Source organism: Glycine soja, chromosome 13, assembly GCF_004193775.1.
Source record: "Glycine soja cultivar W05 chromosome 13, ASM419377v2, whole genome shotgun sequence".
Taxonomy (NCBI): domain Eukaryota; kingdom Viridiplantae; phylum Streptophyta; class Magnoliopsida; order Fabales; family Fabaceae; genus Glycine; species Glycine soja.
Window position 1 is genome coordinate 13,606,194 of NC_041014.1, and position 135,649 is coordinate 13,741,842.

The 135,649-nt window shown below is 32.8% G+C and overlaps 9 protein-coding genes and 2 pseudogenes across 14 annotated transcripts; 4 read left to right on the forward strand and 7 right to left on the reverse strand.

Annotated features, from left to right (window-relative positions):
* Positions 1–443: 443 nt before the first annotated feature.
* LOC114381362 (ABC transporter G family member 11-like) lies at positions 444–5,430 on the forward strand. Of its 2 annotated transcripts, none has more exons than XM_028340601.1 (8): positions 444–1,639; positions 2,371–2,450; positions 2,550–3,020; positions 3,110–3,196; positions 3,330–3,497; positions 3,728–3,919; positions 4,044–4,130; positions 4,348–5,430. In XM_028340601.1, the coding sequence occupies exons 1-8, from the start codon at positions 1,321–1,323 to the stop codon at positions 5,014–5,016; spliced, it is 2,073 nt and encodes a 690-aa protein (XP_028196402.1). In that variant the 5' UTR covers positions 444–1,320; the 3' UTR covers positions 5,017–5,430. The 2 variants fall into 2 exon arrangements, with proteins under 2 accessions (XP_028196402.1, XP_028196403.1); XM_028340602.1 differs by having other exon boundaries at positions 445–1,639; positions 3,372–3,497.
* A 2,083-nt stretch (positions 5,431–7,513) lies between these two features.
* LOC114381601 lies at positions 7,514–17,593 on the reverse strand (annotated as a pseudogene).
* Positions 17,594–21,182: 3,589 nt separating this feature from the next.
* LOC114382249 lies at positions 21,183–21,655 on the reverse strand. Its single transcript, XM_028341533.1, has 2 exons — positions 21,532–21,655; positions 21,183–21,451 (listed from the first exon to the last, which is right to left on the reverse strand). The coding sequence occupies exons 1-2, from the start codon at positions 21,634–21,636 to the stop codon at positions 21,188–21,190; spliced, it is 369 nt and encodes a 122-aa protein (XP_028197334.1). The 5' UTR covers positions 21,637–21,655; the 3' UTR covers positions 21,183–21,187.
* Positions 21,656–28,375: 6,720 nt separating this feature from the next.
* On the forward strand, positions 28,376–29,680 carry LOC114382248 (sulfate transporter 4.1, chloroplastic-like). The gene is made up of 4 exons (XM_028341531.1): positions 28,376–28,403; positions 28,480–28,568; positions 28,991–29,067; positions 29,172–29,680. The coding sequence occupies exons 2-4, from the start codon at positions 28,562–28,564 to the stop codon at positions 29,496–29,498; spliced, it is 411 nt and encodes a 136-aa protein (XP_028197332.1). The 5' UTR covers positions 28,376–28,403; positions 28,480–28,561; the 3' UTR covers positions 29,499–29,680.
* LOC114381602 (transaldolase-like) lies at positions 29,663–30,396 on the forward strand. Its single transcript, XM_028340865.1, has 3 exons — positions 29,663–29,695; positions 29,789–30,094; positions 30,184–30,396. Exons 1-3 carry the CDS (start codon positions 29,663–29,665, stop codon positions 30,379–30,381), a joined length of 537 nt encoding a protein of 178 aa, XP_028196666.1. The 3' UTR covers positions 30,382–30,396.
* A 13,735-nt stretch (positions 30,397–44,131) lies between these two features.
* LOC114381603 lies at positions 44,132–67,823 on the reverse strand (annotated as a pseudogene).
* Positions 67,824–78,637: 10,814 nt separating this feature from the next.
* Positions 78,638–80,233, reverse strand: LOC114380982. Its single transcript, XM_028340140.1, has 3 exons — positions 80,195–80,233; positions 79,768–80,115; positions 78,638–79,687 (listed from the first exon to the last, which is right to left on the reverse strand). The coding sequence occupies exons 2-3, from the start codon at positions 80,017–80,019 to the stop codon at positions 78,659–78,661; spliced, it is 1,281 nt and encodes a 426-aa protein (XP_028195941.1). The 5' UTR covers positions 80,020–80,115; positions 80,195–80,233; the 3' UTR covers positions 78,638–78,658.
* Positions 80,234–84,111: 3,878 nt separating this feature from the next.
* Positions 84,112–94,891, forward strand: LOC114382224 (uncharacterized protein sll0005-like). 5 transcript variants are annotated; one of them, XM_028341498.1, is made up of 8 exons: positions 84,112–85,030; positions 86,053–86,149; positions 86,644–86,806; positions 86,952–87,017; positions 87,354–87,447; positions 87,847–87,959; positions 88,342–88,411; positions 94,554–94,891. In XM_028341498.1, the coding sequence occupies exons 2-7, from the start codon at positions 86,064–86,066 to the stop codon at positions 88,393–88,395; spliced, it is 576 nt and encodes a 191-aa protein (XP_028197299.1). In that variant the 5' UTR covers positions 84,112–85,030; positions 86,053–86,063; the 3' UTR covers positions 88,396–88,411; positions 94,554–94,891. The 5 variants fall into 5 exon arrangements, with proteins under 5 accessions (XP_028197299.1, XP_028197296.1, XP_028197298.1 ...); XM_028341495.1 differs by lacking the exon at positions 94,554–94,891 and adding an exon at positions 88,557–88,904; XM_028341497.1 differs by lacking the exon at positions 94,554–94,891 and adding an exon at positions 88,736–88,904.
* Positions 90,096–96,636, reverse strand: LOC114382220 (ABC transporter G family member 11-like). The gene is made up of 8 exons (XM_028341492.1): positions 96,240–96,636; positions 93,014–93,093; positions 92,426–92,896; positions 92,241–92,327; positions 91,978–92,109; positions 91,677–91,871; positions 91,475–91,561; positions 90,096–91,054 (listed from the first exon to the last, which is right to left on the reverse strand). The coding sequence occupies exons 1-8, from the start codon at positions 96,571–96,573 to the stop codon at positions 90,359–90,361; spliced, it is 2,082 nt and encodes a 693-aa protein (XP_028197293.1). The 5' UTR covers positions 96,574–96,636; the 3' UTR covers positions 90,096–90,358.
* A 10,030-nt stretch (positions 96,637–106,666) lies between these two features.
* Positions 106,667–108,095, reverse strand: LOC114382223 (protein EXORDIUM-like 2). Its single transcript, XM_028341494.1, has one exon. The coding sequence runs from the start codon at positions 107,999–108,001 to the stop codon at positions 107,090–107,092; it is 912 nt and encodes a 303-aa protein (XP_028197295.1). The 5' UTR covers positions 108,002–108,095; the 3' UTR covers positions 106,667–107,089.
* A 9,337-nt stretch (positions 108,096–117,432) lies between these two features.
* On the reverse strand, positions 117,433–122,619 carry LOC114382222 (ABC transporter G family member 11-like). The gene is made up of 8 exons (XM_028341493.1): positions 122,215–122,619; positions 120,216–120,295; positions 119,597–120,067; positions 119,300–119,386; positions 119,086–119,211; positions 118,785–118,979; positions 118,604–118,693; positions 117,433–118,245 (listed from the first exon to the last, which is right to left on the reverse strand). The coding sequence occupies exons 1-8, from the start codon at positions 122,549–122,551 to the stop codon at positions 117,652–117,654; spliced, it is 1,980 nt and encodes a 659-aa protein (XP_028197294.1). The 5' UTR covers positions 122,552–122,619; the 3' UTR covers positions 117,433–117,651.
* Positions 122,620–135,649: the final 13,030 nt, after the last annotated feature.

Sequence of the window (135,649 nt, forward strand, 5' to 3'; positions counted from 1 at the left end):
CTCTTTAGAGAAAAATACCTATAATTTATAAAAAATTATACTATTCAACCCACCTTTATGGTGACGTTGATTCCAATTCAAAATCTTTAAAATGGCGCGGCTTCTCAAATTGTCATCCATGAATATGAAACATAAAAATTAAACTCAATGATCTTAAAATAATATGTGCCCTTAAATCAATATGGTTGCCTTAAAAACAAAACACTTAAAAGACTTGTGAGAGCTGACACATCACACATCACTTCCACTAACTGGCCTGCAACGAAAAACTATTAAATCATATCATTTGCAGTATTATAGTGTTGATTTTTATTTTTTATATATTAAGTTTTGATTACACTTTTATTTATAGAAGCTAGTAATAACTTTATATTGTCTTTTACAAGGGCTATAATCCATGCATAAATATAATGACTTTATCCATATCATGGCCACTCGCCAATCTTAGAGTTTTCTTCCTGCTCTACTAGTGGCTTTTTCTTTTTGTGAACTTTATTAAAACATTGGGCAGTGTTTTTTTTTTTTTTTTGAGTTAACACGCCCTGCATTAGTTATGAATATGACTAGAATACTCCTTATATGACTTTGACAATTCTACTTCTTTGAGTTAGCCTTTTTTTTTTTTATAGATAATTTGAGTTAGCTTTTAAGAATTAGGTTCAACTCAATTTTTATACGGTATCATAATATATTCAATCTTAATGATAGGCTACTTGTAAATGTGAAGTTCTCCAAACTTTATATGTCTAGTACTGTGTGTGAAGGTGTATTAAGATGTCCTAAATTATTTAAGAATATAATCAGAATACTCCCTATAGTAGGTGTAACTGTAAAGTTGCGTCATGCATGGTTATATCAGTCTCCCATACCCATCACATAGCGAGGAGTCTAGAATACTCTCTGTAAGATGTTTGTTATACTTTTCAGTGTTATTACTACTATAAATAATTGAAAATAATTTGGAAGTAGGTACAAGTAGGGGTTCCGGTAGAATTCCTCACTTCTCAATAGTCCTATTTTTCTGACAACCATATTGATTTCTTTGACTTTGTGAACCTTTGTTAATCTACATTTTCATATTGTTCCTCCTAAAGTGTGGCTCAAGTGTTTGGTATTGTTGCACTGTCTTCATTAATAGTTACTGTGTTACTAACCAAACTTTTTATATAATGAGTTGGCTTTGTAGGAAGGCTTCAACAGACCATATTCTTCTACCAACCTAATGCATACTCTCTCACACTCCCACTAGCATATTCTCTCACACTCCCACTAGCATAAACACACACACACACACACACACACACTCACACAAAATTCACAATGAGCTGTCTTCTTCAACCTAATGCTAGTGATTGTGAACCAAACAATAGCTCTAAAATTCTGCCACCCCTTTCAGAATTTGAGACCTCATTTGAGGTAGAAAAGATCAAATCAGTAGAAACTGGTAAAGATGGCGAGGAAGATCAAGAGGAGGGTGTTTTCTTGACGTGGGAGGATTTGTGGGTGACAGTTTCAAATGGAAAAAATGGAAGGAAGCCAATACTTCAGGGTCTAAAAGGCTATGCCAAACCAGGGAAACTATTGGCAATAATGGGTCCTTCTGGTTGTGGCAAGTCAACACTTCTTGATGCTTTAGCAGGTAATCTTATTTGGATGATCGTTTTGACCCTGTAGCTTTCATGGTTTTAGGATCAAACTATGTAAAGACTTTGACATTATGACATAAATTGTACTTCACGGGTCTGATAATGATATAAGAATCGTATTATAATTGACGTATGTACTTATATATCACAAATTATATTTGTCAACTATTAATGTCACTAAAGTATATTTTGCACGAGTAGTCGAGTACACATTTTGTACCACGTGTATAAGTACTTTTGAATTATAAAATGTAATTAGTTACACGGGTCTCCCCCCTAGTTTCATATATTGCTTTGATAGTTTAATTATATTTATAATGTTGCATTACAGGAAAGATGATCACTAGCAATACAAGTGACACTTTTCTTTTAACACTTTTTATATAATTGATTTAAATTTATTAAAAATTATAAAATAAGAAGTGAGATTCAAAAAAAAAATTATGATTTTTAATAGATTTCAACTAATAATAAATAATAAATAGTGTTTAAAAAAATATGTCAGATAGTATGCTCAAGAGAATCCATGCTTACCATGATTGCACTAGCTAGTACATAATCTTTTGAATAACTCCATGTAAAATAAGATAAAATCAAAGGAAAAGAAAGAAAAATTGCAATACTTTTCCAAGGTTACTATCTCTGCACACCCTTTTGCGTAAAAAAAAAAAAGCTATAAACTTCATGAACATCACAATATCCTACACTTCATATGAAATTGCAGGAAGATTAGGTTCAAAGACAAAGCAAACAGGGAAGATCTTAATCAATGGAAGGAAACAAGCACTAGCTTATGGAGCATCTGTAAGAATATTTTGCTAGTCAAAGAGAATTGATGAGTCATTTTCTTACACATACATGGAGTCTATTAAACTTTCGTCTTCCTCTTACCATTGAAATCAGGCATATGTAACAGAAGATGATACTATTTTGACAACTCTAACAGTCAAAGAAGCTGTATACTACTCAGCTTACCTTCAATTGCCAGATTCCATGTCCAAGTCAGAAAAACAGGAGAGAGCTGATTTCACAATAAGAGAAATGGGTCTGCATGATGCCATTAACACCAGAATTGGAGGGTGGGGTTCTAAAGGCGCTAGTGGCGGGCAAAAGAGGAGAGTTAGCATTTGCATTGAGATCTTAACACATCCAAGGCTTCTCTTCCTTGATGAACCAACTAGTGGACTTGATAGCGCAGCTTCTTATCATGTTATGAGTAGAATATCCAACTTGAACAAAAAGGATGGCATTCAAAGGACTATTATTGCATCAATCCATCAGCCAAGTAATGAAATTTTTCAACTTTTCCACAACCTTTGCCTTCTGTCTTCTGGGAAAACAGTTTACTTTGGACCTACTTCTGCTGCAAATAAGGTAGGAAACTACAACCACTTTTTGGTTTTCCACATATCAATTTGTTTCTGAAAACCAATGAGTGATTGACTTTTATTTTTTGGCCGCAGTTTTTCTCATCAAATGGTTTTCCCTGCCCAAGTCTTCATAGTCCTTCAGATCACTTCGTAAAAACCATTAACAAGGATTTTGAACAGGTAAGTAGAGACTATATAATACTAGCTTTAGAACTTTTCTAAACTGATGTGGTCATGTGGATAGGGGGGCCATAGTTAGGCTTTTAGCTTCCAATTGTTTTCACTCTCTAATCTTTAGTACAAATTGCTTCAGTTTTCAGCTGGCTCTATCAACCGATTCACCCTTCATTTGCAGGACCCTGAGAAAGGATTAGCCGGAGGGCTAAGTACAGAAGAAGCAATTCATGTTCTTGCTAAATCATATGATTCATCTAAGATTTGTCACCAAGTTCAAAAGGAAATAGCCCAAACAAAGAAAAGGGTGAGTCTAGCTACACCCTTAGAAGGATGGAAAGGGATAAAAATAGAGGAAAAGTCTTGCTAAAACTAAAAAGAACATTGATTTCTCCTAACAAGGCCCTATCATAACATGGACTTCATAAATATAAAGCAAGTAATTTTGGTGCAAGAGAAATCTATATTGTTTTTAGAAAAAATGAAAAGTATGTGTGCTTGGACCACTAAAAATCTTCGACGAACAAATGGATGCAGGACTCGGACACAATGGATGAGAAATGCCATGCTGACTTTTTCACCCAATGTCTCATTCTTACAAGAAGATCTTTCGTGAACATGTATCGCGAAGTAGGTTATTACTGGTTACGCCTACTTATCTATGGTGCCTTGGCTTTAAGTCTTGGTACCATGTTCTTTGACATTGGTTCAAGCAGTGAATCAATTCAGGTAAAACATGGAGTGAGGCAGAGTATGAGTTATAATGCACAAACTTGAACATAAGCTAGTTTATCATTTTTATGTCATAATCCCAAGAAAAGCTAATTTTGAAGACTAATGTTGATGGTTTCAGGCCAGAGGTTCATTGCTTGTGTTTGTTGTTACATTCCTGACCTTCATAACTGTTGGAGGGTTCCCTTCTTTTGTGGAGGAAATGAAGGTAAAGTAGTTTCTCTATAAGGATTATGATGCTTGGACATTCTCATTTTATTATCCTCATGGATGGGGAGAAACTGAGTTTCTTTGTGTGATTATAATCTTAGCCTTTTGGACACTTAAAAGCACTCTCTTGTGATTTAGATGCTTGATCAATAATACGTGACACTATTCACATTACTGAATTTTTTTAGTGACATATCTCTTGGATCTTTGAGTAGGTGTTTGAAAGAGAAAGACTCAATGGGCATTATGGTGTCACTGCATTTACCATCGGCAACACATTATCCTCTGTTCCATTTTTGCTGTTGATGTCATTGATCCCAGGAGCACTGGTTTATTACCTAGTTGGACTTCACCAAGGACACGAACATTTTGTGTACTTTATATTTATGCTTTTCACTTCAGTCTTCTTGGTCGAGGGTCTCATGATGATTGTTGCGAGCATGGTTCCCAATTTCTTGATGGGTATAATCGTTGGTTCTGGAATTCTGGGCATAATGATGTTAGATGGTGGATTCTATAGGCTTCCAAGTGACATTCCTAAGCCCTTTTGGAGATACCCTTTGCACTACATTTCCTTCCACAAGTATGCCTACCAAGGATTGTTCAAGAATGAGTTTCAAGGTCTAACATTCCCTAGCAATCAAGTTGGAGCACACATGACAATTCATGGTGAACATATTCTGAGACACATATGGCAAATGGAAGTGAATTATTCAAAGTGGGTGGATGTTGGTATCTTGGTAGGAATGGCAGTACTATATCGAATTCTATTTTTGGTTATCATCAAGAGCTTTGAGAAGGTGAAGCCTATTTCCTCAGCATTAAATTGTCCCCAAACAAACTTTGGGTTAACCAAAGTGACAAGGAGCAGTGAGATTGATTAGCTTGTAATCCAAGGCAGAGTAATCATATATGGTTGAGATATCCCATTAAGAGCTGCAGAATTGTGGTGTGGCAATATGTTATGTACTAGGCATATCAATTTTACCAAGGAATCTGAAGTTTACAAGATGGTGGAATTTTATGAATTAAGCTTGATTATATACATGAGATTTGTAAATATTTATTTGTGATCCCTGTGCATGTTGAAGAATATTATAAAGTTTGTTGTGAGATAAACGTTGAGCAATAATTGCCATTGTATGATTCACAAAACTATCTAACATTAGGAAAGGCAGAAGCATTCTTTTTCTGTGTACCAGTCCAGTTTTTGGGACTTTTTGTGTATGTTTGTGATGTGTATTTCTTGAAATTGTAAGTTTTTTTTTTAATAATAATATGCATGTTCCTTTTATCAAGTGATTATCACTCTTTCGATTGGTCTATTTAAAAAGAATCACTTTCGCGTTTCTTTTTATTGTTTTGACAAAGATGATGATGATGATTATTATTAGACTTAAATATATTTTTAATATTTTAAATTTGAGTCATTTTTTTAGTTCTTTAAATTTAAAATTATGTTTTTGTTCTTGAAATCCACAAAATGTTTTTATTTAGTCATTTTGCATATTGTGAGTCAAACATAAAATAAGAGATTCATAATTTGTAACAATTATCGATAGTCATAATTTGATTTTTTATTTTTCATTTCAAAGTATGCTTCTAGTGGTTAAAAATTGTCATGATCAAGTCTGTAACAAAATTAAAAACACATTAATCGCTTTAAAAATTGCTTTAATTTATTATTGTTGACTTGATTTGGAGACTTTTAAACTTATAAAAAATCATACTTTAAAATATAAAATCAAACTTTGACAGTAAAAAATATAAAAAAAGATGTGAATATCTTATTTCCTGTTTGACTCTCTTTGCAAAATGACTAAAAAAATATTTTATGGATTTCAAGCACAAAAAAAAACAAATTCAAATTTAAAAGACTAAAAAGAAAGTTACTTACACTTAAAAAATTAAAAATATATTTAAGTCTTATTAATAATAGAGTTAAACAAGCTTTTGGTTGAGTGTTTTTTACTTTAGTATTTTGAATTTTTTTGTTTTAATCCTTGTGATTATTTTTCTTTAGTTCCTATTATTAAGTCATAATTCATGACATAACAATGATGTTGATAATTGATTCACTTGTCATGTGATCAAGTAATCTTACTTGTAATATATTTTTTGATAAATTATGTTTTTAAATATGTAATTAACTAGTCTTGGTGTCAACTGTTTTGAAAAAAAATGTAAATTTATAAACAAATTTACATAAAAGGAGATTACATGGACTTTGTCAAACTCTTTCATAATGTAACAAATCTCTTATTTTTTATGAAACAAAAGATTATTTAAACCTTATTATTATTGTTATCATTATTAGCTATGGTTAATATTTGTCTAATTAAAAAGATAAATTGTTCCTGCTTTAAATGATAAAATGTATTTATAATAATTATATTCTTTTCCAAAGTATAATTAGTGGTTTTACTATAAGTAACTAATTAGGCAGTTGAAGTTGTTATAAAAAATTATTCCATAAGTCGAGACTTGACGATTTATTATACCAAGAGAAGACCTAGACCACTATGTTCCTTAACATTGACTAGGGGTGTGTGGAAAACACCCCATCACAAAAATAAAACGTACCTTTACAAGAACTGTGAATAAGACGCATCCACCATAAGCAGGGGAGGATTTAAGATTCAGAAAAAAAAAAATAAGAGAACAGGGGAGGTTCACTCAATGAGGATATTTAGCTTTATTTTTCTTAACTATTAATTAAGACATTTAATTCTCCAATAAAATTTTGCGTTATTCTATAAGTTTTGTTCTTTTGAAATAATCATAGAATTAATCATGTGTATTGCCAACTAAATTACATGTATTTAATTTTATTTTAAAATTAAAAGAGAGTATGGGAGAAAATTTGTATATGGTGCATAAAGTAACACCTTGTCTTCTTCCATTACAATTTACAAAGCTAGTTAGCTCTTAGCACTTGGTGGGCCTCCAAGCCAATTAACCCTTCTTTCTCGTTAGTTCTTCTTTTTTCCTTTTACAGGTTTTCCTTGAACTCTATCATTTTAATAATCCTAATTATATATTTTTATAAACTAAAAAGTAAAATATAACTTTTCAGCAGCAATGTTTTAGTATGTATTTTTTGTTACCTAACACAACTTATAGTATGTACTTTCCTGAAAACACCACCTTATTTCTCCATCTTTAAAGGAATATACCAATAGTTAATTTTCATTTTGGATAAAAAAGTAGCATTGAAGAGAAAGAGAAAAATGAAAGAAATGGGACAGAGGTGAGTTTTGTACTGTTGAGGCATATACTTTTATTGAATACAACTTATATTTAAATACAATTAAAATAACACAATATAAGATGGCGTGTTCCATAATTTTAGAAACCAATAACGAAAAAAAAAACTAGAAACTAACTTTTCCAATTAGAGTAAAATGACATTCTTTTATCTTTACTTGTGCATGCAACATAAAAACAGATGCGAAAAAAGTATATAACAATGACTTCCCAATTACAATGACTTCTCAAATCTCAATGTAAAGGAGTGGCGTTGGGGTTTTCCATGACCTGTATTGTTCGCTTGGAAGACGCTGACATACACGATAGTGATACAACAACGGGCTTCATCTTCTCTTTAATCTTGATGATAACCAAAAACAAAACTCGATACACAACAATCATCCCTATCAAGATTGCAAGATCAACCCACTTTGAGTAACTCGTGTCAACTTGCCATGTATTTCTTAAAATATCTTCACCACTTATGTAACCTCCTCCAACTTCATTGGAAGCAAATCTTAGTCCTTCAAACTCGTTCTTGAACATTCCTTGGTTGGCAAACGTGTGAAAAGCAACAAAGTGTTATGGGTATCTCCAAACTGGGTTAGGAATATCACGTGGCAATTTAAAGAACCCATCTAGTAAAAGCATGATTCCTTGAATTCCAGCACCGGTCATGATGCCCATTAGAAAGTTGGGAACAACGCTCGCAACTATCATCATAAGACTATCCACTAACATGAAACTTGAAAATAAAACATAAATGAAATACAGAAGTGTTCGCATCCCTTATGAAATACAGAAGACAAGGTGTTCCCAATGACAAATGCAGTCACACCATAATGCCCATTTTGCCTTTCTCGTTGAAATACCTGGGAATCAATTAAGACCCGAAAATTATTTAGTGAATACTTGTACAATGTAAGGTTTAATTATTTAGTTACTTGTACCATTTTGATGTTTTGGTCCTTACATTTAAAATTAGAAAAATGATTCTTGTACTTGGAAGGTATATACATCAAGAAGAGAGATAAATCATTGATAACATTAATGATATAATATAACCTAAGAAAAAAATAGAAAGAAATGAAAAGTTTTAATAACGTGTTTCTAAGTTATGATTGTTCAAATATCATCACCTCTAAAACTATTCATTTAGTCCCTAAACATGCATTTTACATATAATTTTTATCTCTGCCATCAAGTGTCCTAATTAACACCATTTGCTTATAAAATTGTCACAAATGTACCGATCATGAAAAATCACAACAAAATTTTTGTTTATATTTTATTTTATTTTGAGACCAATATGTGGCAATTTTATAACCTCAGAAAATGATGTCAAAAGTGTACATGTATAGACTAAAATGAATGAGTTTTAAATACAGACTAAAATGTAAAATTTGTATAATTATAGTGACCAAATAAATAAACCCTTATATAATTATTAACAAAATTGGAAAGAAATTCCAATGAGCAATAATCTGAACTACCTTCATGACTTCCACAAAGGAAGGGAATCCACCAATGGTCATGAAAGTTAAGAATCCATTTATAAATGCAATAAGAGAACCTGGATCCTGAAATAATCGGCAGCAACAGCAGCACATTAGAGGGATCAGCAAAATGCAAAGCAAATGCGATTTTAGTTAATTATTGTATGAGTCATATCATATAATGTTCCATATTTTACCACTCTTACCTGAACTGAGCCGTAACTTGTACCCAAATCACAGAAAATAGTGGCCAAAGCTATGGCCAATGCAACAAATATGGCAAATTGTAACCAATAATAGCCTAGATCACGGTACATGTTCGCGAAGGATCTTTCAGTAAGAACTAAGCATTGATTAAAGAAGCCAGCATGCCCTCTCTTCCATTCGATTGAACTAATGCCGTAAAACCAATTTAAATACAATTAATGATAATGTTAAGGTATTTGTGAAGTGAGCACCCAGTAAGCCACGAACAAAGGAGGTCTAATTTAGTTAGTTGATCAGTATGCATGAGTATTGTTATACTTATCTTTGATTACTACAAAGAAAAAAAAATCTAGTAAACCACGAAGGATACCTTAGTAGATAGTACAGCTACTTCGTTTTGAACTTCTTGATTCATTTCAGATGATATGTATGAATTTACAAGGATGCGGATTGCTTCTTCTGTGGGTACTTTTCTATTCCCAGTAAACCCACCTCAATGTCCTGATGAAAAGGAATATTTTTTATCAGATTATTGTTTACTGCAATTATATTCGATTATTACACATAGGAATAATTGAATCGTTACAAAAGCACCAATGCCATGAAAACTTGGTCGCCTTAGTTACCTGATCGAAAAACTTGTTCATAGTTTTCATTAAATTATCAGATGGATTCATGAGAACAGGACAAGGAAAACCATTAATTTGAAGCGAAAAACTACACAAACATTGAAGCAAAACCTCAATTAGTAATTGTATACTAATTAGAAAAGAATTTAAATTGTAATATAAAAGGACTATAAAATTGGCTATGTTCCTGATTACCTCATTTGCAGCAGAAGCAGGTCCAAAGTAAACTGTTTTACCCGAAGACAAAAGACAAAGGTTATTTAAGAGTTGAAAAACTTCACTACTAAGCTGGTGGATAGAAGCAATAACAGTCCTCTGAATGTGATCATTCTGAGCCAAAGTAGCAATTCTTCTGGTAGGAAGCTGCACTGTCTAGTCCACTAGTTGGTTCATCAAGAAACAGAAGTTTAGGGCGTGTTAGGATCTCTATGCAGATGCTCACTCTCCCTCTTCTGACCCCCACTAGCGCCTTTAGAACCCCGCCCTCCAATTCTGGTGTTAATGGCATCTTGCAGACCCATTTCTCTGATTGTGAAGTCTGCTCTCTCTTTCTTCTCTGATTGTGAATAGTGCACTGCTTCTCTAACCGTTAAGGTTGTCAATAAGGTATCATCTTGTGTGACATATGCCTGTGTTCACAACATGGATTGAAACAATGGTTAAGTGATCATGTGTCTCTTGAAACTAATTAGCAGTCCAATTTGCTTTTGTTAATGAATTTAAGATATTTTACATACAGATGTTCCATAAGCCAGTGATTGTTTATGACCATTGATCAGAATCTCCCCGGTTTGCCTTGTGTTTGAACTTAGTCGCCCTGAAATATGAATGCATACTCTAAGAATATATAATGTGAGAGACCTAACTTAACCCCAAAAGCTAACTTTAGGGATGAGGGAAAGAATATTTTTCTCTCCCCCTTTCGTTAAGCATCATTAGCTTATATAAAGAATTACAAGCTTAAAGATAAACTAAAAATAATGATAGAATATCTTATCTTATATTCTGATAATATATTCTATCAAATACAAACTGATTAGTTAGGCTAAGAATACCGATAGAATATCTTATCATATATTTTGATAATATATTCTATCAAATACAAACTGATTAGTTAGGCTAACAATACTAATAGAATACTGAGACTGTCTCGAACTGGACCTAGGACCACCACCACTAATTTTTTTTTCCAGAATTCTTGTGATATCCAGACGGCTTCCCTGTTAGATATTAATTAGAAAAATAATAATAACAAGTTTTATGAGCCTTAAATTGTGGAAGATGAAAGTTGTAAGGTTGTGAGTTACAAAGTCTTGAATAAACAATTATGTGAGTATTTAGTATTTTTGAATAAGCAAATTATGTGAGTGGTAACTCTATTTTAGTATAAATAGGGGATCATACTCTTGTATTTGGTGTGGCAAATGAAATAAAATCTTCTTCTTCTTCCAACAAAGTGGTATCAGAGCTTGAGTTCTAGAGTGTTGAGAGAGAAACACTTTGTGAGTTGAGAGAGAAACACTTTGTGAGTTGAGAGATGGCAAACAATGGCTTGAGTATGTTTCAATTCCCTCGTCTTACCAAAGAGAATTATGATAATTGGTGTCGTCGCATGAAAGCCTTATTAGGTTCTCAAGATGCATGGGAGATTGTAGAGAAAGGTTATACCCAACCTCAAAATGAGGCTATTTTGTCACCAAATGAGAAGGAGACTTTGTTGAAGTCGAAGAAGAAGGATCAACAAGCACTTACTTTCATTCATCAAGGTTTGGATGAAGCTATGTTCGAGTTGGTGTCAAATGCAACCACATCCAAAGAAGCATGGGAGATTTTGAAAACCTCCCTTGAAGGTGTTGATAAGGTAAAAAAGGTGCGCCTACAAACTCTACGTAGAGAGTTTGAATCATTGCATATGAAGGAATCTGAATCTATCTCAGATTTTGGCAACAAGGTGTTGGCTATTGTGAACCAAATAAAGCGTTATGGAGAAAATATGGAAGATGTTCGTGTGGTGGAAAAGATCCTTCGCTCCTTAATCGCTAAATTTGATTATGTGGTTTGTGCTATTGAAGAGTCTAAGGATTTAGACTCAACGACCGTAGATCAATTGATGGGTTCTCTTCAAGCCTATGAAGAAAGGTTCAATAGAAGACATGATGAGCCATTGGAGCAAGTCCTCAAAGCCAAAGCTTCTTTGAAAGAAAATGGAGGAGAAAGTAGTCAAAAAGCACGTGGACGTGGAAGAGGACGTGGTCGTGGACGTGGTCATGGCCAAGGAAGAGGAGATCGTGATAATTTTGACAATAATGAATGGAGGAGCCATCAATCCACTAGAAGTCGTGGAAGAGGAAGAGGAAGAGGTAGAAACAATTATGAAAAAGCATATGAAAGGAGGTATGATAAATCTAATGTTGAATGTTTTAATTGTCATAAATATGGCCATTACTCTTGGGAGTGTAGAACAAATGTTGAAGAGAAGGTCAATCTTGTTGATGATAAAGAAGTTGAAGAGTCAACACTACTACTATCACTTAATAATGGTGAGAAGGAAGACAAATGCTTATGGTATCTTGACAATGGAGCAAGCAATCACATGTGTGGATGCAAAGAGAAATTTGTGGAACTTGATGAGAAGGTGAAAGGAAATGTTTCTTTTGGAGATTCTTCCAAGGTGCAAATCCAAGGAAAAGGTACCATTTTAATTTCTTTAAAAGATGGCGCTCACAAATTAATCATGGATGTTTACTATGTTCCTAAACTAAAAAGCAATATTTTGAGTTTGGGACAACTTGTTGAAAAGGGGTATGAAATTCATATGAAAGATTGTTGTTTATGGCTTCGAGATCAAAATTCTAATTTGATTGCCAAGGTGTTTATGTCAAGAAATAGAATGTTCACTTTGAACATTAAAACCAATGAAGCAAAATGTTTGAAGGCTAGCATAAAAGATGAATCATAGTGTTGGCATATGAGATTTGGGCACTTGAATTTTGGAGCACTAAGATCCTTAGGAGAGGAGAAGATGGTGAAAGGGATGCCTCACATCAACCATCCTAATCAATTGTGTGAAGCATGTCTCCTTGGTAAGCATGCAAGAAGGAGTTTTCCAAAAGAAGCTAATTCAAGAGCAAAGGAGCCTCTCCAACTTGTTTACACCGATGTGTGTGGCCCAATCAATCCTCCTTCATGTGGTAACAATAAATATTTCTTGCTTTTTATTGATGATTATAGTAGAAAGACTTGGGTTTATTTTCTAAAGCAAAAATCTGAGGCATTTGTAGCTTTTAAAAATTTTAAAGCTCTTGTGGAAAAGGAGAGTGGTTATGTAATCAAAGCTCTAAGATCCGATAGAGGTGGCGAATTCACATCAAAAGAATTTAATGAATTTTGTGAAAAATATGGGATTCGTCGTCCTCTAACGGTTCCTAGATCTCCACAACAAAATGGGGTAGCGGAGAGAAAAAATAGAACTATTCTTAATATGACTAGATGTATGTTGAAGGCTAAAAATATGCCAAAGGAATTTTGGGCTGAAGCTGTTGCATGTGCCGTTTATTTGTCCAATCGCTCCCTAACAAAGAATGTCAAAGATCAAACACCACAAGAAGCATGGAGTGGAGTGAAGCCAAGAGTTGATCACTTGAGAGTATTTGGGAGCATTGCATATGCTCATGTACCCGACCAAGGAAGATTCAAACTTGATGATCGGAGTGAGAAACATGTGTTCATTGGCTATGATGCAAGCTCAAAAGGCTACAAATTATACAATCCAAACAATGGAAAGACAATTGTGAGCCGAGATGTCGAGTTCTATGAAAAAGGCACATGGAATTGGGAGGAGAAAGAAGACACTTATGATTTTTTCCCGTACTTTGAAGAAATAGATGAAGAAGCCTTGACTCCAAATGATTCAACTCCAGCACTTTCACCAACTCCTTCAACCAATGAAGCCTCATCATCTTCCGAAAGGAGTTCAAGTGAAAGGCCAAGAAGAATGAGAAATATTCAAGAATTATATGATGAAACTGAAGTTATAAATGATTTGTTTTGTCTTTTTGTTGACAGTGAACCCTTAAACTTTGATGAAGCAATGAAAGACAAAAGGTGGAGACAAGCCATGGAAGAAGAAATCAAAGCCATTGAGAAGAACAACACTTGGGAGTTATCAAGCCTTCCCAAAGGACATGAAGCAATTGGATTCAAATGGGTGTTCAAAATCAAGAAGAATGCAAAAGGAGAGGTTGAGAGACACAAAGCAAGACTTGTAGCTAAAGGTTATAAGCAACAATATGGAGTTGATTATGATGAAGTGTTTGCACCGGTTGCCCGCATGGAAACCATTTGTCTTCTTATTTCCTTGGCAGCTCAAATGAAGTGGAGAATTTTTCAGCTTGATGTAAAATCGGCATTTCTAAATGGCTATCTTGAAGAAGATATCTATGTTGAACAACCAATGGGTTTTGTCATCGAAGGTCAAGAAGGAAAAGTCTTGAAATTGAACAAGGCATTGTATGGTCTAAAGCAAGCACTGAGGGCATGGAATACTTGCATTGACAAGTACTTCCAAGACAATGGGTTTGTTCGTTGTCAAAATGAGTATGCTCTTTATGTTAAAACTTTTAATAATGGTGATGTCTTATTTATTTGTCTTTATGTGGATGACCTTATCTTTATCGGCAATAACCCAAATTTGTTTGAAGACTTCAAGGAGTCCATGTCTCGTGAATTTGATATGACAGATATGGGACTCATGTCATATTACTTGGGAATGGAAGTGAAGCAAACAGAGAATGGTATCTTTGTCTCACAAGAAAGCTACACAAAAGAAGTGTTGAAGAAATTTAATATGCTTGATTGCAATCCCGTGAACACACCTATGGAAGGTGGCTTGAAGTTATCAAAGTTTGATGAAGGAGAGAAGGTAGACTCCACGGTCTTCAAGAGTCTTGTGGGGATTTTAAGGTTTCTAACCAATACAAGGCCCGATATTCTATATGCGGTGGGAGTTGTGTGTCGCTTTATGGAGGCTCCTACCTCTCCTCATCTAAAAGCCGCAAAAAGAATTCTTCGTTACTTGAAAGGTACAATTGATTTTGGATTGTTTTATTCTCCCTCCAATAACTATAAGCTTGTGGGATTTTGTGATAGTGATTTTGCCAGAGATGTTGATGATAGAAAAAGTACTACCGGATTTGTATTTTTTATGGGTGATTGTGTTTTTACATGGAGTTCTAAGAAGCAAGGCATTGTGACACTTTCTACTTGTGAAGCCGAGTATGTAGCTGCAACTTCTTGCACATGTCATGCCATTTGGCTAAGAAGATTGTTGGAGGAACTTCAGTTGTTGCAAAAGGAAAGCACAAAGATCTATGTTGATAATAGATCTGCACAAGAGCTTGCTAAGAATCCGGTGTTCCATGAACGAAGTAAGCATATAGATACAAGGTATCATTTCATTAGAGAGTGCATTGCCAAGAAAGAAGTAGAATTGACTCATGTGAAAACTCAAGATCAAGTTGCGGATATTTTCACCAAGCCTCTCAAATTTGAAGATTTTCGAAGATTGCGAGCAAGACTTGGTGTGCAGAAGAATTTTCCAATTAAGGGAGGATGTTAGATATTAATTAGAAAAATAATAATAACAAGTTTTATGAGCCTTAAATTGTGGAAGATGAAAGTTGTAAGGTTGTGAGTTACAAAGTCTTGAATAAGCAATTATGTGAGCATTTAGTATTCTTGAATAAGCAAATTATGTGAGTGGTCACTCTATTTTAGTATAAATAGGGGATCATACTCTTGTATTTGGTGTGGCAAATGAAATAAAATCTTCTTCTTCTTCCAACATTCCCACGTTGTTGTTGGTCTGAATGAGACAAATTTGAGTCATAAATGGATTGTGAGGCAACCACCATTGTCGATCCAGCTTCCTCAAGTGTGAGCATCGACCGAGCCTGATAAAACTGAGGTTGATGATCACTCTACTGAATTAATGTCCATACACCTCGATAAGCACTTGTGAGACCTAAAACAAGTTGAATGATGAGGCAGCTCTTCGACAGACATTCTCCATTTCAAGAGTGATGGAGATATGGTTCCTTATACTGGAAATCACAAAAGACGAATGAAAAGAACTCTTATTGTCCATCATGACGGTGAGAAGAAGAAGAAATAAGAGATGGAGGGAAGGTAAGGTAAGGGAAGTGATTTGAGAGAGATAAGGTAAGAGAAGAGATTTGAGAGAGACAGCGAGCAAAAAGGCTCACCGAGGTTTAAAAAGTTCAGCCCATGTCGGGGCTGAATGGCATACCATCTTAGAATGGATAATGTGAGAGACCTAACTCAACTCCAAAAGCTAGCTCTAAGAATAAGAGAAAGAATATTTTTCTCTCCCCTTTCGTTAAGCATCATTAACTTATATAAAGGATTACAAGCTTAAAGATAAACTAAGAATAATGATAGAATATCTTATCTTATATTCTGATAATATATTCTATCAAATACAAACTGATTAGCTAGGCTAAGAATACTAATAGAATATCTTATCATATATTTTGATAATAGATTCTATCAAATACAAACTGATTAGTTAGGCTAAATAGAATATCTTATCATATATTCTATCACATACCATCATTTAATTTGTTCAAATCTCTAATTGACCAGATTTGGACCAATGGGTGGATCCTATAAAATACTTGTAACTATTAAAAGAAAGATATGTGATAAAAGTGTTTCTTCCTTCATATTTTGTTTTCCTCCTTCTGATTTTCAAATCAAGACCTCTTTTTGTCTTTTGAAATTAAACTTAGGTCAATTGGGTTTCGGAGGCTCACTAGGATTAAGATATACCTCAAAGTTTAAAAAAATCTTACAAAAGTATTTGCAAGTTGCTCACCAACAAGACTCTCTTATATCAGTAGTGGAATTTGAATTCACGTCCTTACAATATATAATTCTAATCCTTACCAAATGAACTAACTTTTGTTGACATCAAGACCTTTTCTCTTCCCTTAATATATATTACTTGAATATTTTATGCATTTTGTTATGGAAGAGAAATCAAAATATCTATTCTCATATATCTTTTTATAACATGGATTGACAACTGATAAGTAATTTTTCTTTTGTTTGAGTCAATTGTTTCACAAAGATGGATTCTCTAAGGATAAAGTAAAAAAAATAATTAACTAATATTCTAATATATTAATAATTTATAACATGGGTTGACAAATATTGATAAATAATTTTCTTTTTGTTTGTGAGTCAATTCTTTCAGGAAAATGGATTCTCTAAGGATAAAATAAAAAAAATAATTAACAACTAATATTCTAATATATTTAGGATTTATTATGTATCTACTTATAACTATAAAATCAATCATTAATTTTTTTCCATTGATAATTAAGATTAGTTTAACTTTTAAAATAAGTTGTTCAACTTAAAAAAGTCATCTTGTTTTTAGATACCTCAATTCCAAGCACTACAAAATATATTAACATTAGTAACAAAACAATTTACATGTAATTATTAAAAATTCAGAAGCAGTGAAATATAAAGTTAGGTTATTCTTTATGAAAAGGGCCAAATTTAATAATAAAGCTGAATTAAAAATGAGCAATATCATGCATGAAATTATTTAGAAACTTCACTTGTGATGTATATATATACCTGCTAAAGTATCAAGTACGTAGTGTGGATTTGCCACAGCCAGAGGGACCCATGATGGCCAAGAGCTGCCCTGACTTGGCATAACCAGTTAGACCCTTAAGAATTGATATGCTTCCACTCTTTCTATTAGAAGCAGCCACCCACACATCCTTCCATGTCAAGCAGATACCTTCTTCTCTATTGATCTTTCTTGGACATCTAAAAGCTTCCATTTCTAGTGTGGTTGCTTCAATGTCTATGACACTTTGCTGGAGTACTGATTTTGAACTGGGTTTAGTTTCATAAGCACATCTAGGGGCAGATGAAAGAGACTGATCATGAAGGCAAGCGATATTTCTATGTAACAATTAATGATAGGAGTGCCTACAGTGAGAGAATGGATAGTGGATAATTTGTAACAATTCCAATTGTATAGATTCATTGTGCGGAAATTTAACACATGTTTTGTATTTTTCTTCTACACATGTATTTGATTTAAAAGATTATTAGGTATAATATAGCGAATGAGGGGAATTTTAGACCACCAAATCTCTTATTGCTTTGATTAGTTATGTACAGGTGGAACCTTGGAGGTGGGGTCACACTTCCACCAAATGTAGTCTGGTTTATTTCCCAAGATTAGTCAACACGTAGTTCTCTACGGGTAAGAAAATGTGCCACAAAATGAATCCATCATCCAATGCTAATTAAAATCAAACTTAATTGACAAAATTATCTAACTTTTCTATTTATTTAATTTTTTCTTCTCTTAGATTAGGTACATAAATCAGAGGAATAATACTGGCCACTAAGTGCTCGGGACTCCTCTAGGCAATCAAATATAAACCAAAATTATTGATGGAAGCTAGCTTAGACGCCATTGACACTTACAAGAGAAAGAGTGAAAGAGAAAAAGAAATAAAGATACCATAAGTGAGATAAGTGAAATGATAAGAAATATAAGGTTGGTTTGATAGTTGGAAAGAGACTTAACCTTGAAGAAAGAAAAGAGAGGACACAAAGAGATTGTGGAGTTGAATATCTCTCATTGACATTTTTTTTATCAAACTAACAAACAATATTTACTTATAAAAAAATTCAAATGATATAATGAGAAAATAAAAAGACTTAAATAACCTTTTGGTCCCAATAAAATAAAAAGATTTTGATTTCAGTTTTTCAAATATTTTTCTTTTCATTTTAAACATTTAAAGATTTTTGTAGTTCATGCTGTTAAGTAATAATGTCTAATAATGTCTAAGAATGATAATTTGGGAATCTTAATTGCAGGTCGTAGAATTTCAAACATTCACCCCAGACACTTGTGCGCAGAGAGAAATACTAACCTTGTGAGGAAAGTGAGGCAAACCAACTTGATTAATTTCTCATACTAACTATTTTCATCTCAATGTTGTTTGTGCTTCCATTGTGAGATTAGGGCAAATGCAGAAAGGACCAGTTGAAAGAATTTGAAAAAATTGTAGCTATTGAAAGTGTTGGAGCATTCAGAGCCTGCATTCATAAAATGCATGAAGTATGAATTCTAGATGTTTGCAAGAATGCATGGGCATAAAATTATCATTCTATCCCTAGCAATGATTTTCTTATGAAATCATTTCTTTTTGTTATATTAGAAGTTATCCTCTTTTGAGCGTCTAACCACTACTAGAAAAATGGCTTTTTACGACGGTTATTAAGTGCTTTTAACGACGGTTGTAAACCGTCGTTGTATATAATGTCGTTGAAACGCAACTGCTTTTTATGACGGTTATTATAATAACCATCTTTAAAAGTTAGAACAATTCAAAGACGATTATTATGTAATAATCGCCTTTGATAGTTACATCTCCTCGAGATTCAAAGACGGTTATTACATAATAACCGTCTTTGAATGTTACATCTGGTTGACATTCAAAGACGGTTATTATGTAATAATCGCCTTTGAATGCAGTGTCTGATTTGACATTTGAATTCAAGGTATTTATTCCCTGGCAGAGGCTATGACTGAGAGTTTGAGACAACAAATTATAGAATTCCAGGGAACAGTTACTAGTAAGTAATAGCATGGAGTCTATCTTAATTTTAGCATTTGTAAAAACACACCATCACCAGACAAAATTAGGAAGCTCTGAAATGGCTTCAGTACTTTACTCATGGCTTTTAGTAGGAGGAATCATCACATTTCAAAGGAAATAAAATTAGGATTGCAGTAACTCAGTATCTGATTGTAAATACCTCTAATCAAATGCATAGGGATCCTCTGCATATGGATTAAGAGACCCTTCTAAAAACAAATCACCAATGTTTGAAGGATGAGGATGGCCTCCTCCTTTGATGCTCTGCATCAGTGATGTGCAAAAAAGAAAAATCATATAGAGTATTACTACAGCACAGCATATGCAAAAACACTTATATGTCACCATTAACAAAAGTATGGACAAAGATTAATATAGCATCAACTTATCCTATGTTCCTTTAAAAACAAAAGGGGAAAGAGAAACTTTCAGCATAAACCCTTCGTCCTTTTGCTTTTAATTATACCATATCAGTAGAGCATTAGATGATATAACTCAATAAATATTGTGGCAAAACAAGTGGACCTAGAGAAGCATAGATTCTTATAGAACTAATTAAAAATCTTTCAATTTACTGAGAAAAGATAAATAGCTTCAACATTAGATAATCAACATGGAAAAGGATGAAAACTAAAAAATCATAACCAATTAAATATAAAAAACCTTAAACTAATAACATCATATTATTTACTAGCACTATCATTTCTGGTATCATCAGAATGGTGTAACAATGAAAATTATGTGTGTGTATGGATTTGTGTTCGAAAAAATTGATTTTGGATCAACCTACTTTTGTAAAATTGATAATGGTTAAAATTGAGTTCAATGTAACTTGATTTTTAATTTGGATAACGAAAACATATATCAGGAAAATGATTTTTACAAAGAAATTGTTTGGATACTTTGAATCAAAATTGTTTTTGAATAATATGTAATTACCAAAATGAATTTTAATATACATGAATACTTCTTTTCTATTATAATTAACTATTTTCATATATAAATTAATAAATTAGAAATGGAGTAATCCTATCATATGAAAATCATTATGCTAATTTTCAAATTCAATTGAAATTCATTACAAAGGTTGATTAAATTTGCACTCACTGAACCCTGTCTAATGTATTCTAACACTTAGATACCAGATCATCATCAAATTCATATGCTCATCACATTTGCCACGAATAAAAATTGGTTAGATATCTTAATCACTCATAACCCATCTTTTCAGCAGAACTTTTAAGCATACATGATATCAGAATAAAAAAACAAATTGCAATTGGAATATCCTTACACTCATGAAACCACTAAATAGTAAGTGTAGTTACTTTCTATAGTGTTCATCTTTAAGATAGTAAGGAGCTTGAAAAGAAGCATGATTAAAGTAACAGATACCAAATCACAACCAAACCAATGTCTATCAGTTAAAGACACACACACACTATTTCTGCTGCTATGACATGAAGCCTTCAGAGCACTGTCTTCACCCTTCCCTTTGTGATGTGCAAAAATCATCAATAAAAATCTTTTCAACTTGAATTTTGAAACAGCTATGATATGAGAAGTGGTACCAATCAAATCTATCTAATATCATGCTAGTAAATAGTTATGCCTTCAGTAACAGGATTATGCCTATTTCATAAGTGACAATTTTAGCATGAAGACAATGCATATGTGAACCAGTGGGTCTTTATTTGCATCACCCTTCTATGTATTTTAGTTCACAATTCTCAAGCTTGTGTCGAAAGAATATTAAAGAAGCACATTTAGGTATACAAGAAATGTCTTCTCATTTCCCCAACTGTGCCTACCAAATGATAAATGTAATATGTCAAACCAAACTACCAAAGGTATCCCAACATGAAAATTAGCAAATATGGCATCCATTTGAAGACAGTCACAGACAAATAGATTGAAACACAAGTCAACATGTTTTGAATTCACTTCTTGGTCCTCTTTGGGCTTGTCACTCATCACTTTCCACTGCAATTGCAACAAAGCCCTTTGCCTGTCTTCCTGCAATATATTCCAAAGAATAAATATAATAATAAAAATTATGACAAGAAATTAATTTATCATATCAAGGTATTCCATACTTTGGATTTTTGAAGATGCAACTCCTCTTCCAGCTTCCGACACTCATCTTCAAGTTCACACCTCAATGCTTTGATCTGAGCTTCATGATCATTCCTCATAAACATTGTTTTCTACATACAATTAAGATATCAACAGGTGAATAAATTTCTAGACAAATTTTGGCTTTGACAAACATACGTGTGTGGCACCTCTCTGTATTCATTTTCAGCTTGCAGTTGGGTACGCTTTAGCTGTTCGTTGTGTTCAGCTATGAGGCTTGCTTGCCTCTTGTGATGCTCCTGCTTCATTTGAGTAACCTATAAATTGAGCAGGAAAAATCAAGTGACCTAGTGCCTGGAAGTTTTTAAACTTAATGTTAATCAAATTTCATAAAAAAGGAAAGTGATGATGCGATAACTTCCCCACAACTCAGTACATACCCATTTAAAGAAAGGTATAGAGGACTATAATAGTCAAAGACAAACTATAATGAACTTAGACTGTAACATCCCAATTTTTCGTATATAAATTTAAAAAGCTTTTTAGTAATAAATAAATAAATAAATAAATAAATAAATAAATAAATAAATATAGAGCAAATAATAGGCTGAGTACGCTAGGTATAAATAGTTATGTTAAGTTAGCTGCCTCCTTTTGGCCTCATTTTCGTTTTTCCCCTTCTCCTCTCAAAACCCTTTCTTTTTCCTGCAACCCACCAAACCAGTCTCAGAAAAACGACGATCTCGAACCCGTTCACCGTTGGATCGTCGTGAAATTTGAGTATCATATTCGCAACACAATTCCGAGCATTCTAACCGTTGGGAATTGTGATATCATGTCTGAAATGAGAGAAAAACCCTTCGCATTGTAACCTTTTTCTTTCCCACAGAAACCCAGAGCTGTCTTGGTAAAACTACGATCACGGTTTCGTTAACCGTTGGATTATTGTGAAATTTGTATATGTTGTTCGAAATTCAATTCCTCACGCTTCCACCGTTGGGATTTACGAGATAATATTCTTGGAGGGAGAAAAAGGAATCGTATGAAGACAGTACAAGTGGAGGTTTCAATCTCTTCTCCGTCTCTCTGACGTTTGGGAATTCTATCGGAGCAGTCGGATGAATAATTGAAAGAATTTCCGGGAACCGCTAGAGATGTTGCTATCGCTGGCTGAAGACACGTCAGCCCGCTTAGAGGTAAGGGATGAGTTATTCACAGTTGGAGATTAGTGAGAACATGTGTAAGGATCCTTAGAGGATTAAATTGGGATTTTATTTTGGGATGTTTGTTAAATTGCAATTTTTCCTTTATGATTATAAATAAAATATTGATGTCCTGATGAAAATTGCTTGATAAATTGTGCTCTTGATATTTGTATATTTGGACCTATGATTTGGATATAATTGTGTAATATTATTTGAGGGGTTTTAGTCCTCATGTTGTGATAGTCTTTTATATAAATTGTTATATTGAGGATATGAAATGATAATTCAAATTGTGAGTATGTGATGAATTGTAGAATAACATGTTGCTTTGAGATTATAATATTGTTATTGAGATTGAGTATAAGTGTAAAGTTGAACATGTGTTAATTTGTGAGATACGTGTAAACATGTGATGGTGGATTGTGACACTATGAGATGTGAAATTGTGAATGAGTTCTAGTTGTGGATAAGTGTGTAGTTAACACTTGATGTGAAATTACTTGTGTTGTAAGCTATGAATTGTACAATACCCGACCAGCGTTATCTTGAGAAAATCGTTGATGCGCAGTGTTAAAGAGAAAATGTAGGTTTCCTATTTAGGAACCAGTGTTAAATCGTAGCGCAATTGTGTTGAACGTGTTTAAAACACGAGTGTAAGGTCGTGGGTATTGTATAATTCATGAGCAGTGTCTGCATGTAAAAAAAAATATTTTAGGGGTTGGATCTGAATCAGGAGGGAGAGGCCCTGACGGACTCTTCGGAGTGTAGGCCTTGGGGGTCACCGGGTTTGAGTGCTCCTTTAAGCCTATGCTGATCTCATATGGTTGGAGCATTCTCGCAAAACATCGTGACCCTGACTGGTCTCCCTATGATCTTACTTAGTGAGAGTGACCTGACAAACCCATTGTGTGGTGTGTCTTGTTATGTACTCCTAAGCGCCCCAGGGTGGTTTTTCACTGACATGGTACCACATTGCATATAGAATTGAGTCTTAGCATAACTATTGCATATGCTTGCTAATTGATGTATTATTATATCTTGATCGAAGTGTGGGATTCTTGTGTAATGTGATTGATAATTGAAAAGTGAATTTTGAATGACGAAGTGGTGAAGTTACGTGAGCTATGTTTAAGCAAGTGGTATCTCATTTATATAATATGTATATTTAATTGTCTTGTTTCTCTATTAGCTAGGAATGTGATAACTCACTCCCTGTGTGTTGTTGTGTTTGGATCCTGTGATGATCTTGAACTTGTGTTCGGGGGAGCAGATGAATAGGTGGATGACTATGAAGAACCTCATGCTAGAGGACACGGGAACACCACGCTCTGATAGGATGTGACATTAGGATATAGGTTCTATATTAATTGTATGAGACTTATATGACTTTCTTTGAGTCGAGATGACTTTATTATTTATTTGGACAAGTTTGAATATGATGTAGAAGAAAGTGAATGTGAGCCTTTTACCCATTTGAAAAGCTTGTATTTAAAAATGTTTTAAAAATACGTTTAATTAGTATTTGAATTTTTTATTCCTTTATTAATATATATGTGAGGGGTAGAGAGTGTCACATAGACCAATTTAAATTTTCACATGTAAATTTTGATACATTTAAATAACAGATTTAATGTTACTAATTATTACTATCATGAACAAATTATCCAAAAAGCTTAAGTTCATAGGTGAAGATACATGAATGATTTTATTTTACATCTTTAACATGCCTCTCATGCAAGAGCCTTTTGGACATTAAGTGTGGATAATGCACAAGTCCACATATGATCTACCTTGGCTGAAATTTAACGTTTTATTAGAAGAATAAGAGTAGAAAGGATTGAACTCTAGACCACATAGTCATAGAGAATTTCGTACCATGTCATTAACAAACTATCCAAAAAGCTCTAGCTGCTAGGTAACGATACATGAATGACTTTATATTGCATCTCTAACAAATACTAATCAGAAAGTAACTTTATTTAAAAAATGGTTTTTTCAATTAATTAGAACATTAAGTAATTAAAAATATAACCAAAGACAAATCAGAACACTTATGATCCCATGTAATAGAATGCAATGATAGAATATTTCTAAGCAGCCAATAATTTCAAATTCAAGACTTTTTCTATGCTTACGAGCAACGTGTGTTCATCTTCAATGCGCATCAACTGCTACCTTTGTTCTTCTTTGCATTCTTCAATTTTTTGGCCACACTTTGCCTCAATTTCTGCAATGGCTTTGTCAGCCTATAAAGGTTCAAATTGATTAGAAACATGTTGATGGAAATTACATTCTACAAATACCAGGAAATCATATCGAACCTTTTCTTTTTCCTTGTTCACAATTTGCATATTCTCCAACTCATACTTCCTCTTAATATGATTAATAGCCTATTTAGAATCAATTGCCAACGGCCCATTCTCTATCAAATAAAAAATACCAATAAAGAAATTTCTTACTGATATACAATTTTTTTTATAGAAATGATCAATTTCCTTACCTGTAAATTCTGGTCTTGTATATCGATCAACAGGCTTAGTTGATATCATATGAGCAAATGAATTTACAATCATATCCAGCAAGCACAAGACCTCAGCAAGCAGTGTCAACACAGAGACATTCTCACGAATGTCATCCATAAGTTCTGTAATTTTTTTCTATTACAATAGATATAAATGCAATAGCTGAAAATAACCTCCCCTATCCTGTAACAAAAATAACTCCTCAAGCCATGACTTGATTGGTCCTTGTGTCTTGGTTGGAATTAAATGCAATTACAAGTATACAACCTATAACTTTTTTTTAATCAATTAGAATATTACTAAGCAAATATTTTTGCCACTGGGATGTGACCATAGAGTATAAAGCTTTTCTATCAAAATATTCTTGATTCAAAAGTAATGTGTACGTATAATGAATCTTGATTCAAAAATATTCTTCACAAACTGCAAAACTACAAACAAAATTTATACACAGAACACATTAGCACATCACGTACATTGTCTTTTGTTTTTTCTTTTATCTAGGAAGGGAGGGACAGAGGAGGCAAGTGATTAGAAGGATACAACCAACAACACTACCTGTGCAGAGCTGCTTGCCTTATCTTTAATGCTCCAGAGCTGTTCCAGTGCGTGGATATTATTTGAATGAGAAGATATGAAATTCATATACATTGAATTCCTTGATGTTGCATGGAAGTGGTCACAGAACTGCTCAAACAACAGATAAAGCTCGTCTGGTGAATTCTGATAAGATGTAAAAATGAGTCAGAAAACACCAAGACACTACTAACACAGAAAACCCAAGAAAATAAAACATGATGAAAAACATTTACCTGATAAAATGATACAATTTCAGTTGTATCCATGTTATATACAACAACAAAAGCTGGGTGGTGATCAGCATTTCGGAAAATTTTCAGAATAAGATAGAAATTGTAAGTCCATAAGCTTTATGCTAAAAGAATATAACCCAATTCTTTCTCAACATAATATATTCCCCATGAAAAACTATGAATCAACATTTTGCAGTTTTTAAACTTATCCAGTCTATCAAAGCACCAATCTTTCCATTTCTCAGAAGACAAACACAGGACTTACAAGTTTATCTAAATAAAAAAAGGATTAATCTCTCAATAGAAAACAAAAAACTATAGCTTCAATTCACTAGTGTACATGAGGCATGTGAGAGAGCAGCTCCCCAACATTACTATTAGCAGCAATATGTAGAGGTTTGTGAGACAATTGTGAAGCGAGGTGGGAGCTTAGCTGGTGCAGGAATAGTAGGGATTGTACAAAAAATGGAAGAGGATCAGATACGTCCAACATTATTTTTTTTCCTCATAAACATAGTATTGAAATTTGTATTTTATATAAAATACTCAAGTCTCTTGTTGCTAGATCTTTAAATAATTTTAGTGGATTGGTACAGTAATCAGTGTAATTTATATAACTATTTTTTATAGTAACGTAATTTATATAAAAAATTACAATTTTTATACAAAAGAAAGAAATAAGAAGAGAAGAGAAAAATGTGTAATAAAATAAATGTTGTGATAGAGAAAAATAAAAATATGTGAAAAAAATTGTAAAAATGTAGTATTAGTAACATTACTTATAATGCAACTAAGGTTCACTCATAATGCAACTAACTAGTAACGTGAAACAATACCGATATTTGAACAACGACATGTTACAATCATACCACTTTTTAAAAATAGAGACATACCTCGAAAGATGCTCAGTGGGAACGACAACGAGTGCGGGGATGTAGTTACAGGGAAAACACTAACACAAATGTCGTGATGACGACATATAATCTGTACCATGAATGGGGGAAACTATCAGCTGGATCAATCATACTCAAATAACAATTCATCATGTTTAAGGTTTATAAAATAGTACAACCAGTAAAGAGGTTTATTTTAACTGAAATAAGGATAATTTAAATATTTTGTCAAATGGAAACAAATTAAGTTTTGGCTAGTGTTGTGTGCTAGTGTTGTGTGGTAAAAATTAACTTTTTTTTATCAGCAAAAATAAGTATTTATATTAATAAAGTACCAGAGGTACTCAAAAGTACAGATAGAGGGGTCAGATTTTTGGTTCCATGGCAGACTTAATGTAGTGTAACATAGAACCAATTTCTGGGTACATAACATATAATAAACTCTAGTAACAGTCTAACATTACACCCTGAGCTACCTACTAAAACCACTTGTGATGTTACTAGACCAGTGGTTGTAATGGGTAACAAAATCCTTCTCTAAGTTTCGAAGCCACGTCCATAACAAAAAAACTGCATCGTCCAACAGTTTGGTAGCGTCAAATGTATCATTAGCAAAGATGATTTTGTTCCTATGCCGCCAACTTGATTTTGTGCCCAACTTGATTTTTTCTTAGTGTGGGTGCCAAGTTCCCATTTATTATTAGAATGGAATTTGTGGTTCTTTCATTTCAAAGTTCAAGTGGGATGTTATATTCTTAATTATTTTCAAAGTTTAAGCTACCCTTATATGCAACAAATTCTTAATTACTTGATCATAAATGCTCTAATAAAGACAAATCATACTAGATGTTGAAGTGTCAAAATATAACCTCCTAAATCAAGAGAATTCTTGTTATATGATTACCATTGATTATCTTTGGACTTTGGAGATTTTATTTTCATTGTTAAGCTGTTAGGCAGTGCAATCAAAATAACAACATTCTGATAAATACCTGTGTTTTCGTCCACTTAAAAACAAAAATAACTAAGATACTTGCTAGGAAAATGAAAGTGTGGTAGCATCATAATTTATCAAAACTATCTTCAAATCTAGCAAAGAAAATATTGATGAATAGGAGCTTATGCTTACCAATGACCTGGAGCAGTCTTTGTGCTAGTGTGTTGTCTACATATCATACCCAGTATTTTAATGAAGCTTCACAACCTACATTTAAAAGAAAAATATATTAGGTTCAAAATAATCGTGTCAAAACTACAAACCAGATCAGGACATGGCAAATACATTTATATATACATATAGTTGAACATTTTGACAACATTAAGTGATATGACAAACAATCATGAGTTTCAGCAGGTTCTTAGTTGAACCATGAGTTTTTTGACAATATTTTCCTTGTACTAAGGATTATTTTGATTAGGCAATATTTTTATTTTGCAAACACAAGTTACATCAAGGACAGGTAATGAGAAGTGAGTTGTAATTGGCATTTTCCCAATCAAGAGCGTGCCTTAATTCATTTAGAGTTCTCTTATCAGGTTGCGTGAATATGAAGTTGATGTTGATCGTTCTAAAAGACGTGGACCTGAGGTTGAAAGAATTTATTTTGTGATTCTAGAGATGGCACGTAAGTCTTGGTTGCCCTGTGCACAAAGAGGCATATGCTGTATTGTTCATGTGTTTAACTATTTAAGCTAACATATTTCTTAACATGTTGAAATTTTATTTAAAGAGTAAATGAATGTGAATGTATAATTATCGATGTGTACTAGTGGCACTAATGGTCAATATGAATCAATTGATTCATGAGACTATCAAAATGCCTAATTTCTAATGGTGGTTAACTGTGTCATAACTGGATCGTGTGGATGCTGTGTGAGACATTTTCAGCAGGTGTTTATCATTTTCATTACTTTTAAGTTACCTCAGATGTTGAATTACATGAACCACATTGTACTGAAGTTTGTGAATGTTGTTTTCCACTACAATTGTTCATAACTAAACTATGAAAGGGATAATGATAATAATTCTGACTTCTGATGACTGCAGCTGTGACATACATAGATTCTAGTGTTGTTCAGGCTTTGAAAGACTTGTATCAGGAGTACAAATTACGGGACATTCAGGTAGAATAAGATTGTGAAGTTTCAACTACCGTTAGAATTCTTGAAATAATCGCTACAGGTTTACAATGTCCCCACCAACCAACTTGAGCTTATTCTTCTTGCAGATTGCAATATCCAATCCAAGTCCAGAAGTTCTGCTTACCTTGTCTAGATCGGGTCTGGTGGAGTTGATAGGCAAAGAATGGTACTTTGTGAGAGTACATGATGTTGTTCAAGTTTGCTTGCAACATGTTCAAAGCTTGAAAGGAGCATCTAACAGTCCACAAGCACCATTCTCTTCAGTAGAGAACAAACCAAGTTTGTTTGCACGATTATCAAAAGAGAGAGTGGAGAAGCTTTCAATTACCGACTTGGAGTCTGGTAATGGCAGGCCTCCACTCCCCGAGGAGAGAGATTCCAAATTGGAGCCATTGTTGTCTAAAGATCATTGAAGTCTACTTTGTATCATAAGGTAAAAAGTGTATTTAGCCATTCTTTCAGAAAAAATAAAATGAATAGGTTAAAGTTAAACCGGGTGTAATCAAGCCAACGTTAAAAAATAGCTTGTGTAATATTTGATTGGCCGGTTGTTGTAAAATTAAATGAATTTTTAAGAATGGTTTTATTATGTAAATCTCCTGTCAGCTATGTATCCCTAATACGAACATCTTGTTAAGTTTTAAGTTCATTTCAGAGCTAGTTACGGGATTGATTTGCAGTTCTTAGAATAAATTATTGAAAGGTTTCTGAATTGGTAGGGGCAGGGAAGGACATAGAAAGTGCTTATTGGGAATTGGTTGTGAAGGACATACAGGATACTTGCAAACTTCTGGAGCCAATTTACAATGAAACAGATGGGGAAGATGGACATGTATCTCTTGCAGTTTCCCCAAAGCTAGCAAATGACACCAATGGGACAATTGAGGCAGCAAAATGGCTTCATAATATGGTTGGAAGTCCGTGTGTTTACATGAAAATTCCTGCCACTGATGAATCCATCTCTTCCATGAAGGAGGTCATTTCTCTGGGGATAAGTGTAAATGCCACTGTAAGTTTGTTATGTGCATTCTGATGTCACAAATTTTGATCCTTATTGGCTGTAACAACAATAGGCTCATAGTTTGCATATTTGAACAACTCATATTCTGCCTCCCTAAATATGAAGCAGTGATTGATGCTTACTTGGATGGCCTTGAGTCTTGTGGCATGACTGATCTCTCTAAGGTTTCAAGTGTAACAACATTCTACATCAGTAGAGTGGATGTTACACTTGACAAGAAACTTGAGCAAATTGGTACTACTGAGGCTCTTGATCTCAAAGGAAAGGTAATGTGAAGCATTTTGCCTTTAAAACCTTTCTCCTTTTAGTTTTCTTAACCAATGCCCTAAGGGCACTAGTTAACATTTGCCTAAAATATTATATCAATTCTTATAGGGTGTGGTTGCTCAAGCAGTCTTAGCATACCAACTTTACCAGAAAAAATTTTCTGGTCCAAGATGGGAACGCTTGGAGAATAGAGGTGCCAAGAAGCAGAGGTTGATGTGGGCTTCAACAAATGTGAAAAATCCATCTTACCCTGACACGTTTTATGTTAATTCTGTTATTGGACGAGATACAGTAAGTTATATCGGTTTCCTTATTTTTTTACCTTGACTGGATGGCCATGTGGGCTAATATGGATTAATGTTGGTGTGAAAAAGCTTAAAGTTCAGATCATTCATTAATAGGTTGCTGAAATAACCTTGCGTTTATTTGGTGCCTCTATAGATTTCAACCTTTTCAGTACAAGCTCTTCAAGCATTCATGGACCATGGTATTCTTTCAAGAACGCTTGATGCAAAAGTATCAGAGGCTCAAGACATTTACAATGCAATTGAGAAGTTGGGGATTGATTGGAGTTCTGTTGGATTAGAATTGGAACATGAGGTGCTGGATTCTTTCACAAAAAGCTTTGACAATGTGCTTGAATGCATGCAAAAGAAGGCTATGAACATATATTCATTTCAAAAGCACGTTTAAAAGACTATGAACATATATTTATTTTATTTTAACGGTAAATATTAATTAATAATTTATTAATTTTTATTAGGAGGAAATCAAACTTCAAACCTTTCTCAAACACGTTTAAAAGACTATGAACATATATTCATTTCAAAAGCACAAATGGTATCTGTTAATGCACTGAAATTTCTAATGTAGTTGCTGAATTTTCTTATGTGTATTTATTTTTTATGCTTTATGCAGTGTAAAAGTGTGTGTTCAGTAAGTGTGTTGACTAGTACTTGTTGGACTATGTTTTAAGCTTTCTATTTATGATGGGTTGATGGGCTATTAAGCTTGTTAGATAGAAGTAACTACTATTCTATTTTGTGAGAATATATGTATTAGACACAAAGCATTTTAGTTGCTGTATGAATGAATTAGACTTGCACTTGTTCTCTTTTGAGTGCATTTTTCTGATTTCTGGGTTTGTGAATCTCTTGTGCCAACAATTGGTATCTAGAGTTGATTTGATCATGAGGGACTGTGAGAGAACCTTGAGTGTAGAGAGAAATTGGAAATCAAAAACAGAGTTTGAGAGAACCCAATCCTTTTTCAGAATACCCAACTTTTTAAATGGCTTCCAACAATGTTCCATTACTAGCACCTCCTGTATTCATAGGAAAGAACGACGAAATGTGGGTTGTGAAGATGAGAAGGCAGTTGAAAGCTTTTGATCTTTGGAAAGCAATGGAAACAACTGAACCACCAGCTTTGGAAGAGAATCCAACTGTTGCTCAGATCAAATTTCACAGTAAGCAAGTTGCCAAAAGAGCAAAGGCTCTTACCATCTTGCACTCAGTTGTGGATGATGATGTTTTTATGAGAATTTCCAACTTGGATACAGCAAGGGAGATTTGGGAGAAACTTCAAGAGGAGTTCTTTGGAAATGAGAGGACCAAGAAAATGTAGGTTCTCAACCTTAAGAGGGAGTTTGAAGCCTTAAAGATGAATGAGGCTAAAAACATAAAAGATTTCATGACCAGACTGATGAAGGTTGTGAATAAAATCAAGTTGTTAGCGGAGAAATTTCTATACAGTAGGATAGTTGAGAAAGTCTTCGTTCTCTTAGCCGAAAGATTTGAACCTAATGTCTAATGAAAAAGCTAGTGAGTTTGAACAATGGAACCATTCTATGAAGGAGATGACCACCATTGAAGACAACAATACATGGCAGCTGGTTGACAAACTGGAAGACAAAAATTCTATTGGAGTTAAATGGGTCTATACGGTAAAGCTAAATCTTAATGGGTCCATTAACAAATACAAGACCAAACTAGTTGTTAAAGGTTATGCTCAGAATTCTTGTAGTTAAATGGGTCTATACGGTAAAGCTGAATCTTAATGGGTCCATTGATTATGTAGAGACGTTTTCTCCGGTTACAAAAATGAACACTATTCGCATTCTTGTAGCTTTGGCAGCTGAAATGAAGTGGAAAATTTGGCATTTAGATGTCAAATCTGCATTCTTGAATAGGAACTTGACTGAAGAAATTTATGTAGCTCAATCTGAAGGCTTTGTTGTGAAAGGAAGATAAGACAAGGTGTATAAGCTTCATAAAGCTTCGTATGGGCAGAAACAAGCTCCTAGAGCTTGGTACAACAACATTGATGCTTACTTTAGCAGTCAAGGTTTTAGGAGTGAAAATGATGCAACTCTTTATGTGAAAAGGTTGTTGGATGGTGGCTCTTTAATTGTCTCTGTGTATGTTGATGATTTTCTAATGAGTAGCAATAATCAACAAGAAGTGCAACAACTGATAGTGAAGATGCAAAATCAGTTTCAGATATCCAACTTATGAGAAATGAATTATTTTCTAGGCTTGGAAGTGCATCAAAGTGAAGTTGGTATTTTTCTGAATCAAGAAAAGTATGCTTATGAAATTTTGAAGAAGTTTAGAATGAAAAGTTGCAAATTTGTCCCTACTCCTTCAGTGCAGAATCTGAAACTATCCAAAGATGATGGAGCTGAAAAGATGGGCGATTCTCTTTATAGAAATGTGATTGGAAGTTTGCTTTATCTCACTTCATCTAGACCAGATCTTACGTATGCAGCCAGCTTACTCTCAACATTTATGAAAAGTCTAAGTGTGTTACATTTTGTAGTAGCAAAGAGAGCACTTAAGTACTTGAAACTCAATTTAGAATCTGGTTTAAACCCGATGAAAATGGAAGTTTGTTTGGTTATGTTGACAATGATTAGGCTGGAAACCTTGATGACATGAAGAGCACTACTGAATATGTTTTTTCCTTAGGCTCACACATGTTCTCTTGGAACTCAAATAAGCAGGACATTGTAACTCAATCTACTGCTGAAGCTGAATATGCAGCAGCAGCTGCAGCAACAAACCAAGCCATTTGGTTGAAGAAAATTATGTTTGATTTGGGAGTGGAGAAGATGGACGCTACTGAGATTTATTGTGACAGTAAATAAGCAATTGTCATTGCTGAAAATCCTGTTTAGCATGGAAAGACAAAGCATATTCAAGTGATTTCCATGTTGTTCGTGAGGCTGTTAAGAATTGTGAGATCAAGCTTATTCAAGTGTATTTATTTTTTATACTTTATGCATTGTAGTAAGTGTATGTTCAGTAAGTGTGTTGACTAGTACTTGCTCGAGTGTGTTTTAAGCTTTGTGTTTATGATCAATATACGAGCTATTAAGCTTGTTGGGTAGAAGTAACTACTGTTATGTTTTGTGAGAATATATGTATTAGATACAAAGCATTTCAGCTGCTCTAAGAATGAACATCAGACTTTCACTTCTTCTCTTTTGAGTGTATTTTTTATTATTTCTAATTTTGTGAATCTCTTATGCCAACAGTATCCTTCTACAAACTTAAGTTGAATCTTTAGCCAATGAATTTTCAAAAGCTGAGTCTTATTTGTAAGTTTCATGTATTCTGCAAATGGAATGGAATTGTATATGAAGTTTCAAATTGTATGTTTTAATTATATTAATAACCCCTTAAAAAAAAGATGATATTGGTTATGCTGAAACATTTTTAACTATTTGTTATGCTGACTTCGATGGAAGACTCCACATTCTAAATTGATCTCATTTTATAGAGGTGTGGTATCTATAATTAGCAGGAGAATTATTGATTTTACATGCCTATGAGAAATTAAGTAGTTACTTCGTCGGTACATTGGCAAAATTAAATTAAATCGAGAATAAGGTACATTGAATTTCCTGCAAAAGTTGGGTGATATGTTCTCAAATTAATTCCTTTGTCATGATTAACAAAATCAGATAAAAGACTTTGAATCGATCTATGCAAAGTCGTATCAAAGGAGAGTTTAATTACCTATCACAAATTCTTGGTCAATGGTCATAGACGTAAGAGTTTACAAAAGAACAAGGAGGAAAAGTTTGGTGAGTTTACAAGAGAACAAGGAGGACTTTTAAAAGTTTGGTGATTTAAAAGCAGAGTCAACCCTCAGAACTCCAACTTACTTACAGATAAAATCTTCAAAAGTTGTACTACTTTGTTAGTATGCCTCAACTAATTGAAGCATTATCCGATGACCGGATCTCAACATATAACTTGATGGCTTACTGAATCAGCATTCAACATAGTTCTCTTCTAACACTTCACCATAAATGATTATGGATATCACAAGTCTCATACTTGCTCTGCTCATAGTTTACTGTTTTTGTTAGTGTTTAAGTTCTGCCAACAATACCATTACATCAGGCCAATACATCACAGACCCTCACACTCTCATCTCCCCTAACAGTGTCTTCAAGTTAGGATTCTTCAGCCCTCAAAACTCATCAAATTGCTACCCTTCAAGTAAGGATTTTAATTATAATTCTAATTAAGAAAGTATGAAGGTTATTTTGTTATTGCTCAATAACTACTTAAGTTGAAATTGTTGCCTAGAACTTGTTGTCTAGTTACCCTTTTGTCCAAATTTTCTCTACACTCAATATGATAGCTGTGTTGAATAGCCTAAGGTAGTGGCAATGTCATACACAAAAAGAAAGAGACTCCTAGAATGACAGGGGCAAAAAGGGTTTTGCTACAGCACCTGACAGGGGCAAAAAATATCCTTAGTTCTTAATTTTATAAAAACTTTCACTTTATTTTCTAATATGTTCCTCTTCCTAAAGGATATAAAAGCCCAATTGAGTGCCCTAAAATCAGAGATAAGGTAGAAACCAACTTAAATGTTGTCAATTATCATTCTCTGTGAATTGATTTGAACCTCAACATAGAAATTAAACCACTGAGAGGTTAGCTGAACTGATAGGAACACCTTTTTGATGAAGCTAAACTAAGTTGATGCATTAAGCTACTATCAAGTCATGTTTGGACACATACATATCATATTTTTTGCTTTACTTCACAGTGATGATGGATTAGTTAATTTTCAGGTTTCTTAAGTGTGATGCTTCCAATAATTCCAAGTCAATTATGATTCAAAATAAAAGAGGTAGTATCATACTATGATTTCAAGGATTGGCCTGTAACAGGAGAATACACAAACAATCATGGCAGCTAATTTGGTTTGGCACCATTAGGGCTATATGTCTATATCTGCATATAGTACTCAATTATGTATTGATTTTACATTGGGGGAATTCTCATAATTGGAAACCATTATTAGCATCAACAAATCCTGAGATTACTTGGATTATTGATAGCTAACAGTTGACTGGCCACCAAGAGTGACCAAGATTAGGTTGACATATAAAAACAGACAGACCAGCAACTTTATTATCATCATAACAATTACCATGTCAAGCTAACATTCAGTTGTATATGAACAAACTTTAACATATGAAAAAAATATAAAATTAATAAAACATCATACGAACATTAACCAGAGCTTCAATAAAAAAAAAAAGTCATTGACCCGTTTGCAGCCCAATGGTAGTAGTGAGTAAAGCTAAGACAAGCCTAATAGTTTCTCTTCTTTTGCAAGTAAATAATCCAAGACAAGATTCAACAAGCCTAGGCCTAGAATGACAAGTAGAAATGATGTAAGTTTGAAAGCTAAATTAAATCATCAATAATTCAATATAGAGCTCACCCTCAACTTGAAAAGAAAGACATAAAATACATATCAAATTAAAAGAGATTAAATAAACATGGTGAAAATGAATTCTCCAAAGACCTTTACTAAAAGATAAAAACTTACTAATAAGCAACTTCAGAACTAACTAAAGAACTTTAGTTCTTCACAAGTTGCTTATTAAGCAGCCTATGTGAGAACTAAACTATTACTATAGCCATGTGACAGTAAATTTAGGCTGATTGAAATTCAAGCAGAAAATATAAACTCGTGAAATTATATTAGCTGTGATGTAAGCATGCATGTGTGATGCGTAAAAAAACCATGTAGGTATTTTTTTTGTTTATTTAATATTACTACTCTGTAGCCACTTAAAAATCAAAAGTAAATCAGTTTTAATTGTAAGCCAGGATTCCAGTAATAGGCAACTGCCTTTGTAAAATCGAACAACTACCTAACCTTAATCATAATAGAGCAACTGTAATTTGTTTCAATCATAACAGAGCAAAGATATTAACAATTTGCAGCAACGAATAAAAGCCAAGATATGATCCTCCTCATCCATTGGAAGAGCATTTACTTTCTCCTTTGGTATTATGCAGTTTATGGCAACTATAGCATGCTATATAAGGATTCCAAAACCTAACAGTTCAATTCTAGTATCTATGTACAATATTTTTCTGTTTATAAATCAAACAGATCGTTTAATCTGCAGGGTTTTATAGCTTATTGGTTCATAGCAGCCATTGTTGGTGTGGATGATCCACTAGTTCTATTTTCTCCTAGTAAGTAAAAATATATCAGCCTTGCAACCAAAAGAACGCATACATCCAGGTGTTGAACAATTGTAGGTTTATAGTTTCAGCAAATACGGTCCAAAACATGAACACTATACCAGCTCAGAGCTTTCTTTTCTTTACAATTTCCAAATTGAATAAACACTATCCTCAAGGCTCAATTTACACTCAACTAGCACGTACAATGAGATCAACAATCAGCACGTAAAAAAAAATACATCAATTAGGAAAAAGAAAGCAGGTAAAATTTTAACTTAAACACCAAAATAAATTTTAAAAGAAAATTACAAAATTTAAATATACGAACTTCAAATTAATTCAGTGTACCCTAAAAATTCTTTTGGTTGCATGTTCAATAGAAAGCAAAAACAAAGGAATAACAATTCACAATAACAGCTATTCATTTACATAGTTCTTGTTCCTTTCAAAATTTGAAAACCAGCATAAAAAATAATAAATTATACGAATAGGAAGAATAGTTTTCCTCACTACACATTTACAGTATAATTAGCATCTAGAAATATGAAGTATTAGCCATGCCCCCAAATTTGAGGTACGTGGTCTTTAAGGCAATGCCTGAGAATATTAATTGAAAATATATTTATTGCAAATTTGCAAAATTGAATTAGTTCAACTGGTCTATAGTCATGTACACCATGAAACAATCCTAAATCCTCACACTTCCCTATGCCATTTCAGCAAAGCATGTGCATAAAATGTAAGCTAAAAGATTCAACTCCTGAACACCCTATTCTTCAAAATCTTTTCTGCTTCACTTACACTCAAACGCCTGAACCCATTCTCCTTCGACCATCTCTTCCCCCCTCCCATACATTACATGGTCATGGACAATGAAAAAACAAAGGCAACACATTGATGTTGAGGAGCAGACATTGAGCACATGGGTACTTACCTTTGTCGAAAAACTTCTCTGCCGCTGCTTCGCATAGATTGAAGACACAGAGGCACAGTACACTTCGAGGGCTGTAATATAAACACAAAGGCACCCAATGAGGAAGTCAAAGTCCAGGACAAAGACGAATTTAAGGGGCTTTTCAGGGAGTAGAGGACTACCTTCAACAACGATGAACAGTAGCTAGGGTTACGCGCGTGGGACTCCTGAGTGTATCGAAGAACAGTAGCTAGTTTCGGGTGCGGGACTCCTGAGTATATATATCACGAATAAATTATTCAAAAAATTAAATTTTAAAACATTATTCAAAGACGGTCATTATGGAAAGATCGTCGTTGTTCTAGTTTGGTTGCTTATTAAAGACGGTTATTACAATAACCGGCGTTGTAAACATTGCTAATATTACAACAATGCCACCGCGACTATTTCTACGACGTTTTTCTAATGACCGACGTAGTAGCAGTGTCGTAAAAAGCCATTATTGTAGTAGTGAACCCCTAAAATCAATGCATGCATACCTTCTTTAAATCTTATTTAGAAGTTACTCTATCTTCTTTAAATCTTATTTAGAAGTTACTCTCTCCCGAGCGTCTAACTCCTAACAAAATATAAAGATGAATAATGCAAGATAAAAGCAGAAAAGATAATAGAATAGAAAACACCTTTGCATTGATAAATAGTGAGTATAAGAACTGATGGGATAAAAGGAATGAAAGAGAGTAAATGAAACCCCTACTAGAGGGGTCTTGTGGTCGTGTTTCTCCTCCTTGGTTTGACTCTCTTTTTATAGTTGTTGGAGTGGACTTGAGCCTAATGTTAAAAATCTTCCTCAGTGATAGTTTTTGGATTTGTTTTGCTTTTAATAAGATCTTACGGAGACTTCTTGATATTTTGGATATTTTCTCAATCTTTTTCTCTTTTAATATCTCATTTTCATATCTGCAAGTCATAAATAAGAAAAATATCAAATCTTAAGTCAAAGATAACTGCTAAATAAATATTTTTAAAGATATTTTCAATATATTTTTATTATCAAAATAACTCATATTTAGCAGTTATCAATTTCTTTAAAATATTTAATAAGGCACATTCTATGTAGAAACGGCAATTAAATAATGCAAAGTAAAAAAAAATATTAGAATAAAATTTAGGCTCAATTGCATTTTTTATTTTCAACTTTTTTAATTTTGGTGAATTTTTCTCCAAACAAATTAATTTGGTGTAGTACATTTTATCCTCAACTTTTAAGAATCCTGCAAATTTACCCTTTGTCATTTTACTCCTAACATAATTATATTTTTTTGGAAAATTTTTGCATCTAATTTTTTTTGATAAATTTTACCCCTAACTTTTTTGTAGCAAATTTTACTTCTCACTTTTGTTCTCATTAATTAATAGATAAATGATTGATGGTAAAATTGGCATCTTTTTAAAGTTGAGATAAAGTGCACTAAATAAATTTGTTGATGATAAAATTCGTCAAAAATAAAAAAAATTAGGAATAAAAATGTAATTAAGCCTAAAACTTATAGACCATGATGAATCTACCCAAAGTGTCAAATTAGGTATTTTTGTGCACTTAAAGCCTTGTGGAGGGCTATACATAGTGTTGCGGTATTATTGGTTGTTGGAAATAAATATATATGTTCAAGATCTAATTCATCATATTATCAATTTTAGTAAATAATTGTTCTTTATTTTATTATCATATTTATTATTTTATTAAATTGTTAATTTGACAAGTCCTTGATTAAAACTAGAGGCTTGTTATCATGATAGAGATTATGATAATGAGAAACAAGTTCTTTATGATTTTAATTTATATTATTCTTGATTGTATGATTATTGTGAATAGGACATCAATCATTTGGATAAATCAATATATATGTAATGATCTTTATTGGATAAAGATTAATATATCTCATTTATTAAATTGCATATATCGATGATGTATATGTAGATGTCATTATATATTGAGCTGACTTAATTGAGAATTCTTAATAGTTAATAATATCTTGATATGTCAATAGGAAATTCTCAAGAAGAAATATGAGAGTTTTCTTTGACCTGAGATCATCATAGTAATTAATAAGTTATTTGTTATATTTAATTTTGGACACCTAATGTCTTAGGGCACTAGTTGAATGAATATTGTATATGATTAAATACTTGTAGAATTAATGATTAATCAAGAAAGAATCCATCAACCTAGGGACCTTGGTCAGGGCAATTGAATGAAAGAAGAAAAGAGTTTCTTAAGTCATTCATTAATTAAATGTGTTAACTTATTAGAGTTTGACAATAATACTATACTCTAGAGTTAACCTTAAGCTATAAATGATAAAAGAAAATATTACATTATTTTTCTATTGGTTCTTGAAGGTAAAATATGTTACTTCATGTTATCTAGACATTAACAAGTGTTTCTAAACGACTACCTTGATTAGTAAAAGTTTAATATTAAATCTACGGGGTCACACACAAATGAGTGTTCCAATTTTTACAAAAGAAAATAATTTATTTGATAATTAAATTAGAGAATTTAATTTGATCAAATGAATATTTTAGTGAAATATTATTATATTTTTTGCTAGCACCAAGAATATAATTTATATAAAAAGGGGAGCATTATTTTATAAATGTGAAAGTTGTCCATAAATTAAGAGTAATATTTTATAGCTACATATTAGGAATGTGATTAATTATCTTAATTAGTTATGTGATTAATTATGAACTATCTTTATCTTCTAGTAGAAAGTTTATTAAAATAAAATATATGAGATAATGTTTATTTTTATAAAAATAAAGAAATATGAAATTATTTTAAATCTTTCCCTTTTTTTCTTTGAATAAGACCCAAATTTATATCTATTTAACATTATAAATAGGAGAACATCTACCTGAGTCAAAGTGCATCAGACACAAACTAAAAAAGTTTAAGTCTAATTTTAAAACTAAAAGATAGAAAAAAAATTGTTTTTTAGAATTCTATTCATTAAAGAGTTGATAGTAGAGTTTGATCTCCCTGTTGATACACATATAGTTTTTACACAATATTGAAGAAAAATTCCATTGATTCAAAAACACACATTTGGGTACACAAATTTATTTTTCTTTATTTATTATTATCATATATTTTAAATGCAAAATATATCCTAATTTTTTTTACCACAAGTGTTAGAAACACTTCTATCTACTATCATTGGTATGCTTGGTGGTCAATTTCGGGTTGTAACTTGAAGTTTTAAGTACGATGTTGGTGTTGATATTTCTCCATGTTAAGGCTAAGCAATGATGTTGGAATGACTACGTGATTGTATGATCATGCATTCGCAGACATGGGCTTGCATTATGTAATTAATGAGCATCATTACGGCAGAGAAAACACATTCACCAGAATCACCACCACTTAAAAGAGGGATTCTATATCGATTCCGCTAATGTAATGTTGAACGCTTTTGCATTGATTATAATTTAACCGATGTACGATTAGTCATTTCCAGCTTCAGATCTTCATTAAACGTGATTTCCAATCCCCCAAAAAGAAAACACAAAATGAGCATCATTATGACAGAAAACACATTCAACATCACTTAAAAGAGGGATTCTACATCGATTCAACCGTGGATGTTGATCCTGCTAATGTAGAATGTCGAATGCTTCTATATCAATTATAATTTGACCAATGTAGAATTGGTCATTCCCAGCTTCAAATCTTCATTAAACGTGGTTTCCAATTAATAAATAAAAAATGCTCGAAGAAACAATCTCTCAAACATTGTCATTAATGCCTTTGCCATTAGCGACTAATTCAAAAATATTAATGACGTCGTTGTTGGCAAAGGGGTTTTTGGTGGAGTCGAGGCGTTCAAATCTAAACCCTTGAGGAAAAGTTCGGATTCTTCGATCACACGTGCAGCCACGGGTCTAAACCATGCACATATCTGAACCAAGGCGGTCATGCATGCGGCCTTGGAGGGTTCATCGCAGTCAATGATGCTCAAGGACACGTGGGTCTAGTGCGTGGTTTATTTTGATGCGCAAGTCAATGATGTGATACTCTTTGGTGAGAAATTTTTTGTGGTGGATACAGTGCATGCATTTGGCTGGGGATCGGCCATTTGAAGAGATGGACTAAAGGGTTGGAATTTTTGGAGACTTTGAATGGGGATTGAGTCATGGTATGAAGAAGAGTCATTTGTTTCTTTGGGGAGATATAGGGGCCATGTTGCCTGTGAGATGGAAGATCATGATTACATGTTTTAATGAGAGCGGGTGTTAGTGCATTTTGGACCGAGAGATGAGCATTGTTGTGTGTGTAATTCTATAGTTGGGGAAAATTGTTTACATCGGTTTTCAACATCTACTTATTTAGAAAATTGTCATTGTTTTTTGTTTTACATTCGTACTCCTATAAACGATGTAAAAAAAGGGTGACGTAAAATTTATTTTTTGTAACAGTGCATGCACTTAGTCTGAGAATAATGCAAAAGGTTGCTCTAGATAATTAGGACCTTGAGAATATACGAACACTCAAATTCCCAAGAGGTCAAGACACTTGCAAACCTCGTGTTGCTGGCAACCATCTTAGTACGTATATTCTAGTGAAGTGGTATTTGTTCGATGATTAATTAGATCTGACAATCCATTGAATGGTTTTTGTGCACATGCCATTTTGACCTATATGGGTTTTTGTTATTTAAACCATGTCAGGGATATAATTCAGTGATTAGAAATTTACGTGGAGTCGAGTCTATCACACGGATATTGTTGTTGACAAGTTGCATTGTTTTATGTACATATCATGTTCTAACTTTTCTATGGTGTGGCATGTTATCTTGCTTGTGATTAATACTTGAACTTGGTGCAGTTATATGTTGCTATTTATTAAATTGTTGTCAAGTTATTTGTTAAGGACACCATTACGTACGCACATACTTCTATATATGTAGTGGTATTCGTGGTGGTTTTATTGTCGTGGGACTACACGTCTTCCTAACTCAAAGGAGGAAGAAGAGGATTATTCGTAAGCTATTAGGTTTGAATTTTATTTTATTTTTTTACTCATAAAAAAGAAACATAAACTTAAGAAATTATTATTTAATTTATTCCCTTAGAAACAAAAGAAGTTACTATTTATATATTTTGTGATGCCATGAACATCACGAAATAGAGTTAAGATTTTGATTGACGTAAGAATATTTTAATGTGATAGTCTAGCTACTCCCTCCCCTTTTAATTGTGTTTTTTTTTTTCTACTGTCACCCTTTTTATCATGACATGTATATCATTATTTTGAATTAATACTCTATTTTTGGGTACTGTATTTATTTTGTGTGAACTAAGGATATTTCCAATCGATTGAAGACTAATTTTTTTTGAGACAAGAAGATCATCAAAATAAATTTTATATCTTTTAATAAGATCTTTTTAATATGCACAGGAAATTGAATCCTTATCAACATGCTTAAAGAATTTATCTGTGTATACTCTATCAATTGTGTTAGACCACTTTTGATGTAGTCCACTATTTACATTATGGAATGTAATATTATATAACACCTTACATTGTTTTTGTTTATGATATTATATATCTAAATTTTTAAATTACAATTATTCTATTCAATATTTCCTCTAGTTCTTATTATAAGACACTTTGGACATCAATGAGATAAATCACTAAAGGTAATTATTTATTTAATTTTATTGAATATTTTAAAAACTGAAACTAATATGTACCAATTGTATCCTTATTAATAATTATGAACTTATTTTGTGTGATGAGAAAATATTAAAATTCAAGAATATTATGCACTAATACGGTCAATAAAAAAATACAAATACTTAGATATTTAATAAGAAAAACTAATGAAAAAAAATAAATATTTCATAGGAATTTTAAAGTACCTCCTAATACTTCCTTCCTCCCAAAATGCATGATGTTTAAGGTTTTTTCATACTAAAAAAGTAAGTATTCCAAGAGAATTAACATTTGTTAGGGAATAATTTTACTAAAATATCATTATTTTCTCTCGTAATTTTAACAAATGTATTATTAAGTCTTCTAAGATAACATTATTTGTTATATGATAAAATTGGAATAAATGTTTTAATATCTCATTTAAAAAATGAAAAAAATTAGTCAATTTGACTTTTTTTTTCAAAGACTACGGTCATTTTAAGATGAAAAGAGCAAACAAAGGATCTTCTAAATTATGTTTTATAATCAGGATTAGAGAGTATTCTAAATTATTTAGTACGATGTTTTATTTTTTCAGATAACAAAAACTTATCAATATATTGATCATAATCTAAATATATAACAATTTATACAATTAATGTCACTGCACCGGTGAAATAAAAAATGTTTACCTAATAGTTTATTACAATTAAAACTTCATGATCAGAAGCTGAGAAAGCAAGGACACTGCAACGGCTATTGATGTTTTCACCTTGACAAATGTGAAGCTGATAGTTTCCCCGCTTCTTAAATCCACTCTTCAATTAATGCACACCTATCCAACTACACTCACTACATTTTAAAAGGAAAATTATATAACTTCTCAAATCTCAATGTAAAGGAGTGGCATTGGGGTTTTCCAGGACCTGTATTGTTCTCTTGGGAGAGGCTGACATGCACGATAGTGATACAACAACGGGTTTCATCTTCTCTTTAATCTTGATGATAACCAAAAACAAAACTCGATACACAACAATCATCCCTACACTACTAGAAAAATTGGATTTTAAGTCGGTTCTTATGGCCATGTCACGACGGTTTTCAACCGTCGTTAATGCCAACGTCGTAAAATGTATAAGCTATTTTACGACGGTTATGGGAACCGTCTTAGTATGTGCTAAATATTACAACGTTTCTTCCATAACCGTCTTAAAGTCTACAGATAAATTTGCGATATGAAGACGGTTACCATGACCGTCTTAATAGGTGCCAATTTAAGACGGTTTTTATGACCGTCTTAGATAGCATGTCAAGATTGCATACTAAGACGTTTTATGGGAAACGTCTTTGTATGTTATGCAAATTTACGACAGTTATGGAAAGCGTCTTTGTAGGTCTATATTATGTTGTCATTTTATGACGTTTTCGGAAACCGTCTTTGTATGTCTAAGTTTTTTTTTTTATTTTCTTCGTTTTATTGATGCATTTTTTTTACATTGATCTCTGGTACCTATAAATTAAATCAGACCATGCAAATTAAATAATAACATCAAATGAAATCTGAACAATAGCATCAAATGACATGCATCCTACATATATAAGTCCATGCAAATTGAATATCCTTTTTTGAATTAATGATCCTCTAATGTATGCAACATACAAAGTTGTAGCCATAATTGTTCTAATTCTTTGATGAAACCAGGAAAAATGCACTTGTACATAATACAAATCAAATTTAGCAGTACAATAGAAAAGAAAACTTATAGTTAAATAACAATTTGTCATTTCACTCACACAAGGTATATATACAAATATGTAGTTATGATCTAATAGCTACATTCAATGATTTTATTACCTTTGTCCACATCTATATATACTTGATTCCCATTTTCTCAAGTCATGCTTTTGTTGAGGATGCAGTAAGCTCTTTATTGACCCCAGATCTAGGACAATCTATTTATCCCCAACAGATTCATGCAGTGGCGCATCCACACTTAAATGAGGGGCTGCACATGCACCCCTCACTTTCAATCCAATATTTTGTCCCTCCTAATTTTTCATATTTGAACCCCTGCCCTTAATTTTCCCCTCTTTTCATGATAATACTTGTTAATTTTTATTCTTTAAATAGATTGTCCTAGATCTGCCACTGGATCCATGTCCAAGGTTTGAAACTTGAATTAAGAAAACAACAACAGGATAATGCAATTTGATATATGCATATTGAATGGAGGAAAGAAAACAAACAGTCTTGGATGAAGCACACTTACTCAATCAACCCGGTAGACCCATTGGCATATGAATAGAATAGACTATCAATTCGTTTTGATTCCTTCGAGCTTGCCTTACTTGAAGCTGAAAAATTATGCTTGTACGATTGCTGGGTTCAAATGTTCACCAAGTAAAGAAATTAACCTTGTATGTGCCATAACGTTGAAGGGCAAACAAGCCTATCAATATGATGTAGGCACCTGAAACTTCTATATCTGTCAAGTTTTACAAGTGCGATTAGTGAGTCATGTTCCATATAGAAGAGTGATATCAAAATTCTATATGCAAAGAAAAAGCATAACTAGATAAACAGTAAGCAAACATAAATCAAGTCAATTCACATATTGTTCTCCAATTAAAATTGGAGTTTAATTTAATCTACATATGCCTTACTAAAAATCCAACAGCATCAACCAACTTAAATTTGTATATTTAACCAAAAAAGCATTGACTTTGCAAGGCCTGAATATGACAATTATATGCCTTACTTATACTACTTAACTTTTATTTGTATTAGTAATTAATAATAATAATATATAATGAATCTAAACTTCTTCAAGTCACTCTATTTTTTTAATATCTATTTAATTTATTTTTATGTATAAATGAAGAAATAACAAAATGTTTAAAAAAATTAAAAAAAATGAACAACTAACATTTTAACTACCCTAATCTAGATTTTAAATATAATTAGTATCTTAATCCTAGAAGATATTTTTTTATATAGTTAAAATTGCTATAAGATAAATATTTTGAATGTATATATAAGTGTGGATTATAAAAGATTGATAGTTTCTTCTATTTAATAGGATTAATATAAATAAAATTAAATGGTTTACGAATTAAATAAAAATTAAATAATTTTCAAATCATTTTTACAGTGACTTGAAAGAGTTTGGATTCATTTTATATCAATATTATTAACATATATAAGTTAAGGAGCATTGATAAAGTACATAGAAAATAAATTAAATTATTTAAATATTATGAGCTTAACGTAAAATATTAATATGAGCCAAATTAGATTGGCACGTAATTGTTGTATCATGAATGCATGAATAGAAAGTGGATGCTTAGATTAATTTATTTCGGAGAAATAAACAATTTTTTAAGAGCTTCCCAAGAGAGCTATAAAAATTTATTATTGCTGAAAAATAAGCAGGAAGAAGAAAAATGTTGGTAATCATAAAAATATACCATTTCAAGAAGCTGTCGTTCTTGTTCTTCTTTAGACTGAGTCTACCAGCATCATTTTGAAAAGATTGCATTTAACTTGACAATAGTCATGGTAATCCAGAGTTCACCAAACCTCCAATTGAAGGCAAAATGAAATTCAACAAAAAAACATATATGACAAATCAAAACAAGAGTTTTAACATCAAGTCAAATAAATTAAATCATGATTATGCAGTAAATTGAATATTATATCTTGGTGCTTTCATGGCTTGCAACACAGAAGGATGTTTCTCTTTGTTTTTTCAATTCATTCTTTTAATCCCTCTAGTCACTTTCTCTTCCTTATTTCTACCAACTACCATGGCCAATGGATTCTCAATTGAAGAGGCAACTGTCTATGATCTCCAACTTCCTTATTTCTGCTATATACATATCATATATATGTGCTATTATAAAGTAAATTTCAAACACAAATTAATTTTTCTCTTCTCGGATATTGTGGTATGCAATAAGAATTAGAAGGTAAACAAGATAACTCAAAGAAATCTAGAAATGAATCTCAAACATGCAAAAAATTGTCAGTCAACAAAGCATCAAGTGAAGGAGTCAACGACAATTCTAAGGTTGGATCAAAAGAAATCAAAATGAAAAAAATGATCGAAATCATCAACATTACTGGCCTCCTTCGATCAAACGACAGCCTGGAGAATGAACAAGTTAATTTTCAATACCCAAAACATATATATCTTATTACAGAGAAACTGAATTTGTATTGAAGTTTAAGAAATAAATAAAAGCTAGTAATATATATACCTCTGGGGCTCTATAATCAAGCACACCACATGCAGAGTGAAGCAGCCCATCTTGCAAATATTGATTTGTTAACAATAACAGATAATTAATTACCAGCTAAATAATTTATTTATTTATTTGGCTATTTCTGTTTATACCTCCTCAGAGAACACATTTGGCCTCTGCCCTTGAAGAAAAAACGAGACTGAATTATCCAAAAGATAGTCACTAGTAGTGTGGAAAATCCAAAGAGACCAAGTTAATTTCATGATTAGACATTTTAATTTGATAATTCAACTACTTATAATATATGTGCCACTAGAACATGGAAATTGTTTTCTTCTTCAATTCTCACCTCTGGTCTAACCAAGAGGGTGTCTAGATCTGATGCCAAGTCATAAAAAATGGGATTCACGGAAGCAAGCTTCATTGACAAGAACTGCATAAAATTAGAGGCATAGCTAGCTCGTTAGTATACATATTATACATAGCTAATGATGAATAATTAAGGTGAAGTAACTAGGAAAATATAAAGACTATATTGAAGGTACACCTTCGTCCTTTCACTTATCTTCTCTCTTCTCACCTAAAAAGTTAAATGGTCACTGATTTGTATTCCTTCAGCCTTGGCTTGAACTTGAAGCTAATTTCCTAAACTAAAATTTTAAAAAGGAAGCTAATGTCATATCCTCACAGTGGTAATTTGTTATAAGGAAGCTAATGTCATATCCCTGCCAACAGAAGCAACAAGCTGACATCAATGATCACTAACAAGTTACCAAAAAAAAAATGGAAGTATATAAATTAATGCTAAACCTGAACAAGCTTTCTCCTCAGTACTTGGAAAGCCTCGACTCTCATTGACAAAAATCTTAGAAATTTTTTGGTCAATATGTTTTCAAGCTCATTGACTCACTCATGGTCAATATGTTTTCAAGTTTATCCCAAAAATACATGGTAATTAAATTGTTTTTAAATTGGATAAAGAACTAATAACTGACTTGCTTTAGATAGATATTTTTTCCAGAAAAATTAGGACCAGTGATGATATTAATTCTCCCTAATGTTGTAAAGAATAACGGAACAGGGATTAATAACAATATAATGTTATCAAAATGGATTTCAATGATATAAGTTAGCTAATGTCAGTTATGTATGTCTACATCTATTTACCATCATGAAGAATCTTAGTGTCATTAGGAATAAATGTGTCTATAGTCATTTCCTGCAAAACATGCCTACAAACAAAACCAGTTTTTATCATTAACCATGTCAATGATTCTCCATTTCCAAGAGGTTCTTATAAAGTAAATGGTTTGAACCTTCCATTTTTTATATCAAGCAAATTTTCTTCAGTCAACAAAGGCCTGACATAATTGTTCTGCCGTGCCAATGCCATTAACAAAAAGCTGAAATAAAATTATCAATGATAAAAAAATGTTTGAGCAAGCACCAGTTATTATAATGACAAAATTTATCTTACTTGTCCAGTTCAACTGCAAAAGTTGCCACCTTTATCAAATGGGTTTGGAACAACAATATATGTGAAAACAAGTCTCTGGTGAGTGGTGATCGCCCTCTCCATATCTTGAATAAAAGAATTCATAAATAAGTAAGATTTGCACCAGAGACCAAGTGTTATAATTTTGAAGGCAAACTCAATATTATCTATTTGAGTTTAGGAACATCACATAGCTTTTATACCACATAAGCTGTGTCAAGGAATTTCATAATTTTAAGAAAACTACCCCAAATTAATATAATGAATAAACAAAAAATAATTTAATCCTGAAGAAAGAAGAGCTTAAGAAGGATGCATAACAAAATTAGGCCACAACCACATGAAAAGCATGCCAAAATCTTATATTATCATTTTACCTGGTCCCAAATTGAACAAAACCAAATCCCTTGCCAGGCTGAATTTTGACAGAAACAATTTCCCCAAATTGCAGAGAGTTTTGCTTCAGCTCCTCCTCTGACACATTAAGATCCAAATTACCAACAAAAATCTGCAATAAAAAGCAAGTAATAAGAGTAGCATAGCACAAGCAATGAAAATCACAAAAAAATTAGGTTAGGTCCATCTTCTATAGTTAATATAACAAACTTACGGTAGTATTATTGACATCATAGTCCGGTGGTTGAACTTGAACAACAGGCGAAGTATAGGCCGGAACCGGATACACAGGTTTGGGCACAGGCGCGGCGGGTGCACCATAAGCACCGGTGGTTTTCTTGGGCGTAGCAGCACTAATACGCATGGGCCTGGTGGAGCAATAAACGCCGTTCATTTCAGTCATGGCGCGGTTCCGTTCATTTTCATCAGAAAACTTAACGAAGCCGTAACCCTTGGAGCGGGCGGTGTTGGGGTCGGTGACAACTTTGGCGTCGCGAACGGAAGGAGAGATGGAAAGGCAATATAAGTTCTGAAAAGCATGAAATAAAATAATTATAAACGAGACGAAGACGTTTTTTTAAAAAAGAACAAAGGCGGTTTCTTTAAAACCGCCTTCGTAACATTTGTAACAAAGGCGGTTTTTATAAGAACCGTCGTTAAGCTTTATAAAAGATTGATATTAATTTCCAAAATGCCACCGTAAGCTTTATTAAATCGGTTTTTTATAACCGACTTAGATTCAACGATGTTGAATCACACTTTTTTAGTAGTGCTATCAAGATTGCAAGATCAACCCACTTTGAGTAACTCGTGTCAACTTGCCATGTATTTCTTAAAACCTCTTCACCACTTATGTAACCTCCTCCAACTTCATTGGAAGCAAATCTTAGTCCTTCATACTCGTTCTTGAACATTCCTTGGTTGGCATACGTATGAAAGGCAACATAGTGTAATGGGTATTTCCAAACTGGCTTAGGAATATGATTTGGCAATTTAAAGAACCCACAGAGTAAAAGCATGATTCCTTGAATTCCAGAACCAGTTATGATGCCCATTAGATAGTTGGGAACAACGCTCGCAACTATCATCATAAGGCTCTCCACTAACATGAGACTAGAAAATAAAACACAAATGAAATACAGAAAGTGTTCGCATCCCTTCTGAAGACCGGGAAGGTAATAAGATATAGCCCCGGGAATGAATGTAACCAATAACAAGTATGGGATAGATGACAAAGTGTTCCCAATGACAAATGCAGTCACACCATAATGCCCATTTTGTCTTTCTCGTTGATATACCTGGAACCAATTAAGTAATGCATGGTAGATTTTTTTAGATAACTTATATACTAATTATTAACAAAATTGGAACGAAAAAATATAAGTTTAATTATACATCTGATCCTAAAATTACATAATATTTTTATGCTTTAGTCTCTATGCCTAAATAATAATAATTTTAGTCTCTGTACATACATATAATTATACTTTTTAATCCATTATAAGGACTAAAATAAAGATTAAAAAGTGCAGATATAAAAAATATTAAAATGAGTTAATTAAAAAGTATATAATTAAGAACAAAAACAAGTAGTTTTAGTGTGTAAGGAGTAAAACATCAAGATTGTACATGTACTAGTAACTAAATCAGTAATTAAACAAAATAGATAGTATTTTGATGGACAATTAATGTTATGAATTAAGCACCTTCATGACTTCCACAAAGGAAGGGAATCCACCAATGGTCATGAAAGTAATGAATCCATTTATGAATGCAACAAGTGAACCTCGATCCTGAAATAATCAAAAGCAACTTCACGATTAAAGGACAGTAGCAAAATTCAAAGCCAGTGCGATTTTATTTATTGTACGAGTCATATCAGATCATACTCTTCCTACTCTGCCTCTCTTACCTTAATTGAGTCATAACTTGTGCCCAAATCATAGAAAACAGTGGCTAAAGTTATGGCCAATGCAATATATATGACAAGGCGTAACCAATAATAGCCTAGATCACGATACATGTTAATGAACGATCTTTTGGTAAGAACTAAACATTGATTTAGGAAGCCTGCATTCCCTCTCTTCATATCCAATGAACTGGTGTCCTGAAACCAAATAATGTTAATATTAACTTAGGTATTTGCAATTTGAGAATCTAATAGTAAGCCGTGAAGGTTACCTTCTTAGATAGTACAGCTACTTCATTCTGAACTTCTTGGTTCCTTTCAGATGATTTGTATGAGTTCAAAAGGATGTGGATTACTTCTTCTGTAGGCATGCTTTTAGTTCCTGCTAAACCCACTTCAATATCCTGATGAAATGAAAAGGCATTTTAATCAGATTTTTGTTGACTACAATTATGTACAAATATCTTGCATTGAAGAAGTATTGAATCGTGAAAAAAGCACCAATTAATGCCATGGAAACGTAAAATTACCTGATCAAAATCCTTGTTTATGGTTTTCAGTAAATGATCAGATGGATTCATGAGAGGAGGACAAGGAAAACCATTTGAAGCGAAAAACTACATTGAAACAAAAGCATAATATAAGTAATTGGATACTATACCTAGAAAAGAAAGTAAAACTATGTAAATTGTATAATGGACAATATGTAAAATTGACTAGTTCTTGATTACCTCTGTTGCAGCAGAAGCAGGTCCAAAGTAAACTGTTTTACCCAAAGACAAAAGACAAAGGCTATTGAAGAGTTGAAAAACTTCACTACTAGGCTGGTGGATTGATACAATAACAGTCCTCTGAATGTGATCATTCTGAGCCAAGGTAGCAATTCTTCTCATGACATAATAGGAAGCTGCACTATCAAGTCCACTAGTTGGTTCATCAAGAAACAGAAGTTTTGGGCGTGTTAGGATTTCGATGCAGATGCTAACTCTTCTCTCCTGACCCCCACTGATTCCTTTACAACCCCACCCTCCAATTCTTGTGTTAATGGCGTCTTGAAGACCCATTTCTCTGATTGTGAAATCTGCTCTCTCTTTCTTCTCTTCTTTGGACATGGTGTCTGGTAATTGGAGTTGAGCTGAATAGTGCACAGCTTCTCTAACTGTTAAGGTGGTGAGTAATGTATCATCTTGTGTGACATATGCCTGTGGTCACAGCATGGATTCAAAGAATTTGGTTAATTGATTATTTGGCTACTTAAACTAATTAGCAATCCAATTTGTTTATGCTGATGAATTGATTTTGAACGTACTGAGGTTCCATAAGACAGTGCTTGTTTGTGACCATTGATCAGAATCTCCCCGGTTTGCCTTGTGTTTGAACCTAATCTCCCTGCAATATGAATTGATGTATAAGATTTTAATTTGTTCAAAACCTCTAATTGACCAGATGATGGCTGGACCTATTAAAGACAACTATATTACTATTAGAAAAATCGACTAGCTAGTATATTTTTCTCTCCTAATACTTGTTTAATTTTGTATGTATTTTGCAAATTAATGATGAGGAAATAAAAGTTTACCATGCATCTTTTTTCAATTCCATGAGTTGACACTAGGGGTAGGAATAGACCAGGTCGGTTTACAGGGGTCTACGATCTGGCCTACATAAAGTCTAGCTTGAGCTGACCTATTTAATTAAAAGGTTAAACTCGGACTTTTTTAAAAGCCTATTAAATTAAATAGACCAGACTTTTTTAAAGCTTATTAAAAAAATTTATAAGTCTGATAGACCGGCATATATATATATATATATATATATATATATATATATATTATTTTTTGGGTACCAATATATAATATTATTTTTTTGATACAATTAATTTTTTTTGAAACTATCATACTTTGATTACATGCTTTTGATTATACATTAGTGCTTCATAACTTCTATTCCTATAAGCAAGGACTTTAATTACAATTTAAGTGTAAGTCATGTGCCCTTTTATATTCCTCATTATTTTGATTCACTTTTTTTTTTTTAACTTTCCTATTGCGTTCTTACTCCATAAAATATTAAATATTTATTATGAAGAAGACTTTTAAAAAGACTATCAGGTCAGGTCAGGTCAGACTTTTAAAAAGGCAAATAAAAATCTTTGATAGGTTATAGGTCAGGCTCAGACCTCAAAGATTCATTATATGTTAGACTCAGGTTTTTCAAAGCCTAATCTACCCAGACCTATTCCCCTAGTTGATAGGTATTCATATTTTTATTTTTAGTCATTTTTTAAGATATATCCATTTCCAAGATATGAACAAGAGATGAAACTTTCATGGACTTTTTTTTCGACAATATAAATGATTGATAGTATTTCCTTAATTAAATTCATTTTCACTGCTAAAATTCTAAGAAAGATACATTTAACTGTTTTCTTCTTCGGAGAGTAATGGAGGGCCAAAGACCCTTGATTTTTTTTAATACAAATTTCCTTTTATAGCTCATATATAAATTATTTTCCTCCACACAAATATTAGTTGGAATAGGAATCTATGTACGTTTCTAGTATATTATTATTTTAGTCGTTAGTTATGTATTTTCAAATTTAACTTTTACTAAGTGAATGTCTTACTTAATATATAAAAAGTAACTTTCAATGTAAGAAAATAATAAAATTAAAAGAAGTTTTAATAAATTTATAATTTATTGTGCATATAATATTAAATGGTTTTTTCATCAATAGTTAAAACTCTTTACTTTTTAATTTAAAGTGAATAATACACATTAAAAGAGACAAACATCGTATCTTTACAAGTATAATTGTGAGTTTATTCTTAAGCTAGGTGGTAATAAGTGAATCTCTCTATTTTATATTTAATAATTAAGAAAATCATTATAAAATTTTTAAAAAAATAGTGAGAGTAGTAATTAGTCAAAATATTGGCATTGTATTTCTTTCCTTTTTTGGTAAAAAAACTCTAGGAAAGAGATTTTTTTCATATATTTTTAGTTAAATTATTTTTTTATTTATTTTAGATAGAATTATTTTTTGAAAATGCATACTGAAAACAAAAATGTTTTAAACTGAAAAATAAAATTTACACACTGACAAATTGAAAGTTAGTTTCAAATTTAATTTCTTTAAATAAATTGGTGAGGTCGTATCTCATTAATTAATAAATAGTAAAATATTTAGGCTACTCTATAAAAAGAAAAAAAACTAAAATTTAATAATAAAGTTGAATAAAAAAATTGTTTGAAGCTTATAAGGGAACCACTATCATGCAGGAGATTATTCAGAACTCAGAAGCTTCAGAACTTGTGATGATGTATATACCTGCTAAAGTATCAAGTAGAGTTGATTTGCCACAGCCAGAGGGACCCATTATTGCCAAGAGTTGCCCTGGCTTAGCATAACCAGTTAGCCCTTGAAGAATTGATTTGCTGCCATTCTTTCTATTGGAAGCTGTCACCCACACATCCTTCCATGTCATGCAGATCATACCAATCTCGTCTTTCTGAGTCACACTCACACTTCCATTCATCTTTCTTGGACCTCTAAAAGCTTCCATTTCTAGGGTAGTGGCTTCAATGTCTATGCCACTTTGCTGGGGTTTGGTTTCATAAGCACATGTAGCAGCAGATGAAACAGATTCATCGTGAATATTGCAAGCCATTAGTACTACGTAATAGTAATTGGAGCTAGGGCTTGTGAGTGAATGGACAATTTGTAACAGATGAAGCCAAGCCACATATATAGATTTATTTTGCAGAAATTTAACACGTGTTTCATATTTTAATACGTGTTGTAACCAAAAAAAAAGAATATATTAATTATTTTAATACGTGTTTCGTGTATATATAGATTATATTGTAAGAATTTAATACATACGGTTGCAGATTAGGTACAGAGTAACAAGTGAGGTAGGGAAAGAGAGGGTGAGTTTTGGACCACAAATCATGTTATTGCATTTAAATGGTTGCTGTACGGTGGAGCCTTTGAGGTGTCATGTGTTGCACCGAACATGGTCTTGTTTGTTTCTCCGGATTAATCGATGTTGCTTTACTTCTCAGTTTGGCGAAAAGTAATGTGCCATAAATGAATCAGTGAATTCAATCCATCATCTTATGTAATAAATTCTAACACGATAAGATTATTTTTCTAATTTTCATAGATAAGCACATGAATTAGAGGATATATAATGGCCACGAAGAACTCGGGTCTATTCTAAAAAATCAAATCAAATCACGTTAGCTGTTTCAAACGGTGTTAGAATAAAAGTAACGCAGACACTTACTAAAAATACATAAAATACCAACAATATTAAGGATATTCTTTTTCTCTATGTATGATTTGCTATTAATTAGGAAATATTAATAGCTCACTCACTATTGGGCGTGACACCCACGTAGGACAGGGAGTGGGAGTACTTCCCGCATCCCGTCTCCTAACCTTATCTTTCTCTCCGTCCCCATCCTCACTTCCCGTGGTGAGGTATTTTTTTGCCTCGTCCGTGTTCTCCAGCTTCTCGCGGAGATCTGCGAGGATCCCATTATATATTAAAAAATGTTAAAAATTACAAAAAAATATAATTTTTTTTTTGTTTTATCTCAATTTTTCAACAATGATAAATTTAAGGTTTAATTTTAAGTTTAAAACATGACTAAAAATACCAAAATAAATCAATAATAATAGTAATAAAATCACACAAGCATAAAAACATCTAAGAAATATCCAAGTACACATTAATGTTACAGTATTATACAATAAAAAGTGAAAAAGGAACGAAAGTGAAGAAGGAACGAAGGTGAAGTAGTGAAGAAGGAACAAAGGTGAAGAAGGAAGTCAAAGAACGAAGTCTGAATGTTTGATGCGACGTTTTAGGGTTTGGGTAATGTTTGTGTCTTTGTGACTTATGAGATATTACTTATATATATGATAATTTTATTTTGTATTTTTTTTATTAGTAAAATATTATATTAATCCTTATATTTATGTTATATATATTATAAGTTATGAGGGTATATAAGTAAAATTCTATATATGCGAGAATACGAGAATCTGCAGGGCGGAGAGCATAGTCTTCGTTCCCGTCCCCGAATTAGTTACGGGGATTTTTCATTCCCATCCCCGCAGAAAAATTTTCCCGACCGCAGGGCCCCAAATGGGGCATTCCCCGCAGGAATCCCAAGTTGCAGGAGAATTGCCTTATCTACTCACTATGCATTCTTGATTTGACATGAGTCGCATAAAATTCATCTAATAATTAATGAAAAATTTAGTTGAGGGTATAATTTTTTTAAAGATAATGTTAGTAAAAAAAATACTTGAAGTATATTCAAATGCAAAAACATTCAAAAAAAGAAAGTGATTTCAACATATCAAGTGTATGTGATTTCGTTTTAACGAGTAGACTAAGTCAAAACGTAAACCTTGAAGTGATGACAAAGGATGGTTACATTATGTCAAAGAGGTTTGGAGTATTACTACGAGAAAAACGTTGGGTACGCTCATTATAATTATTGTTACAATTAATTGCTCAATGTTTTTTTTTTTTTTTTTAAGTGAGCACAACTCACTGTACTTCAAAATTATCGAGGAATCATTGACGGCTTTTTGAAATAGACAGTAATATAGGAGGTTAAGTCCATTTTAATCTGCTGGTAAAAATTTCATCCTTTCCACTATTTAAACTACGAAATTTTGATTTCATGTTACTAAAATAAATTAAAAACTGAAATACTCATAAAAAGAAGAAGAGATTCTTATAATTTTCTCGACAAAATCTGAATTTTCGGTGTAATTCACAGTGAGTTTTTTTAGTAATTTGACGGTCGATAATATTAGAGCATAGACCTCCCGATAATGTGTGGGTAGAAATAGATAAATTTTATATCTTTAGTAGTTAGTAACGTATTTATGTCTCTTACTGTATTGGTTGGTAGCATTGTTGGTGCCTCATAATTTGTCTTGATAGCAATGTGTTGGAAGCCTATCAGGGTTTATTCTTTCTTTTCTCTGTGCCTTTTTTGTACTGTTTAAACCTAGGCAATTGGCACTACTGGTGCTTATGGTTTTGTCTCTATCAATATATTTTTGCTTATAATAAATAGCTAGTGCTCGTGCATTTGCATGATATTTGAAAAACACAAAATGAGAAAAAGATAGTAAAATAGATAATGAAGTTTTAAAAAATGCAATGGGGCAAAAATTGTCCAATTAGACAAGTTTTACTAACTTATTCACACATTAAAAAAAATTAAAAAAAATGTTTTTCGTAGATGGAATAGATTACTATAATTTATTGATGAAAAAACTCATTAATTAGAATTCCTTATAGATTACTGATGGAAAAACCGTTTATGGCTCCAACCAATAAAAAGTTAGTTAAAATTTTGTAATTGATGTTTATTAATAAAAATCAACATTCAGTGTAATACATGGACAAAGACAAGAACTTGAATATTCAGTTGATTTGAAAATTCAGTTGATGAAAATCTCAAAATGACCATAGTTTCTTTTTTTTTTTTTTTTTTACTTTAAACAAACTAGTCAATTGATTACTATTTGTTTATTGTTTTTTTTTTCATTTAGTATCTTTCTTTCGTTACTCTTAAAGAATAATAAAAACTTTTTTTTGTGCACGGATTTTGACTAAAGTCGCCTGATTTTGATTCCTGCCACGTTTCTTATATTAATTGGGAGCATATATATATATGAAACAAGATCCTCTCCAGTTGTAATATAATTGTATGCTCATGCAGTTCTATATTTATCGTGCAGTTCAATTTCTATAAACTTGCATTTTCATTTTATAATTTAATGTATCAAAAAATATTGTATGATGAAAATTTGTTCGGTTGAAATTTCAACGAAAGAGAATTTCGAACATATAAATATAAATAGGATCCAGCAGCTGCATCCAGCGATGCATATAATGCTAAATATGTTTTTTCCAATACAATAATTACATGAAAGGCACATGTTTATGATCCAGATTTTGTGCAATATAATTCTTATACGACTGTAAAGAGTTGTTATCCATATTTTGCTTTTTTTAATATTGTTACTTGATTGTGTTATCAATTTTATTATTTAAATATTAAATAATTGAAGGCATTATATAATTATTTTAAATTATAATTTTTTTATCATTTTGTTATATGCATATCTAAATATATATTCACCTAATTAAAACTAAAGGAGAATTTTGTCATAAAAATAACATTTTTTTATATAACAAAATCTAAACCCGAACTTGTTTTGCCTTTTTTGCGGGAACGAGGAAAGAAACATGTCTAATCTTGCTGTTCACATGTCTATTAATAACAAGTAATGTTTATGCAATTCAAAAAAAGAAAAAATGTCAAAATATCTATCTATATCATTAAAAATGTATATATATTATACTATCTTATCTTTATATATTTTTTCAACTAATTCACGAATCTTTACAAAATTATCAATTTAATTAATCATATTAAATTTATTAATAATCTATATTATTCTCTCAAAATTACACTTCATTTTTTCATTTAATTATTTTTATCATAATTAATGTTTGAAGATATATTATTTTAATTAAATAAGGATATTGTTGGAAAATAAATAAATAAATAATTCACCAGATAATTAAAAGAGAGTCTTATAAAAAAAATAAAGTGAAAAAGGTTTTATATATGAGAAATGCTTAATTGCACGAAATTTGATTGCATGAAAGTATATATACGAATGAATCTGATTGGTTACTAATTGCATTTACTCACCACTTGTTTTGCATAAAACACCAATTTAAAAATATGTTTCATTTTTAAAATCAACCGCCTTATAATTTCGTGCATATCGTGTGATATAATTTCATACCATATAGTAGTTCTCTTTACATATACAGGGATGAAGGTAAGTATACAATATAAATTAAAACATGGCAAGAAATACGCTAATTAAATCGACTATAGTGTGTTGGCTTTGCGAAAGCCACCTATCTAACACAAAAAGCTTGAAACTAAGTATGGCTCCCATTTTTTGCTAATTGTACATCGCATCGGCTACAAATGAACGCTGATAGCATCTCCAACCAAGTTCTCCATCTAAATTTCTCTTTTATTTTTTTTAATAATATTTTACACTTTCTTATAATGTTATCTCATTTTTTAACTTTAAACAACTCAATCAAAAATTTACTCTAACCAAAAAACTCATTAAAATTTCTCAAATAGACCCCACAATATATCTAATTTTTTATGTTTTATTACTCATATTAATTTTAAGTTAATATATTTAAATGACAATAATTAAATAATAAATAAATATATAATACATTTTAATTAAATAAAATTTAACCTTCAAAATTATAATACATAAAATATAATGAAAATTAAAAATAATGATAATAATAAATTTTAATATATTAAAAAAAATTTATTTTCATTATTCTTACGTTCAAAATATTCTCAAATATGTTCCACTAGATCTACTTGAAGATGATAATGTATTTCCTTTTTATGCATATGTGCTCTTCTTTCTAAATATCTTCTAAAAGTTTCATGGTATCTATTAAGAACTTCAGATGTAGAGACATCATTACTTGGATCATATAAATAATCAAAATTGGCATCATATTCATCTTGTTTATATTCGACAATCATATTATGCATGCATCCATTATCTACTTCAATATTTCAATGTCCCAAAATCATGATTGAAGAACTCTAAAAGCTCTTTTAACATCTTTCCTTGTTGCTTCTTGATGTTTGGTAAACAATTTTTTTTCCTAGTGGCTTTGGGATGGATTTTACAAATGTAACCCATTTAATGACATCTATTAAATAATACCCCTTATTGTATGTGATTCCATTTATTGTAAATTTTACCTTAGGATTAGATTGGTTAAGGACATTTATGTTATTATTTGAACCACCAATGTCAAAGCATGCTTGTCAAATCTATATGCCATGTGATGCCACTGTTTCTAGCATAATAGTTGTTTCGTCATGATCTCTTTTTCAATATTGACCTTTTCATGTTGTAGGATAATTTTTTCATTCCCAATGCTTACAAGAATGCTACCTAACATACCTAGAAAGTCAGGTGCATCTCCAATTTTCAAAAGATGTTCAATGTCATTGTTGTTAGGCCTTTTGAAGTACTTGGTCCCAAGTACCTTACTCACTCTTTGAACAAACTTTTGTAAGCATTAAAGTGGAATGGTTTCACCAATGCACAAATACTCATCTATGCTATCTACTAGTGATCCATGAGCCAACATACGAATTACAACAGTACATTTTTACAACAATGAAAGAATCGTTTTTCCGATTGCATCATTCAACAATTGAAAATACATGTCATTATTGCTAACTCCTTCGACAATGCCTAGGAATACAAGTCTTCACATTTGAAACCTTCGCCGGAATTGATCATCATTGTATACTGGACTTGCGAAAAAATAATCATTAAATAAGTGAAGAGCTATTACCTTCTTCTTCCACACATTTACCAATTAATTTTTTAATACACGAATCTTGGGCTCGAATGACACTCAACTCACATTCAATAAATTTTCAATCGAGCTCATTGTTAGAATGTGAATCATAAAGATCCATTTGACAAAAGAAGGCAATAAATAATATACAAATACAATTAAAGAAAAGATAAACTATGGAAATAAAGTGGTGTGATACAAAATGAGAACATTGAAACAATATATAAAGTTCAATAACTAATGTTATATAAGAGCTACTTTGACTCCAACGGCTAGTACAACCCATATTTTTTCTTAATTATTCCGCACAAATGATTGTGATATTGAAGTTGTGTCTCTTTTATCCCATTTGTATCCTTCATGAAGGTTGCAAACTCCGTCAAAAGTAACTCAAACTTCGGCCTCCTTAATATATATACGATCTTCTAATTTTGTTAATAACTAACTCAATGACTCTTGCATTGTCTTAATATCCACAAGGTCAGAATTATCTTCATTGATTGCAACCTTTTCCAAGTTAATTTGGGAGGAAAATGAAAGAACTTTAGACTCTAGTGTGGAATTCACTGGTGTTTGCACTTGTTGATTAGAGTCTAAAGTTCTTTCATTTTCCTCCCACTTTGACTTGACATTACATAAGGATTACCCATATATGACATATTTGGTGGAAAGAAACTAGGGACCGGAACATGGGAAAAATTTCAAGTTTAGGTTATTTGGAGAATTTGAAGATTGAGGAGGAGGATGTGAACATTTTAAGCATTTGGGAGTTGCCAATTTGGTATGCAATTGCAGTAAAAATTCGGATTATATTGATCGGGATCTCCCATTTGTGTATTGAAAGGAAGGTTAAAAGCAAGCAAAATATAAGAAAAAAGGAAATACAATTGAGGGATTATTGTTTGTGAAAACATTATCAAAATGTTACAATTTATAGTAAGAAATTCTACTATTCATTTATTACCGTTAAACATTATAATGGTTATATTTAGACTTGAAAAAAAATTTGGTTCATTGCAACGGTCAATTAACAATGGTTACTGAAAGAAATAAACATCTCCAATATATTTAACACCACCACTATACGAAACTGCAGAGTAACCGGTGCTCTGCGCATGAGAATTGCTTTCTTCAGTTGCTGAACCCATCCACGTCAAGAGAGTACTATGTGAGAATTCTAGGTTGAAGGTGCTCTAAGTAGATGGTCAAATGAAAAAAATAAAAATAAATAAATAATTATTTTTGTCTTAATTTATTAATAAATATGTTCTTAAAAGATGAAAATACAAACTTTAGTCTCTGAAAATTTAAAGAGTACGACAAATATATTTGTCTGTTAACTTTTATTTGTCATCGTTAATAAAATAGTCTATGTGATACAAAGAAACGAATTTGTCATTGAAATGATTGTTAACATGACTATGTTGATTAGATTTAACAAAAATATCACTAAGATACCATTTTTAGACATAAATGTCAATAATTTTTTGTTAGACGAAAATATCAATATTTTTTTATTGAAAAAAATGTCAGTAATATTTTTTGGACCTAAACGCCAATACGTTCAATTGGACCAAAATGTCAATAAGTTATCATTATTGGACGGAAGTATTAGTAATTTTTTTTATTGGACTAATTTGTTAAATCCGAAATTTTGTTTCATTTAAGGGTAAAATATAATTTTAAGATAATTTTGTCATTTTCTAATCGTTACAAGCATAATATGACAATAATCACTTAAAAAATATATTGGCAAATATAATTTAAAACTAAGATAATAATAACGATAATATTGATTATCAACCATAATTTATCTGTCACAATAAAAATTATTCAAAATAAAAATTATACCAGTTTGTCAAAATAAACATTATAGCAATGTATCAATCATTATAAATTTTTTCAAATTATAATAATTAGTCAAATCTAATATAACTAAAAGATAAATATATCTCATATTTCACTTCTTCGAATCTTGACTATTTTATCAATGGTAACGGACGAAAGTTAACAGTCAGATTTGTCACATTTTTTACACTTTCAAGAATTAAATTTTGTATTTTCATATTTCAAAGATACATTTGTTAACAAATTACACATTCAGGAACAAAAGTGAGTATTTATCCTAATATTATTCTCAGATAGTTTAAAGACGAAAAATCAAGAAAAAAATATTATATAATAAATATATCTCTATATTGATAATTAGAGATGATCACGTTGATAATCATTTCAATAACAAATTCGTTTCTCTATGTTACATAACATAACATTAACAAATATATATTTATTACATTTTTTATACTTTCAAAAATTAAATTTTGTATTTTTATCTTTAAAATATACATTCATGAATAAAAGTGATTATTAAAAAAAAAAACCAAAAGTGTTTAGCGTCTACGTAGCAGATGCTAAATTGATACAACTTGTTTTGTCTGGTTGACGCAAGTTGAGTCGGCTATGTTGCCAATGCTCGTTTGTGCGGCAATGGTTACCGTTACAAGCTAGCGTCACCACTCAAACTACTTATTCAAAACAAATCTTCTACCCCAAATTTAATATCCATCCACACTCATAATTCCAAAAACACAACTCGGTTTGACCCAGTGTAACTCGGATTGATCCCTCCGGCGGTTTTTGACAAAACCGGTGTATCGACAATTTGAAACAAATCGGTTAAATTTTGCTTGGAGTTGCTATGAAGCCACCGTGATGAAGGCAGCACATACTATAAAACTGTTGGAGTTGTTGTGTTTGATGAAGTTGGGGCCACCGCAAAGTGTGTAAAGCATGAGCAAAAAAGGTAACGATGAAAAAGATAGTGGTGTTGTCGTTGGAACTGGTTGGGCGATGAAGAAGCAAGAAAGATGAAGAAGAAAGAGAAGACTGAAATGAAATTAAAACGATAGATATTCATAACATTTAGAAACACAAATAGCCATTGTATACTTCTTAGCTTCCGAATTCCAATATGCACATTGTCCCAATGGAGAAAAGATTCTTTTCTCTCCATTTCTTCCATTACTAAGCTTTTCAGAAAATAATGTTACTCTACGTAATATTTTTATTTAATTATAGATGATATTATATATCTAAATATTTGAGCTACAATTATTTCTTTTGATTATTCTAAATTATTTACACATGATGTTTTATTTATTCACATAAAAAATTATCAGTATATTCTTCACAATCAAAATATATAACTAATTGTACAATGTGAATAGTTTCTGCAATGCATTTTAAAAGTAAAATTATATTACTTCTCAAGTCTCAATGTAAAGCAGTGGCGTTGGGGTTTTCCATGACCTGTGTTGTTTTCTTGGGAGAAGATGACATGCACGATATTGATACAACAACGGGCTTCATCTTCTCTTTAACCTTGATGATAACCAAAAGTAAAACTCTATACACAACAATCATCCCTATTAAGATTGCAAGATCAACCCACTTTGAGTAACTCATGTCAACTTGCCATGTATTTCTTAAAACCTCTTCACCACTTATGTAACCTCCTCCAGCTTCATTGGAAGCAAATCTTAGTCCTTCATACTCGTTCTTGAACATTCCTTGGTTGGCATACGTATGAAAGGCAACATAGTGTAATGGGTATTTCCAAACTGGCTTAGGAATATGATTTGGCAATTTAAAGAAGCCACAAAGTAAAAGCATGATTCCTTGAATTCCAGAACCAGTTATGATGCCCATTAGAAAGTTGGGAACAGCGCTCGCAACTATCATCATAAGACTCTCCACTAACATGAGACTAGAAAATAAAACACAAATGAAATACAGAAAGTGCTGGCATCCCTTCTGAAGACCGGGAAGGTAATAAGATATAGCCCCAGGAATGAATGTAACCAATAGCAAGTATGGGACAGATGACAAGGTGTTCCCAATGACAAATGCAGTCACACCATAATGCCCATTTTGTCTTTCTCGTTGATATACCTGGAACCAAGTAATGCATAATTATTAACAAAATATTTACCGAAAAAAATATAAGTTTAATTACACGTTTAATCCTAAAATTACATAATCATTTTGTTTTAATCTCTACACTTAAAAAGTAATTTCTTTTAATCAGCCGAACAATATATATAAATAGACACAAAGGAGTTCAGAACCCGTATACAAAAGAGATTGTTAAGAATCTGTCATCCCCAGGGTTACCGAATATTAATAAAGCTAGCATATGCCTAAAAAATAGTGATTTTAGTCTCCCCTCTCTATACATACACTTTTTAATTCATTTTAATCTTGTCCTCTAAAATTCTAAGGAACAAAATAAAGATTAAAAAGTGTAGGTGTCGAAATTAAAGTTGGTTAGTTAGAAAGTATATAAGTAAAAACAAAAACCAGAGTTTTAAGTGTCTAAGGATTAAGACATAAGGATTAAGAAGGTAAAGGGCTAAATCAATAATTAAACAAAATATATATATTTTGAGGAATAATATTATAAATCACCTTCATGACTTCCACAAAGGAAGGAAATCCACCAATGGTCATGAAAGTAATGAATCCATTTATAAATGCAACAAGTGAACCTCGATCCTGAAATAATCAAAAGCAATTGCACGATTAAAGCACAGTAGCAAAATTCAAAGCCGGTGCGATTTTATTTATTGTACGAGTCATATCATACTCTTTCGTACTCTGCCTCTCTTTACCTTAATTGAGTCATAACTTTTGCCCAAATCATAGAAAACACTGGCTAAAGTTATGGCCAATGCAACATATATGACGAAACGTAACCAATAATAGCCAAGATCACGATGCATATTAATGAACGATCTTTTGGTAAGAACTAAGCATTGATTAAGGAAGCCTGCATTCCCTCTCTTAATATCTAATGAACCGATGTCCTGAAACCAATTAATGTTGATGTTAACTTAGGTATTTGTAATGTGAGAATCTAGCAGTAAGCCATGAAGGTTACCTTCTTAGATAGTACAGCTACTTCATTGTGAACTTCTTGGTTCCTTTCAGATGATTTGTATGAGTTCACAAGGATGTGGATTACTTCTTCTGTAGGTATGTTTCTAGTTCCTGCTAAACCCACCTCGATGTCCTGATCAAATGAAAAGGCATTTTAAACAGATTTCTGTTGACTACAATTATGTTAAAAAAAATATCTTGCACTTAAGAAGACTTGAATCTTGAAAGGAAAAAAAAAAAAACATCAATGCCATTGAAATTGGTCACCTTAATTACCTGATCAAAATCCTTGTTGATAGTTTTCAGTAAATGATCAGATGGATTCATAAGAGAAGAACAAGGAAAACCACTTGAAGCAAAAAACTACATTGAAATAAAAGCATAATACAAGTAATTGGATACTAGAATTAATTAGAAAAGAAAATAAAACTATGTAAATTGTAATAATATTAGACAATAAAATTGGCTAGTTCTTGATGATTACCTCACTTGCAGCAGAAGCAGGTCCAAAGTAAACTGTTTTACCCGAAGACAGAAGACAAAGGTTATTGAAGAGTTGAAAAACTTCACTGCTAGGCTGGTGGATTGACGCAATAACGGTTCTCTGAATGTGGTCATTTTGAGCAAGGGCAACAATTCTTTTCATGACATAATAGGAAGCTGCACTATCAAGTCCACTAGTTGGTTCATCAAGAAACAGAAGTTTAGGGCGTGTTAGGATCTCGATGCAGATGCTCACTCTCTTCTTCTGACCTCCACTAATGCCTTTACAACCCCACCCTCCAATTCTTGTGTTAATGGCATCTTGCAGACCCATTTCTCTGATTGTGAAATCTGCTCTCTCTTTCTTCTCTTCTTTGGACATGGTATCAGGCAATTGGAGTTGAGCTGAATAGTGCACTGCTTCTCTAACCGTTAAGGTGGTGAGTAATGTATCATCTTGTGTGACATATGCCTAAGGTCACAACATGGATTGAAAGAATTTGATTATATTATGTGGCTTCTTAATTAAACTAATTAGAAGTCCAATAATGTACTTTTGTTGATGAATTGAAGATTTTGTACGTACTGAGGTTCCATAAGACAGTGCTTGTTTGTGACCATTGATCAGAATCTCCCCGGCCTGCCTTGTGTTTGAACCTAATCTCCCTGAAATATGAATTCATTAATTAATTAACAGTCAAATATTTAAGCTACTCTCTAAAAAAATTAATTTTAGTGAGAGCTCCACATCTCATTAATTAATACTTCCTCTAAACTCATAAGGAAAAATAATTATTTTCACGCCGATTAAGAAGTTATTTGAAATCATTTTATTTTTAGTATTCTCAACTAAAATATAAAGTTATTCCTAAAATGTTTTTTTTATTAAAACTTGATTTCATAAGTAAAATAAAATCCTTAAAAATAGAGTTACAATGAAAGATGTTTTAGAAATATTGAATGATGAGTGAAATATAAAGTTAGGTTATTCTTCAAGAAATTAAAAGGTACATATTTGATAATAAGGTTGAATTCAATGGACAATAGCATTGCTTGAAATTGTTTAGTAGCTTTAGAACTTGTGATGATGTATATATACCTGCTAAAGTATCAAGTAGTGTTGATTTGCCACAGCCTGAGGGACCCATTATTGCCAAGAGTTGCCCTGGCTTGGCATAACCAGTTAGCCTTTGAAGAATTGATTTGCTTCCATTTTTTTTATTGGAAGCTGTCACCCATACATCCTTCCATGTTAAGCAGATACCGATCTCTTCTTTCTGAGCCACACCTTCACCTTCTCCTCTATTCATCTTTCTTGGACCTCTAAAAGCTTCCATTTCTAGTGTAGTGGCTTCAAGGTCTATGACACTTTGCTGGGGTTTAGTTTCATAAGCACGTGTAGGAGCAGATGAGACAGATTCATCATGAAGGCATGCCATTAATGCTACGTAATAGAGGGTCTGTGAGTGAATGGACAATTTGTAACAAATGAAGCCAAGCCACTTATTTAGATAGATTTCTTTTGCGGAAATTTAACACGTGTTTCATATTATAATACGTGTTGTAACCCAAAAAAGAAAATATTATTTTAATACATGTTTCATGAAAATTGTGTTGATGGTATAATTTTTTTAAGATAATGTTAGTTAAAAAAAAATTAGTGAAGTTAAAGTATATAGGAACTTAGGAAGGTCAACGTTGTCTGTGCCTGAATGCGCGAAGATATAAGCCGCGAAATCTGCCGCTATATAATTTGTAAAACCTCTAACGAACCAAAACTTGGTTGTGATCATTATTTGAGAAGAAACAGAAATGATATCTACGAAAAGATCTGTCGAAAATCTTCTTATAATGAAAAGAATATTTCTGCGATCGTATGAAAAGAATATTAAAGTGTATATATATATATATATATATATATATATATATATATATATATATATATATATATATATATATATATATATATATATAGATATGACAACTATTAATTACATTGACCGCAGGATCTTATTTTTAACTAGTCCCTTATTCCTCGTTTTGATTTTAAAATGAAAAAAAAATAAAAGAAAGACATTATATATCTGTATCAAATTATCAATGTCACGATGATCATATTATACTTTTTGTATGGAAGAGGATGATATTATATTGTAATTATTTGGTGTCACAATTACATTAAATGTAGCACTATTTTAAAACAAAATATTATCTATTTTGTTTGTCGTGTCCATTTTAAAATTATTACCTATTCTAAAGTAATTATTCATTTTAAATACCAATTATCCCTTTTAAAACACATTTCAGTTTAAACTATCTTAAGACAAAATTGTATATATTTTACGAGGATAAGATTATACAATATTAAATATTTGTTTGTTGTATTTGTAACATTTACCTTCAATAGAAATTCAACATATTTAAACTAGATTTAGTTGCTCCTTTTGTCCTTAAAAATTGACCTTCTCGCGAATTTTGTTCCCAATTATTTTTTTCTGCAAATTTTATCCCAAAAATTCAAAAAGAATGGCAAATAATGACCTCTTATCAATCGTGCGTTAATTTTTTATTTATTTCTTCTTTCCTCTTAGAATATATAGACTTAAATGAATGTTAATTAAATGATGATTATTTGTTTTAACAAAATTTAATTGGTTGATTTTGCTTTTTTAAATATATAATTAAAAACTTTATCTTACTAGGGCGTATTCAATTAAGATTATTTTTAAAAAAATTTATAATTATTACATTATTTTATAACTTTTAATTGAATAATATTTTCTTTTACCATTAAATTGAAAGTCTTTTTCACATAAATTATATATGTAAAATTTTATATTATTTCAAAATTATTTGTTATCTTATTCATATAAATTAAAATCAGTATAATATAAATATTTCAAAATATACTAAAATATAAATTATTTGATTAACTTCTTGATATTATTTAATCTTGTTAAAATTTCATATATATTATATTGATAATGTGTAAACATAATTTAACAATTGAATCAATAAAAATCACATTTTATATCAAAATATAAAAATAATGTAATAATTATTAAAATTAGTAAAAGTATAAGTGATACTGATGCAATCCTATCCCGCAAAGGCATTGGCTAGAAGACTCCAAGTAAATTGGGCTAGAGATCCAAGGGAAGGCCCTAGGGTTCTCACGAGCCTTAGGGTAGATTTCGAGCCCATGGGCTAAGTATGAGCCCGCTTATCTTTGTAAATATTAGAATACGTTTTTCTTTCGTCTGGGCCTTGTATTTTGGCCATTCTAGTAGTATAGGATTTTAGCCTTGTATTTCGGGACATTTTGAGTAGTCTTTGTAATAAGGACTTTTTTTGTTATTTTCATGTTTTTTGTCATGGGGGTGAGCTTAGCTATTATAGGGGCTGTGTAGCTAAGCTCTAGCTTCTCATCTCAAGGAGGTGAGCTTAGCTATTAGAGATGTATGTGTAGCTAAACTCTAGCTTCTTTAGGAATCTTCTTAAGGAAGCTTCTCAAGGAGGTGAGCTTAGTTATGAGAGGGGTGTGTGTAGCTAAGCTCTAGCTTCTCAAGGAAGTTTTCTCAAAGAAGCTTCTCAATGAAGTTTTCTCAAGAAGGCTTCTCAAGGAAGCTACCTAGTCTATAAATAGAAGCATGTGTAACACTTGTTGTAACTTTGATGAATGAGGGTCTTGTGAGACACAACTCAAAGTTCAACTTCTCTCCCTTTTTCTTCCTTCAATTTTGTGCTCCCCCTTTCTCTTTCTCTCCCTCTTTCTTTTCCTCCATTGAAGCATCCTCTCCAAGCTTCTTATCCAAGGCTCATCTTGGTGGTGAAGCTCCTTCTTCCATGTCTTATTCCCTAGTGGATGGCGCCGCCTCTTACCTCTTCTCCTTTGTCTTCCGCTGCATCTCCATGGTGGAAAATCACCATTAAAGGATCTCATTGAAGCTCAAAGATCCAGCCTCCATAGAAGCCCCACAAGCAAGCTTCCATCAGATACCATACAATGACGTCTTTGCTTCCTAAGGATTAGTCAAGATTACAAAGTATTTACAAAGGAGAATCCCTAATAATTAAATACCAGATAACCCGAGTAAAGCAACAGAGCATAGCAGTATTTTATGAATCCTAAGTGTTAGCCCATATTTTTGATGAGTTAAAAATATGCTCTAAATACGAATTTTGTTAGATACTGTTCGAATCGAAAAGACAAGAAAGAGGGTTTCGAACCATTGGGCGAGTCGAGCGGGCGTATGGTCGAGTCGAAGGCAATGCAGCAAGATTTCTGGACTTAGCGTAATTTTTGACAAAACTTCACAAAATCAGTTCGACTTCGAGCAATGCGGATAACCGTTCTAAGGAGCAGTTATGTGCATGCAAGGTGTACGTAGCAGGACACTTGGCGTTAGGATAATGTTCGACCGTTAGGGCAGTTGATTTTTAAATGTCTATATATAGCAGTTTTTAGTCAGATTTCGAGGTCGCAAATCATTTATACAAATCCTTATACACTCAAAGTACCCAGCGCAGAGAGAAACGAGTACGCAAGGAGAATGTATGTTTGTGAACCATTTTAAGTTCCTGTAAACTTTACATTTCGAATGCAATGCAATTTACATTTCATTTTATATAATTCCTGTCTTTTAAATGGTTCATTCGATCGAATGAACTCGTTGATCCTTTAGATTCTGCAATTTACTTTTCCCTTGTTAAAGTTACTTCCAGCATTTCGATTCTGTCAAAGAATTTTACTTTCTGCAAACCTCAAAACCAGTGAATGTTTGTTGCAATGATGAACATTAAAAGCTTTACATCTAAAGCGAACACACAATTGGCATGCTCCTGAGATTCACTAGTCGATCTCGCAAGCAACTCGATTAGACTAGCGATTGTTTACCACATTTCAGCGTAAACAAATTGGCACGCCCGGTGGGACTAGTCAATTGTGCGTTTTGGCTTTAAATTATTATTAAAGTTTTATTGAGTGCAGTTGGTTTATTGCATTCTTAATTGTTTTGATCTTGTATGCATTTAAGAAGTGGGAAATCTGTTCCACACTTAACAGAATTCAAAAGTCGTACAAGGATGGCTAGACCACCCCCAAGTAATCGAAACAGTGACCTTCCAAATATGGAGGGGCAACCAACGCAGGCATCTGTGAGTAATGCCAATATAAATTCTGGCATAGGAGCAATTCCTGACCAAACTGTTGGCACGATAAGTTCGACCGCTTCGACGGTTATGAATCAGACAGGGGTAACTTCTCCCATGACCAACATGACGTTGGCGAGTTCGACCACGTCAGCGTCTGCTTTTGCCCCATGGAATAACCCTAGTTTAGGGAATCCCAGTGGAAGTCCCTTTCGACCGCCTCAAAACCCTCTATATGGCATGCCTACATCTTTGATGGCAGGGTTGCAAAACTCTCAACCAAATATAGAGAATCTTAATATGTCCTCTCCATCAGGATCTGTAGCGGGCAATCAAGGTAGGGTAATTCCTCAACATTTAACCAATACATCCGTTTTGTCACTCAGACAACAAATGGATGAAAGTAACCATGATATGGTTAACATGTTAACACAACAAATAGGAACTGTTATTAACCCCTTAATTCAAAATACAAATGACAGTTACCAAATGTTAACAAATCAAATAAGTCGAATTGCTGACTTTTTTGGGGCACCACCCATACAGCAACCACCAATTCGACAGATACAAATACAGGCGCCTGTCCAAGAGATACAGATGCCTAACAACCCAGGGATGCAAATGGCTCAAGCACCACAACCAGTGGCACGCATAGAGCCACCAGTCCAACAGGTCGAACCAAACCCTGGTATAGTATTGGTAAATAGAAACCAAAATGCTGATGAAGTAATAGGGAATATTCAACAAAACCGTTTCGATAGGCAGAATAACTTGGCCCAAATGGTCGAAACAATTTTAGTACAGAACGGTTTGAATTTGGGTTTACATAGGCCCAATTTTGTGTCTCCATTATCTGAGTTTGTGTTACAAGCAGAGTTACCAAGGGGTGTGAAAATCCCTAAGTTTACTAAGTTTGCAGGAGAGACAAATGAGTCCACTGTCGAACACATTGCTAGATATTTGGTCGAGGCTGGGGACTTGGCTAATAATGAAAATTTAAGAATGAGATATTTCCCTAATTCCTTAACTAAAAATGCTTTCACATGGTTTACAACCCTTTCTCCTCATTCCATACATAATTGGAACCAATTGGAGAGGATTTTCCATGAGCAATTCTATATGGGACAGTCTAAGATAAGCCTTAAAGAGTTAGCCAGCGTTCGACGTAAGGCACCTGAATCAATTGATGATTATTTGAACAGATTCAGACTCTTAAAGGCAAGGTGTTTCACCCAAGTCCCTGAACATGAATTAGTCGAAATGGCTGCTGGTGGCCTAGACTATTCGATTAGAAAGAAATTAGATACCCAGTATTTAAGGGATATGGCTCAATTGGCTGATAGAGTTCGACAACTCGAACGATTGAAGGCTGAAAAGGCTAGAAATTCTAAGTTCCACAAGAAGGAAAAGGTTGCATATGTCGAAACCAATGACAGTGACCAGGAGTTCGATATTATTTATGAAGATATCGAAGACAATGAGGTTGATTTAGCAGAATTAAAACCTGGACCTCCTTATGTTTGTAAACTTCTTAGACCTTCCAATGGAAAAAACCCTGTTGAACCTAAAAATGATAAATTTGTGTCTAAAACTTATACATTTGACATAACTAAATGTGATGAAATATTTGATTTATTAGTCACAGATGGCCAAATTGTTGTTCCAAAGGGCTTGAAAGTACCCCCAATCGAACAACAGAAGAAAAGGGGTTATTGTAAATTTCATAATTTCCTTGGCCATAAAACCTCACGTTGTGTTCTTTTCAGGGATTTGGTTCAAAAGGCTCTCGACGAAGGGAGGCTCAAATTTGGTGAGAAACCAAAGGTTGCTCAGGCAAATGCTGAAACATCCAAAGCTGCTGAAACTCTCTATGCAGAACCCCAAGAAATAATGATGGTCGAAACAATGGAGTTGTCTCAGGTGCAAGTTCAGGACATATCTGAAGAGGATTACAACGAACAAATGAAGGTTGTGTATCCTCAGGCTGAGGAGGATTTAATTGATTTCTTGAACAGATGCAAACTCGAAAACAAGATTGTGATGCTCTGCCCTCGCTGCAGTGCAGTATGTGATAGGGAGGCTACTGAGGGCCTCAAGAAATACCAAGTTGTTAACAAGAGGGCAAAGCAGAACCAACGTTTCGACAAAGGCAAAAGAGTTATGGTGCAGTCGAATACTAATCAGAAGTTTGGTCGAAGGAATACTTTCGCTCCTCCTGGTTCAGTTCCGGTCGAAAAATGGATGCACCAGGGACTCATAAGGTTCAACAAAGGGATCATGGAAGTAGGTGGTTCGAGTGGAACGAAGCAAATTGGCCCACAAGAGGCTAATAAGTACTCTTATAGGAACAATTACAGAGGAAAGAATCCTATGACAAAGACCCAATGGCGTAGGTTCCAGCGTCAGAAGAAATTGGCCCAACAGAATCTGCAAACGGGCCAGTATAAAGAAGTATCTAGGAGGCCAGTAAAAGAGAGGCTCCTGCCTCCAGTGGATGAAGATAAGATGGAGGATGAGGATCTACTGGATTCTGAACCAAATTTTGATGTCATCTGTGTGGTATCTATCTTGCCATCTGAATATGATGTCCAATCTGAAGTTACTGAGATCGAAAGTGAGTTCGATCATTTTGATATGGCTGACCCAAAGCCAGTATGTTACTATGTTATGAACAATGGCTGTGTGGAAGAACAATTAGCTTATTTCGAAAAGCCAGATTTTCATATGAAAAGTCATCTCAAACCTCTTTTCATCAGGGCAAAAGTTGAGAATGTTGGAATCAACAAAGTGCTCATTGATGGAGGAGCGGCTGTCAACTTAATGCCTCGATCTATGCTCTACAAGATCGGGAAACATGACTCTGATCTATCTGCCCACAACATTGTGCTTTCGAATTATGAGGGTAAAACTGGCTATTCTTTGGGAGCCATTCAAGTAGATGTTGCTGTAGGCAGTATAGTTCGACCAACTCTATTCCTGGTGATACAGTCCAAGGCTAATTTTAACTTGCTATTAGGAAGGGAATGGATCCATGGAGTTGGGGCTGTGCCATCTACCCTTCACCAGAAACTCATTATCTGGAGGGAGGATGGGATTGTTGAAAATATAGAGGCGGATCAAAGCTTCTATAAGTCGGAGGTCGATAATGTTACTGCACAAACCTTTGACAAAAAGTTGGCTAACATAGCACCTTGTGGTGATAAGGAGGCTATTGTCGAATCAAGTGACAATGTTATCCATTCTGTCAAACTCCATCCTACCTATGGGTTTATATGGGAGAGGGAGGAAATTGATGCTGTTCCCTCTGAAGATGGAGTCATTCCACCAACTGGGTGGAATATATATGAAGATTAATATGGCTGAGGCCACTGCATGGGCCAGAATTACGGCTTATATGGCCGAAAATAGACTAAATACGGCCTTTGAGGCTGAATCTCAACAAAATATGGCAGTTGAAGCCAAGATCGAAGATCATAAAAACAAAGAAACAAAGGATCGAAGACTGGATTGCATTTATGACGATGAGCCGCTGGGTTTCGAGAAAAATCCCGTAAGTGAGGTGCCAAAGATGCAGGCTCAAGATCCTTTGAAGGAAATCGACATTGGAGATGGCTCGATGAAAAGGCCAACATATATCAGTGCCAATATCACCTCAAGTCTAAAAGAAAAGCTGGTGCCTCTTCTTAGAGAATTTAAAGATTGTTTTGCTTGGGATTACCACGAAATGCCTGGGTTAAGCAGAGAAATGGTCGAAATGAAATTACCGATTAAGGAGGGAAAAAGACCAGTAAAACAACTACCAAGAAGATTCGCACCAGAAATCATGTCCAAAATTAAGGAAGAGATCGAAAGGCTGCTGAGGTGTAAATTCATCAGATCTGCCAGGTATGTCGAATGGCTAGCAAATATAGTCCCTGTCATTAAAAAGAATGGAACTCTTAGAGTATGCATAGATTTTAGGGATTTAAATAATGCTACACCTAAAGATGAATATGCTATGCCAGTAGCGGAAATGTTGGTAGATTCAGCAGCTGGCTTCGAATTTTTAAGCATGTTAGATGGTTATTCTGGGTATAACCAAATATTTATTGCTGAAAGTGATGTGTCAAAAACAGCATTTCGATGTCCTGGTGCTTTAGGCACTTATGAATGGGTGGTTATGCCCTTTGGGTTGAAAAATGCTGGGGCCACTTATCAAAGGGCCATGAATTCCATGTTTCATGATTTTATTGACACATTTATGCAAGTTTATATTGATGATATAATCATCAAATCCTCCTCAGAAGATAGCCATTTGAATTACCTTAGGCAATCTTTCGAACGAATGAGGAAACATGGATTAAAAATGAATCCATTAAAGTGTGCTTTTTGTGTGCGTGCAGGAGATTTCCTTGGTTTTGTGGTGCATAAAAAAGGCATTGAGATAAATCAAAATAAGACAAAGGCTATTCTTGAGACGAAGCCTCCTTCGACCAAAAAACAGCTTCAGTCTTTGCTAGGAAAAATCAACTTCTTGAGGCGATTCATTTCGAATCTAAGTGGCAAAGCTCAAATTTTTTCGCCATTACTTCGACTCAAGAAAGATGAACCATTCAAATGGAATGAAGAGCATCAAAAGGCTTTCGATGAAATTAAAGAATATCTGATCAAGCCTCCCGTGTTAATGCCTCCTAGTCGAAACAAGACTATGAGGTTGTATATTGCTGCATCTGATAAGACCATTGGTAGCATGTTGGCTCAGGAAGATGATGATGGCGTAGAGCATGCAATTTATTATCTTAGTCGTGTACTAAATGATGCAGAAACTAGATATACTGCCATAGAAAAACTTTGTCTTTGTTTGTATTTCTCTTGTGCAAAACTTAAGCAATATATAAAGCCTGTTGATGTTTATGTGTATTCTCATTATGATATTATTAAGCACATGTTGTCAAAACCTATTTTACACAGTAGAATCGGAAAATGGGCTTTAGCATTAACAGAATATTCTTTAACGTACAAGCCTTTGAAATCTGTTAAGGGTCAAATTGTGGCTGATTTTATTGTAGATCACTCAGTGATCGAAATGCCGCAAGACTATGTAGATATAGAGCCTTGGATTTTGTATTTCGATGGTTCGAAACACAAACATAGAACTGGAATTGGAGTTTTAATAATATCCCCCAATAAAGTTCCAACTAAATTCAAATACAAAATCAAAGGGCTTTGTTCTAATAATGAGGCTGAGTATGAGGCTCTAATTACAGGCCTTGGAATTTTAATTAGCCTGGGGGCAAGAAATGTTAACATAAGGGGTGATTCAGAATTAGTATTGAAGCAATTAACACAAGAATACAAATGTGTTAATGAACACTTAGCAAAATATTTTGTTATGGCGAGTTCTCTTCTGAATCATTTCGATTACATTAACATTGAGCATATACCTCGACAAGAAAACCAAGAAGCAAATGATTTAGCCCAAATAGCTTCAGGGTACAAAATGTCGAAGGAAAAGTTAACTCAGTTGATCGAAATAAAAGATAAACTGGTGTTACCAGAGCCATTAAGCACTAAATTGCCAATGCCAAAACTTGTGGGGGCAAGTATACCACAAAATAATGAAGATGAAAGCATGGATGATCGCCAGGAAAGAATTCAAATTTTGGCCATTGACAATATGTTAGATAATGATTGGAGAAAGTCCATTGTTGAATATTTGGAAAATCCAATAGGTAATGTGGCTCGAAAGATCAAATATAGGGCTTTAAATTACGTGATTGTGGGAAATGATTTGTTTAAAAAGACTGCAGAAGGAGTGTTGCTAAAATGTCTAAGTGAATCAGAAGCATACTTGGCAGTTTCCCATGTTCACAGTGGGGCCTGTGGATCGCATCAAGCAGGCCATAAAATGAAATGGCTTTTATTTCGACAAGGTTTGTATTGGCCTTCGATGTTAAAAGACTGCATAGAATTTGCTAAAGGCTGTCAGGAATGCCAAAAGCATGCAGGGATACAGCATGTACCTGCTAGTGAGTTACACTCCATAATCAAACCTTGGCCTTTCAGAGGATGGGCTTTGGACCTAATTGGTGAAATCAAGCCTGCCTCTTCTAAGAACCAGCGTTATATTATAGTTGGTATCGATTACTTTACAAAATGGATCGAAGCAGTCCCTTTGCCAAATGTTGATCAGGAAGCAGTAATTAGTTTCATTCAAAATTATATTATTTATAGGTATGGTATTCCCGAAACAATTACCACTAATCAAGGTTCAGTTTTTACTGGACGAAAAATGCAAGAATTTGCCCAAAAAACTGGCTTTCGATTATTAACCTCAACACCATATTACGCGCAAGCAAATGGTCAGGTCGAAGCAGCCAATAAGATTGTAATTAACTTGATTAAAAAACACATTGCCCAAAAGCCAAGAAATTGGAATAAAACGTTAGATCAAGTTCTATGGGCATGTAGAAATTCTCCTAAGGAATCAACTAATACTACCCCATTTCGACTGACTTATGGGCATGATGCTGTACTTCCGGTCGAAATACATTTGCAATCAGCTAGGGTACAAAAACAAATGGACATTCCAATCGACCATTATTGGAAAATGATGTCAGATGAGTTGGTTGATTTAGATGAGGAGAGATTAAGAGCATTAGAAGTTTTGACTAAACAAAAAGAAAGAGTTGCTAAAGCTTATAATAAGAAAGTGAAGTCAAAAACTTTTAATATTGGAGATTTAGTTTGGAAGGTTATCCTGCCCATGGATAGTAAGGATCGAGCCTTGGGCAAATGGTCCCCAAATTGGGAAGGACCGTTCAAAATAATTCAGATCTATTCGAATGGTGCTTATGAGTTAGAGGAGCTAACCCCTCAGAAACGTACTTTGAGCATAAATGGTAAGTATTTGAAAAAATATAAACCAACACTGCTCGAAGTTAAAATAAGCATAGAATGAGAGAAATACTGGAAACATAAAAATGGCGATAACAGTAAATTGCCACAAAAGGGCCTGTGTCAGTATTACATCAAAAGTAGAATCGAAATACAAGAATTCGAAATAAAGAAATTATAAGTTCTACTAATGCATGACCAAGTCCTCATATAGTTTCTTCAAGGTGGCCATCTCTTTAGTTAAGACCTGGTCAGCACTCTCCATAACTCTCGCCTCATCTGCTACAGCTTGAGATGCGCTAAAGGCCTTCAGGCCTTCCCTCCCTTTTTCAGCAACCAGTTTCTGAATCGAGTTAGCGGCCTTCTCCTGGAGTTCTTTGCGTTTGGCCTGCTCTGTCACAATTTTTTGCCTTAGATCATCGACCTGAGACAGCAAATCCTTAATAGTTGCTTCCCAGGAGGAGATGTTATCATCGCAGGCTTTGATCTCAGAAGATCCTTCTTTTGCCTCTTTGGTGAGACGTTCGACTTCATGTTGAGCAGCTCGGGCTTTCTCGAGCAGAAGGATATGTGCCTGTTTCTGGGCATCTAGTCTGGCGCCATTTTCGCGTTTTTTCTGCACAGTACTTGCAAATTGATCGATAATGGACTCGATTTGGATAACTTTGCCTAGAATCTCATCAGAGGTAAGGGGGTTGTGCAATTTCTTCAAAAAGTTCAGGTGCCCAAAAGCAGCAGAGGGGTTCTCTTCAATGGATTTAAGTACGTCTTCCCGTGCGTATTCCATTGATAACTTCAGGAGCAGGCAATCTTGGCGTACTGAAGAGTTTATTTCGGCATCAGATGAGGACGAAGCACCAGGAATCTTTTCACTTGAGGTGTTGGCTTGACTTGTGTTCAGCAGGAGTCGAAGGGCTGCGGCAGGGTCTTCGTCTTGCATTTGAATGAATGTATCTTCTGCGATCCCTATGCTAGCGGAAAGCTTAGATGTCGAAGACGCCGGGTAAATGTCCGAACCACCAGCTTCAGCCTCTTCTATGGCCTCTTCATCGGAAAAGTTTTCTTCGGATGAACTTTTCTGACTCGATCCATGAGGACTGCTGGATCCAATGCCTTGACCTTCACCCTGTTCCTCAACATTCACTGCATCCGTCTCAGGAGCGGGAGATGTTCGAGCATGTGAGGGTATTTCTTCTACAGAAACATTTTGTTGTACCTGATTCGAATTATCATGGAAAAAGGTTAACAAATAGTTTCATATAAGCTATGATTTAAAGCACATTAAGAGGATGATACCTCGACGGCAGGTTGTTCTTGTGGTGAGTCCGGTTGATCGACAGGGTTGCCCATCTCAGCAATAGAAGGAGTAGCCTCTACTTCAGTGCCGTCAATATCGGTCGAAGGTGGTTGGACGTCAACAGGTTGATTGTCACCTTGTTCTTTTGAAGGCTTGGTCTTTTTCTTTTTCTTCTTGATTGGCTCACCACCCTCAACAGCCACAGAAGGTTCAGGCTCGACCTGCTTTACTTTCTTTTTCTTTTTAGGCATTTGAGCCTGGGAATTGCCTGCCTCTGTTTGTTCAGCAGACTTGGTCGAAGTCGCAGGTAACTTTCTTTTTCTTATAAGAGGTCTTTCCTCTTCTTCCTGCATTACGAGGGTAAAGAATTGTCAGAATATAGACTCGAAAGAAAGCTATAATATTGACGTTAGAAATAAAACTTGCATCTTTCTCTTCGTCTAATTCGACGACCGCATGCTTCGAGCGTTTCGAAGTCGTGGTAGTATTAATGCTATCATCTTTCTTTTGACTCTGAAAAAATAAAGAAATATGAGGCAAGACGTTAAGAGTAAAAGATAAGTTCAGAAGAGTTACCTTTTCTTCTTGTTTCCCTTCTTGGATCTTCACCCCAGTGGGTTTCTTGGGTCTCACATCAGCTCGAGACGTTTCAGCACTTTTCTTCGTCATGATTGTTTTGCCTGAAAGTAAGAATATTAGAAAAGGCAAAAATACATATCAATTTAGAAAGTCAAAAGTAATTTAATACCTCGAGCTTGAAGGTTTGAGCGGATATTCTCGACCGTTGGTTGTGTAAAACCACTCTCAAGTCTGGAGATCATGATAGTAGTGTCTCCAACTGAACGGGTCGAATAATATTTCTCCCACCAGGTAACAAACCCCATGGTGCAGAAGTGGGAATGGTTGAACTCAAAGGATGCAGGTTATAGTTTTCATCAAGAGAAATCTTCAAAAACTTCTTGAAAGTCTTTTCCGAAAGATTGGCCCCTCTTATGACGCCTCGAGGATCTTCGAACAAGCTTTTAGGACGGATTTGCGAGAGGCCAAATTGTCTTGAAACCAAATTAGGCTGGTATCCAACCAGGCCTAAATAATTCGATTGAACACCTGTACGACAAGACAGGATTTGTGGATTCAAGTAAAATGACCATATTTCGTTCACTTCTTCTTCATTGTCCGGATCAACAGCAGGAAAATAGTCAGTGAACCAGGCCGGGCCAACCTCTCGACTAATGAATGGAGCATGTTGGGGAAGAAACTTGTCAAAGCTCAGAAAAATCCTCATGTACTTTAGGAACAGCTTTTGTGAGTTTTGATCTAAGGTCTTGGGTGTTAATCGAAGTGCTCTCTGGCCTTCGATCGAGCGATTTGCAACTTCTTCAGCATAATCTTGTGGGATTATTAATCCCATTTCTTGTTCGAAAGTGGCATTAAGCCACAATTGGAGAAGCCACATAGGCCCGGACACTAAGAAGGAAGACCCATCCTTCGATTTCTTCAGATCATCGCATGCCTCACCAAGTGATTCGTATAGCACTGCTAACAAGAGGCGTCCAAATCCAAAGTTCCGACCTTCATGAATTTGTAATGCCATTGGAATAAATCTTTTGGCTACTTGCAAGGATTTCGTGCAGAAGACATAGTGAGATAGCCACAGAGTTAAGAAGGCTACGTGCTCTTCATCAGAGACCTCCTCTTCGACCGGTCCTTGGTGTTCAGCTATATATTTGGAAAAGGTATTCTCCTTATATACTAGCTTGATATTGTCACTAGAATTAGTGGGGTCATAAGTTTCTCCGCTAGGCCTAAGGCCTGTGAGGGCGGCTACATCTAAGAGAGTGGGGGTCATCATACCGCATTTAAATTGAAAGGTGTTGGTAGAAGACTCGAAAAAGTGCATAGCTGCTATCAGCATTTCTGGTCGATATTCAAGACCAGATCGAGAGAATTGTATCAAATCAAAGATGCCATATGTCTTCCAGAAATCCTCATATGCTTGTTCGACTCGATCAAGCCAAGGTAGGTAATCCCTATGGGCTATTGACGGGGCGGATCGAAAGAGTTTGTTGGGTTTGCTTAAACAATTAAAGTTGTAGGGCTCACTATCAAAAATCCTAGGTTCGCAAGTTGGGTAGCAGGGAAATACCTTGTTCATTTTACTCGAAAGTGATGCTTGGTCTGGCAGGGGTCCACCGAAAGCGTAAACTGTTCTTTCCACTGCGAAAGGGATCATCACCTCCGATTCCCAGGTTTCTGTGTGTTCGGCGTCACCATGTGGTTCTGGAACCACCTTTTCTCCATCAGTCCTGACTGTAAAATGGTGCCATTTCCCAGCAAACGGAACTGCTTGTCCTTGCGACATTGTAAGAAATCTGAAAAGGGGATGATTTTCTCGTGAAGGGTTTGGTAGCTGGTGGAATCAGTGAGTAAGAGCTTGGATTCACGAAGAACAGTGGCAAAGTTCAGAGACACGGTGAGGTTGATGATGAAAGAAATAACAAGTATCTGAGAGTAGGAAGGTTTCGCCGGAAATAATGGAAGCAAAGAAGAAGAAAAGGTTTCGGAAGCAAAGGAGAAGAAAGGTTTTGGAAGCAGAGAAGCTGAAGGGGTTTTCTGGAGTTTCTGGCGCTATTTATGGAGTTTCACTTTTAAAAGGGAAAAACAATATAATAATAATCAAGGGTAAAAAATCAATCAAATCAGGTTTCCTTTCCGAATCCCCAGCGTTACACGTGTCCCACTCTGCCTAGAAAGGTGGAATTAATGATGGGTAGTGGGAGATCGAGGCGACGGTTACCAGTAAACGTGCCATCATGTCGCCGTTTCAGGAAAACTGTTAGAAGAAGAGAAAAAATGTCAACTTCTCATCTTCCTTCGATCTCGAATCGAAGCAGACATTTTTTGGGGGCAATTTGTTAGCCCATATTTTTGATGAGTTAAAAATATGCTCTAAATACGAATTTTGTTAGATACTGTTCGAATCGAAAAGACAAGAAGGAGGGTTTCGAACCATTGGGCGAGTCGAGCGGGCGTATGGTCGAGTCGAAGGCAATGCAGCAAGATTTCTGGACTTAGCGTAATTTTTGACAAAACTTCACAAAATCAGTTCGACTTCGAGCAATGCGGATAACCGTTCTAAGGAGCAGTTATGTGCATGCAAGGTGTACGTAGCAGGACACTTGGCGTTAGGATAATGTTCGACCGTTAGGGCAGTTTATTTTTAAATGTCTATATATAGCAGTTTTTAGTCAGATTTCGAGGTCGCAAATCATTTATACAAATCCTTATACACTCAAAGTACCCAGCGCAGAGAGAAACGAGTACGCAAGGAGAATGTATGTTTGTGAACCATTTTAAGTTCCTGTAAACTTTACATTTCGAATGCAATGCAATTTACGTTTCATTTTATATAATTCCTGTCTTTTAAATGGTTCATTCGATCGAATGAACTCGTTGATCCTTTAGATTCTGCAATTTACTTTTCCCTTGTTAAAGTTACTTTCAGCATTTCGATTCTGTCAAAGAATTTTACTTTCTACAAACCTCAAAACCAGTGAATGTTTGTTGCAATGATGAACATTAAAAGCTTTACATCTAAAGCGAACACACAATTGACATGCTCCTGAGATTCACTAGTCGATCTCGCAAGCAACTCGATTAGACTAGCGATTGTTTACCACATTTCAGCGTAAACACTAAGTTACAAGGCGCAACCTTTCATCTATATTTCATACTCTTTGATAACAAGGACAAACCTGCACATGCTAGCTAATCAGACAAGGATGCTTTTTGGTAGTGTTGGATTGAGAGGAAAGAAACATATGAAAGTGTGAGAAATAAAAAAATGAAAGAAAATGAAAAATGAAATTTTTCATTTGAAGTGAAATAAAGTAAAAAAAAAAACAAAATTTTGAATTAAAGTGATGTAGTATGTAATGAAATAAAACAAAATATAATTATTTTTCCTTTTTAAAATATTTTATTATATTAAATAATATTTGATTTTGTTTTATATATATATAAAGCTCACCACGAATGAGACATGTACACCATATTCGAATATGAAGCGAAAAAAATACTGCATATTCAAGCATGGCCTCATGAAATTAAAGTTGAACATGCAGGCACATATTCGATTTTACTAAACATAATCATATATGGCGTGCAGCATATTCGATTTTCGCCCAAAATTTGCTCCCATGCGCGTGTCGAAGAAGCCCCGACAAAGTTACTTTTGGAAACATTCAACCTAACACATTCTTTCTTCGCATTTCTTCTCAATTTTGAGAAGAAATTTGCAACCATGAACTCCACTATTTTCGTATGAATTCTACTAATACTTTCACCTTAACCGGACCAGTGAAAGTTTGAGTTTCTTTCCTTTTCACCTATGGCTCTTTCAACGCCTTTCTTTCCTTCAAAACGAACAAATCCTTAGCAATTTTGTTTTATTCGTGATCCACAGCCAACCCTGAATATTTACCATGTCCCACACCATGTCTGCATTCAATTCTGCATCTTTGAAGATCGACCACATTATTTCTATGCATAAACTCCAGATAATGGAAAACCAGATCACACCATCCATCTATCCGTCATAGTACCGTTTGAATTGAAGACCAACCCAGTTGAAGCATTTTTTTCCAAACTGAGTCAGCAAAGGTGCAAGCAAAAAACAAGTGTTCCACTGTTCACTAGTAAATAAAGCCTTTTTTACGACGGTCATAAAAAATCCGTTTTAAAAAATAAGGCGGTGGCATTTTCGTGGTTTAAATTGCTATCCGAAGACGGTGTAACAGAAACGTCTTTGAATGGAAATTGCGACGACGGATATTGCAAGACCGTCTTAGAATCCATTAGGTGAAAACAAATTAAGACGTGTTTGGTTCACACCGTCTTTGAAGGATTCTGGAGACAACGACGGTGTTAATGTAAAACCCGTCTTTAATTTTGAACAATATGATAGCCTTTCCCTTCTCATTTGTGACGTAGCGTCTGGCTTCTTTGCTTCATAAATCATACCCTCACTGTACCGCGTGTCGTGCTTCACCCAAGCTCTAGCCGTGGCCTCATTGGACCTCGCGACGTCGCCGTCACCCTAGGTCGTGCCGTACGTAGTGGTTGTAGCTCAGGTCGGTAGCTGTACCCAGGAACGAGGCCGATGAACGCGCGCAGGAGGCTCAGGAGCGTGCACTCGAGTTCGAACGCGATTTGTGCTTGTTGGAGCAGGAATTGATCAAATACAAGCAGCAGAACGAATCGGTATCCTTATGTTTTCATCTTTCTTGTTTTATTGGCTTATTTCAACTTTCTGGTTTGATTGAAATAATTACTGGAGTGTTCTTTAATTATCTAAGACAATCTCTGATATATATGATTTATGAAACAACTGGCCTTAGGCTTATCCAACTTGGTAGTGTGGAGGGGTTTGATTAAGCATTGATGTGTTCAGTGCTGAAAAGCCCGTCCCTCTGTGTGTATTTGAGTTGATTAGTTGAAATTTCATTTTCTGATGTAAATATATCATTTTTAAGTTGAAAACCATCCCTGGCTTCTTCCTTAGATTTTGTTTGAGAGCATGATTGAATGATTTCTGATATGAAGGGCATTGAAACTTGGAATTGGAAGTGTCAGATATGATAGGATGGACTCTGGAACTTATTTCATTCTCATTGTTATGCAATTGTCAATTTCTTTAAATTCTTATATTTAGATATGCTTACCCAGGTTTGAAATTTGAATTTGCTAGTGTTCTATTTTCTCTTGGTTATTAAACTATAGGAAATAGGCCTGGAATTGCATCTACTATCTACTGCTCTATTATCTAACTTATATTTCAATTGGCATCATGAAAATTGAAATAGTTTGGCTTGGCTGTTGCGTGTAGTCACAGTATACCCTATTGAAATAATTCAGCACATTCACTTTGTATGGCTACAATTTACTGTGGATACACTGGTGCTGCTAAATTGCTAAGTTGAAAACCATATTATTGAACTTTAATCACTACTACTACAGAAATTTCCTTGTTTAGGAATTATTATAAAAATACTACACTATGATATTTATGACCCAAACCCCAATTTTTATTTTCTTTTTTACAAATACGCGCGTATCCTAATCTTCTCATATTTGCTTTTGAAACAAATCTTGCTTTTGAAACACATATTTGCTTTTGAAACAAATCTTGCTTTTGAAACACATATTTGCTTTTGAAACAAATCTTGCTTTTGAAACACATATTTGCTTGTTACTAATTGTGATTTGGTTGGTCATATAACCAGGGTGATAAGGCATGGTCATGCAAATTCTGCTTTTTGTAGCTGGCATTAACACACTTCTCCGAACAGTTTTGGAACTAATTGCCTACAAAAGTTGGAGGTTCATTTGCACATGTACTCTTCCAATTGCTTATATTATCACTGACTGCCTACAAAATTATATATTTCCTCATTCCATTTGTTCATCACTGGCAATCTGAGAGCAACTGAGCATTGTTTTGTTAGTTTGTAACATCTAACATATGATTATGGAAACATTAACACAATGATAGTCATTTGTAAGTTTTTTTGTTTTATGGATTTTATTTGACTTTATTTGGACTCATTTATATATATATATATATGTATGTATGTATATAGGGGTTAGAATGTGTGGATTTGTAGTTTTTGATGAGGTTAGGAGCTATGGTTGATTATAGTTATATCTTGATAGACTGTATTAAATATATGGACTATGGTGGCTGCCTAATGCGTTAATAATTCTATAATTGAACCTTTCACCATCCTTATCAACATGTGCGAGGATCTTCTAGGTTAAATTGTAGGTATTGATTTAAACAAAAATCTAAAATCACTTCTTTGTATGTGTGACAGGTTTCTGGATTTTGGTTTGCTCTGTCAAATGGACAAAAGGCATCAGCTTGCTATGCTGGCTTCAATTATTCATATAGTAAATGGTGACTGGGCATCCCTTGTCCGTGCTCTGGTTGATATGGATGTTGTGAGGCCAGGGACAAATATCAGACTTGTTACCCTCGTATAGTACTTGTATCTCAGGATTTAATCATCTTGCCATTGAATATTTAAATCAAATAAGAACAGCATTCTCATATACCTGGGTTTTTGTTACTCTGAAACTTATGTTCACACTATGACTTTCTGAATGTATGTTAAATTTTCAGGAACTGGAACAAGCCTTGGGAGAAGTAGAATTTAAAGAAGGAATTCCTGATGTGAAGTTTAGCAGGGTGAGAGTCATCTTTAAGAAGAATAGTAATTGAATTATGTGTGTCAAATGACTGTGCAAACCATTTTCTGAGAGTGTCAAGGAATATGGAAATAATAAGATTCCTAGCCAGTTTCGGGCCAACCTTAACTAAAATAGAATGCATCATCCACTATCTGAAGCTAACCATAACTGAAAAGAAAATTACACTTCTAAAACTAAAATGACTATGAGCAATGTCCAAAGTATGTGCAGTATCAGAAATCAACTATGTATACTTAGTTTTCTATATTTACTATTATTTTTTGCCTTTGTAAACTTCTTGAGTTAACTGAATTTTTGATGAATTTTTCTGAAGGTTCTGGGAAAGATTTGGACTGTAGCACTCAAGCATCATTTCCCCATGCCACCATATATTACACTTGTCTTGCGATCCCTAGCTTCATTGGAAGGTAAACTTTCAATACCACGTGTGGATTACTTCTTGGTTGCTCATTTATTGTCATACTAATAAATTCTGCTTCTATTCACTATGAATATTTATGCTATATTTCTCACCCACCCACATAAGAGCCTTTTGGACCTGAAGTGTGGATAATGCACAAGTTCACCTACCTTGTGCTAAAATTCAACTATTTATTAGAAGTATGGAATCAACAAGGATTGAACTCTAAACCAATTAGTCAGAGACTTCGATACCAATACCATGTCATGAACCAACATTTCCAAAAGTTTAAGTTGTAATGTAAAGATACATGAATGGTTCCATACTATATTTCTAATCATATTGAATTTCTAATATTTCCTTTGCATTATCTTTTAACTCATATTTTAATTTGAAACAATTTCAGGTTTGGCTATAGCTGCAGATACAAATTTCAATACTTTTGAAGCTGCATATCCTTATGTTGTTCGGAAACTTCTCACAGACAACTCAGCTGCAACAAGGAATATATTGCATTGGGTATTATAAGACCTTGAACAATGAGTTTTGTGCCAATAGTATGAAGAGCTGTAACATAAAACATCTCATCATGTGTTTGTTGTTATTTACTGATGTTATAGCATAGAGAATATATTCTGAGCATCTTTCTTTGAGAAAAAATGAGAAGAAATTTAATATGTTTTTATATATTAATCCTGTTCAAACTTTAGCCACACATTTTTTTTAACATGTCTTGTCAAATCAATCATCATAGTTTTGCATATTTCATCTATGTGAACTACTAGACATGATCTCTACGGTACTGATGGCTGTTATGAACGTGTACTCAATACAGTTTCTTCTTAATATATCCTAGACATTATTCATTTTTTTTCTCTAAACTCTGTTTTCTCCTGTTAAGGTGCTTCTAAACGAAGGAAGGAGTTCCAGTGACAAAGACTTTCCCTTTTCTTGAGGTTAGGGGCAACCAGGTATGTCATTGTGACATCCCAGGGAGTATGCTCTCTGGGAAGTAGCTCTGTGTTTTCTTATCTATATTTTATATTTTTTTGAATGCTTAGTTTCCGACCTAATATTTATCTTTTTTGTACGATCTATGTACTTTGTATTTTTCAGTTTTATCAACATGTGCGAGGATATTCGGTATTAAATATATGGACTATGTTTGCTATTGTTTATATGTTGAATTGTAGGTATTGATTTAAACATGTTTAACTTCATCAGGAAGCTATCAATCAAGGTGAAAAAGTAGTGACAAGAACTACTAACTCCTTTTTTATTTTATTTTTTGGTAGGATGTTATGTCCCTAGCTAATTAGTCAACAAGTGTAAATCTAAACTTATAGTCACGAGGAGAGGCTTTGGAATCAAACTATATCTGCAGTTCTGCTTAGGTTGGAGTAAGACTTTGTATACGTAATACAAGTTCCAAAAGACCCAACTTATCTCTGTTCTAGAGGTGCCTATTGATGAATCCATCATATCAATAGCTGTACAGTTTAGGTATCTTCAATATTTCAATATAGTTTATATGTGCATGGTGAGGATTTTTAGTTTGTGCACTGGCTAGTTGTTTCTAAATATACTTTGCAGGGAATGTAGGGAGCGCTTGATTGCAGTTGAATGACACTCTCTGTCATTAATTTGTTAATGGCTGATAAGGCAAATGCTTAGAAATCAACTGCTAACTTTTTTCAGCATTTTGCACTAAAACTTAGTTTGCTCTCTAGAATTAAGTTGCACTAGAGTTGGCAAATAGGATTTGATGTTCTACAATATAGGCTATTCATTAACCTGTATCCAAATTTGTGGACAACTGTGGTAGGTAGGGCAAGAGGTCATTTATTAATTTAATGAGTCCATACTCTTTGGCCTATAGTTAGATGGCTTGAAATTCTCATACGACTTTATTGTTGTGTTGTTGGGACTCCAAACTTACCATCAGTTATGCTGACTGCAGTGCACAATTGATTTCTTATTTCAGGCAAGTTACTATAGTGCAAAAGTTGTCCAACTAGACAGTTTTTATAGTTATAGACAAGTTACTAACTTATTAAAAAACTTCGTACCCCATTGCCCAGAGGCTCTTCGCTATGCGAAGGTATGGGGGAGGGATGTTGTACGCAGCCAGAGGCTATTTCCGGATTCGAACCCATGACCAACAAGTCACCAAGGCACAACTTTACCGCTGTACCAGGGCTCGCCCTCAAGTTACTAACTTATTCAAACATTAAAAAATTGAAAAAAAAAATATTTTTCTAGATGAATTGAAACAGATTACTATAATTTTATTGATGATCAAACCCATTATAATTCCTTATATACTACTGATGGAAAAGTAGTTTATGGCTCATCCAATAAAAAAAATAATTAAAATTTCGTAATTGATATTTATTAATAATAAAATTCACTGTAATACATGGACAAAGACAAGGACTAGAAGATCCATTGTTTAACCCATAAAATAGAACCCTAAATCATTGACTATAATAAAATAAATTTAAATAAAATATAATTACCATTATTTAACCTTAATACAGTGAGTGGGAACTGTTTTAGTAATTTAAAAATGTGTGGATAAAAGGAGGTATTGATGTAAAATTGTATTTAATAAATTTATTGGCGGTGCAATAGTAGTTAATTATACAAAAGATAGTTTCTAATTTGCATGGTTCTATTTCCGCCACATATGTATCATCATGTTAATTAACTATGAATTTCGTTGAGTTAATGATTAGAAAGCAGAAATATTAAGAACACTAGTCATTTATATAAACGAAGATACAAATCTAGATATTCTCTACTTTCGTTTTGATGGAGTACGATAGACTTTTTAATATCTCTTGATCTCTCACAAATCTATATGAAGATGAAAATGGTTTTTCTCCTCCACACTTGAACCTACAGATTCTTCAATTTTATATGACTTGAACTTCTTGTAAAGGAGTTGCATTGGGATTCTGCATGATCTGTATTGTTGGCTTAGGTGAAGACCTTGATGATGACATGAATGATACAATGATTGGCTTCAGCTTCTCAGTAGTTTTGATGTTAATCAAAAAGAGAACACGATACAGAATAATCATCCCTAGCAAGATTCCAAGATCAAACCACTTTGAGTAACTCATGTTCACTTGCCACATATCTCTTAGAATCTCTTCACCACTAATGTAGCCACCACCAACGTTATTTGTAGCGAATCTTAGTCCTTCAAACTCATTTTTGAACAATCCTTGGTAGGCATATCTATGGAATGCAACATAGAACATAGGGTATTTCCAAAATGGCCTAGGAAGATCATTTGGTAACCTAAAGAATCCACCACCTATAATCATGATTCCTTGAATTCCAGCCCCGGTTATGATACCCATTAGAAAGTTGGGGACAATGCTTGCAACTATCATCATAAGGCTCTCTACTAGCATCAGGCAAGCAAAGAGAACGCAAATGAAGTACACAAAGTGCTCAAAGTCTTTCTGAAGACCAGGTAGGTAATAGGCTATAGCCCCAGGAATGATTGAAACCAACAACAAGTATGGGATTGCTGAAAAGGTGTTCCCAATCACAAATGCAGTGACACTATAATGTCCATTTAGTCTTTCACGTTCAAACACCTGGACCAATGGCAAAATGAATATAAAACAATAAATCCAGTAACTACCTATATTTATAAAATTGAGAAGGATAAAATGTAATTTTGTTCTTTCATATCTTAAATCGAAAAGGTTTTACTTTCATCTCTTAAAGTGTTTCTTTTAAATCAAATTAGTCTTTTTGACAATTTTCACACTAATTTAATAAACTTGATATAGTAAATTGTGAAATGCAAAATCAAATAGACAAACGTTTGCACGTCAGTCAAATTAGCAGGGTTAGTGCAAAAAACTTATTAAAGAACTATTTTGTACTAACAAAAATACAAGAGGCTAAAATAAAAATTCTTAAACTTAGATGAGCAAACTAAATCCAATAATTGAGATGAGAAAACAAAATTATATATTATCCATTTGAGAAACAACAAATAGTTGAATCACCTTCATATCCTCCACAAAGGAAGGGAATCCGCCAATGGTCATGAAAGTCATGAATGAAGACACAAACATAAGAAATGAACCTCTATCCTGACAAAATGAAAAGTGATTTTTGAATTAGAAGATATTAATTAACTAAACTAAAAGGCAAATAATGCACGAGTTATTATTAGTCATATATCATGTGTTACTTTTCCACTATTACCTGAATTGAGCGATAACTAGTACCCAGATCATAGAAAATAGTGGCTAAACTTATAGCCAATGCAATATAAATGGCAAGGCGTAACCAGTAATAGCCTAGATCACGATACATGTTAATGGACGATCTTTTGGTTAGAGCAAAGCACTGGTTAAGGAAGCCAGCATGTCTTCTCTTCTTGTTTGTTGAACTGGTGTTCTACAATCCCATGAAATTAAAATTTAGTGTTAATAAATTTATAATTAACTTTGGATCAAATTAAGGTACATGGTATGAGATCTACTTAGCCATAATTAGAGGATACCTTTTCAGTTAGTACTGCCACTTCTTTCTGAACTTCATGGTTCATTTCAGATGACTTGTATGAATCTACAAGGATACGAATTGCTTCTTCGGTGGGTATTGTTACTGTTCCTCCTAAATTCAACTCAGTGTCCTAATAAAACAAAAAAGGTATTTAAGTCAGATTTCTATGAGTTAATTCGTTGACAAAAATTATGTTGCAGCGGAGAAAAATAGAAATAGAAAAAAGCTTCAATTTCATGGAAGCATGGTCAACTTAGTTACCTGATCAAAATCTTTGTTTATGGTTTTAAGTAAATGATCAGATGGATTCATGAGAGGAGGACAAGGAAAGCCATTTGAAGCGAAAAACTAGATCAATGAAACAAAAGCAGAATTAGTAAGTGAACATTAAAATTAGAAATGAACAAAAAAGTGCAGTACATAGAAAAAAGGGGCTAGTTACTAACCTCTTTTGCAGCAGAAGCGGGTCCAAAGTAAACAGTTCTACCAGAAGACAAAAGACAAAGGTTGTCAAAAAGTTGAAAAACTTCACTACTAGGTTGATGAATTGAGGCAACAACAGTTCTGTGAACATCATCTTTCTTATCAAGGGTGGCAATTCTTTTCATGACATAATAGGAAGCAGCACTATCAAGTCCACTAGTTGGTTCATCAAGAAACAGAAGCCCTGGTCGAGTTAGAATCTCAATGCAAATGCTCACTCTCCTCTTCTGACCCCCACTGATTCCCTTAACACCCCACCCTCCAATTCTGGTGTTAATGGCATCTTGAAGACCCATTTCTCTGATTGTGAAATCTGCTCTCTCTTTCTTCTCTTCTTTGGGCATGGTGTCAGGTAATTGGAGTTGAGCTGAATAGTGCACTGCTTCTCCAACCGTTAAGGTTGTGAGTAAGGTATCATCTTGTGTTACATATGCCTGTGGTCACAGCATGGATTCAAAGAATGGTATTAATTGATCATGTGGCTACTTAAAATTATTTGATTAATATTCCTATTTGTTTTTATTGAATAATTTTGGATTTTGTGTACGTACTGAGGTTCCATATGCCAGTGCTTGTTTCTTCCCGTTGATCAGAATCTCCCCAGTTTGCCTTGTGTTGGAACCTAATCTCCCTAGAATATGAATTCATAGCATCATTTAATTTGTTCAGACTATAAAAGTTTAAATCTTAAAGGTAAGATTCAGTTCTTAGTTGTGGGCATTATTGGAGCGAACTGGTTTGGCAGATTGGTATAACAACACTCATTACATAAAAATAATTAAGTTCTTAACATTAAAATACTACTTTTTATTTCAAGTACAAAATATAAATATGTTGAGTAATATTAGCGATTTGTTTTAAGTTCTTTACATTAAAATACTACAAAGTTATTAAAATTCTTAAATATGATTTGAGATAAGAAGGAAAGAATGAGTGTACTATTAGACCTTCTCATATCACAATACTTTCTAGTTAAAACGGTAAATGGAAATTTGTAGCAAGACTTCATCATAGTATGATGCTTGTATGAGGGAAATATAACAGGGTAAATGATCAATTTTGCTTTTGTTATACTTTACAATCAATGTGAATTTAGTTTACAATTTTGTAGATGTACCGATAATTTAATCATACCATCAACTCTTTTTTGCTTTCATTAATGTTTTCAACAATGTGATATATGAAAGACGACGTGATGAATTCATGTGATAAAAGTAAAAGTAACGCGTTGGACCAGATATGTAGGGACCTAATTGTCAATTGGAGTATTGCCCAATTTACCTTGGGACATGCTAGGTGCACCCAGCAACATTGCTGGTGCACCCAGCAATTAAGTGAATGGGCAAAATTGCCCCTGTTAAAAAAAATAATTATTTTTTCGGAAGAAGGTTCTTCCGATAGAACAATTTATTCTACCGGAAGAACCTTCTTCCGGAGAAGCTACCGGAAGAAGTTCTTCCGGTAACTTCTCCGGAAGAAGATTCTTCCGGATGAACAATTTGTTATACCGGAAGAACCTTCTTCCGGAAGCTTCTCCGGAAGAAGGTTCTTCCGGTAGAATAAATTGTTCATCCGGAAGAACCTTCTTCCGGATGAACAAATTGTTCTACCGGAAGAACCTTCTTCCGGAAGCTTTCCGGAAGAAGGTTCTTCCGGTAGAATACAAATTGTTCTTCCGGAAGAAGGTTTTTCCGGAAAGCTTCCGGAAGAAGGTTCTTCCGGAAAGTTTTCGGAAAAAAGGTTCTTTTGATAGAGCACAAATTGTTCTTCCGGAAGAAGGTTCTTCCGGAAAACAGTTCTTCCGGAAAGTTTCCGGAAGAAGGTTCTTCCGGAAGAACACAAATTGTTCTTCCGGAAGAAGGTTCTTCCGGAAAGCTTCCGGAAGAAGGTTCTTCCGGAAGCTTTCCGGAAGAACCTTCTTCCGGAAGAAGAAATTATCTTTTTTAATGCAAGGGCAATTTTGCCCATTCACCTAATTGCTGGGTGCACCAGCAATGTTGCTGGGTGCACCTAGCATGTCCCATTTACCTTTTATTAAATCACAAAAAATTGAACATTCATTTATCCTCCTCATTTTTACCTTTTTGTTAGAGATGGGTTGAACCATGGGTGCTACGTGTTGTTCTACTCCTTTCCTCCTTTGCATCGTCAGTGGTCATGGCAACATGGTGACAAACAATGACATTTGGTTTATGGTTGCTATTTTCATTCTATTTCTCCCTATGTATTAGAGGCTGGCCTGATAAATGTTTGGACTTCCATCACCTATGTAAGGTTTGCGTGGATATAATCAATTTTAAAAAATCTTTTATTTGATACTGAAAAAAGGGTTTGAGGATGATTTAACTCTATTTGATAATGATGATGTGTTAGTTCTATTTGATAATGATGGTGTGTTAGTTATGTATATTAAATAAAATTTACAATGATACATGTATGTTTTTATATTTACAATATTTTTATAAATTATTTTATTGTTAAGTTATATTTGTTAGAGATATTTTGTGATTGTAAAAGAACATATCACCAAATTAGAAAGAAGAGTCTTCTTCTAAAAATAATTATTACTTTTATAAATTTTAAAATAAAAAAAATCACCGTCACGTTGACATTTAATGTTAACGAAATTTGAAGAAACTTTATGATAAGATTAAATTGTTGGTTCATTTAGAGATTTATGAATTAAATTAATCAAATAGGGGATGGAAAGATAAGAAATGAGATAGGAAAGAGTAGATAAGATAATTGATACGGAGAGAGAAAATAATGTAACGTATAATAAATTGTGGATAGGCGGTTTTGACTTTTGGTTTTTTGATTTGACACTCTACTTGCCCAAAGTAGTCTGATTCATTCAAATCATTTAAGTGTAAGCTCAAAAGAGATTTCATCTTTATATTAGAGTTTGCAAGTTAAATTAAGAGAACGATGTAATTTAAGTAATTTGTTAAGGAATGATAGTTTAATTTATTTTATTTAGTTTCATTTAAAATTTTGTTTGAGTGAACTAATTCATGTTTAAAAGCATTTGCGTGAAATATATAACTTTAACATGATGAATAATATTCGCAGCTGAAGACGAGTAAGATAAAGCAACAACTACAATGTCTTTTCCAATTTTGTTTATAATTCAAATCTATATTTTCCTTTCTACGTAGAGGAAACCAAGAATAAATGCTATAATAACTTTTTATTGACATATTCTTTTTGTTACACTCTTTACATGAAATCGATTCAATTGAGAATATGACTCATAGTGAGACCTATATTTAATAGGTATAACATGAATTTCTTCCAATAATCAAGAGTATATTGAAAAGTATATATTACTAAAAAAATTCAACAGAAAAAGTTCTTGGCAACCCTATGCATACTATCTTCCTAGATTATTATATTAAGAAAATATCAATTTTTTACCCTTCATTAAATACTTTTAATCACTAAAAAGTTAAGTATTAAGACTTTTTGTTTTATATAATAAATATTTTAATAATTTTTCTATTTTATTTTCTTAATTAGTACTCGCAGGCGCATATTAGAAAACCCAAAATACCAAGCCCTTGAGTCTTAAAAATATAAGATTGTATTTTAAAATTTAAGCAACAAGGTTGTTCGTGGTAATTTCAAACATTATAATGATATTCTTGTTATTCAATTAAAACTAGAAAACATAAAAAAATTTGAGAAAACACATTAATTCTCTGAGGTGAGCTAATTAACCTCCAAAAACAAAAATTCATGCAATAAAGTTTTCAGAAGCTTCACTTTGATACATACCTGCTAAGGTATCAAGAAGTGTAGATTTTCCACAGCCAGAAGGACCCATTATGGCCAAGAGTTGCCCTGGCTTGGCATAACCAGTTAGACCCTCAAGAATTGATTTGCTTCCATTCTTTCCCACAGAAGCAGTCACCCTTACATCCTTCCAACTCAAGCACGTACCCTTCTCTTCTCTCTCATTATTATTCCAACCTGAAGTTTCTCCTCCTTTGGTCCCTTTTGGTTTTTGAGCACTACATGTTTCTTCTATCAAAGTAGCCTCAAATCTTGAGTTAGGATTAACTTCATAATGACTAGGAGCAGCAGAATTAGATGAGAGAAGGGAAGCCATTATTATTGCCAATAAGGGAAGTGCAGTATAGACTAGCCTTCTCAATGGATTTGTCTGAAATCAAATCATATATATATATATATATATATATATATATATATATATATATATATATATATATATATATATATATATATAGAGAGAGAGAGAGAGAGAGAGAGAGAGAGAGAATGTGCGGTTCAAAATTTTCTCCGCTCATGTTTTGTTTGTTTAAATAAAAATAAAAATATGCACAACGTGTTTTTAATGGTTATTTAGCATTAAAGTTCGATCCACAACATGTAGGTTTGAAATGGTAAATACCTATATTAACAAAAATCTACATGTACTATATGTGTGACTTTACTTCGATGGCAGGAAGCACACCGAACGTTCTCTTGTTTGTTTCCCAAAAAATCATAGTCGCCCTCAACATAGAAAAATGAGTTTTCTTGGCATTTACTACAACTTCTTCACCACTCTAACAACGTTCTCTTTCTAATTCTTTCTTTATTGTTATTAAAATTTATTGAAAACTATATATTTTAGTAAGTCTATTTTTAAATTAAAGAAAGAATCATTAATAAGACCCACTCAATTTTATAATTTCTTGTAATAACATTTTTAATAGAGAAAGTTGTGTTATTATATTAAGGCTCTGTGTGGTTTATTGTGGACACGGATTAATTTGAAGTGCTTGTGATAGGAGTATGATTATTAAACTCTTAAATTAACTTGTTAACTCTTACGAGTTCACTTATCCTCTGCGAGTTGATTCATGTGCAAATTTTTTTTTAATAAACTTTAGGTAAACTTGCTAAACTCTTGAGCTTATCACTAAGTTAGTGAGTCAACAAGTTTAAAAATTAGACCAAACCACATGTTGTTTTGGGTTGTTTTTTTATATATATTTAGGTTTCAACATATATTTATTTAGTGTGTTGTTCCTGAATTGAAGAATTCTAATCTCTAAGAACATCAAATCCTTATTATCCAACAACATTAAACCCTCAATGAGAATACTCTACCACTACTATCACCTTCGTAAGTTATTATCTAGTAGTGATGTATTACTAGATTTAGTTATTTAAGTATTGTGGAATTTATTATTTATTATTTTGCTTTATTATGTTGTTAAAATATTTAATTGATATATTATTTATAGATATTTTATTATTATTTTTATATGCAATAAACTCTTATGAGTTGAGTATTTAGAAATCCCACGAGTAATGGTCAAAGTTTCAGTTTCATGAAGGTTGATATTTCTTTTTTTTTTTTTGTCATTTTTATTCATAAGGGGATTGTTTTAGGGTTTATACTATATAGCAAGCATTTAAAAGACATGAGGGAATCAAAGATGAAGCATTGCGAAATTCATGACAAGATTAATCATCAAGTCATGCATGATAATAATATGAACTTTCATTTAGTTAATGTCGAAATTAACCTTGTAGCACAACAATTCAGAAAAGTAAAGATTAAATAATAAATATTTAATTAGATTTATGTTTTATTGTTATTTTAGTCTCTAAAATTAAGAAAGAAAAACTCAAATAATTCTTAAATTTTAGAGAGTTTCATTTAAGTTTCTAAAATTAACTTCTTTTTTTTCATTTTAATCTCTAAAATTGTGTTATTATTATTACTTAATATCTTAAATTAGGAACCAGAATGGGGAAGAAAATAATAATAATTTTATAAACTTAAATGAAACCCTTAAAAATTGTAAAAACTTAATTATTTGAATTTTCTTAATTTTTTAGACTAAAATAATAATGAGATACAAATTTAGGGGTTACATGAAGAATCAAAAGTTGTGTATTTTAAAACTAAAAAGAAAAAATCTGTAACAAAAAATAGAAAAATAAAAATCAAATTTTAAAATTTTTAGAAGGATGAAAATCATATTCTATTCTATTTTATATAAATAGATAGATACATGCACGGTGTACCCTGTTGTTGCTTACGTGTTCTGCCTTTTTCTAATACGTGCCTCTTCTTTGAAAGTCCAAAAATGACCTAATTTTTTACTTTAACAAATTATGTTAATGTCTTCTATCTTTTCAATTAAATTTTACGCTTTTATATGTTTTCGATTGTTTATTTGATTGCTTGTAATATTTTATTGTTTGTTCTCTTTTCTTACCCTATCATTCTTCCCTTCTAAAGTATATATGTAGACTTGATTTAGAATCCAGCCGCCGAACACTAGTTTCCATATTTTAATTAGCAGCCCGTGTTGGGCTTTTTAATTGCTGCCACTTTGACATATCAATTTTATTATTTGAACATTAAATTAATAAATGACAGCGTATATTATTTTATAATTGATTACTATTTGCTGTTTTTTTAGTATCTATCTTTCCTTGCTCTTCAAGAATAATAAAAACATTTTTTTAATGGATTTTGACTCGAGCAACGTTCCTTATATAAAGTGGAAGCATATATGGAACTCGATCCTCTATATAGTTGTAATATAATTGTATGATAGATCATGCAGTTCCATATCTTTTATAAACTTGCATTTTAGTTTTTATAATTTAATATATATAAAAAATATTTTGTATGATGAAGATTTGTTCGGATGAAATTTCAACGACAGAGAATGCGCTTCCGAGCATATAAATATACATTCTAGGATCCTGCAGCTGCATGCATCCAATTTGTGTTTATATTCTTAAAAATAGTGCAATGTCTAATTTACTCTGATTTATTTTGATTAGCTTATAAACTAGTTTGACCAATTAAACTTATTTGATACACGAAACTAATCTTGCTATTCTAACTACTTTTGATCCTTTGGAACTTCTTAACAACTATATACATTTCAAGATGATAGCCAACAATTCTCCATATGGAAACAATGATCACTTGTCATGGTATCTTTTCCAAAAAGGTATTCTTAATCTGTGTCTTCAAAGAATTTGTTATGATGAAATTCTACATAGAAAATCTTTATTGAAATTCACTTCGGAAATTCATTGAAAATCATATTAGAAATGCATTAATAATATTTTTAACAATAAAAAAATATTTTGATTTTCTTAACCAATATCTAAGTGTGCCGGTTAACATTTCCTTTCCAAAATAACGATAATACTAAGGTGAGTTATACACAATGAAAATAATACCATCCTGCGAAAAAACAAAGTATGAACACGAATTTGGACTTGATATGCTTAGTCCTTGTGAACCCATTTTAATTAGGGGTGGATAAACGAGTTCAGGTCCATGCACTGGTCCGCGGGATCCACAGTCAGCGCGAGTTACGGACCAATTTTTTTAAACGGTCCATAATTATGTCATATTTTTTTGCCCACCCCACTTAACCCGCAGACTATGTGGGTTTGGCCCGAGGGATCCGCGGGTTGCTCGCAGCCCGCGTTAGGTTTGATTTGTGTGACCCTCACCTAATTATATCATGTTTGATTTTCTCTTTTTCACTTTAAATTTTTCTTTTAAAATAACAGATAAAGAATATATTAGATAAGATAAAGATTTAAAGATAAAAATAAAAAATTTAAATTAAAAGATGATAAAGATAAAAAAGGATAAGATAAAAAAATAAAAGATAACAGAAATAAAAGATCAAGATAAAAAAAAAAGATAAGTGATAACATGCTAAAAATCTTCCTTTTTGATATTTTCTCGATCTTTTTTTCTTTTAATTTATCTTTTTCATATCTGCAAGCCATAAATAATAAAAATATCAATCCTTATCATTTAAGTTAAAAATAATTGTTAAATAAATATTTTTTAAGATATTTCAATATATTTTTATTATAAAAAATAGTTCACATCATATCTAGATTGTAGCAGACTAAGAACACTTTTTCTCCTCACAATTTTTCTCTACCACGCGCACGCGCGCAAGTCATGCGACTCTTTCCCTTACAAGGAAAAACAAAACGTGACTCACACTCAAGACACACCACAGCGACACAACCTAAGCCCACTACCACCATGCAAATTTCATCTCTTCCCTCCCTTGAATTTGTTTTTATCTTATTTTTGTTGGGCGGATTCATTGTTGTTTTATTCTTAAATGTGGAGATAGGGAAAGCTCAAGCTACTTCAAATATGGAATAATTTGTTGTTGGAGATGTTTAAATTTCATATTTTAGATTTATTGCTTAGATTTTCTTTTGTTAAGACATTATTTATTTTATTGATGTAATTGACTAATTATTGATATTTTATTTACATCTGTACCGAACTTAATTTGATTGTATTGTATTGTATTTTTATTAAAATTAAAATTCTTTTAAAACTAGATCCGCGGATCGACCCGTTTGACCCGCGAAATCCACGGGACGGGGACGTACTAATTTATTTGGTCCATATAAGAAGTAGGGCGGACTGGCCCGGTCCGCTGCCAATACTGGCTTATGCGGACGGGCCGGCCCGCTTACCCACCCCTACTGTTAACCCAACAAACTTTGCGGGAATTTATAACTTATATGAGCCCACACGTAATTGTAGGCCATAAATTTAAAACCCAATAAGTAACGTACCAGCAAAATTTATGGTTCAACGTTACATTTGACGTAATCACTGACGAAATTGTTGACAGAAAATTTTAAAATGATAAGAGAGCATCTTCATTCTGGCAAGTTCTTAAATTTAAGAATCGAAAGCAACGTTGTACAAGGATATGAATAAGCTTCTCCTAAACCACCTATAAGAGAAAAAAAAATAAGAAAAAAAGATTCATAAGCTAAACTTAACTTACATTAAAAATTATCTTTAAGAAAAATTTAATATAAGAAAAATTTTACAAATTAATCTGTATAAATTTATTATGGCTTATGGAGAAATTTATCTCATTTTTTCTTATTTTAGAAGTTTTTTAGATAACTTTATTCAAACATGTTATAACTAACCAAGTGATTTATCACAATTAATTAATGTGTTGAAGTTGAATCAGTTTTGAAACGGAATACTAAACACAGGTACAAAGAAATATGAGCAAAAATATGATACACCAAGTTCTATTTTGTGACTCCCAGTAACCCACAAATATGTGATGCAAGCTTGCTACGGCCCAGTGACATTCGCCCAAAGCCCAACACCTGCACCCCCGCAAGTCCAGCACCAAGACTCATGTAAGTCCAACACCCCCAATCCCCAAGCCCATTGTCAGGTTCTCTTATGTGTGGAGTGAAAATTTGTTATATTTTTTAAGTTAATGACATAATAGGACCCATAAATAAAGTTAATTAGTTGAGTGAATAACTCTAATTTAATTGATAGTTGGAGATACTTTAAGTAACTTTCTGGCAAAAAGAATAAATGTAGAAAAGAGTGTACTTAAATGTGTGCTTGTTTTTCAGGTTTTAAAAAGGATTGTGTAAAATAAATTTCAAAAACTAGTTATTAAATAGTAAAAGTGTGGAAAGAAGATGAGATTGAGCAAGTAAGATCATGAATACCAGAAAAACTAATACAACTTAGGGTATGTTTTGCTAAATAACTTAATTAAGCACTTATTGAAAAAATATTTATCATATAAGCGTTCATATATAATTTATTTTTATAATAAAAAAGAAAATAGTGTTAAATTATTTTTCAAATACACTCTTAAAGAAGTTTTTGTTTTTTTAGAAACTAAAAAAGAACTTTTGAAAACAGTTGTTAAAAACTACTCTTCTTAAATGAGCTTTTTTTCTTGGATTTAATATATATATATATATATATATATATATATATATATATATATATATATATATATATATAATAAAACAGACCCTAAGTTTTCAAACTATGCAAAACTACAATATATAAAGTAAATGTTTAGTCACAAGAGCTCATGTGTTGTGAGTCATGCTTGATACTCAACTTTTGTACTAAATTTGGCAACAACAATCTACTATTTACGTTTCCATGAGATAATATTATCATTCATGAAAACACAATATCCTTAGCTAACCACCGCAACTTCCATCATATGCTCAATTGGCATTTAAGTACCCAGCAATGTTGTTGTGTCTCTCTCTGGTTTTTGTTTTTTGAGAGAATGTTGTTGTCTCTGTTAGTGTAAACAAGTCCCTTTCTAAGGTGACATTTTAATTAATGTATCAAAGAATTCAAACAAGTGTCTGCCAATGACTTTTACAAGAAGAGTTAAGAAACGAATTTACAATTCTCACAATAAATAAATAAAAATCAAATTTAGCCATGGACCTCATCATGGTAAAATAACTCAAATTTCCAACCAATTTTTGGTATTTATATACCTTGATCAGAATAAGACTCACATGGTTGGGAACAAAATTACTTAATTTATATAGTGACACTAAATTTATTAAGAATTTGTATCTTCTCTAAAATTGTCTTCAAAATTATTGGAATTTATTATCTTATTCCTTTTACTTAAATTATTTTAGGGTAGAGAAAATAATAGTTTTGCAGCTTATTTTATTAATTTGAAACTAATAATTTCTTCTTAATGTTTATGAGAGAAAATTTATCTTATTAATTTTAATTTTATTAAAATGACCGTTATAAAACCACCATAACACTATAATAAGGTTATAAAACCGCCATTAGGGTGGAGTTATAGGTCTTAATGGTGTGTCTATATAATAAAATTTTGACTTTTCATCATCCACTATTGATAACCTTGATTAATAATATATAATAATTTTTTATTGAAAAAAACGTTACAGTAATTAAAGATATTTTTACAAAAGAAATAATAATTAATGCAAGAGATAATTTATGAGATTTTTTGTACAGGAATAAATACATAGTATTTCATTAAGAATCAAAACAACAATACAAGAGGACATACTGAAGGCAAGAATAAGATGGGGTCACCCTAGCAATTATATGAGTCACTCTATTTACTTGTCTTTGAACAAAAACCTAGATGGTAGGTTTGATTGCTTATTAGAAACTTTCTACATTAAAAATGAGGGCACCCGCTTCTGATAGATAATCCTTTGAACTTCTGATTTTTTCCACAAGAGTCATGCAGTTGCTCTCAAAATATATGTTGATGAGGCATAGATCATTTGCAAGAGTGATAAAATGAGTCTCTCGATTACCTTCAAGCAAGGATGCTTCCACTCTGATTTGAACAAGAAAAAACAACCCTTACTATCTCTAATGCAAGCGCTAACATCAGTGAATTGTTCGTGCTAAAAAAAGAAAAACAGCATCCATGTTGCATGGTTGCAGAGATACATTCAGCATGATACAGGCCCTGGACCATTGACCACTGTTGGAAGAAATTAACAGCAAAATCAGACAGAGTTTTCTCCTCTCATACTTTATCATTTGTTCTCCGCCACAAACTCCACATCACCATTGAAACACGACCCCGGTTTTGAGGATCCAGCTGCTTCATAAGATTAAATAAAGTTCATCAAAGGATTCTACCTGGTCTACCAGCTGGAGGACTTTTTGATCCAGACCAATGTAGCTCCAAACAGAAATAGTGGCTAGGCAACTAGCCAGAATATGTGATGTTGTTTCCACGTTCTTTGGCTAAAGGAACATGTTATGGGACACTCTACTCCACGTGTTCTTAAGTTTGCTCGTGTGGGAAGACAACTTCTACAAGCTCTCCAAATCATCATTTTCACTCTTGGAGGACGTTTTTTATTCCATAACAGCTGCAACTCAAACTTTGATGCCAAGTGGTCCAGCTTCAGAATTTTCTCCATAATGAGAAGATATGCACTCTTCACTGAATAAGAGCCATCGATAGTGCTTGCCCATATAAGTTTGTCTTCGAGAATTTGTGGAAGAAGGGGAGTTTTACTTACTATATCAGCATCCTCCTCATTGAAAATATTGTTCACAAGATCCATATTACAGCCTTTAGTTTCATGTTGGATGATGTCAATTACCCTCAAATTTTCCAACCCTACAACAGTAGGAGACGAAGGGTAGCAATTATTCTCTCTTTGTAACCATGGATCAGTCCAAAGATTGATATTAGAATCATCACCAATTCTCCACTTACTGCCTTTCTTCAATACTATCTTAGAGGAAAATAAGCTCTGCCATGTGTATGATGGGTTATGCCCTAGCGAGGAACCCATGAAATCTCCCAAAGGACAATATTTTGTTTTGATGATTCTTGCCAGCAAAGTATCGGGAATAGAAATCATTCTCCATCCTTGTTTCCCTAAGCCAAGTTAAAAGTAATTAGGTTTCTAAAGCCCATACCTCCATTTTCCTTTGCTACACAAAGTTTGTTCCTTGGCATCCACTTGATACCTTTTGAGTCTCTCCAACTAGAACCTACCAGTATGAATTTAGCATTTTTTTGAATCTCATCTCCACAAGATTGTGGAATTAGACAAATGCTCATGCAATAATTTGGGATAGTTTGAGCAATTGAATTGATGAGAATCTCCCTTCCAAGAATTTAACCTCTTCCAAATTCTGTCTTTAATAAAGGAAAACATCACTTTTTCTTCCTTCCAATGAGATTAAGGAAGCCCAAACATCTAACCTCACCCCTTCCTTCATTCACACCAAGAGTAGACACTATATTTGAGCGAATATCCTATGATGTATTCTTACTGAAAGTGATATCTGACTTTTGGAGGTTGATTTGTTGGCTTGAAGCTCAAGAATGTGTTTGATAGTACTGGCTTCTTTCTGATGGGCTTTGAAAAAAAATGAAATCGTCAAAAGTAAGTGATTTTTATAAGAGATTTTTATATACAGAGAGAAAGGTAGTATTGAGGAGTTTATTTAGAGGAGCCACCGTTGACATGCAGATGGATAAAATAAATACTCTGGTTTCTGTCATCATTTGGCTATCGTAATTGCTTAAGTGAGACTTCCATATAGATTTTCCAATCCCCGAAATAAACGCCAATTTACCAAAACATGTTTTACTGATATGGAAAATTACAGAATGGCCCACTTTTGTTGGCTTAAACGATGGATAAAACATAAAAGAATGATACTTATCATTAATCAATTCTGGATATAGTATTTCCTGCTAATAAAAAAGTGTAGGAACTGGTTGTGGTCAAAGGCTTAATGCTTCTCAATGAGTATATTGAAATTGCAATCCCTGTGGAGTTTGGAGGGACCTAACACCGTGACTCTCTACACTGAATCTAAGAACTTAGTTTTACACTTATGTGTCTTCTTAAAGACAGTCAACTAACAAAGAGAGAGTGCATCAGACATACTATGCTTATTATAGCTATTCATTCAATTAATATCCTTCACATCATAAAACTATAATGACCAACTTTCTCACGAAAACATTCAAAGATGTGAAAGAACCTACTTAAAAGAAATATGTTATCTAGAGGCATAGACCCGTCCAAGTTATAGTGATAATTCATAACAAATGGCAGGGATAAAATCAAATAAACCACTCATTTGTATAAACTACAAACGCCCAATTCTTAATTATAAATTTCAAACTGCACAATCATTCAATGGTCTCTCACGAACATACACTCATCAACAAAATCAAACTCAAATGATCGAATAAGTACTCAAGTTATTATAAATACTTTAGAACTTATCTTCGATTTCGAATAAGTACTCAAAGTTAGTGAAAATTAACAAGTGAGAAAAACTTGGTAAGTATATTTAATTTTTGATAGAAACCCATCTTTCCTAATTGAAGATTCTCTCAATTTTCTTGAATGAGAAATTGTTTGGCATGAATGGAAAACAGAAAGAGACATAGCATGTAACACCACCCATCAGAAAGTTCTGCTCAAGGCGTTGCCATGATCTCCTTTCTACATATTTCAAAAAGAAGACCATACCAATCTTTCACCTTTTTTGTTAACAAAATAATAGCAAAAGCTACCTCACGAGGGGTACAAGATCAAAGCTTATCTGAAATATAATTGCGGAAGAAAGAGGACCTACCAAAACCATCAAAACAATGACACCCCTGTAGCCTTTTACACCTAGCTAGTGAGATTCACTTCACCTCAGCCAAAGTCATCATTACCGATACCTCGCCATAATGGTCTCCTTGCCCCCCAACACCACAAGAAAAAAAAAAGTCACCATCTTTATTCTCATTTACCATAAACAAACAAAAACACCAACCCTATTAATCCAACAACACCGGGTCATTCCTCAACCAACACCTTACTTTACCAAAAGACAATAATAATTCATACAAAAACCCACCATTCCATTCTCATTTCTTTCTCTTAAAAATTACACAAAATCAAAGCTATCATAATTTTAATCATAGACCTAACTTCACATAGTATAAAATAAAAATATATCACATTAATCATGACATCCGTTTTTTAAATAAATAAAAACTTATTCCTCGTTTTTCACAATTTATATAACATTTATATAACATTCCACTTCTTCCTCTATAGTAGTCTTTGGCAAAGAGAGAATTTACACGTCTTACACGTCACATTAAACAACAAAAGCAGAGGTTTAATAGAATTTTTAGAAACACACTCAGAAACCGAATCCACCACCACCTCTATTATCCATTCCCCTGCTTCAGTGCTTCCGTTCCCAACGACCAATATCTACAACCATTACACAACACATCGCCACGTGCCAGTCTTCAGACGAGGGTCTTGCATGTCGAAGTCTGCGGGTCCCACATCGCTGGCACGAGGTACCTTCTTCCATTCGCACCATGCGCATTGTAGCTAGCCCCGGTTGCTTTATCCACGAGAACCCGACCCGGATAACCCGGGTACGATCCGCTACCGAAAACGCCCGTGCAGGCGGAAACGGCCTCCAACGGCGCCGTCGGGGGGCCTTGGAAGTAACCGTTGTTGAAAGGGTTCGTAACGGTGCCAGCGAGAAGAGTGGCCAAGTTAATAACCATTCCGTCAACTCCGACGTCGCCGTTGGGCGCGACTAACGGCGGCGTCTGGGGCCCGTAAATGGGTTGGTGGAATGGCCACGCGCATTGCCCGGGGCACTGAGTTTCGGAGTTTCCAACCCAAATATAAGCTGTCCGGGCAGCGTTTTTGACGTTGCGGGTAGAGCCGTGGGTCCCGCAGCGGCTCATGCAAAAGCCCTCAACGGCGACGTCTTTCGCCGTTAATACGACCGTTATGGATTTCAGTTCGTTGAACTTGGACGCGAGTGCGAGGACGTCTTTCCCTTTGAGATTTTTCCCTAACGAGTAAGCCGAGTGTAGGAACTGCTTCCCTACGACGAGCGCAGAGGATCCTCCCCCCTTGTACTTCTCCGTGGTTTTCCACCACGTGGCAGTCGATGGTAGCGGCGCGTTTGGCGCGCTGCTTAGTGAGTTTATGAAGTCCACGATTATGGACCGTTGGATCGGGGTGAAGGTGCCGTACCAGATGAGATTGACGGTGATGCGCCCCTTCAGGAGTTGGCCGTTGTGGTACTTGAGGACTAGTGGCTGCTCCTGCACGAGCTCCCCAAGGGTTGGTAAGGGAAGGAGAAGCAGCGTGAGAACCGTAGAGAAGGCGAGGGCAATGTTGTAATTTAAGGCCATTATTTTTGTGGATTAGAACAATACGTGCAAGAAGAAGAAGAAGAAGAAGAGAGAGAGAGAGTGTTTCAAGTTAGACGATAAAGACGAGTACGACGGGAGGGGTATTTATATACCTGCTGAGGGAGGATAGCTATGGTGAACGACTTGTCAACATCGTGATCTTCCACGTGGACATTTTTTATTGGCCATCCTCGTGCCAGCCTGTCAACGTTTCAACTTTGAACCCGCGGTCTACCACTTTTTTCTTTTTTTACTTTTGCTTTTCACCATTTTACAGTACGAGTAATGATTTTATTTAATTTTATTAAATCTGTCAATATTTATCTATTTTATACTTATTTTTAAAATTAGTAATGTATTTTTATTCAAAAAAATTTGTCAATGCAATAAATTATTAAAGAGAAATATAATATAATAAAAAGGCAACCACAACTTTTCAAAAGATTTTCACAGATAACAACAAAGCATATTTCAAATTTAAATCCGAGTAGAACAAGGAATTTGAAATATAAAAAAGTATCTTTCCGTAGAGACTTTTATATTTTTTTTATATTATAAAAATACAAAAAAGTAAGTATATCTAATAAACCAAAGAAAATTGAGTATTTGATGTTTTTTATACTTCCTTTAGTCCTGTATAAAAAAAGAAGATAAATTAGTTATCTTAAAAACTATTAGTTTTTAATGAATACTAAGTTAACTTTTATAGAAATGATCGGAAAAACATTGAATAAATAAGAATATTAATATAATAAAATATTACTGTATAAGAAATTCTCACCAAAAAAAACATATTATAAGAAAATTTAAAATTATTTATTGCGATCACTGATTTGACCTTACTCTGATATTGATATTGATTTCTGAATCCCGAGAATGCTTTAGCATGCCTTTCAGCACAAATTTGAACCTGACTAGGTGGGCCCCATGAGGAATTTTACACGCAATACCGACCTTAGATTCGAATAAACGGTGAGATGGGAGCCATATAATTGGAATGGGTTCAAGTATGATGCAGTCTGCATCGGGGTTGATGAGATTGACGTCAGATGCAGAGTTCGAGGAAGAGTGTTTCAGTAAAATTTAACATGAATGCCGAACCTGTTATGTCTATTCTTATCGAATAAATTACTTTAAAAAATTGATTGCTAACATTAAAATATATATATATATATATATATATATATATATATATATATATATATATATATATATATATATTGTGCATGGATAGCATAGCATGACGTGGTCAAGTTTGTAAACTTGTGTATGGTGCATAAATTTATAACACTAGTAGTCTACAAAATTGTTTAACGTTCTATTTATTTTTTGTGTTTTACTTTCTTCTTAATTTCTTTGCTTTCCTTTTTCTTTCTTAAACAGTTAAACTATGCATGATAATTAAATTCAAATAATAATAGCTTCCGAAGGTGATCTCAACTTTTGAAAACCATGCCCGTGGGTGAGGTTGTGAGCTTAGGTGGTGGGGGCCAAGAGGAAAGCTGATTCGAAGATCCTAAATAGGTCAGCGTATTGAATTATAGTCACATTTGGCAAAGTAGCTCCAAACTAATAGCGATATTATGCATGGTGGATGGTCCTCCCACCACACACAAAATAAGAGAGAGAGAGAGATTTTCATTTTGATCTTCTTCTCTAGCACTCTCTTCTATCCTTTTTTTTTTACTTTGATTTGGCTTGCCTTTTTCTTTTCTTCGACAACACTTTCCTTTCTTTTTCCTCCTTTTTTTTTTTGTTTTTTTCTCTTTACTTTTCATCTCCCAACGTTTTGCAAATTTCGAAGAACGTGTTGGGACGGTGCCGGCTCGATGAATTTGCCCACGCATGTCACAAGGAAATAAATGGATATTAAAAGTTTTGTGATGGCCTGTTGTTGTTAGAATTGAAGGAAACAAACAAAAATTCCATTACAATCTGTACTGCTGCATATGAAGCAAGAAAATTTAATGTGCATGCGAATAGATGATGATGACAAGAAGGAAATTTTGAGGATGGAAATAAAGTATCAATGTGTATATCACACATACTAGGAAAAAGCTGTATATCCTAATGTGTTAATAAATGTATATTCTTATTATTTTATGTAGTGCTGCTTCAAAATAATTTCATTTTAAATACATATTTTATAGGACACTAGATGTGTAGATTAAGGTTGATGTTAAAGGAAATTTAAGTTGGTCATAGTGTAATTAATATGGTTGGCAAATAATTTTGCTTCTTAACTATATATATATGATTAAAAGTTCAATTTTTAGGTCTCTGTATATAAAAAATATTTATTAAAAATGACAACTCTTTAAATGGATGCTAATATAAAGATTAATATTAGACTTTCATTTTAAGATGTCTTAAGTTTAGCCAAAAAAAAGAAGAGAATTTAAGTTGGTTTCATTGAGCTCCATGGTATTTTAGATTGACATATAAGACCCGATTTAAAAGCAAACAGGTAGCACGAAAGCTAAGGAGGCTAATAAGGTGGATGATGTTTCATTGGTAGTATGCACTGCTCTTAATTAAAAATTAACATCATTGGAAAAAAGAAGGTGAAGAAGGGGATTTTGAATTTGAAGTCAAGTCTCCACTTTTTCTTTACTTAGCCTCTGTCATGTTGTAAATTAAAGAGAGAATAGGAACAAGTTTCCCGCAGAAAAAGGTAAAAGGGACACGAAAGAAAGAAATAGTAGTAGCTAGTGTGTGTGTGGATAAAAACGAGAGCAAGTGGAGAGTGAAACAGAAGGGAAAGGGTCACGTGTTGCGTTAGTGAGTAGCAAATAAAGAAAACACGTCGTCGGCAGCACACGGAGACAAAGGTTTGGGTCTGCTTCAAAGTTGAAACCATAGAATAGTATCAAAAAGTTATTTACACAAACAATTAGACAATTGGGTCTTTTATTTAAGATTTAAAGTTTGATTTTTAATCAAGGAATGGACTCGTAGAGATATTATTTTAGCGCCAAAATAGGCTGATTCAGCGAAAATAAAAAGTTTAACTGAGTGTCAAATCAAATAAGAAATTTTCTATCCATCTTAGATTAAAAATAAAATAAATGAAAATACAAGTTTAATTAATTTTCTTTTGCAATGAACCAATTAGGACCCATTTTAACACCAAACCACTGGATAAGCCAAATATCCACGCGTCATTGCCTTGCCAAACTTAGTACTAATACTCAGCCACAAAATGTCTGCTCCAACTGGACAGGTTCATTCATTTAACAAAAAAATAAGTGCATGGATATCACAGCTATCATGTCCAAGTCCCATTTAAGTTGTGACGTAGATATCAAGTGATCTGAATCTCTTTATTTATTATCACGATCAATAGTCTTAATCTTCCTAACTGCCCCATGGTTTTGTTAAGTGTAGCATAAAAATATTGATTTTAAATAGTTTAGCTTTTAAATATTAATTTTGTTAAGTATAGAATAAAAATACTAATTTTTAAATTCTCAAGATGTTCAATGATTTTTTTAATTAAACACTCCGATAATTATGTTAAGAATAATTCCACATCGAGTAATTCATGAATATGAAAAATGTTTATATAACTGAATAGACCACTCCCTTATTAATTGATTTTTAAGGGGAATCTTTTGAATACCTTTATGCACTATAAAATTTAATAAATTATTAAGAACATACAATAGCAACATTCTTATTATAAGAGGATTGAACTTAGCCTAAACTAGCTCATGGTTTGTCCTGAAAAAAAAAAAAGCTCATTTTTTATCCATGTAAATATCGGTTATAATTTGTTACAGCATTAAAGAAAACGTTAAATAACATAATTTATATGCGTTAACAGTATAGCTCAAGCAGTACTCGACTTATTCAAACGTGATAATTATATTTGAACTCTCGCAACACTATTTCGATTTTAACAGAAAAAAATAGAATTTGTTTTTGCATATAAAAAAAACTTTAGTTTTAGTCGGATTTGTATTTGAGTTTTCTACATTTTGTAGAACTGGGTCAGGTTCAGATTTGAGAATGTGAATTCCCGTCTCTCTAAATTGAACATGTCCACACCATGACACCAGACACATATTTGAGTTAAGAATATATTTTTACATTCTGCTTTTTCATAATTATGAAAAAAAATATATCAATTACTATAATTAACTAAATATTTTAAATTATAACAATAATAATTAAATAATATAAGTAAAATTTACAGGCCTTTTTATAGTAAAATAATCTTTTAAAAAATCTCAATCAAGTACCTCCTTAAATTTTCATACTTGCTTATTTTAAATCCTCGAACCTGTCCCATTTTTAACGGAAGAGGAAATGTCAATAACCAAACTTGCCCTTGACTCACTTCATTGTCATTTCTAGTGCTATCAATCAATTTCTACTCACGTTTTCCTTACTTTTTTCATGGTTATGAATTATGATGGTGGCTAATATCTTCATTTCCTTTTACATAAGTGGAATTGTGTGTGTAACTTTTGAATTTGAACCACTCTTTGGTATAGAAGAAATTGAAAGGAGGATTAAATGGAAATTAGTAGAGTTGTTATGTGAAAGATTTTGAAGAGAAATAATTTTAAAATTGACGAAATTCACTAATAAAAATTGATCTAATTGATGAAAAAGGGACTCATATTCCTTAAGGTTGTAAGCACTATTGCAGTATTTTTCTTCTCTATTCCAAACAGATTGTGAATGTGATTTTGCTTTTTCCTTGCTGTTTTCTTGTTACTTGGTCATATTTCTTAAAATTATTTTTCGTACGTAGTAAAAAACATTAATTCCAAATTCGTACTTTGTAAACTAGTACTTGCATAATTGCAATGTATGACAAGTTGAAAACGATAAATAAAACAAAAATTAAAATGAAAATATAAAGTGAGCAATAGTGCAATGGTGCTCCACATGCCGTACGTAATGGCATGGGCGCCTTCACATCAGAACGACAGAAGCCGTTGAAAAGCAAAATATCAAGGCAAAGCAATGAAGAAGGGATCCAATCCAATTGATGATTGTTCTAAAAAATAATAATTTAATTGCATCCAGAAGATTGAAAAAAAAAAAAGAACCTTTAAAAATAATTTATATTCGCAAATATCAACTACAATTTATATTAATATTCATTGTTAGAAACTTAAAAATTTAATGCTAATATGTTAGGACAATATAATTAACATTTAGTTTTAAAACAGATAAATTGAATAAAATATATTTTTAGTAGCATGTTAAAATGATACAAATAATTTTTAGTAGCAAGTATGTTAAATTGAATAAAAAGGTTCTCTTTACAGTTACTTGTCCAAAAAAGAAAAAACAAACATAAAAATATTCAAACAGTAGATTAGCAAATAGGTGAATGCCAAATCACTAAACTCATACTCTTGAATAAGCTTTCTTTTGCTTAAGATAGACACCCAAATCTTAGTTTAGAACCCTGAGAGACTTGGATGATGTTGAATTAGTCACAAGGTTCACTCCTCACTGCCCAGGGCACTTGTGTGTTGGATATGTCCATTTCGCTTTCATAAATTAGAAATTATAGCCTATTTCATAATAGTGATACGATAATTATTGCTTGCCAGCGGGCAATATATTACCAAGTTGAGATTTATACCACCAACACCGATTTCCATAACTTTCAGGAGAGTTAACAACTTTATTTCGTTGCCTTCCAATTTCCATGAACAATATGGCATTTTCTTTTCCCGGACATCTTGGATTATCTGTTTAGTTTTATTTTTGGATTTTATATCTCTTCTTTCTTCAATTTGTACATATGTATATATATATATATAGTTTTGGCTTAATTTCATTTTACGCTTATTTTATTGTCATTGTTTTTCTTTTCAATCAAATTCATACTTGTGCTTTGATCACCCGGTTGGTTGCGGTGAGGCGTGCAAAGTGAGATTTGTGTAGCTCATTATTTTAGGAAATTGTGACTCATGACCTACGCCTTTGCATTTATGAAAGGGGTCTACAATACGTGCAATATTATTATTGTACGTTCCTATCATTGGAGGAGAGTGAGAGCATTTAATATTTGATAAAAATAAAACCCACCAACATCAAATTGGCGCACCCATTGTGACCTTAGGGAGGTGAAAGAAAACAAATTAAATTGAAAGAACAAAGTGAATCTTATAATAATGCAGGAAATGGGCACCTCCAGCTGTCTTACAATTTCGGGCATTTTGAAGTACAATTTATCGTAGCCTATGGCTTTCTTCTCTTCTGCTATGCGTGGTGATAGATTCACATTTAAATTATGTGCAATTGAGACTTGAGGTTGGGGGGACCATGGCATCTATTCTCAACCAAAAAGGGTCAAACAAGTTTAAAAAAGTTTTGGGCGTCACCTAACCAATACAGCTGCAAGCTTGCAAGCGTCCAATTCTTTATATTCGGCCACTTTTTTCACAATTGGACCAAGTTGTTTAGGTGGTGGTGGTAGTAAGGCCAAGACAACTTGAGAAAAAAAGCTTATCTTGTTCATGATTTTAAGGACTTGTTCTACCACCTTTCGATTTTGGCTTGTTTTCTCTTTTTGTCTTCCTTTTTTATTTGTTCTAAAGCGCAGCGAATCAATCCCTAATTATTTAAGTTGTTGTAAGAAAACAATCAAGTACTTCTTTTAAATCAAACATTATTTACAAGTTTTTTTGTTCGAAACGCTTAGTATTCGGAAATCACATTGATTTGGAAAGAACCACTTAACTCTCCCCTGCAATCTATGATTTTTTTCAGAGAAGATAATAACATTTGAAATTGGGCTATATTCCTAAGGTGAAGAAGTACATTAAGTGGTCTATGGGTGCACCACCATAATTAGTTTTTAGATTTATTATTAAAGTATTTGAATTAATGGTTAAGATTAGAGATGAATTATTATCAAAATATTTGTTCCCAGCTTCTTCACCTCATGATCCAAAGAAAAAAAATGTTTCATGATATTCAATGTGTTATTCTTAACATTTAAAAAGAAAATAAAAAATATTGCAACCAAACTTCATCTTCACAACTACTAATTAAGCACTGTGCAATGAGCGAAACATACATCATAACAGTTAACAGGCTTAAACAGTAAGCTAATAATTTTAGATTTCAGAGCCTAAATGCTTAGTCACCCCTACAATGACCGACATCACATTTTTTGGATGTCAATTTAACCTATAGTACTCCTGTACTCAAAGGTACTCTACAAAACTAGAATATATAATATATTTTTTATTTCTTCACGTCTTTTTCCATTATAATTAATATTAATTTCATTCTACATTTTTCTTTTGTTTCTTATCTCTTTTCTTAATTGTAAATTATGTTGCAGATTTTCGTCATTTAAATAACGTTATCTTAAAAACTATAATGGGTTTGGATCTAAATTTAGATAATTTTCTTTCAAAAAAATATGAATATAAATATTATAATATTATACTTTTCTTGTACGTACTCTCACTTTTATATAATAAATATAATTATAAATTAAATCTTTATTTTTATAACTAGCTAGGATATATTATTTTCAATGCTTTTAGAATTGAATTAAATGTTACTATGTTTTAGTAAATGTTTTCTTATAAAATATATTTAACAAATACTTTAAATGATTTGTTAACCAATTAATTATAAAATATTAAATTTAAAACAATTTTGTTACATTTTTAATATTTAAATGTTTTATTTATCATTTAATATTTTCATGCTTGATTTTTTTAATTAATCAACATCCTTAATTAACTTGATTGATTTTTTATTTGAACTACTTTTTATAGTTAAAAAAGAGGAAAATTTAGGAGGGAGGGTACAAGTTTTATCCAATGACTCGACTAGATAGATGGTTGATTGAAATGCAACATACCCTAGTAGCTTCATAATTGAAAGGAAATTGAGTGTGAATGATCCATCAACAAGGAAGAAGCTGTATTTGAAAATAGAGTCAAACTTAATAAAGCAAGTTGCGAAATGACAGCTAAAACCAATTAAACTGATCACACTTATCCACTTGCTTGCAATCCGTATTATATGACTTTTAAATTAAACTTAATTATGTCTCCGTAAGAATCAGTTAATTTGACTTGTTTAGTTTTTTTAATTTTTAGTTTGGCTTAGTCATACTGTTTTTGTCTGTAACCTGCCTCCTGATTAAGAGATCATCACTGGCCAGTATGTTTTGATAGCTACTGGAAATTTTCTTGTTAGCCCAAGGGATGATATTAGGACTAATTAATTAATGATGCAATTAACTTTGTATTAATTTAATCTAAATCTAGTGATCTTTCAAAACTAAGATATCCCTACCTTTTTTTTTTATTTCGAAGACCATGCATGCATGAGCAAGGCAATGGATTTTTTTCTTCTTCCAGGAAACAGCTTGCTTAACAACAACGAAATTTGAACATTAATTAGAATAGTAGCTGTGAGAGTGTGGAGAGGTTCAAACTAAAATAAACTATTTAGGACCCATTAGACTTTCAATTTGCCTTTTTCTTCTTCTTTCTATGAATTGAAAAAGGATTAAAATAAATGTCTTTGGTCGATTAAAATCAAAGTCCTTAAAGGAGGGCAAACAATCCACGGGGCCACACATTGTCTTAGATCGAAAAAAGAAAAAGCTAGACATTTTCTAAGGACTCTACAATGTCTCCATACTCCGTAGGAATAAAATCAACGCAGGCTTCAATATGAGATCTCAGTTGAGAGCATCATAATAATTTTATATAAACTACTAAAATATTATAGATAAAAACAAACAATGAAAAGGAGAGAAATCGATAAGAGAGAAAAACAAATTATTTTACACTCCAATTTTTCATTTATTTTATATTTTTTTCTTTCTATCTGTTATTTTTTTCTCAGTATATAATTCACCACCAAAGATTATTATCCAATGAATATTAATTATTGACAAAATTAATAAATATTCTATAAAAAAAAAGATCGGGTTTGGCTCTACGCCTCTACCCTTGTCTATGATTGAATGCATAGCTCAGCTGAATGACTCTCCTCTGTTCTAAAATTTCTTTCTCAGACTTATTTGAGACTTTAAAAACTCTTATTGATGTTTGCATTAGTGTACACTATAAACGCAAACTTTCAAGAAAGATGTATCCTGTAAATTTGTGATCGTGCTATCATTTTATTTTTAATTCTATTGAACATGAATAGTATGATCTTTCACACATTTAATGTTATAAAATTAAGATTAGATGAATATGCGTTCCTCGTTGCTCTGCCCAACTTGATAGTTTCAATTTAAATTGGACTTCTCGCAACCACTGTTTAACAATTTGATGTCTTGATCCAAAGAGTCCCTGTTGCCGCTAGTTGAGAAGTTTGCTGGTACAGTCCAATGACTACAACAGGAGATAATGGATATGTTTTGATAAATTTTTCTTTAAGAAGAAAAAATGTAACGAGTTTTCTATAAGCTAAAATTATTAGATAATTTGTATCTCATATTATTTTCTTTATTATGATAAGTTTCTCTAAAATGAGATCAAGTAAATAGTTCAAACTTCAGAAATAACCGTAGCCCCACATTTGCCTATTTGGTAGTGATTCTAGTGAAGATCCAATCCATATGAATTTTAATAATAGTAAATTAGATTTACTTCCCTAGGTTTGTTTTGAGCAATTATTTAATTAACTCTTGATCTTCAAGCCTTCATCTTCTCCTTGCTCTTAATGATCGCCAAGAACATAAGTCTATACAAAACAATTATCCCCACCAAGATAGCAAGATCAACCCACTTTGAGTGACCCATTTCCACTTGCCATATCTTCGTCAGTATTTCTTTATCACTTATGTAGGCACCTCCATCTTGATCACTAGCCAAATTCAAGCCAATAAACTCATTCTTGAACAATCCTTGGAAGGCATATTTGTGGAAGGAAACATAGTACATAGGGTACTTCCAAAATGGTTTGGGAAGATCATTTGGCAGGCGAAAGAATCCACCAGTTAAGATCATGATTCCCATGATTCCACCAGAGACTGTGATGCCTGTGTTTGGATTTGGGAAGATACTTGAAACCACCATCATGAGGCTCTCAACCCACAATATGCATGCAAGTAGCACACAAGAAAAGTATAGGCAACGTTCAAGTCCCGTGTGAAGTCCAGAAAGGTAGTAAGTGATCACTCCAGGAATCAGTGACATTAGTACCATATATGGAATAGGAGATAATGTGTGGCTAATTACAAAAGCAGCGACACCATAGTGCCCATTCAATCTCTCTCGTTGAAATACCTGAATCAGTCACCAAAAATAAGTTAGGAATAATACACTTTTTTTTTTTTATGAAAGGTATTCTCCAATACTAATATAATTTGAAGAGTAAATTATCAATTTAGTCTCTAAAATATTACTTTTTTTCCTAAATAGTCCTTAAAGTTATAAAATTATATATTGAAAATCCATCAATTTAGTCCTTACGTTGATATATTTTACCAGCTTAGGGGCTAATTTGAAGGATTATGCAGCGTATTTTTAATACTTTAAAGGTTACTTATATAATTTCAACACCTTAAGGATTACTTAAGAGAATATAGAGTGCCTGGAACTAATTATTTTAATTAATTGTATTTTGGATAAATAGCCTTTTTACCTTCATTTGCTCCACAAATGGAGGGAATCCACCAAGAAGGGTTATGAAAGTCAGAACTGAAGCAACAAAAGAGACCAGGGCCCCTCTAGCCTGAAATATGCATATATAATTATTCTAATGAGTTATGAGTTATGCTTCAAATGTCACACTCTGGTGCACTTTATGTGCTATTCTGCTTTACCTGGATAGATGCTTCACCTGAACCAACGTCAAAGAATATAGTGCCAAGACTAATAGCTGCTAGAACAAACATAGATAGACGTAACCAATAATTGCTTACATCACGAAACAGATGCAAAGAAGATCTTCTCACAAGAATGTGACACTGAGTAAGAAATGCAGTCTGTGTTCTGTTCCTCTCCATGAAACCATGTTCCTAAATTCATCAAAAAACTTAGTCCTTCATGTATAAAATCCTTGTTCTATACTAGTTATCTCATTGACTTGAGTTCACCAAGGAAATAATGTGATATTATACTTACACTTTCACCTATTATTGCTACTTCTTTCTGAACTTGGTTACTAATTTCAGAAGATTTATAGAACCCTACAAGGATATCAACTGCTTCTTCTTTGGGTAATGTTTTGTTGAAGCACTCTTCATCATCCTGTAAATAATAAAGATAAATCAACTATCTTTTGTTGCCACATAAGTTTGTGGCCAACTCTAAAGCATTGGAATCTTTATGTTCTCACCAGTTTGAAATCCTTGTTTATGATCCTCAAGAAATGATCAGAAGGGTTGTGGAGAGGTGGACAAGGATAGCCATTTAAAGCAAAAAACTACATTCGATAAAAAGTACAATTTACAAAGTATCATTTGAAATCAATTTGAGTTTATAACAAGATAATCATTTCAAATCTCCAAAAAATTTGTCTTTAACCGAACCGAAGGGTGTCGTGTGATCCATGCATTTGGTTTCGCCTAGTTGGCTTTTGACGTTGTGATCTATGTATGCAATAGTAGAAAAAAAAAAAAAAAAAGCTACTAACCTCGGTTGCAGCAGAAGTGGGGCCAAAATAAACTGTTTCACCTGAAGACAGAAGACAAAGATTATCAAATAGCTCAAAAACTTCACTACTAGGCTGATGGATGGATACAACAATTGTCCTTTTGATGCCATCTCTTATCTTTAGACTTGCAATTCTGCTCATAACATAGTATGAAGCTGCACTGTCCAGGCCACTAGTTGGTTCATCAAGAAGGAGAAGTTTGGGGCTTGTAAGAATCTCGATGCAAATGGCTAGTCTTCTCTTCTGTCCCTCACTAAGGCCTTTAGAACCCTTCCCTTTAATCCTTGTGTCAGTGGCATCTTGTAGTCCCATTTGTCTGATTGTAAAATCTGCTTTCTCTTTCTTGTCTCTGTTGGACATTGATTCTGGAAATTGGAGATGTGCTGAATAGTACACTGCTTCTCCAACTGTTAATGTTGACAACACAGCATCATCATGTGTCACATATGCCTGGTTTCACATGGTAATATAGAAAGAGATTAATGAGGTTTCATTTCCTTCTGTAAAAAAAAAAATAGAAGTAAAAACATTTCCTTCAAATGAATGATTGCTGGTGGCAGCTATCAAAGATTGCTATACTTTATGTTCTTTCACTTACAGATGTTCCATAAGCCAGTGCATGTTTGTGGCCATTGATTAAAATTTTCCCTGTTTGCTTTGTGCTTGGAGCTAGTCTTCCTGCATAAATTTTCATTAAGATTAAACTGAACAGTTTGTCCACATTTTTTATTTATTTATATCCGTCTTAATATTCAATTTTTAAGGTTCTGATCCACACCATTACTATCTGTCCCTATGATCTTATCTAAGTTTTATTTTTTTCCCCATAATTTTTACTATTTACTTATAGTTTCATTTGTTGAAATATTGCTCATTGAAAAATTAACATTTAAATAAGTTAAACTAAGGAGACAAATGTTCAATTTTTTTTATGAAATTACACAATTTTTTTTTTTTTACCTTTACAGCAACCGAGCAACCTACCCATGTGTAATGTTTATCAAATAATAAAGGAGTGTTAGTGTAATGTGTAAGGAATGTTGGTGAAATATTTTTCAAATAATTAAGAAGGTTAATGTAAGGATAAAAAAACAAAAAGAAAATTATGTAATCCCACAAAATCTCAGAAAAATAGTCAAAAATAAATTATATAATAATATTGAAATTGGTTAAAACTATAAGGACAATGATATATGAACACTATTTTTTAATTAAAGACACCCCATCAACATTTATAATTTTCTTCATCTCTATTTTCTTATCATATATATTACCTATTATGTTTACCTTTTTCTTCTACTATTTCTTTTTATTTCACTAAGTATCAAATAACATATAAAATATCCAAGAATCATTTTTAAAACTATAGAAAGTAATTGTTTATTTTAACATGTAAAATGACTTCTGTAGTTTTTGTTACATAACTGAATGACTAGGCTTAATTCTCCGGAAAAAAACTAAATGATACTTATATAATTAGAATTGGTTCACATATTTTTTTAGTCCATCCAATTTGGGTCACTTTTATTTTGATAAATTTAAATTTATCTTTTTTAATTTCTGAAATTCAAAAATATTTTGCTCTTTTTAGTCTTTCTTCATAAAAAAAATTCTTTAGATTAATTTTGAAATGTTTGGGATGTATAATTTTTTAAAAGGAGAATGACTAAATAGATCAGTTTTCGAAGGACTAAAAAAAATTTAAGAGACAAAAACAAAAATAACTCAAAATTGAGAAAATAACAAAACATATTTAAGCCATTAGAAATCTGATTAGAATGTACTAAAATTAAGATATAGATATTTTACATTGTTATAATGTGATGTATGATAAAATTATGGAATTTTTAATAATTATTTTTAAAATTATATTGAATCAAGATGATTTCTAATGGATTAATAGTGTAAATAATTTAAAAATTAATGTATCAAACTAAACTTTATCCAAAATTTTGGGCGTTACTTCCTTCAATACCTAAACATAAAAGTTCTTGGGAAGAATTTGACTTTTCTAAAATGAAAAAAATACACTTTAGATTAATAAATCAATAGTCGTATATATTTATTAGTTTATTGAAGTTAATTACAATCGATGATTTTTTCAGGTAAAAATGTTTTTATTTAATCCTATTTTCACATATCATATTAGGATAAATTAGTAGCAATCCAATCTAAGTCGAAGTAAAAACAAAACATTTGTCCGATTTAACCTTCTCATTTGATCTCCTGAGAGCCCATTTGACCCCTTTATCAGCAAGTTCACACAAAGATAAATATTGTACAGTGACTTTTTTTTTTTTTTTTTTACCTCTTTATTTTATTTAACTTTATGTTTTTACGCCGTGCTTTATATCTCTATTTTTCTTCTCCGTCTAATAAAATGTTCCATCAACACCTTATATTTTTAATCTGTTTACATCATGTAAGTAAAGTATAAACTTCAGAGAAAGGTGGAAATCCTTATATATCCATAAATTTTATACTTGCTGACAATCATAGTATGCATACACCAATGAGAATATGAAGACCCAATATTCCAATTCCACCAAGAAATCAAAAAGAAAAAAAGAAAAAGAAAAATATATGCATGCATTTACCTGCTAAAGTATCAAGAAGTGTGGATTTGCCACAGCCAGAAGGACCCATTATTGCCAAGAGCTGCCCTGGCTTGGCATAACCTGTTAGACCCTTAAGAATCGGTTTCCTACCATTCCTTCCATTTGGAACAGTGACCTGCAAATCCTCCCATGTTAGGAAGATACCCTCCTCCTTTGTCTTAGTACTAATTGTGTTTCTTTCTTTGGACTTGATGATGGCTTCTTCCTCAATTGTGGCAATAAACTCCAGGTTTGACTGCATGATCATAGGACTATTATTTTGGGGTTCGTAGTTAGTGGCATTACATTGAATTGGCTGATGAATAAGGAAATTCATGATCACTATTATCAATATGGTGTTTGATCGTGTATGTCTAACGGAGGGTAGGTGGGACGGATCTTGAGTTATCGTATAAAAACTGTTGTTACAGAAAATCAAAGCATGTTTTAAGGGCAAGAAAGTACGTGTGATACAAGGCACGCAGCTGGATATAAGTAAAATCGAATGCACAATACATATTAAATAATATATTTGATAAAATAATTTAATTGTATTTCCTCAATACTCAAACTAAGTCTTTCATTTTAAAATTTGATTCAATAATATATTTGTTTTTTTATTTCATTATTTATATATACAGATCAGTGATAGATGACTTATCTATTACATTTCTGTTAATTGTTAAATAAATTTTAGGATAAAAATTATAAGAAAAAAGTTATTATGAAAAAGTAATTATTTAGAAATTTAATATCTAAAATAAATATTTTTTTTATTTTGTAGAAAAAAGATCTTAAAATTAAATTTTGAAATAATAAAATTTAAATAGATATTACTTTTTAATATAGATCATGCGGATCATTCATTAGAAAAAATTCTATTTAAGCCATTTAGGATCGCTATAAGCCACTAGTTTTAAGTTGAAATAATTTCACACAATTTGATTTACTCACTCAATAGTAAAAGAAAATTCATGTATTATTGTAATTCATATAAATTAATAAAAATACATAATACTTTATTCTTAAGTCTTATGTTAAAATTATGTTTTAAATAAATTATTGAGTTAATTTGAATTTAAATATATACTAAAAATATTTTTATTCCTCAAACTATTTTAAAATAATTTTATACTGTTATATCATCACAGATTACTATTAATATCAGTTAAGATAATTATTATAAAAATAAAAAAAATAAAAAAACTTACCATATATGAATTGTGATTTTCAATGCATAGCCTCTCTTTCTGTCTCTCTCTTTAAATTATAACCTCACTACAAAGTTAACAATTTTGTATTATTAATCTTATTGAAAGATATACATATTACACACAAAAATATTGTCTATAAAAAAATATTTCTTGATAATTATATTTAAAATAAAACCGCACAAAATATTATAGCTAGTTAAGTTTTAAACCCTCAATGTGGTCCAGCTTGCTTGATGTAGGGATCGCACGATGCTAGAAAACATGGAATAAAGAACTGCAACGGGATTAAGTATTTAATTTTTGAGAATGAGAAGAGAGCATTTGATTTGCATGGTTTAAATAGAGTATAGTCAATGATATTTTTTCAAAGGATTGTGAACGATCGACTTTCAGTACGTAATGGCATTTCTAATGAGTTTAATTATTTGCATAGTTTGTAAACAATTTTTTTTATTCACGAATATAAATCTAACCAATCAAACATCATTAATTGTTGGTATGCCTTTTTATATCAAAAAAATCAATAAATCTATCATATATATTTTAATTGGATAACAGTGTAATTTACAATTTACACTCTCATACATATAGCATATTTTCTTTTTTCTGCATGAAGTATAAACAACTACTTCCCTATCAAAATGAAATCAAATATATTGTAATACCAAGTCAATTTGCTTCTTGAATATAAGTGAATGGGATGTGAAGTAACGAAATCGCGAAATCTGCCCCTATAGATATAACCTGTAAAATCTCAAACGAAAATCAACGTGCTGCGATGATTATTAAGAAGAAAAGGAAATTATTTATAGCACCATATACATCCCTCTAAAATCATATTGTATTATTGTAATGAAAAGAATATTTTTGTTTCGTATGTTAAAGTATATATACGATAACTATTAATTATTGGTGACACATTCCATATAAAAAAAATGGCGACACGATCTCATTTTTAACTAGTCCTTTATTCCCGGTTTTGTTTTCAAAATGAAAAAAAGCAAAAGAAAGACATTCTATATCTGTAACAATCTTGATAACGAGAATCATATTATATTTGTTTTTCGTGGAAGAAGATCATATTATATTGTTACTATTTGGTGTCACAATAACATTAAAGATATGCATTCCACACGTTTTCTTTAAAATATTAATTTTGAGAGTAAGTCATATGTGTTGATATTAAAATATCTAATCATAAACTGTGTGAATATATGTTATGTTTACTAATTTTTATGATAAGTATTTAAAAGTTATATATCTATTATAGTTTTTATTGATTAACAATATAAAATTTTTTATAGTCCAATCTTAGAAAATTTTGTTGTAATTCTTTTGTATATATTTGTGTCTTATCAAAGCATGAAAAACATAACAAAATTATTCTGTCATAAAATTCTTTATGGTATCAGAGTCACCAGGTTTTGTTTAAAATTTAGTGGCAATGAGTCATCATGAAGAGGAAGCTCCTAAGAATGAGTCTCATAAGCAAGAAGAACATGAGAAGACTTCATCACCGTATGAATTGAATTCCAACGAAACCCGAGAAATTTGATTACTCAAGTGCAACTTTAAGGGGAGAATTATGAAAAATGAGTGCGTGCCATGAAAATATATCTACGTGCTCCCAGAAAATGGGGTTTTATAGAAGACACCATTGGAGCACCAAAGGAGGGCTCACTTGAGATGGAAGACGGGTGGACTATACAATCTATGTTGGTGTCATGGATTCTAAATACCATTGAACCAAATTTGCATTTTATTTTCTGACAATAGTTGATGATTATTCACGTGTTGTATGTGTATATCTATTAGTTGACAAACGAGAAGTGTCGACAATGTTTCATAATTTTTTTGCTTTACTTAAAAGGCAGTTTCATAAACAAGTCAAAATATTCAGAAGTGATATTGGGACAAAATTCACATGAATGAAAAGATATTTTCTTGATTGTGAAATAATTTTTCAGACATCTTGCACTAGAACACCCCAACAAAATGGGAAAGTGGAACGAAAATATAGACATATTTTAAATGTGGCTTGAGCACTGCGATTTCAAGGTAATCTTCCTATTAAGTTCTAGGGGGGAATGCATTTTAACTGCATCATATTTGATCAGCCAAACTTCTTCCACTGTTTTGAATGGAAAAACTCCATATGAGATGCTACATGGCAACAATCTGCATATGAACATTTGAGAATATTTGGCTCCTTATGTTATGCCCATAATCAAAGAAGGAATGGTGATAAATTTGCAAATAGGAGTAAGAAGTGTGTATTTATTGGCTACCCATATGGCAAGAAAGGGTGGAAGTTGTTTGACTTAGAAACAAAAGAGATTTTTGTCTCTCGAGATGTTGAGTTTGTTGAGACCAAGTATTCGTTTTCTATTGATGTTATTACCAAAAAAGATGTTCCTCCTAAAAATTGGAGTTGTAAAGAAATTGTTGATGATGTGACTGATGGTATAGAAGAAACGAATCACACAGGAGGTATTGAAGAAAGTGGTGATATGACAATAGATGATAGATGGGGTGAGCTAGATGCGGGATTCGATGAACAAGTTATTACTCTACAAAATATGGACACACAAGATACATTGCTTCCATCTATATCACCAATAGAGCCATTATTGGGTAGAGGACATAGAATCAAACAACCTTTTACTCACTTGCAAGATTACGTGACAAATACTGCCAGACGATTAAATCCATCTAATTGTTCACCCTCTCCAAAGGCAAACTCAGGTGCACTCTATCCCATAACTGATTATGTGAATTATAACCATTTTTCTCTTGCACATTGTGCTTTTCTTGAATCCATTTCATAGGAAAAGGAGCATGTCACTTATACTGACGTGGTGAAAGACAATTGGTGGAGAGATGCAATGAAAAGTGAGATACATGCACTTAAGACCAATGGAACTTGGATCAGTCACACAATTACCTCCAGAAAAGAAAGCACTTGCCTGCAAGTGGGTGTACAAAATAAAGCATAAATTTGATGGAAGTGTAGAACAATTCAAAGCATGGTTAGTAATCCTTGACAATCGTCAAAAGGAGGGGATCGATTACACAAAGACTTTTGCACCCATTGTGAAAATGGTAACCGTACACACAATGTTAGCCGTAACAGCCATACGAGCTTGGGAATTATATCAGATGGATGTACACAATGCATTTTTACATAAGGACCTTGAGGAGGTTGTTTACATGAAACCACCTCCGAGCTTTCTTCCTCAGCAATATGACATGGTGTGTAAATTTAACAAGTCCTTATATGGACTCAAACAGGCTCCTTGTTGTTGGTTTACAAAATTGTCCACTGCACAAAAACACTACGGATTTCAGCAATCTCTTTCTGATTATTCTTTTTTCGTCTTGCAAAGGCTGGAGGTACATATTGTAGTGTTGGTTTATGTTGATGACCTAATCATTTCGGGTGATAATCATGAAGCTATCACTGAATTTAAAGCCTATTTACATAATTGCTTTCACATGAAAGACTTGGGGATCCTCAAATATTTCTTGAGTGTTGAAGTGGTGCGATCTTCAAGGGATATCTTTCTTTGTCAACGTAAATATGCTTTGGACATTTATAGCCGAAGCTGAACTTCTGGGAGCTAAGCCATCAAATGTACCAATTGAACATAATCATTGTTTGGCACTTACTGCAGACTTCCTTTTTCCTCATCCTGATCAGTATAGGCGGTTAGTAGGTCATCTCATTTATCTCTGTTTTACCAGACCCAAGCTTTCATACTGTGTGGATGTGATGTCTCAATTTAAGCAGGCGTCTAAAGAAGCCCATTGGGATGCTGCTCTCCGTGTTGTTCGATACCTGAAAGGGAATCCAGGACAGGGTGTTTTGTTGTGTAAGGATTGTGACCTGCAACTATCTGGTTGGTCTGACTCTGATTGGGTTGGACGTCCTTTAACTCGTAGGTTCCTTAATGGATGGTTTATTCTACTTGGATCCTCTCTAATTTCATGGAAAACTAAGAAACAACAAACGGTATCTCGCTCCTCTGCTGATGCTGAGTATCGATCCATGACAACTGTAACAGGAGAATTGAAATGGTTAAAAGGTTTTCTCCATAGTCTTGGTATCTCTCATTCTCAGCCTATATGACTTTATTATGACAGTCAAGCAGCGCTTCATATTGACAAGAACTCAATTTTTCATGAGTGCACCAAGCACATTGAAGTGGACTGCTACTTCATTCGCGACGAGTATCTTATTAGCAATATTACACCTACTTATGTTCCTACACATGTACAATTAGCTGACATTTTTACTAAGACTCTAGGTCTCACTCAATTCACCTCTTTGCTATGCAAGTTGGGGATATATAATTTACATGCTCCAACTTGAGGGGAGATAATGAGATCATGATGAGATAACACAATCTATGTGCAATTATCATCCTGTATTATTAACATGTGATCATATAAATCAATTTATTTAGTCTAGACGTAATTTTAGGGGTTTTGCTTGAAGAATCAATTTGTGTAGTCCAATTTTAGAAGTTTTTGTTTTAACTCTCTTGCATATAAGCCTTAGCAAAGTATGAAAAACAAAACATAATTATTCTATCATAGAATCCTTTATATATATATATAGAGAAAGAGAAAGGAAGCACAACGTTGTTGTCTATGCTTGAATGTGGAAAGATATAAGCAGGCTGAAATCACGAAATCTGCGGCTATACATATAACTTGTAAAATATCTAACGAACCAAAACTTGGTTGTGAAGTACTATGTTAAGAATATGAGCGGCGATGATTATTTGAGAAGAAAAGGAAATGATATCTACAAAAAGATCTTTCGAAATCTTATTTTAATGAAAAGAATATTAAAGTATAGTATATATATGATAACTATTAGTTACATTGGCGACACGATCTTATTTTGACTCCCATATTCCAATGCACAAAAAAAAAAAACACTCCCATATTCCTCGTTTTGATTTTAAAATGAGAAAAAGAAAAGAAAGGAAATGCATTCTATATCTTTATCAAATTATCAATTTCACGAGGATCATATTATATGTTTTGTATGGAAGAAGATCATATTATATTGATGGCACTTGTTTATGTAATTTTATCAAATAGTTGGACTGCATAGAGAAATAGAGGTTATTCAATGAAAGAAAGTGTTGTTGAACTCGAACTTTATAGAAGACTCGTCACATTTAATCGAAATATGAAATCATATTCTCAACTTAAATACAAATTAGATCCATAAAAATACTCAATTCTTAAGAAAATCACAGATTAGGGATGGAACGTTTCCTTTCTAAATAGAATAACGATTTAGCAAGGACAGATTCCTAAAACCAAGTCGCTAATTGGTGGCGGAGGAAGATCCCTCGCTATTCCCTCATAAAATACGTCGCTAATCTGCTGCAGTTAGCCTTCGTCAATTAAGTACCATTTGTCCCTTGTTAATTCCTCACCCTCGCAAGATATCCCTTGTTACTGTGTCGCTAATCACTATTGGGTCGAAAATTAGTGTTTTATTAGTTCCCGGTAATTTGTTGCTAATCCCTTGAATTAATCCTTCGCAAAAGGTACTCAGCAATCCTTTGTGAATCCGTTGCAACTATCTATTTGCATTCCCTCACAGTATATCCATTGCTTTCCTTCGCAAATAGCATGCAATATATCTATTCGGTTCCTCACCAATCCCTTGCAAGATACAATTGGGCGATTAATAAATTCTATCCTATCTGTCAATTTTTCCTAACAATTTTAATTCAATTATTTCTTGTGTATTCAAAGAAATTCATCAGCTAAATTAAATAAAATGTTGAATATACTAAAACTTCATTTAAAATAAAACTTAGAAGTGACAAAATATCTTACAATCAAACTACTCATTGTCTTACAAAATCAAACTGGTCAATACATGTCTTGCAAAAAGAAAAGAAAACTAATATGTAATCCATCTAAGCTAAAAAAAATCATTAACGTGACCTTTATCCTCCGTAGGTTGACGGTGTTGTTGATGGTTGGATTGTCAGAAGTGCATGTAGCAATTCCCAAGGAGAATAGTAATAGCTAGAAGAAAATACCAAAATTGGAAGACCCTCCTCAGTATTCCAGACTTGGACTTGTGGTATGATCATTTGGCTAAAAGAACCTTTGTGTTATTTTTTAACCTTTTTAACTGGCACAAGGGAAGGATTTTATTGTTGGTGAGAAAATAGTTGGCGAATCCATCATATTTCAATTTTCAAGAACCTGGCCTTCTCACCATCAGTCGTGGACCTACATAGGTGTAAGGATGTAAATAAAATTTATTAAATTTGTAAATAAAATTTTATATTTTTATATTTTATTTTATTTATATTTATATAATTAAATCCATTTATTTTATTTTTTATAATTTGTACCCACTGTCTTAGAGTCTTGGATCTGCCACCGCTCACCATACTTTTAATTTTGCAGCCAAGAGCAGATCTGAACATGAATATATAGCATGTTAACAATGTCACGTAAATCAGCTTGAGGTAGTTAGATTGTCTTTAGTTTATTGAAATACTTTCTATCTCACGTCTTAGCTAGTTTATTTTTCTCAAAATCAGCTTTTGGATAAACAGTTTATATCATGTTTTCGTGAAATCTTTACATTCATGAAACAATATTTTGAGAAAATTGGTCAAAGAAAACATAATTAATGACAAGTTAAGCAGCAACACAGCCAGGGTATTGAAATTAATGAAAAATATTGTACGTATCTCCTAGAACTGAACTATCAGGTTTAAAACTGTGGAAAGCTTACATGCACTAGATAAGCATGACCTGTCGAAGAAAGAGGCAGCAAAGGTTGACAGACTATTCCATTCCATTGTTCATATAGGCAGCACTAGAGAAGATAAATTGCATATATTGAAAACTTTTGATCTCACATGAGTTTGCCTTTTGTTGTTGAATTAGGTCTGGAATGACAATCTAACTGGAAAAGTTTTTGAGGACTATTCAGTATTTTCAAAGTTCCTTGTTATTTCTTTTGCCGACCTTAAAAAGTGGAATTTGAATTGTTTTTATCTGAAATTTTCTATTGAATGATTAATACATTAATACTTTATATTTAGCCTATACTTTTGAGTGACTGAACCTTCGATCTGTTTTAAGTTTGACTACTTGAAATTGTTAGTATAGAGATTTCCATTTTCATTGTAAATATTGTAGACTATTATGTATTTTATGAAATAGTGGCCGTAAGAGTCATAATATTCGTTACCGCAAAACTAAAGTTTTTGTCAATTGATATGTGAAGGTAAGAAAAATAGAAGAAAAAAAAAGCATCAATCTGTCATCTGTAAATAACTTTATTTTACAGGAGAAATGGAAAAGCTTTTAAAATTGGCATCGTGGATGGCATGATAGCATTGACTGTAAGTAACTTTGACACCAATACCTCTCTTGATGAATATTAGGCCATTTACTCCTGTAGTTTAATTGAATCATTGTCTACTTAGTTTAATTGCATAGGGCATTCTGAGGAGGCTCTCCTAAAAAAATTGTGAAGGATTTGAATAAGAAACACGATATGGGTATGTGGTTTTTTAACCTCCTAAAGACAATTGCTTGAAGAATTCGAGTTTGGCATGGACTTCTCATGACCAGAAAATATAGATGGTACGTCATGCTATTCTGGACAAATGGATTCCTATTTCTTTTTATTGTTACAATTAAGTTCATTTATTTAGCTACATGACTTTTGAAGAAGCAGATTTGTGTTATATTTTTTTTTATCACAAGATATATCTAGTACGAGTTTCAGAAAATGTATTTTATGATGCTGTTGCTATAATTTGTATGTGCTTCCTAATTCCTAAAGATTATTGCCATGCAATTAGTTGCTTCATATTTGATTCCTAAATATTGAATTTTTGGAATAATTGGTGACATTTCCTAGAAGCAAAATCCATTGATCATTTTTTTCTTGTTTCATAATAATACTATATAGATAAATTATGTTATCTTATTTTGTAGTTGAGTTTTATGTTATACGAAGATTGAGTCCAGTGTGTGGCAGATGCAGAGGACATGGAAAACTTCAAAAAGATGTTAATTTTTTTTTTTTAATAAATGACCTTTCATCGGTTTTGAGTAGAATCGTTGTTAGAGTGTCAGTTTTTTTCTTTTAAGACAATACTTTTTACATCGATCGATTGTATCAAGAGCATATGTGAATATAATTCTGTTATTGATTATTTCTGCATGAGACAGAAAATATATTTATTTTTAAAATCTTTTTACTCTATTTTTTTACATAAAAAATCAATACTTTTTCATTTATAGTCAAGTAAAGTTTAAAAATAAACATAAAAACTTTAATTAATTTTTTAAATATTAGTATACTTTTAATATTTCTACTTTTGAAAATAATTTTATTAAACGTTAATAGAAAGTTATTAAATCGTACAAAAATATTTATTACAAACCTATAAATATTAGCAAAAAAGTTATATTTTTCATGTAGCCAATTTAATGTAGGTATTTCTACTTTTGGGGTCGTCACATCTTTGGGGTGATTTTAATGTAGGTATTTTGGAAGCACTGTGGTCTCACCACATTGTGTTACTTTCTACAATTTAAGAACAAGAACTCTGTGAAGAAATGGGGTTCAATGGAATTGAATGGTCCCATGCATTTTTAAATTTGACAACATGTTTATAAATTATTTGACCAGATTTTACAAGACAATAACCGGTATCGATTAATTGAGACAGTTAAAAGTAAAGGGTCTATGTACTCAACGGTTTGAAATCCAAGGCAATTCAATATTAGTCACACTCCACTTTGACTTTTCTTCCACTACAACTCCCATTTCAATTTAACTGATTGAGAGATCACTCAAGAAGCATTTGCTAGAGCCTAAAATCATTATGCATGGGTGGAGTTATAAACAACTATTTATAAATTTTGTAATGTTTCACATATTTACACTACAAGAAAAATAATATATATCTACGATAAGGTTTTATCTATAAACAGACATAAATTATTATTGGTAAAACTAAATAATACTTCTACCTACAATTATTTAATGTAACTAAAATTCAAAGATTCATCATGTAAAGAAAACTTAAAATAACTTCTATCTATAAATATTTAGTATTAATAAAATTTTAAAAAACTTATATCTATCATTACTTAGTATAAATAAAATTTTATAAAACTTATACCTAATTTCACTTGGAGTAGTTTCATAAAATTTGTACATGCAATAAGATTTGTAGGTTAAACCTCAAAAGTCTTCTACCTATAATTCTTTAGTGTAGATCAAACTCTCTTAAAACAAATGAACAATTTTTTGACAACTAATGTAACTGCGGCAAAATTCGTGTCATGAATCCATCTTTTACGGGTGGCACGTCTAAATGTATCCCTTATACACATTTCATTTAACCATGATTGAAAACTTCACACATTAAAGTAAAATAATTATTTTAAAAAAGTCCCTTAGATACTTAACAACACAAGGTCTTCTAAAAAAAAACACACAAGGTCTTCTCACTTTTTTCCCCCCTCAAATCTAGGGTTTCCATTTCTCTTTCTCCACTTTCTTAGATACATTTGTTTTGTTAATGTCAACACATTTCACAACTCAGAGTTCTTCATCATCCTCTTCTTTTCATCAACCACTCCACTGGCAGTAGATTCCTCTCTCCTAGCTTCCATTTGCAATCCAGATTCTCTTTGATTGGTCAATTTCATTTAACTTCGTTTCAATTTTAAACTTACTTTCATTGATTTTCTCTTTGCGAGGGCTTTTCTTCTTCATCATATTCCTAATTGCGCCTCACTAGATCAAAGGGAAAATTTCACAAAACATTCCAATTCTGCGTTTGGTTTCAAGTTTCTAAATTTAAATGTGGGGTTCAGTGAGTCTTATGGATAAATTAATTGAATCACCTCGTTTCTAGATGTGGATATTGAATTTTTTTCTTCTTCTTCTTCCCACATGCCTTTACTGGTTTTTCCTTTTTCTATTTATTTTCTTTCTCAACTAATAAAGAAAATTGTAGTTTACTTGATTCTTAGGTTGGCATTAATATTAATTGAGTATCTGACTTAAAAATTATAGCATTTGTGATTGAAAGTCCTATTCATTTGATTTTTTTGTTGGAACAAATTTGTTAAAATTTCTTCTGGTGATGATTCTGGCAAAAACAACCCTGACCTTTCTAAACATGAAGAAAAAGTGGCAGAAATTGATACTGCTGTAAATAATCATAATAGCTCAAATATTATAGTCAGTTTAGAATCCCCTTAAAATTGTGTGTGAATAATGGTAGATGTGTTTTCAAACAAGTATTTTATATAAACCTCATCAGTAAATTGATAACATTTTTCATTGATCTTATAAATTGTATATTACCAGTGAATTGATATTATCAATTTCTTTCTCCTTTTTTCCTTAATCTTCTAGTCCAGTTCTATGATTCTATTAATCTGACTTGTTGATTTTCTGGTCTATAAATCAACTTTAATCAAGTCTATTTAGATATATACCTGCAAGATAACCTAGAAATATCTCAAGGTGTGGTTTCTTATTTGTGCTTAATATGACTTGGTTTCTTCATTTATGTTACTATCTGGCTTGTATTTCATTATGTGTCTTTTATTATAGGCAAAGGAGTGCTTAAAATTTAAGATATGGTTTCTCACTAGAGAAGCTACAAAACCTCCACAAGGAATTCTTCAAAGTTCTGACACTTTTGCTAAATTTTAGGTGTACAAGGTGCTTGTGCTTTTCAGGAAAGTCCAGGAAACTTCTTCGAGGCCCTTACATTGAGTATTTGTTGTGTTAATTATGATTTCAAAATAAATGTATAGAAGTACATTAAATATATATTATGTGTAAGTTTACTTTATCAATAATTTAAAAAGACATAAATGCAGTCCTTCAATCATAGAAAGTGAAATTTTGAAAGTGGATTTTTCTTAATACAAATAGAAAGTGGAAAAGACAAGAATAGAAAAAAGAAGAGAGGAAAATTGAAATAATCTGAATCCAAACTGCATAGTTATCTGAGTTATCTCTTTCTCTCCAATTTCAAATAATTATTATTATGCAGTCCTTAGCTAAGAAGGGAAAACGTAGTTATACAAAATGTTCTTACAAAGAGCTAGGAGCATACTTGTGTTTAGATTTTAGTTTTGCCCCATTCATGTCTAATGCTACAACTTCCAAAGTCCTTTATAGGTCGATCAATAACATCAGATATTATATTTATTTTTTCATTTTAAAATATTTCATTTGCAGGTATCACTCTAGACAATAGTGCCAAGGTGTCTAAAGTACAATCTATAATAGCAAGTTTGATGCAGAAGCTAAAACATCATTTTGGTTAGTATGCTGCTAGTAACATCTGTCACCATCATAGCATTTGTGTTGTATAAATGAGTTATGAAATTGGCTTGAATAAACTGAAGTAGAACTTAATTCTAGTAGTTAGTTTAGTTGCACGTGGTAATAAGAACTTGAAAGGTTTCAATTTGTGGACCCTCTGTGATTTAATTGTTGTGTGTTTTTAACAGGTCAAGCTAAGATGTGGGTTGAAAAAATTAAAGTTCAGTGCTAGTGCAAATTTACTGCAACATTCGAAATCCTCAATAAACTCCTAGCTAGCCTCCAATATATTTTTTCCAAGAGATTTTCCTTTTATAATTCTTCAGGATCAATATTCACTTAATGTATATATTATTTTGAATATAAACTAACTTTTAAATATATTATTTAATGCAACTCAGTTTATATTACATATGACACAAGCTTTTAAATTGAATGCAACTTCTAAAATTCCATAATCCCCAATATAGTAGCTAAAGCTCTAAGTCACTTGATTAAATATGTTCTAAATTTGTGCAGGTTGCATTACATCAAGTGCAGATTCAAATATAGTTATAGAGGGTCGTAATCTTTTGCTGTATAATAAGGTATTATATTTTGGTTATTCTTGTAGGTTTCTTTGAAATATTGACTCATGATCATCTTGGATTTCTTTATATAATTTATTTTTGTCTTTAGCAGAGAAAACCAAGTTCTCAAATATTTATTCATACTCGGATCTTCTTCCCTTCCCAGCTAATATCTCTGTTTCTGTTAATAGAGGATCCCAAACTTGCCTTCGCCAAAACCCTCACACATCCTTCTCTCATGTTCATGTGTGTCGTCTCTAAAAAATAAGCTCTCTATTACAACA

Coding starts and splice junctions, on each gene's coding strand:
- LOC114381362 (XM_028340601.1), top strand. CDS start 1,321: ATGAGCTGTCTTCTTCAACCTAATGCTAGTGATTGTGAACCAAACAAT. Junction 2,451..2,549: donor CACTAGCTTATGGAGCATCT/GTAAGAATATTT, acceptor CATTGAAATCAG/GCATATGTAACAGAAGATGA. Junction 3,021..3,109: donor CTACTTCTGCTGCAAATAAG/GTAGGAAACTAC, acceptor TTTTGGCCGCAG/TTTTTCTCATCAAATGGTTT.
- LOC114382249 (XM_028341533.1), bottom strand. CDS start 21,636: ATGTTTATGAGGAATGATCATGAAGCTCAGATCAAAGCATTGAGGTGT. Junction 21,452..21,531: donor TGCATCTTCAAAAATCCAAA/GTATGGAATACC, acceptor AATATATTGCAG/GAAGACAGGCAAAGGGCTTT.
- LOC114382248 (XM_028341531.1), top strand. Junction 29,068..29,171: donor ACAAATTACGGGACATTCAG/GTAGAATAAGAT, acceptor TTCTTCTTGCAG/ATTGCAATATCCAATCCAAG.
- LOC114381602 (XM_028340865.1), top strand. CDS start 29,663: ATGGTTTTATTATGTAAATCTCCTGTCAGCTAT. Junction 29,696..29,788: donor GTAAATCTCCTGTCAGCTAT/GTATCCCTAATA, acceptor AATTATTGAAAG/GTTTCTGAATTGGTAGGGGC. Junction 30,095..30,183: donor GGATAAGTGTAAATGCCACT/GTAAGTTTGTTA, acceptor ATATTTGAACAA/CTCATATTCTGCCTCCCTAA.
- LOC114380982 (XM_028340140.1), bottom strand. CDS start 80,019: ATGCCTAAAAAGAAAAAGAAAGTAAAGCAGGTCGAGCCTGAACCTTCT. Junction 79,688..79,767: donor AAGAACAACCTGCCGTCGAG/GTATCATCCTCT, acceptor AATTCGAATCAG/GTACAACAAAATGTTTCTGT.
- LOC114382224 (XM_028341498.1), top strand. CDS start 86,064: ATGGTCATGCAAATTCTGCTTTTTGTAGCTGGCATTAACACACTTCTC. Junction 87,018..87,353: donor CTGATGTGAAGTTTAGCAGG/GTGAGAGTCATC, acceptor ATTTTTCTGAAG/GTTCTGGGAAAGATTTGGAC. Junction 87,448..87,846: donor ATCCCTAGCTTCATTGGAAG/GTAAACTTTCAA, acceptor AAACAATTTCAG/GTTTGGCTATAGCTGCAGAT.
- LOC114382220 (XM_028341492.1), bottom strand. CDS start 96,573: ATGGCTTCCCTTCTCTCATCTAATTCTGCTGCTCCTAGTCATTATGAA. Junction 91,562..91,676: donor CTAGTTATCGCTCAATTCAG/GTAATAGTGGAA, acceptor TCATTTTGTCAG/GATAGAGGTTCATTTCTTAT. Junction 91,055..91,474: donor CCTTTGTGGAGGATATGAAG/GTGATTCAACTA, acceptor CCATTGGTCCAG/GTGTTTGAACGTGAAAGACT.
- LOC114382223 (XM_028341494.1), bottom strand. CDS start 108,001: ATGGCCTTAAATTACAACATTGCCCTCGCCTTCTCTACGGTTCTCACG.
- LOC114382222 (XM_028341493.1), bottom strand. CDS start 122,551: ATGAATTTCCTTATTCATCAGCCAATTCAATGTAATGCCACTAACTAC. Junction 120,296..122,214: donor ACTTCTTGATACTTTAGCAG/GTAAATGCATGC, acceptor AAATTTATGCAG/GAAGACTAGCTCCAAGCACA. Junction 119,387..119,596: donor CCACTTCTGCTGCAACCGAG/GTTAGTAGCTTT, acceptor TATCGAATGTAG/TTTTTTGCTTTAAATGGCTA.